Consider the following 121,764-nt stretch of genomic DNA (forward strand, 5'->3'; position numbering starts at 1 on the left):
GTTCTTTAGCCCCCGAAGGAAGAACAGAAGCGGCAATCGAAGACGCAGAGGCAGACGCCTATTGTATCAGGGGGAGTCCATTTCATCGATTAGCTTATTGGTCCCCTCCCCTCCCCCCCATTCTTTACCCTCCATGGTTCTTGTCCATGCTTTCCCATGGACCCTCCTTGGAGCATCCACCCAGTGCGCAGCAGGCCTTCCTTCCTCTGGTTCCGGTTTCCTTCCATGGGTGACACCTCGTCTTCCTGTCCTCCCTCACTCTTACTGCAGCGGGGCCATCACCAATCATCTTGACTTTTGCCTGGCCACAGGGCTCCAATGACTCCACAGGACAGAGTGAGCACGGCTCTGCCTCACTTAAATCCAATTCACCTGCAAGTCAAGGCTTAACCCCTGCTGAAGCCATTGGAGGACTAACACCAACCACAATCATGCCTGCTTTATGACCTGGCCATCTTCTTTTAGATCACACATCACCTTACTAGATGGAATCTTACATTTTTATTGGTATCTTTGTTTTTACATTCACTTACATTTCCCACTACTGAGAGCCACCCCTTATAACAAAGAATCAAAAAGAGGAGAAAAGACAGACAGTTCAGCAAAACTAACCAATGTATAAAAAAATTCTGACATTATATACAATCTTTCATATGCACAGAACCTTCCCCTCAACTTCTTTGGGGCCAACCTTGGTCATTAAAATTTCACAGCATACATTGGATCACAGATGACCTTAGAGGTCATAAAGCCATTTATGGAAGAGGAAACTGAGGCAAACATGGGTTAAGTGACTTGCCTAGGGTCGCACAGCTAGCAAGTGTTTGAGGCAGGATTTGTACCTGGGTCTTTTGGATTCAAAGTCCATCTTTCCATCCGACAGGTCACGTAGGATGTATTTTACAAGATGCCTAGAAGTTCAATTTAGTTCAGTTTTAATTGTTTTGTTGTCTTCATTTTTTCAATTCATATTGTTATAGTCATCGCATATCTTGTTTTGCTGGTTCTGCTTATTTTATTGTGCATCAGTTTGTAGGTCTTCCCATGTTTCTCTGTGTTCATCATACTAACTGATTTTTTTTTCAGCATGGTAACATCTCATTTCTCTTATGTATCCTGACTAATTAGTCATTCCAAATCAATGTCAGCTGCTTTGTCTGCACGAGACCTTTAAAGTCACTTCTTGGAATTCAGCTCAAGCTCCGCCTTCTAAACAAAGCCCTTCTTGACCCCATATCCCCTGCCTCCCTTCAGCTGCTAGTGCCCTTCTCTAACTACCTTGAATTATGTATGCACATTTTTTCTTCCTGTTAGAATGGAAGCTCCATGAGGGCAGGGCATGTTTCATTTTTGTCTTTGTATCCTCAATACTCGGCACAGTGCTTGGTACATGGTAGGCATTTAGTATGTTTGTTGACTGATTGTTCCCAAACATAGGTAATAACTGGAAATATGCTTTGGCCCACTCACACCCCCTTCACAGCTGTCCATTGCCCTCTGGATCACCTATAATCCCGATCTGTGGTGTTCCAGGAATCACAGTCATGCCACCTTACCAAGAGGCTACTAGGTTAAAAGGATAGGCTTTTGTGCCAGGTTGTGCCTTGCGAGTCATTCAAAGCTCTGGGCAATTTCCCAAAGGCGGTCCGGACCATTCTCTTCCTCCTCGTCAGTTATGAACCCTGATCATTGTCCAGCAGGGCAGCTAGGGGGCGCCATAGTGCACAGAGCACTGGGCTTGGGATCAGGAAGGCTCATCTTCCTGAGTTCAAATCTGGCCTCAGACACTTCCCAGCTGTGCAACCCTGAGCCAGTCACTTAACCCTGTTTGCCTCAGTTTCCTCAGCTGTAAAATTAGCTGGAGAAGGAAATGGCAAACTGCTCCAGTATCTTTACCAAGATAACCCCAAATAGGGTCACAGAGTCAGACAAGACTGAAAAACAACTGAACAACCTCTTTTTTTTTTGGACAAAGGGATATTAACTGAGAAAACATAGCAAGAACAAAAGTATAACCACCCCTCACCCCCACCCCCACTCTCTCATCCAGGGTACACTCTGCCACCCTGTTCCCTGGGGCTCAATTTTAAGTGGTTGCTGCTAAATATTTGTCCTACCATGTTGGCTTTGTGGCTGAACTAGGACCTCCTTGCCTGCAGGACAGGCTCATCAGTGTAGTGGGCGCAATTCCTTAATTGTCACCATTCACTGATTTCACAAATGGGGCTTTCCTTTGTTTCTCATAGGGGCTTCTGGCTATTTTCTCTCCTGTTCCAAAGAAGAGATAAACCATTGTCCCATATAATTCCCCCTTGAGCTGGACTTAGACATTTTCTAATATTAAGCTCTGATGTTGCAAAAATGCCAACCAAAAATATCTTACTGACCGTGCCATGAACATGCTATTTATTCTGGATCACTTGGGCAACTATTTTGTTCCCATTTTAACAAAAGGGTCATGAATCACACGACTTGACAACAGTAGAAAGCTCTCTGAATAAACCATGGAATATTCAAGATAGAAAGGAAGGGTTTGTTCTGTGAAGTTTGGATTCAGTCAAAGGGCCACACTTGAGGACCTAGAGGGCCACATGTGGCCTTGAGGCCCCCTTACTCTAGTCCAATATTCTTATTTTACTGAAGAGGAAACAGCAACCCAGAGAAGTAAAATCATTTGCCTAAGATTGCACAGCCAGTTAGTGACAGAATTTCCCTCTTGATACCCAGGTCAGTGTCCATTCTACTCTGCTGCAATATCTCCCAGGTCTAATATGTGGGGCAGCTAGGTGGCACCATATTGCAGAGAGCACTGGGACTGGAGTCAGGAAGACTTCATTTTCCTGTGTTCAAATCTGGCCTCCGATACTTACTAGCTATGTGACCCTGGGCAAATCACTTAACTCTGTCTGCCTCAGTTTCCTCATCTGTAAAATGAGCTGGAGAAGGAAATGGCAAACCACTGTGGTATCTGTGCCAAGAAAACTCCAAAGGGGGTCACAGAGAGTCCGATAAGACTGAAATGTCCGAACAACCAATATCTGGTTGTTGTTTTTTAATCTCCACTGAAAAGTGGATCTTAAATTTCCATTTAAAGACCAATTTTTATTGAAGTCTTTTGCTTTAATTACATAATCATTCCTCAATACATTCTCCCCCACTGGACACTCCTTTATAATGAAAGAGCAATCACGCAAAGGCAAGCATTGTAGAGCCCTCCACTGACAGCACATGCCACATTCTGCACCCATAGTCTTCTATCTTTCTATTAAAAGAAAGGAGAAACAATTCATCTTAAAGTTTAATCATTACGGTGCTCATTCTCACATCAGGAAGAAAGTCTTTTCATGCTTACCTTTTTATGAATAAAATAATCTTTTTATGTGAATAAATCAGCCTACTGTATTACTGAGTTGGGTTATTACTACAAACATGCCCTGCAGAAAGAAAATGTTGATCTATGAAGAAGGAAGCTAGCTGTTGTTGCTAACATGCCTGACAAGAGCCCTAGCCCTCCCACCCCCCTGCAAGATGAGTTTACCACTCACCAGGCTCTAAAAGCAGTGCTGGTTTAAGTTTCTGGATTTATATGTATTTATAAGCTGGCCGTCATACTGTGGAGCTGACTCTACTGTTGGGGGAATGAATGAGAGAGACTGACGACATTTGTATGTGCACAGCGGCATAAATGGGAAATAAGGTTAACAGGATGGTTTTTCTTCATCTGCATTCTCCTGTGCTGTGGGTGGGAGCCTCATGGCGAGGGTTATACTGTAAGCTACGGGAGGTCTTAAGTAAACATTAAATGACAAGATCAGTGTTAGGAGCAATTGATGCTATGGGACCAAGGTGGAGGAATATACGGGCCACACGCCGACCTTCTGCCAGTCATGCGCCAGTACCCACTTCTCTTAAAAGAAGTACACTACCAGAGTCTTACCCACGCCTGGGTCTTCGGTTCTGAGCCGGATCACCACACAGAGACGAGCCATGGGGAGGCACCAACACCAGAGCTTTATTCAGAGGCCAACACAGCAAACCATCATAGCAAGCCCAAGCAGCAAGGCCAGAGCAACAGGGCAGGAGCCAGGGGAGCGCGCACGTGTGATCTGACCACGCTTGTTCCTAAGTACCTACTTAGCCTCTCCTCCCCAGCCCGCTACTAGCCAATGATTGTAGGGTCAGATACCGGAAGGGGCTGTCTGAGTTTAGCACACCAAGGGGGAGGGAGTGACGTAGGAGGCTAGGATTGGATACAGGAAGGAGGCATCTGGGATTGACGCATAGACAAGAGTACGTGACCTAGGAAGTCAGACTCAGGAGGGGACTGGGTCAGTGCTGCACAAAGGGACCCGGAGGTCAGGAAGGTCACAAGAGGCATCTGGGGATGACGTTGCACATAGGGAGGGGACTAAGCAGAGGGAACTCAGTCCTCTGCCGTCCCACTCCCACGTGGCACCGCCCCTTGCCTCAGGAGCTCAGGCTCTGCTACTTCCTTGCACCCAGCTTATCTCATAGCACTGCCCAATTGCCTCATGGCTTCTCCGTATCCAGCCCATCCCAGTACACACGACTCTGCCTACCACAGTCCCTGCCTCGACTTCCAAAATACCCAGATCTTACCCTACCCTTGCCACAGTACCCAACCTGGTAGCTGCCAACATCAGACAGTCCCTCACAGAGGAAGAATTTCTATGCTACAGGATGTGGACGGGAGGGGTGAGGAGAGAAGAAAGCAACTGTCTCCAATTTTTTGGTTGCTGTGAAATAGTTTAGTAGTGTTGGAATCTTTGTGATCCCATTTATCCCGAGGTCACTTATTATGTCTGGTGTTTTCTTGGCAATATTATTATTATTTATGGGGTTTTCTTGGCAAAGATACAGGAATGCTTTGCCATTTCCTTCTCCAGGGTCCCCATTTTACGGTTGAGGAAAATGAGGCAAACAGAGGTTGAGTGACTTGCTCAGGGTTACACGGTTAATAAGTGTCTAAGGCTGGATTTGAACTTAGGTTCTCCTGAGATGCACCCCAGGCCCAGAGAGCTATCCACCAAGCCATCTAGCTGCCTGTCCCTAATTTTATTTTATTTTTTTATTTTTTTGTTTTTTTGGCTAGGCAATGGGGTTAAGTGACTTGCCCAAGGTCACACAGCTAGTAAGTGTTATGTGTCTGAGGCCGGATTTGAACTCAGGTCCTCCTGAATCCAGGGCTGGTGCTCTATCCACCATGCCACCTAGCTGACCCCTCCCCCCATTCCTAATTTTACAGAGCTTTTTAAGAGTGTCAGGATGTCAACAGATGATAGATAATTTATTAAGCACCTACTATGTGCTAGACACTGTTTAAGCATTTTAAATTATTATCTCATTTGGTCCTCACAACAACCCGTGGAGATAGGTGCTATTATTATCCCCGATTTACAGATGAGGAAAGTGAAGTAGACAGAGGTGAAGTGACTTGCCCAGGATCACAGAGGTAGTAAGTATCTGCGGACAGATTTGAACAGAGGTCTTGCTGACTCCAGGCCCAGTGCTCTGTGCACTTTGGCGCCACCTAGCTGCCCCTGGGTGAAGGTTTCTGTCTTCGTTCTTAAGTTAGATCAGCTTGGGAACGGTGAAGAAAGCTCAGCTATGGACAAAGATCTAGGGTCTGCAGCGGGGGTGCTGCATCAACAGATGGGGCAAAGGGGGGATGGAGTATTAAAGAGTTGATTCAGTGGCTATACAAGGAAGAAAAGACTTACTGCATATCTTAGAATCTCAGAATTTGGAAGAGAGCTGAATGGCTCCCAGCAATGCTTTCTACAACATACCCTCGTTTCCCCAAACTCCTACTTGAAGTGTCAGTCTGGGTTCCCGGAGGGCGATTGCTATTTAACCCCTCAGAGTTCTAGGAATAGCCCCGAGAGGTTGTGAGAAGCCCCCATTGGTGGGGTTCCCCTATAACTATCCATTGATCAGACAGATTTAATCAGCTTTTGCAAAGGGATATTTATTAAGGTGGCATAGTGAGAACACTGAGTACAAAAATATTCCCCCCTAAAACTCTTCTACAAGTAAATATGGAATTAAGGATAAAGTAGGTTAAGGCTTTAAAGGGGGAGCGGGTAACAGCTCCAGATATCCTTTTGCTGGATACTCACCTTAAGTATGGTGTACCATTTTTTGCTCGGCCCCTTGTAGAATCTTGAAGTTGACTTTCCTCCTCAAGTCTAGTCTGTCCTCATGTCCCAGTGCAGATGTTTTTATCAGCTGCTGCTAATCTGGGAACAGAGTTAGGACACTGTAAAAAAAAATGCCCAAATCTTTCAGACCTCTAAAATTCATAAGGTCCTTCCTCAGTCAAAGCTTCCCCCTGAAAATGATTCCTTCTTGGGGTCTTAGCTGGGAGGCTTCAACCTTCATCCTTCTGGTCACCCTCCTCTGGATGCTCTCCAGCTTATCTGAGGTTCTCAGTTCCAGCCTCCAGCCCAGTCTGAAACCTGCAGCAGAATAACTATGGCAGGAATCCAAAAGAGAGCATCTAGTTCTGTTACTCTATACCTACAGAACTTTCAGATCGCTAATAGTGGCTGAGTCCAATAGGAGTCACTGGAAGTTCCAACTAGGGGAAAGCCCACAGGTGTGTTGAACAGACCCAAACCTAGGTCAAGAACTTGCAGATCTCCGGGGTGGGGGTGGGGTGGGGTGGGGCAGTGATCAGACTTTACCCTGGACTAGACCACTTTGGGAATACTGAAAGTTTGCAAGTCCCCAGCTCAAGTTGTTCCTGAGACCCTGGTATAACACAACACTCAATTTTGAAAGAAAGACCCAAGAGGTCAAAAGCTCAGCCAAGACATTTCCCACTAGAAGTGCACAGAGCCCAGCCTTAACATAAAGTAATATCAGGAAACAGGCTGGAAGAATAAACAAACAAAAAAGAATCCTATCATAAAGAGCTACTATGCGACAGAGATGTTCAAGACACAAACCCAGAAAAAGAGAATGACTCCAAAACATCTACAAGCAAAGTCTCAAAGGAAAACACAACTTGGGCACAAGTCCAGTTAGAATTCCTAGAATAGATGAAGAAAGAGTTTGATTTTTTTAAGAGCCAAAAGTGATTTTTAAAATAATAACACTACAAATAAATAAATTTATTAAAATTTTTAAAATAATAACACTAAAGGGAAAAATGGGAAAATAAATGAGACTTTAAAATGGCCTAGACACCATATTGAAGAAATTATAAAAGAGAACTGCCTAGATCACTTATAACCATAAGACAAAGTAGAAACACCACTGATCACCACCTGAGAGAGACTCCAAAATAAAAGCTGGAATATTAAAGTTAAACTTCAGTGTCCAGGTAAAATAAAAATTAGTGGTTACAGAAAGAAAGAATGAATTCAAGTAACTAAGAGCCACAGTTAGGATCACACATGATTTAGCAGCTACCACTATAAAAGAGGGGAGAATGTAGAATATAATATTACAGAAGGCAAAAGATATAGGCTTACAAGCAAGAATATTCACCCAGCAAAACTGAATATAATTCTACAGGGGGAAAATGAATCTTTAATATAGAAGACTTCCGAGCATTCCTAATGAAAAGACCAGAGCTGCATAGAAACTTTGAAGTACAAATATAGGAGTCAAAGAAACACAAAAAGGTAAACATGAAAGAGCAATCTAAACAAAGCACTAAACAAAGACACACTGTTTATAATTTAACGTGGAGAGATGATACATGGTATCTTTCAGAACTGTATCTTCACCAGGGATCACAGAGTCTAATTAGACAGAGGACTTAGGAATAGCTCTTTTATGTTTTGATGATCTTAGAAGAATGAAAAGGCAGGAGAAGAGGAGTATATTGCAGGGGTGAAAAAGAAGGGATGGGGAAAATTATTTCACATGATTATGGTATACAAATGGAAGTCAACACAAATAAGGAGGAAGGGGTGGGGAGAGCAGGCAACACTTGGACCTTATTCTCATCTAAACTGGTGAAAGGAGGGAGGAATATACACATAGCTGGGTACAGAAATACATTTCACTTAGCAGGAGGGAAAGGAGGCAAAGGAAGGAAGGGGAGTAGGGAAGGGGGGTAATAAGAAGAGTGTATTAAGAGATGAATCAGTCTTAAGCAAAATGAATTCTTAAAGAGGGTGGGGGAAACAGAGATGCACACAGAGTTAAAATAAGAGGTTGGAGCAAAATCTATTATGCTTCAACTTTAGTAAAAAAAGGCAGGGTAGCAAGAATGATCTTAGACAAAGCAACAGCAAAAAGAATTAATTAAAAATAATAAACAAGGAATCATATTTTGCTGAAAAATACCATAGACAGTGAATTAATATCAATAATAAATACATATGCACCAAATGCCATTATATCTAGATACTTAAAGGAAAAGTTAAGCAAGTTATAGAGTGAAATGGATAGTAAAACTGTAATAATGAGAGACTTCAATTTACCCCCTTTCAGACCTAGACAAATCTAACCAAAAAATAAACAAAGAAGAAGAAGAAGAAGAAGAAGAAGAAGAAGGAGAAGAAGAAGGAGAAGAAGAAGAAGAAGAAGAAGGAGAAGAAGAAGAAGAAGAAGAAGAAGAAGAAGAAGAAGAAGAAGAAGAAGAAGAAGAAGAAGAAGGAACTGAATAGGGTTTTAGAAAAGTTAGATATGATAAACCTTTAGAAATTATTGAATGAAAACAGAAAGGACTCTATATATTTCCCAGATCTGCCTAGTACCTTCACAACAACTGACCGTGAGTTAGGACATTAAAAATCTTGCAAATTCAGAAAGGCAGAAATATTACATATATTTTTCTGATACAACAAAAATTATATTCAAAAAAAGTCCATTGATGAAATAATTTAAAATTAGTTGGAGACTAAATAACTTAATCCTAAACAATGAGTGGGTCAAAGAACAAATCATAGAAATAATCAGTAATTTCATTAAATATGACAACAATACCAAACATTTGGGGGTTGTAGCCAAACAAGTCCTGAGGGGGAAATTCTATCTCTAAACACTTTCATCAATAAAAGAGAAAAAGAACAAATCAATGAACTGGGCATGCAACTAAAAAGACTAGAAAACCAGCAAATTAAAACTCCCAATTAAGCACCAAAATTGAAAATTTGAAAATCAAAGAAGAGACTAACAAAATTGAAAGCAAGGAACTTGAAAAAAAAAAAGATGAAATAGATACACCATTAGCTAACTTAATTTAAAAAAGAAAGAAGAAAACCAAATTACCAGCATAAAAAATGAAAGAAGTAAATGGCAACCAATGAAGAATAAATAAAACAAATTATTAGGAACTATTTTACCTAATTATATGCCAATAAAACTAATAATCTAAATGAAATGGATGAATATTTATGAAAATGTAAAATGCCCACATCAACAGAACAAGAAATAGATGGCTTAAATAACCCAATCTTAGGAAAATAAAAGCAAGGGCTAAAAATGGAGCTGATAATTAGGCAGAAGTTGGAGGTGGAGGGCAGGGCAAAGGAGAGCACGGATAGGGTCAGGCTTATAATAAGGGATGGGCTCTCTTGGCTTTGCTCCTTATTACCCGTGTGACCTGAGTTCACTTAACCTCTCTGGGTCTCTTAGTAAGTCTCATGATCCTCTCATCTTTTACTTCTACCCATTCAGGAAGTATGTGAAACTGCTACATGCACCTTGAGAACATTGAGGTTCTCTTAGAGACCACTAATCATGCCAAGGTCAGATCTTTGTTTTGTTTTTGGTGCAGTGTTAACAATTGAGGCGTGTCCTGGTCTGGCCACATTGCTCACAAGCTTACAGGCAATCCAACCATTATTTCTCATAGCATCACACATGGCTGCTACCAACTCTAAGCCCTTGGCTGCTATCTGAACTGGAATGATGCAGATGTCATAAATGATGCTGATGATATGTGACTGTATCAATAGCAAAAAGCATCTGTCACACAGGAAAGGAGTCATTTTTAAAGAGCAGGAGACGATTTTCAAAGTTTCAATTCAACAAGCATTTAATAAGAGCTCTGTGCCAGGCTCCAGGAGATTTAGGATAAAATGAAGCAATCTCTGCCCTCACAGACTTTACATTCTACTGGGATGTAGCTATTAGTTAATAATGATAACTGACATTTATTTAATACTTCATATGCATTATTTATTGTGAGGCTCACAACAACTCACAATCGATTTGAGCTAAGTTACATTTATAATTGCCCTTTAAGCCTCATACAACACTTTCCTTATATTAGCACTTTGGGGAAGAGAGTAAAAGTAAAATATCTCTCCTACAAAATTCAATCCCTTAGAATATGTAATTGCTTAACAAGCCTGATTGTCTTCCCTGAGTTTCCAGTTCCAGCGCTGGGAATGAAATTAACCATGGCAATTGGGTTTCTCCATGGAAACCATAGAGTTCAGATGTTCTATGTTCCAAAAAAGATGAAACTTAAGCTCTCCTGTTGTTTGTTGCTTGGCAACAATACTCACTGTTGTGACTCTCTGGGAACTAAATTGAGACTCCAGAATCAGTGCAACTTTGTGTGGGGGAATACAATGATGAGAATGGTTTTCCCAGTGGTTACAATCAGTAGGGCAGTTCCATGCTTGACCATGTCACATGGAAACACCCTTATGGGCAGCACAGGGGAGAGTGACCTTGAACAGTATAAAGACGAAACAAAATCAGAGATTTCTCTCTCTTATAGTACCAGTGAGGATTCTATAGGGTGGAATTTCTGAAAGAGCTTTATCCCCCAAGGAAGGAGGGAGGTCCCCCTGGTTTTATATGGGTCATTCATTCTAACTATTTTTGGAGTGAATTTTTCTAGTTTAGCCATCATTCCAGTTGATTCCTATGAAATATTATAAATCCTGTGAATGCTTGATCTAGGTAACTGGGGACATGAGGACATAGGATCTTAGACCTGGAAGGGACCTAAGAGAAGAATTCACGGCATTCAGTCACCTTGTTTTACAGACGAGAAGAGTGAGACCATCATGGATCCATTATCAGAGTGTGCCTAGCTGGCCTTCTCTTGAAATTTCCATTTATCTGGAACAAAGCCATATCTAGCCACCTGTCTGGACATTCTTAACTATATTGAGAATCAAAGTGTGTTTCCCCTTAAGAAAAAACAATACTGTTCATCTATTCAGAAAGCAATTTGGAACTATTTCCAAAATGTTCCTAAACTGTGCATGCCCTTCGGCCCAGTGAAACCACTACTAGGCCTATGTCCCAAAGAGGTCAAGGAAAGTAGAAAAGGCCCCATATGCACAAAAAATACTTAGAACAGCTCTTTTCATTGTAGACCCAAACTGGAAACTAAGGGGAACAGCTAAACAAATTATGGCATATGAATGTAATGGACTGACACTGTGCCACAAGAAACAATGAAATGGATAGTTTCAGAGAAAACTGGGAAGATCTCTATGAACTGATGCGGAGCAAAGTGAGCAGAACTGGAGAAACAAATTATACAACGACGACAACATTGTGGAGAAAAATCTTTGAAAGTCTTTAGAACTCTGACCAATGTGATGATAAACCACACGTCCTCAGGACTGAAGACAAAATGCACCACCCACTCCTGCCAAAGAGACGGATGGTGGTCTTAACGTGCAGAATGAGATATACATTTTTGAACAGGTCTATTGGTTTGCTGGACTATAATTTGTTATGGTTTTATTTTAATAAATGCTCATATATTTAAGTAAAATTAAAAATCATGACTCATTTATTCATTCAACAGGAATGAGAGGCAGTGGGACTGAAGTAGATAGGAAGAGGGCCTCAAAGTCAGGAAAACCTGGGTTCAAGTCAGTGGTATGCTGGTAAATATTTAACAACTGGCTGTTCGGGGGAAAATGTATGCAGGACATACTTACAAATTTAACTAGCATTATTAACATTTTCTCCATCACTTTCTTAAGTCTGGACAATCAACAAGTCCTGATTTGCCACATTTCCCCATTTCCTAGGTGTAAATGCTCACACTGAAAATTTAATAATCAGCCCTTACAAACAAGACTTGGTTCCAGCACACGACAAGGTTCAAGTCCAGTGTCTAACTTATGTTGGCTGTGTGACCCTGGATAAGTCACAACCTCTCAGCCCCCAGGCAAATCTCTAATTTGTAGAGCAGGTATCCATTTGTGATGCTAGGATTTCCCTGACTAGGAGTTTTGGATGCCCATTAAATAACACATCTGGTCCTCCCCCCTTCAAAAAAAAAAGAAAGAAAAAAGAAAAGCCAGGTGCCATTTTATCGATGGATTTTTCTTTTTTGTTTGTCTGTTTGTTTTTTGTTAAGGATTTTTCTTTCTTACATAAAACATATCTATCACTTCATTATAACTGACCCTACCCTAATAGAAACCCTCTTGTAAGAAATAATTCTAGTCATATGCTTTGTTTCCCATAGCACCTAGCATTATGTCTTATATATATTTATATATACATACATTTCATGTATAAATTATTAGATTTTATTAATATAGTATATATTTGTGTGTATACATAAATATATAAACACATGTATAAGACATGTATATTGTGACATATAGAAATATAGGCATATAACTGTGTATGTACGACATGACGCCATGTTGGATTTGTCTATCCTCATCTGTGTACATGTTGTTTTCCTACTCTCTCAATGGACTATAAGCTCCTTGAGGTCAGGAACTGCTTTATTTTTGCCTCTGTAGCCCTAGCTCCTAAGCACCCATAAATGCTTATTATATTGAATTGAATGAACCGAATCTCCATTAATCCTTATCTTCCTTTAAAGTTCAGCTCAGTGAAGCTTACCCTGATGGCCCTAATTGAAAGTATTCTCTCTCTCCACACATTTTTCTAGAATATTCTGTCTGGATCTCTACTTTGTCCCTATACATTCTACCATGTACCACATTTTGTGTATATATCCTATCCCCATGTTTCCTACATATTCAAACACTGACTTCACTTCTATTAAGGAGTTAAGACTTAGCATCTCTCTGGTATATTTGCAGTTTACTAGGGAACTGTCACAGCCAGAAACATTTTTCAAGACCATAAAGAATGGAATTAGAATACTGTAATGAGTATCTTTTGCCATAGACATTTGTGGCCAAGGGACCTACCTGGTGCCCCACCCTCCAATCACACCATGTCAATGAGCTCTTATGTTGCTTACTTTGGTTTCCCCTATCCCATCTTGGGGGGGCTTCCAGACCATTTGGCATATGCCATCCCTGCTCATTCTACCACCCATCTGGATGCCAGAGCAGTAGAGGAGGCAAGAATGGGATGGTGAATAAAGGCAGAAGCTTTATTTCCTCAAAGCTGTTGGCTCCATATTACTACCACCTGGGAGGAGGAGATATTGTTAATCTCTTTATTAGTCAATCCTCCCCCACCAGACTGAGTCAAGGTCACAAACAATGGATATAATTACACTGAGGCAACTGTGTGTTGTTAAAGTCTAGACACATTTAAAAATAAAGAGGCGGGAAAGGGGGAACCCCCTGCTAGCTTTTTCCTCTCTGGGTGACTATGCCAAGTCTGGATGGCTCTTTGGTGATCAGCAGCTGCTCACTGTCAAAGCTTCTGGGCCTTCTTTTTTTTCTTCCAGTAGAAGAGCCAGGGCTGGTCTACCATTTCTAAAAAGCAGAGAGGCAGGACCCACTCCGGCAGGCCAAGCCTAGACAGCAAGTTATGCCCAAACTTCCAGGCTTCCAGACAAGATGGCATGGCAACTCGGACAACTTCTGCAGCCTCAGGTAAAATCAAAAAGGCCCCTGTAGGTGAAAACGTCCGAAAGGTTGCCAGCATGCGCCATAATTTTTTAAAGTCCCCTTTTGATTTAAAAAACAATTTTATTTTCAGAATTTGTACAAATTTCAAGTGTTTTATCCTTAGACAAAGATGATCCAGCCCTTGTGAAGAAATGCCATAAAGCTCTGGGCTGGGTGTTCTCAGTTGTTTCTGATTTACTGTGGCCAGTTCAGGAGAAATGAGGCTGTATTTTGTGTCTCTACACCTACAGGGCTGTGTAGACAAGCTGTGGCAAATCAAAAGGTCGGTTCTTATTTGAAATTGCATTCAACCAGACCTAAGCCTGTATGAACATAAGTAGACACTGAAGCTTTGCCAATATTTTCTTTTTCTTCCTTTTCCTTCCTTCCTTGTTTTGAAAAAAATAATGTTTTATTGAGACCTTTTGTAGTTATATCAGAGTCAACCCCAGATATTCCACACACCCCTTGTATACCCTGGGAGCCTCTCTCATAAGAAAGAAAAACACTGAAGGAAAACCAACCAATACAGTAGCCACACCCAACAATGCACACAACTCGGATTCAGTGATGGATGGGACCTTCAAAGCCATCTAGCCTAATTCTTAATTTTTCTATACACAAGAAAACTCCGGCCTAGGGAAGATAAAAAACAAGCTTCCGACTACATAGAAACTAAGTGTTAGCGACAAGATTTGGGCACAGATCTTCTGATCCAAGAGCCAGGTATCCTTCCACTGTACTACACTGGCTCATCTGTACTTATAGTCTCCTATCTCCTCAAGGAAAGCAGGGAGATGAATTTCTTCACCTTTTCTTGGGACCTTGATTGGCAGTGTGAGAAATGAATATTTCTTTCTTATATTTAATAATTAACTATTATATTAGGACCAAGGCTTTTCCCCTCTTCTACTTCTTCATCCAGAAACCAACCAGTGTGGGAAATTTATCTAGGCCAAGATCTAATTAGACAGTAAAAGAAATTCTAAAGTTGGGCTAATGGGTGTATCCCGGCTCACTATGTTTGTTCAGACAGGTCCTGGGAAAATGTTGACTCTCCCAATTATCAAGACAGGTGATACGGATATCGATGTCTCTTTGACCAAGATTTGAGAGACCTCTAAGTCATGGACCTCAAGATAGCCCACCTCCCATTTGATTAGCCAATCAGAATTGACTGCCACCTTTCAGGAACGCTTCCTCTTTGAAGGGCTTATAAACCGTGATTCCAGGCCATTAGGGGTCTTTGGTCTAAGAGAGATGGCCAAATGACTATCCTTTTATTAATAACCTGCTGGCCTTATTAATAAAATGATTAAATTACCCAGAAACTATGTCTCTTGAACCCACGGCAATCAATGCAAGCTTCATGGTAACATAGTCCAGAACAGGCAATTCTCCTTAGTGTACTATGTAATTGGGGCACATTTAACAAAACAAACAAAAACACAATTGAATACAGACAATGTTGATATGTGGTTTTCTGGGTCAATACGCAGGCCAGCAGGGATCTTTACGTGTGGTTTTACTGGCTCCCATTTCTATCTGAGTTTGGTACCCCTGACAGACCATCTAAGATTTGAGGCTATCCCAATTCCCATTCTCACACAGTCCCAGGTCATGAGGCAAGACTTTATCTCTCTTTCAGGGTTCTGGGAGTGGCCCCTGAGGAGGTGGGAATGATTCTCTGCTTTTCTATCCTTATTTTGTATGACTGTCCTTCAAACACTCTCCTAGTTATCCAAACTGGTCTATTCCATGATCATAGAACCATCTTCCTGTTCCCAGAATTTTCCTTTCCCCAAGTCACAGATGGCCTATAGGATGTCCTATCTTCCTTCAAGGCTAAGCTCACAAGTCATCTTTAATCATCAGGTGATGGTGCTAGTTACTGTCCCTGATCCCATTAACCCAGAAAGGCTTGAGCTCATGTGACAGCTTCCATCCCCCTCTACTCTTACGTTCCAGCCTAGGATGGCACCTGGCATGTGAGGAGAGAATAGGGAATGGATTTGGGAGTCCAAAGGTGCAGAGAACTGTGGGATGAGGAAATGCCACCTTCACCTAGGCAGGTCAGTCCTTTCTCTGCAATTATAGTCTTAGAGAGCTGCCCAGGGGAATGAGAGGTGAAGCAACTGGGCCAGGGTCATACAGTGACTGTGTCAAAGGCTCATCTCTACCTCCCACCTTCCCTGGCTTTCTCCAGGTCCCAGCTCAAGTTTCACCTTCTGCAGGAAGCCTTTCCCAGCCTCCCTTAATGATACTGCTTTCCTTCTGCTGATGATTTCTAATTTATCCTGTAGATATCCTGTTTGTACATGGTTAATTGCCTATTGTCTCCCCCATTAGACTGTGAGCTCTTGGACAGCTGCCTTTTTTCTTTTGCTTGGCATACAGTAGTCATGTAATGAATGCTAGTTAACTGACTCTTTTGCCTCTCCTAGCTCATAAGAGATGCTTCATAATTGCTTCTTGAGTTGAATTGTTGGGCTGATGTTTTGTTCTCTTTGCCTTCCGATAGCTTTATGTCAGTGATTTTAAAGGAATTTTGTTCTCCACAGAGTAGTGTTTGCAGTAATAAATGGGCTGTCATCAGAAGGCTTGCTCAAGTCTCTTGCTGGCACCAGAGCGAGAGGGCATCCCAAATCCTGGCCTGTCTTCATCCAGATCATATGGACGACAACCTTACCATGCCAAACATGACCCAAGGAGGACACCAAATCGTTAGTACCATGCCGGGGCTGATGTTACTGTCACAGATAATACACAATCTGTCACAGTCTTAGTAGTGTCTACAAACTAGACACATCTGACTCCTAGAGTGGAGGTTACTTCTCAGGGCTTTACGTGAGGATGCTCAATGAACGTATGCTGTTATTGGTGCTGTTAGTTTGACTAGGTGATCACTTATGCAGCACTTAGCTATGTGCTGGGCATGGGCCAGACAGGCTCTGGGGAGACAAAGAGGACTGATAAGCAGGGCCACTCACTGAAGAGGGCGTATAGCACCCCTTTTGGGCCATCTGCCCCAGATCACTGGGACGCTTTATCTGGGAAACAAGAAAGAAACTGTGTCATAGAAGGGGCCTCAAGGAAGCTCCAGGAAGGAGGGGCAAGTTTGACTTTCTGTATTCAAGGAATGACCAAAGTTGAACAGACCAGAATAACTGAAAAGTGAGTCAAATCTCCCAGAGCATTCTCTCATAATGGTATCTAGTGAACAGAGATGGAACCTACCAACTTCCTCATTTTACAGATGAGGAAATCCCCAGGCCCAGAACCAGTTAGAGATGTCTACAAGGGCTCTACGATTTCTCTAAAACGCATCAAGTCATTTTATCACGACTCTCCTGGAAGCAGGTTCTGGGGCTACCCCTACCTGAAGAATTTCCAATCAGTCAAGCACACTGATGCAGGCTATCCCTGGCACACAGGTGAGGAATTAGAAGCTCACACCCCCTTCAGCTACTGAGATTTAAGTGTCAGAGGTAGGATTCATAATAACTTCATTTTAAAAAACAATTTTACTAATGTATTTTGTTTTTACATAACCTTAATTTCCAAATATGTCTCTTATCCCTCCCTGGAATCCAGTAAGCCATCCCCTGTAACAAGGAAGGAGGGAAGGAGAGAAAATGAGACAAACAGACAGACAGACAGAGACAGAGAGAGTAGGGAGAGAGACACAGAGACACAGAGACAGAATGACATGGCGAGGAGAGAAATAAGGAGGAGGAGAGAGAAAGAGAGAGAGAGACAGAGACAGAGAGACAGAGACAGAGACAGAGAGAAGAGATAAAGAGACAGAGAGACAGGGTGGGGGTGGGGGTGGTGGAGAAACACTAAATCCTCCACTTCGGCCTGACCTTTTATGAGGCATCTCCCAAGGGACTGAGCTGAGCTGGGCCTAGGAATCTCTGTACCTTGAGCATCCATCACAAAACATCCAACTCTGCCTTGGCCCGGTGGAAGTGGGGGCAGGGAACAGAGCAGTACACACTACTATCGCTAGGTTTCTATTTTACTAAACATTTTTGCTAACAAGAGGTGAAGTTTTATAGTCCTATAGTTTTTCTTCTGGAGGATTCCTATATTAACTCAGGGCCCCCTGGGGCCAAGTTACATCCTGCTTATAGCTCTGCCCATAAGCTTTTTTAATTTATAGATCTTGTCATATAAGACAGTGGTGTCAAATTCAAATAGAAAGAGAGTCCTGTGGGTGTGTATTTACTTAAAAACCAAATATTAACATTAACTATACTGCATTGTACTTTTACTTACTTTGATAAACACTTCCTAGCTACATTATAATCTGGTTCAGCTGCACTTGGGGGAGGGGGAGGGCCATGGGAGTTGGACCCCCTGGACTCCAGAAAGTCTTAACACTGTAATATCAGGCACTGGGATTCTAGAAACGCTTTGGTCTCTGTCTTTGTTGAGATAAACTATTATTTGAAGTGGATATTCCTTTAATTACCTTATGCTAATGTCTGTTATCTTAGTATTGCTGGGAGGCATCAGGGTGGTGGGCAGTGGATGGAGAATGGGCTTCAGTCCTGAGCTGGAGACCTTGGACAAGTCACCTCACCACTCACTGACTGAGGCAATTCTGTAAGATTCTAAGTTACAGAGCAGGTACAAATCTGCATTAGTCAAAAAAAAAAAAAAAAGTAAATGCCATCATAGATCCAGTTTTCCTTCCCCTACCCTCCAAGCTAGGATAATTATAAGATAACTTAAAGAATATTGGGAATTAACTGAGTAAAAAAATCAACATAGAGAATGATGTTTTAAAAAAAAATCCTCTGGGCAGCTGTGTGGCACAGTGAATAGAGCATAGGCCCTGGAGTCAGGAGGACCTGAGTTCAAATCCAACCTCAGACACATAACACTAGCTGTGTGACCCTGGGCAAGTCACTTAACCCCATTGCCTAGTCCAAAAAAAAAAATCCTCAATGGTTCTCACAAATAGCAACCAACAAACATTTACTAAGCACCTTCTGTGTGTAAAGAACCGTGTTGGGCTGAAGGGTGTACAAAGACTACTAAGATACCAATCCTGCCCTCAGGGAGCTTGCCATGTCTCTGTCAACTCTCAGGTCAAAACAGCTTGACTGAACCCAAACCATGAAGTTTCCAACTGTTTATTCGGAAGAAACCACGTGGAACCTGCCCACAGGTATGTTAAATCTCCTGACTCTAGAAAGGCTGGGTGAGGCTGGGGACAAAGTCCCTCCTACAGTATGATAAAAGGCAAGGCTGTATGAGGAATACAGCAGAGGCCTATTGGTATGAATGAGTCACCAACATAAACTAAGACCTGAAGACCTCAAAAGCTGACAGACACTAAGTCCTTTTGGATAACTGCAGTAGGGTGTTGGGAATGTGGAAGGAGTCTGGTCTGAGCCTCCTGGAATATACTGAACTCAGAAGGTGCCCAGCTCTGTGTGGAGATTACCAAGCCAAACGCCATGAAAAGCAGCAAGCAGAAAAGAAAAACATTTCAAAATGATTAGACTTTCCTTTTAGACCATCATCCTAACCTGAGTTCCTGGAGTGACCACTTTGTATTGTATTATATTGAATTAATTTGATTTTAATATATTTAATGATATCTTATATTTTATGCCTCGGTCTCCTCAATTGCAAAATGAGCTGGAGAAGGAAACGGCAAACCACTCTAGTATCTTTGCCAAGAAAACTCCAGATGGAGTCACAGAGTTGGACAAGACTGAAAAAGAACTGAATGTTTTTTTTTATCACCTGCATTTCCCAATGCATATCCTTCCCCGAGAGTTATCCCTTATAACAAAACTTAAAAGCAGAATAATACAGTTCAGTAAAACTAACCTATCAAAGAAGTCTGTCTTTCTATCTAGCATTCCACACCTACAGACCCAACTTTTGCAAACAAGGTAGGGAAAGTTCCTTCTTGTATCTCTTCTTCGGGGCCAGACTGGAGCATTATTATTTTGCAGCTGGTTTTTTTTAATTTGATCACCATATATTTTCAAACAAGCATGTTCTCATAGAACCCCCTTGCTCCTCTATCCCCTTGGGGCATGCTCAGTTGGCATTCTAGGCAAACACGCAAAATTGGGGTGGGCTTGCTTTCAGGCATGTGTGATACAGGGGCTTCCTTCCCCTCTTCAGAGTACTGCAGTATTCCCTGTGTAGTTTCAACCTAAAACAAGGGGATTGGTGAACTTTGTTTTGGAAGGAGAGTAGAAGAGGTTGAGCCAGAATGGAGTATGCCTACAAAAGGTTCAAACAGACAGTTTCTCCTCATCTTAACCGGTAGCTTTCAGATGAGAAAGGCTGCTGTGGACTGCGGGTATGGGGATGAACGCAGCTAGCTGGACAGTACTCCTGCCCCCTGGCTACCATGTATCCCTGAGTGCATGGTGCCTCTGGCCCGGCTGTCTCTTCTTTCCTTGTCTCATGTGAGTGAACATTCTGAGAAGGGAGGACCCAAGTGACCAGTGAGACTGAGAGACTGGTCAAAGCCAACCATGATCTCAAAGCCAGTAGCAGCATTAGCTGAGTTTGGTGAAAGGCAACTTACTTGACCCAACCCAGCAGTGAATTGATCCACCAGTGCAGACACCATGCTCTGGAAGGAGCCAGCCCATCAAAGGAAAGGATCCCCTCACTTATCACAAATGCAACATTCCCTGAAGTGAAATCTGTTGAGGACTCCTCAAGGGAGAAAAGGACTCATAGGTCCAGTAGTTGTGAGCTACTCCTTGGTCCCATGCTGATGGGGTCTAGAGGTTCAGGGGTGCTGGAACCCCAAAATCATGACATGTGGGCCCTCCCTGAAAGAATTTGACCCAAACCCTCTTTCAGCCAGAGACAGAGTTTATTATTTAGAGATAAACCATAAAGGCCAGACTCTTAAGGTATCTGAACATTAGGGATGCCCGTAATTAGTAAGCAGGCATGAGGAAGTCTCAGCATTTAAATGGGGGCCAGGGTGGATCTTACATACACTCAAGTAATTTTGGGTAACCAGAGGAAGGGCTGGGATCTGGGTGACTGGGGGAGGAGTTTAGGGAGAATTCTGATTAGAATGTCTGGGAGGTTGAACAGACAATGGGAACAGATAATGAAGAGAACTGGAAGGAAGAGGTTTGAATAGGGTCTGAATAAGATCAAAGGTGGGAGTAGGGCTTTCAAAGGGAGATAGGGAGAAAAGCCATTGGGTGGCTTTAAGACCAGAGTGAGTATAAGGGTTTTCTGGGGCCCATAGACAAATGGGAGCCAAATTCTTTTTGGGGCAAGAGGCAAAGGTCTTGGCTTAGGCCCATACCCCATCAATGTGATCTTTATGAGTCCTCACTAGCATGATCTCTTAAATTTGAGCCCATTCTCCCCAGGGACCTTGTGGATGTGAAAGGAGAGAGAGTGCCCTCTGAGTTTGGGGAAGATCATTTTATAACTACTATTATTGCTATGTATTCTCAGTAATTCTGTAAAAATCACCTTTCTAAAACTCCTTGTAATAGGGTTCTACTGGCTGACTGATATCAGTGAGCACACTGTATAGGGGCTCATGAGCTACAGTATGAGCACTCCCAGCTCCCTAGTCTCAGGAAAGAAATATGCAAATACCCTCTGGGGGAACCCATAATGCCAGTTGCAGTGGAAGGTGAGGAAGCAGTCCAGAAGGTGTTCTACACTTAAATCAACTTATACAAAATGTTTTGGTCCTTAGGACGTTCAACAATATCACATTCAACAAACAAGTAATTATTAAATTTGTAGTATGTACAAGGCACTGGGCTAGGGGCTAGGCATACAGAGACAACATAAACAATCTCTGCCCCAAGAAGTTTCCATTCCTAGACATGTGCACAGATAAGTAAATGTATAAGATAATCTAAGGAGAAAGAAACACTAACAACCAGGAGAATCAGGAAAAGCTTTGTCAGACAGTGCCATGAGCTGAGCCCTGAAAGAAGCTGAGAATTCTAAGAGGTCTCTGAGGTGAGGAAGGAGCTTCATTCCAGCCCATGCAAAGACATGCAGACAGGAAATGAACTGCTGTGATTGGGAATAGCAAATAGACCGATATGACTAGAATAGAGAGTGTTGGAGAATGGAGTAATGTGAAATAATCCTGGAATGGCAGAGTGGAGCCAGATTTTGAAGGGCTTTCAATGCCAAGTGGACAAGTCTGTATTTCATCCTACGGGTTTTTCTGAGTAGTGATTTGGGTGGACTGTTTTGGGAGCCATGTGGAAGATGGATTGGAGTGGAGAGACTAGAAGCAGGGAGACCAGAGAGGAAGCCATGGCAATAGCTGATAAGGGCCCAGAGTAAGACTGGAGGTCTGTGGCTGCAAAGAAGGGATAGAGTCAAGGGACGCTTCCTTGAAAGAACTGACAAATCTTGGGAACTGATTTGATATGGGGAAGTGTAAGGAATGAAGAAATAAGGGTGATTCTTACATTTGCAAACCTGAGTGACAGAAAGGATGATGGCACCTTGGAAATGGAGAAATTTGGAGGGGAGGTAGGCTTAGGAAGGTAGACCATGGATTCTCTTTGGACATGTTGTGTGTGAGGCACCCATGGGGCATTCAGGAGGAGAGTCTCTACATTACGCTGGTAACATTTTATATTCACCCAGAGCCTCCCAGAGGGACTAATTACAGAGCCGCTCTTCCTTTTCTTCCCCTTGTTGTGACCAAGGAAAAAGGGATGGATGGGTTGTTCCAACAGCTGGCAATATTCGAGGAGACAGCATCAGGCCCCACATCCAATCCGTTGCTAAATCTTGTCACTTCCACTTCTCTCTGTCCCCTCCTCCCCTTTCAACTCTTACGTCTTTCTCCTCCCACCTACCTGGTTCAGGCCCTGCCCACCTCTTGCCAGGATGTCTGCAACAGCCTCCTAACTGGTCTTACTGATTTCAGTCTCACCTCTCGCCAATTCATCTTTTATATTAGTGGTGTTGAACTCAAACAGAACCAATTGGGGTGGAAAACCACAAATTAACATTATCTATGTTGTATTATACTTTTATTTTGTTAAATAAAGCCAATGCATCCAACATTAGGAGGGAGGCAGAAAACCGGGAAAGAATTTTTACAACCTGTGTCTCTGATAAGGGCCTCATTTCTAAAATATATAGAGAACTAAGTCAAATTTATAAGAATACAAGTCATTCCCCAATTGATAAATGGTCAAAGGATATGAACAGGCAGTTCTCAAATGAAGAAATTAAAGCCATCTACAGTCAATGTAAAAATGCTCTAAAATGAGCATTTTTGAAAATGCTCTAAATGAAAAAAATGCTCTAAATCACTATTGATCAGAGAAATGCAAATCAAAACAACTCTGAGGTACCACATCACACCCATCAGATTGGCCAACATGACAAAACAGGAAAATGATAAATGTTGGAGAAGATGTGGGAAAATTGGAACACTAATGCATTGTTGCTGGAGTTGTGAACTCATTCAGCCATTCTGGAGAGCAATTTGGAACTATGCCCAAAGGGCTATAAAAATGTGCATACCCTTTGACCCAGCAATAGCACTTCTAGGGCTGTATCCCAAAGAGATCATACAAATGGGAAGAGGACCCACATGTACAAAAATAGTTATAGCAGCTCTTTTTGTGGTGGCAAAGAATTGGAAATTGAGTGGATGCCTATCAATTGGGGAATGGCTGAACAAGTTGTGGTATATGAATGTGATGGAATACTATTGTACTATAACAAATGATGAACAGACTGACTTCAGAAAAATCTGAAAAGACTTATATGGTCTGATGCTGAGTGAAATGAGCAGAACCAGGAAAACAATGTACACAGTAACAGCCACGTTGTGCGATGACTAATGCTGATAGCCTTAACCCTTCTTAGCAATACAAGGATCTAGGACATCTCCAAAGGCTGAATGATGGAAAATGCTATCCACATCCAAAGAAAGAACTATGGAGTTTGAATGCAGATCGAAGCATACTATTTGCTATTTTTTTTCTTCTGTTGTGTTCTGTTTCCTCTATCTGGTGGTTCCTCCTATGGGTTCTAATTCTTATTTACAACATCACTAATGTGAAAATATGTTTAATAGGCATGTGTATGTACAGCTTATATCAATTTGCACGCCTTCTTGGGGAGGAAGGTGGGGAGGAAGGTGGGGAGGGAGGGGGACAAAAATTTAAAACTCAAAAGCCTATGGAAGTGATCGATAATTCAAAATAAATTAATTTTAAAAATTAAATAAAATTAAAAAAGAGCAAAAAAACAAAAACAAAAACAAAAAACAGGTGCACCCGCCATACTTGGTTTAATCATCATTAATATTTTCTCCAGCACTTTCTTAAATCTAGACAATCAACAAAATAATAAATCAAACCCTAATCTGTACTGTGCATATTTCCAGCTGCAAATGCACATGCTGAAAATTTACCAATTTTCTGGTTTTCATAGCTGGCTCCAGCACAGTCCTGGCTTCAGTGAATGCCTTCCTCAATCTCTGACTTCCTTCAATGCTCAGCTCCACCCGCAAAAATACACTGTATTCCTCCAATAAAATGTAAGCTCCTTGAGGAGAGGGACTTTTTTTTATTTAGTCTTAGTTTCTCTAGTGCAGGGGTGGGTTGGGAACCTACGCCTTTAGGCCACATGTGACCCTCTAGGTCCTCAACTGTGGCCCTGTGACTGAATCCAAACTTTACTGAACAAATCCCCTTAATAAAAGGATTTGTCCCCTAAAACTTGGACTCAAAGGGCCTTACCCAAGGACCTAGAGGGTCACATGTGGCCTCGGGGTCACAGGTTCCCCACCCCTGCTCTGGTGCCTACCATAGTGTCTCCTACCTGTAGGTACTTCAAGGCTGGAGATATGCTGAATGGAATTGCTGGCTATTAATGCTGCTTGGTCTCACATGATCAGGTTGGGATTGGTCAGTAAAGAATTACAGGTATCCCTTCCACATCTCAGGAATTGGGGGTGTAGCGCTCTTTTGACGTAAAGTTTTTTGGCCCTCCCTCCATACCAGAGAAATCTGAATTTTTTCTTTTTCTTTTATGGGGTGTTTATAGCATCTTATTGTAAAATTTGGGTTATGTTTTGGTCATAGGCTTTGTGTCAACTGATGGCCTTCATGTGTCGTCTGTGACTTCCGAAAAACTCCCCAAAAATTCCCATTTAATTTCTTACACCAACCCACAGTATATGGAAACTGTGATGGGGAAAGTCACAATATGAAAGGGATAACTGTACGTACTTTCTGTAGTGGCTAACTTTCTCAGGCTGAAAATCTTGTGAGTGACATCTCAGTGTGGATATGTTTAAAATCTCTCAAATAAATGCTTAACATACTACAATGTTGTTTTCAAATGTAACTTGACATTGTCTCTCTGAGTTTCCTTTTCCTCATCTATGAATAGCCCAGGAGTTAGGTTAGAACCTTGTGGATCGAGGACCCTTTGGCCTTCTGGTGAGGCCTGTGAACCACTCCTCAGAATCGTGTTTTTAAATGCATAAAATAAAATGCAATTAAATTGAAATGCAGTTTTCAAAATATTTTTAAAAACAGCAAACAAGTTCACGGACAGCGGGTTAAGAAGCCTAGGAGCAGATGATTTCCGAGGACTTTTCCAGCTCGGCATCACTGAATCAATGATCCTATAAAACTAGAAAAGTAGCATGGTATAGTGAGGTATAGTGAGGCTTAAGCCTCAGTTTTGCCACTTACGACTTGCATGAGCATGAAAAAGACAGGCAGTGTTGCCCAATGGAAAGAGTCTGATGCTGGAGCCAGAAGAACTGGTTTCAAATTCTATTTCTGAGGGGCAATTAGGTGGTGCAGTGGACAGAGAGTCAGGAGGATCCTAGTTCAAATTTGATGTTAGGCACCTACTATGTGACCTGGACAAGTCAGTTAACCCTGACTGCCTAAAAAACAAAACAAAACAAAAAACCAAAAAACCCCAAAAAACCAAATTCTACTCTGACACTTACTATGTAAGGAATGCACGCATGAGCAAAGTGTGTGGCCCTTAGCTGCTCTGGGCTTCAATTTTTCCATCAGTAAAATGAAGGAGTGGGACTTAGTCCTTGAGAGCCTTTCCAGTTCTAAATCAACGGTCCCAAGTCACTTCTCCCTGGGCCTCAATTTCTCTACCTGTAAAATAGGGTTTGAAGAGTGGGGTATAACTAACTAGATGATCCCTAAAGTCCCTGCTGGCTCTAAAGCCTATGGCTCCGTACTTGGTTTAGTTAGGGGTACAGCGCCACCTAGAGACCAATGGTAATAGTTACATGCTCCTGATAAATATGGACCCCTGGTCTATATTTGCACAGCCTTGAAGACCTCCCTGGAAAAAAGGATAGTGAGGTGGGTCTTTGTGCCAGCGAAGGCCTGATGAGCAGAGCAGCCTCAGTGACCCACGGACCTGGCACTCCCCCTCCCCACACACACTCTGTATAGGTTCACTCAAGGAATAACCTCTTTCTGATGTGGTGAAGACAGATACTGATTATAGAAGATACATAAACCATGAAATTCTTCTGGGTGAGACAGAAATCCTGCATTGTTTGTAAATAGGACGGCCTTCACGCCACAATACACTTACAGACAAAATGATGGCTATGGGGTCAGAGGGCCTGGGTTTGAATCCAGTTCTCCCACTGTGATGTTGGACAAATCACCTGACCCCTCTGGGCCTCCGTTTCCTCATTTATAAGATGAGCCCAAATCTTTTTGGACTTGGTGATGCCTAAGGTCATCCTCTCCTCTTCTACCTGTCAACATGTGATCTTAGGATGATCTCACCCTCATTCATACACCTCTCTGCATCTCACATAGTCCCGGCTGAGGTGCTGGGTAGAGAGGGGAGACGAGGGGGAAAGGAAAGTTACCCCTAATCCCCACATCATCACTGCCAGTCTCAGGATTGGCTTTACCCTCATCTCTCTAGCCGTGTCCTTAGCCCTGACCTATCCATCAACCTCTATCCTGAACTCCATCCTGAAGCCCTCACCTCTGCCTTTGGATAGTCTGGGCCTACCTCTTATCTACAAGCAGATGAAATGTTCCTCCATCCTTTGTATAGCCCAGACTCAATCATGTGCCCCCTGAAACTTCCCTCAACACAAGCTACACTTTGGGTCACCATCTGCTAAATGTTTAACAATTAGGTTCTCCAGGGGGGAAAAGTATGAACACATTCTTTTAAGTTTAATCCTCATTATTAATACTTTAAGTGTAGACAATTAACAAAACAATAAAATTGATGGGAGTCTGATGGTAGAGGCCTTTAAAGGTCTCCACTGAATGATTAGGCCAACAAAGGGAGGGTCCTACTTTTAATCTGTTTTAGGGAATTGAGCTGATAAAAATACCCAAGGCCATAAAGCTTGTTTTCTGAGTGACAAGGAGCAAGGGTTGTAGCTAGACTAAAAAGAAACAAAAGCCTAGCACCTCCTCTACAAGGGCACAAAGGATAGACTGAAATTTTTACCCTCTGTACAAGTACATATATTTATGTCTTTACATCTGTCCATAATGACGTCTACTTTAAAACATAAGTATAGAGGAATCTAGCCTAATGAACTATCTTTTTCATTTCAATAAGCATTTATTAAACCCCTTCTATGTGCCAGACACTGTACTACATGCTGGGGATGTAAAGACAAACATGAAGCAGACTTGTCCTCAAGAAGCTCACATTCTACTGGGAAATACAACCTGTACATAGATAAGTAAATACAAGTATAAACAGAAGAAAATGATTTCTAGACAGGGAGCACATTAGCACCTGGGAGAGTGGGATACAGATCATCCATGACAACAGAGAAATGAGGATTGAAGAGACATATTTTAATGGGAAGGTTAAAATAATTATTTCTCATCAAATGCCAACAGCAGCCAGATTTTGCTTGAGAAGATAGGCTACTAATATTTGAATTATAATACAAAACCTTAGAGGTTAAAATGGTCTAAATACCGTACTATTTTTAAATTATAGGATACAAAATTACTGTTTTCTTTGTAGCATTTTTAATTAGGCATTTTTTTAGGGAGCTAACATCATAAAACGTGGTTTTTAATTTAGTTCTATTTGCACCCTCTGCTGGAAGGAAGTGCTAATAAACAGAGGGGCATGGCTGGGACCTCTCAGGGAAGTTCAACTTAACATTTTTGGTGGTGAGAGCTCTGTGTGCTCATCTGTCCTCACACATGAACACTGCAGGGGCATGGGGAAGAACGTATGGTAGGAAGAAAGGGCAGCGGTTCTGGGATCAAAGGAGCAAGGCGCCGGCTGGCGCCTTTCTGACTGCTTGAACCTGGACAGGTTTCTCTCCCGGCCTCAATTTCCTCAGCTGTACATAATCTGCTCACCTCAGGCCACGGGGCAGGAACCTTCATTCCTCACAGGCCCTGGGGAAGCCTGACTTCTAGGGGGGAAGCAGGCTCCCCGTCTTCACATTTCTTGGCTCATAAGCCCCAACCTTGGCTACTGCATGGAAAGGTGCCAACCAAATACAGCTCCAAAGTCTAAGGGGTTTCCAACGGGCAAACCTGAAGAAGGGATAGGGCAGGCGATTTATGCCTACTCACAAAAAAGGTAGGCTGAGTTTAAAGGAACCAAAGTATGCACTAACAGAAAGATTCGAATAGAATTCAATAATTTAACTTATTGCTAGAAGTAAAATCAGTTTAATATTCAAGTATTTTGACATTAAACGGGGCTTTTTGGGGCAGGATACTAGTTAGTCACATTACATTTCATTTGGGATTTTCTTTCTTTCTTTTTTTTTTGTCTTTTGGTTGGGCAATGGAGGTTAAGTGACTTGCCCAGGGTCACACAGCTAGTACGTGTTATGTGTCTGAGGCCGGATTTGAACTCAGGTCCTCCTGACTCCAGGGCCGGTGCTCTATCCACTGCGCCACCTAGCTGCCCCCCATTTGGGATTTTCCAATCAAACAACCAAACTTAATCTTCTTTCCCAGTGGACTCTCTCTCTGAGGCTCCCCCTGCTCTCCATTACTGCTTCTCTGGGGACGCTGCAGCCCTGAAGGAAGACCTTCTCACCTTTGGGGACCCAGAAGGGTCCTGCTTGGCTACCTGGATACTGTAAGAAACACGCAAGAGGAAGGCAAAGGCAACCAGGAATCCTGCCTATGGATAAGCCGGCCTAGCTGAGTTGACACTCCACGTGGGAAGCGGTGCCCCTCCATACCCACCATTACACTGGAGTCAAGGACTGTCTTTTACCCTCGTTGGAATTATATGCCGTCTACTGAAGGACAGAAGGCAAGAGGGCAGCTAGAGAACGTCTCCTTTTTCAATAGGTCCCCTGAGTCCTCAGCTCTTCCAGTCCAGCACCAACTGGGGGACTCTCACCAATGCGCCTAGACAGCTGAAAGTCAGCCCGCCCCCCAAACTTCCCTGATGGGCCATAATGGTGACGGCTCGTGCTCCAGGTGGCGAAGGGCCACATTACCCGTAAAACCTGTTAAACTAGAAGACCTACAAAGTCCATTCCAGATGCCTTTATTCCTGTGTCTTTTCTATCATGTGGAAATGTCCCCAGAAGGGGGCTCCAGTGAGCTACCTCAGGATAAAAAGTGACGGGCCATCCCTGTTATTATTTACAGTGAATGCAACGGGAAGAATCCTATGGTTGATAGAATTAAAGCTTCTCAATGCCAAGGGCTGTTTCATTTTGGTTTTCGTATTCCAAGCACCTAGCATAATATCCAGCACATAGAAGGAGCTTAATAAATGTTTGTGAATTGATTGATAATAAGTTGTATTTTTGTTGTTCAGTTATTTCAGTCCTGTCCAACTCTTCATGACCCCTTTAGGGATTTCCTTGGCAGAGACACTGGAGTGGTTTGCCATTTCCTTCTCCAATTCATTTTACAGTTTCTCAGGAAACGGAGGCAAACAGGGTTAAGTGACTTACCCAGGGTCACACAGCTAGTAAGTGTTGGAGGCTGGATTTGAATTCAAAATTTGAACTTGGACCTAGCTGGCCCAAGAATCTTATGGGCATGGTTATAATTCCAATAATAGAGCATTTTCGTTTGTCCACCACATTATAGTAATAAATCACTGAGGATGCAAAAAAATTACCACACACATTGCAAGGGGAACCTGATAGACCTTTGAGGAAGATCTTCTTTTACCCCAAGATAGAAAGGGCAAGGAGGAGCAGAGTGGAATAGTAGACCAAGCCCCAACTTCAGAGTCAAGAAGCCCCAAGGTCAAGTCACAGCTTCACCAAAGCACACTGACTCTGCGACCCTGGCCAGGAAAGTCCCTTAACTTAATGGTGTCCCAGGCCACTCGGAAGCTAGAGTTGCCAAGTAATGCTGATCTACGTTGACAGGGGAGTTTTTTCATTAGGAGATCCCCATGTGAGTCAAATCAGAAGTCTGTTAAGAAAACATCTCGAAAGGGCAAAGGGTTATCAGGAGAGTGATAATGGCTAAGCATTTCCCAAAGGCTTCAGTTTACAAAGTGCTTTAAACATCTTATTTGAACCTCACAACAACACTGTGGGTTGTGGACTATTGTTTTCCCCGCTTTACAGATGGGGAAACTGAGATTTGGAGAGATGTAGTGACCGGCCTACAGTTCTACAGCTAGAACAATGGGCACAACCAGCAGCTCGGGTCCACGGGAAGATCCACCTGTGATGTGCCACGTGACTATAAAAATGGAAATGCAGAACCAACAGACCACTTACATTCACACAAGTGCCGTCCGTGGGCACGTGACTTCTGTCCTCAACAAACTGTAGATTTATTTCAATGTCTTGACATGGCAGAGCTTGGCTGGGGATGCCAAATCCTCAGGCTTTTCAGGTTTCGGGCCAAAGACAATTTAGGGCCGATGCCACTAGGGCAAGACTTTCGGAGTTTCAATCCCAAATGATTTGACGCTGGCCTCCTTGATTCAGGTAACTTTTAGTGCAGCTCTCACACCACTAATATGTACTGTGAAGGAATCTAAACATATTTGTGCTAATGTAATGAGAAAAAAGTAATAATAATAATAAGTAATGTTTTGATCCAGCTTTAAAGTTTGCCAAATACTTTATATCTATTACCTCATTGTAAGAAGGTCTCACCTTCTGCTCTACATGGCATCATGGAAACCAACAGAATTTGGATTCCTGTTCCTCAGATTTGTGACTGGACAAAGCACTTCCTTTCTCATCCTCACTTTCCTCTCCTGTAAAAGGGAGCTGATAATACCTGTCACAGGATTGTTGTGAGAATCAAATGAAATCCTGTATGAAAAATGCTACTGAAATATAAACTGTCATGATTAAAGTCAACAGACTACATTTATGAGTGTACTTACAGATTTAGAGGCAGAAGGCACCTAAGAGGTCATCAGGTCCAACCTGTCTCATGTTTCAGGTGAGGAAACTGAGCCCCAGAGATGAAGTGACTTATTCAAAGTCAAAACAGACAGTAAGTGACCGATGGGATTTGAATTCAGGATGGCTGATCCAATAGTCTTTGCCTTAGTACCATGCTTATCCACCTTACAAACAATACAATACAAAACAATATAAACTATATAAAAGACAAATACTATTATTATTGATATTACTATAATATTAGAAGCTATTGCAGCATTAGAAGAACCTGGGTTCAAGTCCTTACTCTGACACACACTGGCTATGTAACTCAGCCCCAGTATTGACAGCTATAAATCAGAGATGATATTTGCTATTTCTCCCTCTCACAGGCATTACTTTCTAGCACAAAAACTTTTCTGATCCTGCCCCCGCCCAGATGCTTAATGTCATACTTTATTATGTATTTTTATATTCATTCTGTATATGCTTATGTATGAACATCTTAACTCCCCGGATGGAATGCAAGCTCATTAAAAATAGTAGGGAAGGGATCCCAAGCCCCTGCAAAGGTTTGGCAGAAAATAAATACTGATGGATTGACCCTTGGCAAACCACTGCACCTCCTCCAAAATTATAACTTGCAGATCTGCATACAAGAAAGGAGTTTGGGTCACCAATGAAACGACAGGCATTGACCCCCTCCCAGTTAATAAAAACAATTAAAAAAATAAGATGAAGAGGCTTTCAGTTGGTTATAAAAGATGAGTTTACGGTTCGTTATGTTTATCTAATCAGAGAAGCATTTACTTTAACTACTTGCATAAATTTACTGAAGAGGTGTCTTCATACAGCCAGTATGACCCAAACCAGATTAAAATGTAATTGGGAAATAGTGAACAAAATAAGTAAGAATACTACAAAACAAAGTTGCACTTTAAAATGAAGAGAACATGTGGCTTACAGGGATTCTTATGCATAAATTAGCAGCCCCCAATCCTATTTGAGTTTGACATCACTTGTGTATTAAATACAAAAATAATAATAGCAGGCTGGAAACTCGTCCCAGAATCTTTGCTATCCACAATCCATTAAAAAATATGAGAATAAGTGAAAAAGCATTTATTAAGTGCTTATTGTGTACCCTGTAAAATGCTAGGCTCTTGGGACATAGATGCAAAAAATGAAAAATGAGCCCTCCCCTCAAGGGACTTACATTCTTTCGGGGGAGCCACGTTCATCCCTAAAAATAAAATAAATCCAAGACAGTTAAGTACGGCGCTGAGCACCAGGGATACAGATACAAGAATGCTGACAGCCCCTGCCCTCAAGGAGCTTACTCTGTAAGTGGGGGAGGGGCACTAATGGTTAGGAGAGTTCCAAGGCGGGTGAGTGAGGCCGCGGGGAAGCAGACCTTCGCAGGCAACAAATAAACATAATAGTAATGATGATGATGATGATGATGATGATGATGATGATGGTCCATCCAAGTCCATCCCGCAGGGAGAGCGTGCACGCGCACACACACCCACACACCCACCCCCTCCCCTGGATCCCGAGCGGGGCGGGGCCTGGGGGAGGGGGGCGGGATGTCGAGGGCCGGAGGGAGGGGCCGAGGAGCAGGAGGAGGCCGACAGCTCTGACGTAAGTGACACGAGGCGTGGCCTCGACCGCGTTCCCACGCTCGCCCCGCCCCTCCCGCGACCTCTCCTCTCCTGGCCCCGCCCCCCCACCTCCGCCGCGCGCGAGGCACCCGGAAGTCGCGTGTCAGGAAAGGGGGAGGGGCGGCCGCCGGCGGTGGATGGCGGGAGGTCTTCGCCCAAGCGCCCGCGGAAAAGCAATCATCCCGCTGCGGGAGCGGCTGAGGGCTTGTGGTCGCCGGTCCGCGCTCCCGCCAGGGCCGCGGCGAGGCCCGCGAAGGCTGGCACCACAGCGAGTCGGCGGTCGCCCCCGCCGGAGTCCCGGCTGCGCCGCTGGCCGGGAGGCGCGTGAAGCGGGCGGGGAAGATGGCAGCAGACAAGGCCGCAGGTGAGGAGGGCTCGGCCCGGCGCCCTCGGACGCGCGCGCGCGGCGGAGGGATATAAGTTTCCCGGTCCAGTGGCGGTGAAGTGAACGCGCATGCGCAGGGGAAAGACGGATCAATGCGCGGCGAGGAAGCTGCGGGCGCATGCGCAGTATCTCCAGCCCCGGGCGCGGCGCTGCTGCTGCCCTCCATCTCCTCTCTCTGCCTCGTGCGGGTCCGGGTCTGCGCCCCCAGCTTTGCCCTTTTTTACCTCCTTGGTGACCCCGCCGAAGCTCCTTCCCCCCTCTGGGTCTCAGGTTTCCCCTCTGTAGTCGCCATGCTGCTGTGACCTTGGGGTGCGGAGGCCTCTGTGGCCCCTCGTCCTCGTTCTGGGCAGTGTTGGGGAGGTGGGCGGCGGGGCTGCACCCCGGGGCTCGGCGGCAGCCTCACTGTCTGTCTGGGCTTGGACTCAGTTTCCTCTTGTGTGAAATGAAGAGGGGGGCCCCCGAAGGTCAGTGCCACAGTACTTTAAGTCATAGCGATGCCTCCTCAGTTCATCGCTTCCCAGGCTTTGGAGCGCGATCCAGTCCCCTCCGACTTCTCCTTCCGAAGGCTGCCTCTGTTAAGCTCCCACTGTGTGCCAGGCACCAGGCCCTTGTCACTCCTCATCTCACATGGCTGGCCACACACCCCCGTCCAATGCGATCAAAAGGACCTGGTCATTCACTCTCAGGAGGAATCGAACGAAGCATCTGCCAAACACTGAACTGTGTGCTGAGCGCCTTTTGGTCCAAATAGAAAAGTAGGACACTCCCCGCTGGACACGGTGTGCCCCACACCTGCAGGGCCCTCCTTCCCATCCTCACCTTTATGTCCCAGCGCCCATGTCACCTCTGCCATGGAGCCCTTCCCCATCCACCACCCGTGGTAGTGGCCTCTCCTAGTACTTTGGTTTAATAACTAATACACTCACCGTGCAGTATTTTGTATAATAGTTGTCCCTGTTTGGTTCTTCCATCAACAAGCATTTATTAAACACCTGTTATGGGCCCTGGGGCTTCGCATGCAAAGATTGAAACAATCCCTACTTGCCAGGAGTGTGTCTTCTAATGGCAAGGATGACTGGTACCTGCAGCATAAATGTGAAAAGAGAATAAGTACCTGCTAGTTAGATGCGGGGTAATTTGGGAGGAAGAACCCTAGCAGGTTGGGAGGTGGTGCTCAGGCTTGAGCTGGAGGTTAAGAGGGGAGTGCATTCCAAGCCTGGGAGATGGTTGGTCTGAGTCCAGAGATAACAGTGTTTGGGACAGTGTGTGACACTGGATTGCAGTGTGGAGTGGGAAGTTAACATTCAGTGAGACTGGAAAGATAGGTTGGGTCAGCTTGTGAAGGACTCTAAAGGCTAAATGGAGGAGTTGATCTTTAAACCTAGAGGCAATCCCCACCAGAATCTGAGTGGGGAATGACATGCTCAGAACTGCATTTAAGGAAACTCCCTTGGGCAGCAGGGTCTCCAATGGCCTGGACTGGGTTGCAGTAATCTGGATTAAGGGATCTGAACTCATAATCTAAGGCTTTTTTTTTTTAACAACTTGCAATATAATTGTAACTTGCAGTATTATTGTAAGTTTTATTTTTGGCATTGAAAAATATTTTTTCTGAGAAGGATCCATAGGCTTCACCAGGTTGCCAAAGACGTCCATGACCCAAAAAAGACAAACAGAAATAAGGTCCTAAACTAAGGTGGTGGCTGTGAGCAAAGAGAAGGGGCTGCAGATGGTATGGCATTCGTGGAAGTGACATGAGGTGAGAAGAGGAAGGCAATGCTGAGTTTGGAAGACTGTAAGAATCAGTCAGTCAAGAAGGGTGGTGCTTTTCACAGCTACAGGAATATCTGGAAGAAGAAGGGATGCATTGGGGGGAAATGAGAGACATTGAGATTGAGATGCCTGGAATGTCCAATTTGAAGTAGGCAGTTGATGATATGGAATTGAACTTCATTGGGGGCTGGGGCTGATTATAGAGATTTGAGTTACTTGCATAGAGATGATGATTGAACCATGTGACTTGATAGGGTTTCCAGGAGTGTAGAGACCAAAGAGGGCCTGGGACAGAACTTTGGAGAATGCTCACAGGTAGCATGGTGTGGATGAGGAGCCAGCCAAGGAGACTGAGAAGGAGCAGTCAGACAGGAGAGAGTATCTGGGAGGAGCTGGTGATTGGCAGTGTCAGATGCAGGTTGAGAAGGATGAGGACTGAAAAAAGATGCACATATTTGGTAACTAAGAGATCATTGGTAACTTTATAGAGATAGTAGCTTAAATTCAGACTGTAGAGGGTGAGAGGAGAAGAGGGAGAAGTAGAGACAGGGAGAGTTTTTTTTTCCCCAGAGTTGAGCTGGGAAGAGAAGATGTATAGGACAATAGGTAGCGTGGATTGGAGGTTCTAGTGAATGCGTTTGTTTTTAAGTTTTGGAAGACTTGGTCATATTTGAAGTCAGTTGAAAGTAATCAGTAAAGTAGGCAGAGGTTGAAGATTTGAGAGAGGACAATGGAGGTTGTCATCTGCAGGAGGTGATGAGAGGAGGGGACCGAGAGCACGTGCAAGTAGAGAGGTGGTACTGAACTCAGCTTTCTCCTGACTCCAGGGAATCCTTTCCTGTTGAGTGCCATAGGATGAAATCATTGCGTTGTACCACTGAGCATGCTTCATTAACAGTCATTAAACAGTGCTGCTGTTCAGGTGATTAAAAAAAGCATGTGTCAGCCGGGTGAGCACCTTTTCTATGGCAATAAGGGTAACCTTGAGTTGTTTCTGAAGTGTCTTGGTATGAAAAGTTTCTTTTCATGAAAGTATGATCCATTTGAAGCAGTAGACTGGCTAGGGCCTTAAAATTCTTTTTTTCTCTGAAATTCTTTTTTTCTTGAGCATTATGGTTACTTAGCTGTATTTTGACAAGTGAATTTAACTTGTTCGGAACACTAGAGTCCAGTGGGGCTTATCCACCAATCAGATTTGAATTGTTAACATTCTGTGTTTGAATATACCACTCTGTACTTTCTGTTAACTGGCTTTTTCATTTGATATACTAATGAAGATTTGGTTCCACTTTCTTTAGAGAGAGAGAGAATTTTGGGGGTCAACTTGACCAGTTTAAAGAATTTTGAAGATGTAATGAATTCTTTTTTTTTTTTCATGTGGCTTAGGCATGAAAGGAATTGTTTTGTCAAAGATGAAATCCATTAGCTCAAAGAGTATCAAGCCTTGGGAGACCCAGAGGTCTGTGTGTCTAAAGGATAAACCCTTTTTATTAGATCAAAGTGGAAAAGGTGCCCAGGCTATGAATAAACAATCATTTACTATTTCAATTGGCAATGGTGATTTCTTTTGGAGAAATAAAGATGAATTGTGGAATTGGATGCAGACTCACTCTGGTAAGCCTTTGTTAGACTTTTAAAAACTTTTAAAAACTAATGGTGTTTGGTCTTAGAGTTAAAGAAACTGAGTCAAGCACTGTTTGTGCTCATGTCAGTGTTATTCCCTGAGTCCGTTTCTTCCTAATGTATTTAGAAGTGGGTCTGTCTGAGCAGAAAGGGAAAGAGGCTACTCTGCCCATGTGGGCAGCCCTTCAGCTCATTTTGCACTGAGATCTGGTCCTCAGTTTTTGTATACTTTGGTTTCCACATAGTTACTAACCCTGATGCTTTTCTGTCTAGGAAAGTGACACATCACATTAATAAAAGGGAAAGTAATAACAGTGGGAAGATTTCTAGGAGGGGAGATAGGTGGGCATGGACACATAGGCCCTGGAGGATTATGATAGCAACAGCCACATGAAATACCATTGGACTCTATTGTCTTCCTAGAAAGACGAGGATCACCCATCTGGGTTGGAACTTTTGTCCTGTTTAACTGAGTAAAAGTCTCTTGAGGAGGTAGAGAGTTAAACTCTATCCTTCTTCAATAAATTTATTGGGAGTATCCCAGTGGGGTTCTTAGAGTGGGGTGCTCTGAGAACTGGACAGCATGAATCTCATTTAATCATGTCATCTGATTATGAGTTGATATTTATTGGGATTAACTGAGGTAACACTAACATGATCCCAAATTCAACAAATATTTATTGTCTACTCTGTGCAGAGCCTTGTGCTATCTGTTGGAGGAGAAAAGAAGTTGAGATAAGATATCTTTACTCTTTTGGAGTTTAGAGTTAAGTAGGTCAGTCAGTAGGCATTTATTAAGCACCTGCTTTGCCAGGCACTGTCGTATATAACACATACATGATAATTGACATCAAGATTCATCAAGTACTTTCAATACGTTGTTTCATTTGAGCCTCACACAAGCCTATGAGGCTGGAGTTACTGGTATTGTTAGCCTCATTTTACAAATAAAATTTTATTTAAAAAATTTTTTAAAATCCTATTTTATTTTATTTTCAGTTCCTAATTCTCTTCTCATCTCTACCTCCCCCACCCATGGTGAAAGCAAGAAAACAAAATCCGTTACAAACATAGATAGTCTAGCAAAACAAATTCCAGCATTAAGCCATGTCCCCCAAAAAAAGATGCTTCAATCTGCCCTCTGAGTCCATCAGTTCTCTATTGAACTGGGTAGCATGTTTCATCATGAGCCTGGGAAATCTAAAAAGACAAGGATGTGCATAGAAGTACATGTCGGATAGTTAAAGCTTCATTCTTAATCAACATGATTGGCAAACAAATGATCAAAAACAGAGTGTATGATGAAATGCTTTCTCTCTTACATTATACCTTATATCCTCTCTTTGCCATGATGTAGTGGTAACCCTGGGTCCCCGACATGTTGCCAAGAGAGCGTAAGTTCCTGCTGCTCTTTCTAAGTTGGAGAGGCTTCAAGGACTAGGGTGGGGTGGGGGAGAGGGGGTGTCCTTTCTCTGAGAACTTCCCAGCTTTGCCAGATTTTAAGAGACTCATCACCGAATATTGACTCCTGGGGGAGTTTTTTCTTTTGTGGCTGAAATAATTTGTGAAGATATATATGTTAAGGTGTGGGAAAAGTTTTCAGTGATGCAATAGTGTGTCTTTGAAGTATGAAGTACATACATTCAATGTATGAGGGAGCTGGAGGTTTGGTGTATATGTTGGAGTATGGGGAGATGGCCAAGGAACCTAGAGTTAGGGTGCACGTGTGTGTGACCACTGGGCAATGGGGGTCATAGAGGGGAAGTTTCACCATCATTTCTCTCCCGGTCTTTTTAGTATTATTAATGTGATAGTGAGGTTTCCTTCAGCTGAAGGGACTGCAGGAGTTTAAGGGGGCGAAAGAAGCCAGGTGGGGTGATACTTGCATATAAGCTGTTTTACTGAGAGAGTACCATTGTTGGGCCATTTAAAAGCTAAAAGGTAACAGGTATTTTTCTGGGTTTTAAAAACTATTAAATTTTTCCCCATGAAGTTTCTAGGCTCTTACAGAATCTTAAGTTGAAAGGGGTTTTAGAGGCCTCGTATTCCAAATCCATTCCCCACCCCCAGCCTTTGCTTGAAGACCTCTACCCAGTACCAGGAAAGGCCCCACCTCCTGAGGCAGCATCTCCTGCTTCTGGCTGACTGGGGTTTAGGCAAGCCTGAATCTGCCTCTCTGCCAGTTCTATTCATTGTCACCAGTTATTAGCATCAAGCAGAATAAGTCTGAGTCTTCTGTGACATGACAGCCCTTCAGATCCATGAGGGCAAGGCAGCGCTCCAGTTCCTCCTAAGTCTTATCTTCTCCAGGCTCAATCGTGCCAGGCCCTGAAGTTGATCTGCCTGGGCTGTCGTCTCTCTTTGCTCGACTTTCTTTTCAACATATCAGTGTGCTTCCTGAAATATGGCACCCAGAACTGAACACAGCACTCCAGATAGGATCCGAGAGAGCATTGCACTGCAGACCTCTCCTGCCCCTCGTCCTTGACTTAGGTCTCTCTTAATGCAGCCTGAGATCACGTTGGCTCCATATCGTACTGGTAACTCATTTTGAGCTTGTAGTCCACTAAAATTTCCGGGTCTTTTTCAGATGAACTTGTTTCTAGACATGCCTCCCCCATCTTGTGCTCCTGAAGTTGATATTTTTGAACGTAAATGTAAGACTTTATGTTTGTCCCTATTAAATTTTGTCTTATTAAATTCCATTCAGCGTTTTAGCTTGTCAAGAGTTATTGGGTCCTGACTCTATCATCTCTGTTGGCTGTTCTTCACAACTTTGTGTCATCTGCAAGTTTGATAAGCATGCCATCTATGCATTTATCCAAATTATTAATAAAAATGTTAAATTGCACAGGGCCAAAGACAGATCCTGGGGCACTCCACTAAAGACCTCCTTCCAACATCTAGCCATTAATGACCCATTGTGTCCAGCCGCTCAGCCAGTTCCAAATCCACGTAAGTGTATTGTTGTCTAACCCACACGTCTCCATCTTGTCCAGAAGAATAACATAAGAGAGTTTGTCAAGTTCATTGCTGAAATCTAGATAAGATATATCAAGAGATCTACTGGTCTAGTAACCCTGTTCCCTCCAAAAAAAGGAGTTAAGGTTTAGTTTGACATGACCAGTTCTTGGTAAAGCCGTGTTGGGTCTTCGTGCTCGCCATTTTCTTTTCTGGTTGTTTGTGAACTATGTCTTTAAGAACGTGTACTGGAATTTTGCTCAACATCAAAGTTGAGCTCAGGGGCCTTTAGTTTACAGGTTCTGCTCCCTTTAAAAAAAATTCTGTACAACATTTGCTCTTCTCCAGCCTTGCAGTAATTCTGTTCTCCATGATCTTTTGTTTTTTAAGGTTTTTTTTCTCCTGGTAAATGTATAGATTTATTATATTTTCTGTGAAATAAGACTCGAGTTGACATAAGTCTCCCCATGTTTCTCTAAATTCTTTATAGTTGCCATTTCTTACACTGTGGTGATGTTCCCATTATTTTCTCTCCCACCCCTGTTACAAACCTGTATCATCAAGCAAAACAAATTCCTGAATTGGCCACATCCAAAAAAAGGTTCAGTTTATACTTTGAGTCCCATTATCTCTCTGTTGAGAAATGGGCTTCATCGTGAGTCTTCTGGAATTGTGGTCAGTCACTCTTGTTGATCAGAGGTCCTATGTCTTCCAAAGTTGTTTGTCTTTATAATACTGTGTCATTGTATAAACTGTTCTCCAGGTTCCTCCCACCTTAATCAGCATCATACAAGTCTTCCCAGGTTTTTCTGAAACCATCTGCTTCATTATTTTTTAGAGTACAATAATATTGCATCACATTTATATACCGTAATTTGTTCAGCCATTCTGTAGTTGGTGGACACCCTCTCAGTTTCCAGTTCTTTGCTACCACAAAAAGAGCTGCTAATAATATTTTTGTACATCCTTAGAGTCTATTTTGCTTAGAACTCATCTGTTCTTTAATCTGTTCTCCCTCTCATTCCCCCTTCTCTCTTTTCCCCTTTCTTTCCAGTTTGCCCATTAAGTGAAACATTTCTGAACCCATTGCTGTATGTGTATTTTTTCCTTCTTTGACTGGTTCAGAAGAAAATGAGATTGAATTATCAACCATTTTTTCTACTCCTTCTTCCTTTTTTATATAGACTTTTACTTTCTTACACCCACCATATGAGATAATTTTCTTCATTTTTCCTATCCACCCATTGTATTCTTTTTTCCCTCCCTTTCTGTTCAAGACCATCAATATCACAAAATAGCTCCCAGACCCTCTGGTGATGTTAAAGTTCTTAGGAGTCACATGTATCATCTCCCTGTATTAGGCTGCAAAGAGTTTATCCTTGTTTTTATGTTACTTTTGATTCCTGTGTTTGTACTTTAAAGTTTTTATACAGCTTTGGCCTTTTCATGAGGAATGCTTGGAAGTCTTCTTTTTCATTAAAAGTTCCTTTTTCCTTCTTCAGGATTATTCTCAGTGTAGCTGATGAGGTTATTCTTGGTGGTAAGTCTATATCCTTTGCCTTCTAGAACATCGTATTACAAGTTCTCTGCTCCTTTATAGTGGTGACTGCTAAGTAATGTGTGGTTCTGTAACTGTTGGTACTGGAATTCTTTCTTTCTGGATGCTTTCAGTATTCTTTGACCTGGAAGCTTGGGGTTTTAGCTACAGTGTTCCCGGGAGTTTTCATTTTGGGCTTTTCTTTCAGGATGTGACTGGTAGATTCTTTCTAGGTGGTTTTCTTTTATGGTTTCTTAAAATGTGATGTGTAGACTATTTTTTTTTTGTCACGGATTTTAGGTAATCCAGTGATTCTCAAGCAATCTCTCCTTGATGTGTTTTTCAGGGCAGTTTTTGCAATGAGATCGTTTAAGTTTTCTTTCTTTTCTTTTTTTTTTTCAAATTATCCAATCTTCTGACTTTGTTTTAATATTTCCTCTTGTGTCGTGGAGTCATTATCTTCTATATGGTTTATTCTAAGTTTTAGGGAGTTTGTTGCTTGGCTGAGTTTTTCTTCCTCTGATGCCAAGTTTTCAGTTCCCTTTCCAGTTCTTTCTTCCATAGCTTTTATTTCTTTTCCATTTTTTTCCTCTAGCACTATCATTTCACTTATAGAAACATTTTAAAACTTAAAAAAAAGCAAAACACCTCTGCCTTCCTCTCTTCTAGGAATTCTAGTTAAACATGTGCCCAAGTTTATTTTTCTTTGACCCTTTTCTTGTAAATGCCTTAGGGTCATTTTCTACTTCTGGGTTTGTTTCTTGAACGTTCCTGTCCCCACAATAATTCTTTATGGTAGGGTTCTTTTTTTGTTTGCTCATTCTTTCAACATACGTCCTGACTTTAACCTTGATGTTGGGGCTGGCCTCTGTGCACTTCTGGAAGGAATGTCCTTTTGCTGCTTTCTTACTGTAATGGGTCTTGTTTATTCCAGGACCTCAAGGATAGCTCGTGATGAGAACTTACAAACTCTCAGTGATTCCAGAGTGATCTGATCCAGAGCAGAATCCAGTTTTTGCCCTTTTCATCTTAATTCTGCAAGTTCCTGAGCAACTGGCCTCTGGGCTTGCCCTGTTTGGAGTTCCAGTAGACTGCTGCTGGACTTGGCCCCTACCAGCTGATTGGAAAGCTCTGCTGTTTCAGAGGGACAGAATTGCAGGCTCCTCTTTGGTCTGACATCCGTGCCCTGGTTATTTCTCTGTAGGCTTCAGACTGGGCTGGAGGCTGGAAGTGAGACCCTGCTCTTCTCCTTACTAGGTGACTGCTCACCCTGAAATGCCATCATGTAGGTATAGATTCCTTCCTCAGTCAGCCCTGGATCTGTGACCTAGAACTGGGCGGTGAGCCACAAAGCCGCACCTAGTCTGTGCTCGGGCCCCCTCAATGCTGGCGTTGCGATCTGTCTTTGCCCCTGGGTGCAGCCTTGTCTCCAAAGTCTGAAGACCCCTGCCCCCTTGTGACAAGCTGAGCTGGAAGAACAACTCCTCGCTGTTACTTTTGCTTGGATTTCACCACTGGGCCTTGGTCTGGTGCATTTTCTAGATCTGTTTGAAGGAGTCGTGGGGTAGGTCTTGACTCTACTTCTTCCTCTGGGGCTGCCATCTTGTCTCTACCCCATGTGCGTGATCCTTCAGAAGTCACTGAGAGCAGCTTAGCAGCTACATCTTCAGTTCTTTAGGTTCCTGGGCCTAGTGACAGCGAGGGGATTTCTCACTGTCTTTCTGTTATCTTGAATTGCAGCTCCTTCTTGGCCATTTCTGTCTGTCCTTTCCAACCCAGAGGTCATTCTCTCTGTCAGAGAACACAGAAGCAAAAGAATTAAATAGTTCAATCTCTGCCTTGGTGTATGCTGTCATCCATTCGTGGGGAAGGAGCAGGCCCAGCCCTTCTCTGACCCTCTCTTCCATAATTCATAAATAAATCCCTCGGCCACCTTCATCAGCATTCCTCACCAGCCTTACGTTCCAAGCTGTTAACCTGTTTGCTTACCTGCCCTGTGCCTATTTTCTAGAACTGTCTTTTTAGAAACAAAAATCCTCGAATTTCCGGTCAATACGAATTAGCCTCCTCAGACTTCCGCTTTTCTTCATCTAATAGTATCTTCTTGTCTCCAGAACGTCATTCTTGAAAGTCTCTCATTCTGGCTGGGTTGATTTCTTCTGGAGAATCTGTGGGATCCTGCTTATCCTTTTCTATTCCCTTTGAAATCTGCTCTCCCAAGATCTGGGATGTTGGACTGTGCTTGCCTTTGCTCTCCACAGTCTCAAAATCTACAGAAATGCTGTCTCTCTGCCGGCTCCCATCATTTCTCTGGTTTAACAGCTACCTCTTCCTTGTTGGTCAGGATGTTGAATAAATGACCCTTTCCTCTTGTTGCTTCCACAACTTTTGGAAGAGTGAATGAAGCTTTTTTTCCCACATTGGGACTAATTTAATAAACTTTTCCTCTATGTAGACATGAAAGAGAAGCCTGTTCTTTCGTTTTAACTTCCCATATGGTAAGTAGAATGACCTGTTTGTGAAACCACTCTGGTTGTAAGCCAGGTGATTTTTCTATAGGCCAGATCATCTTCAAATAAGATTTTTTAGAACACAGCTTACATGAGATAGCATGAGGTTATACCTGAGACTATCAGAGTGAGGAGAAGTTTCGAGGTGGTCTGGCCGTGGAACAAAATGTGAATCATATGTGACCTCTCAGCTTTCTCCTTTTGTTGGATCTCTGTCTTCATCACTTGCTAACAGTGTTGGTCCCCCAAGCCTGTCTCCTGGATCCTCTTTTCCTCTCCCTCTATGCTGTTTGACTTGCTGTGGCTGCCATTGAGGGTGGGGCCTGTCTCGTGTCTTTCTTTGTAATCCTTGTGCTTAGCACAGTGCGTAGCACATAGTAGGTGTTTAATAAATGCCAGTTGACTTGACTAGCTTTTTAAAAGTATATTTTACTCTTATTGGAATCTGAAAAACCACACATCAATGCAAATGTTTTAAATAGTGACCCAAATAGTGATTTACTCAAACAAAAATAGTGCTTGGTTTTTCTTTTTTTGAAGTAGAAAAGAGGGATTGGGTAGGATAAATGGTCTACTCCAAAGTAACATGCAAGCCAAAAATAATGAAAACTGCTATGCAGCAGTATTTTCTAGAGGATTTATTCTCTTATTCTTTACTAAATTAGCATTGAAAAAGAGCAGGTTAGCAAAGCCACTGGAGCAGCTTGACTTGAACTTTGCTGCTGACACAGTGAGTTCTCAAAAACATGGTATAACTTCTCTCCTGTATCTTGAAACTTCAGACTCTCTGTGAGGGGCATTATCATTCCTTTCATTTGACCCACTCATTTTACAGGTAAGCAAACTGAGGCCCAGGAGAGTTCAAAGTGGCACGCCCATCATTCATTCTTCATTCTGCAGGAACATTCCTGCCCAGGGCTTTGTTCACAGCCCCATCCTGCTTCTCTTCTGCAAAATGGGAATGAGGCTGGAACCAAATGATGATTTGCTAACTGAGTGGGAATATCACTGAATCTGGAGGCTGATAATAAAGACCATTCCTCCCTCAGGGAGTTTATTGGCTATGGGATTACCACTTGTTTGCCGGGCATTTCTCCATGGATGTTGTAAGTTCATCTCAAATTCTCTTTGTAAAAAGATGTCATTCCCAAAACCCAGGACATAACCTGTTTTGTCTCTGCCTTATCTATCTGGCATGGCCATTACTGTCTGTCCCATAGACTCGGCCTCTATCTGCCAGTCTGTTTCTCATCTCCTTTTCTCTCCATCCATCCCTTCACACAGCTTCCAAAGTCATTGTCCCTGTGGAATCAGTGCCTCACTGATGCATCAAGACGCCCACAAACTTTTCATCCTGGCTGGCTGCAGGCAACATTTCCAGACCTCTTTCGTGGACCTTGTGTTCCAGTCAGACCAGCCTACTAACTGTTCCCCAGGCTGAGTATTCTGTCTCCTTCCTGTCTCCCTCCTGAGTAACCTCTCTGTCCTGGAATCCTGAGCTTTTTTCAAGGCTCATGGTCAGGGCCAGGGGGAGCATCTCCCACAGGAAGCCCTTCCTGATACCCTCCCTCCCCCTGCCCCATATTAGTTCTGTCTCCCTCCCTGTCCTGCATGTTGACTTGGAAAACCACAAATTAACTTTATCATTGTTGCATTCTATTTTTATTCTGTTAAATATTTCTGTGTTACATTTAAATCAGGTCTGGGACAAGTTTGACCCCTCTGCCCTAGTAAACTGTAAACTACTTGAAGAAGAAGAAGAAGACTGGTTTCATCTTTGATTTTGTATCCCTAGAACTTAGCACTGGATGCTTTGTTCGGAGTAGGTGCTTAAAAGATGTTTGTTGACCTGAATTGAGAATTGTGTAAAAGACACCCAGTTCGTAAATGTGGTCATCTTTACATGAATCACAGTGGGTGCTGTAATTCATTGCCTTTGACTTGAAATTAGACTCTCACTTTCCTTTCTTTTAAAACAACATTGCCAGACGCACATAGTAGTACACATCTGCTATCCCAGCTACTAGGGAAACTGAGGCTGGTGGAGCTCTGAGTTGGGGGGGCAGGGCGAAGCAGTGTTGATTAGGTATACGCAACAAGGTCTGCATTCATGTGGCAAGCCTGGGGAGGGGGAGCGATGCCAGGGTGCATAAGGTGGTGTAGACCCACCTAGGTTAGAAATGGAGCAGGTTGAAGCTCCCAGGTTGGTTGATTTGTATGTAATGGGATCAGCATGTGATAGATCTGGCTGTATTCCAGCCCGGGTGAGAGAGGGAAACCCCATCTTTTAAAAAATAAAGGCTAAAAACATTACTAACAGCTCTAGTGGTTTATAAATAGTAGTTAATAATGGGGTGCTTTACTTTTTTACAAAATACTTGACATGAATTAGGGGCAGCTAGGTGGCCCAGAGTATAAACCCCAGTCAGGAAGACCTGAATTCAGATTCTGCCTCAGACACTCACTAGCTGTGTGACCCAGGGCACCTTGGTTACTTATCTGCTGTCTGCCTTAGTTTCCTCATCTGTAAGATAGGGATGATAATAATAGCACCTACATCTCAGGGTTGTATTGAGGATCAAATGAGGTAATCATTGTAAATTACTTAGCCCAGTGCCTGGCACATAGTAAGCAATACATAAATGTTACCTGCTATCATTACTATTAATATCTCATTGCTTACAACAGCTCCATGTGACTTATGCAGGTCGTCTGTCCAGTACTCTGTCCACAATCCTGTCTTTCCTCCCCTCATTTTCCTTATGCTACTTTCCCAGCCATATTGAAGGATTATTAAGCATAGAGAATCTTGGTCTTCACTTGTAAAATGAAGATGTCAGTCTAGAAGGTCCCTGCCATCCCCAGCTCTGACTCTGTGAATAGAGCCCAGAAAGTGAGTGTTTCGGGGATGAATTGACGGTCACCGTTTGATGCTACAGTCATTAGCGATGCTAAAAGGGACGCCCTAAGACTGCTCTCCTCTTTATCGGTGAAGCCAGCAGCTTCCCCGAGTCTGTTCTTTCTCAGCCTTTGAGGTGGTTTCCCTGACTCATTTGCCTGCTCCTCGTTAATGCCCTTTTAAGATTTTTGTTGACGGTCTTGAATGTCATTGTCACTTCCCAGATGACAAACGAGTACCATCAAAACAAGCCAACACATGGTCCACGTCTAAGACTGTATGTCTTATTGTACGCTTGTTGTCTGTCCTCTCTGCTGATGAAGTCCAGACCGTCCGTGAAGTTATGATTAGTTATTTGCATTAATCAGAGTTCTGACGTCTTTCATTGTTTGTCTTTCTGTTTCCTGGTCACGCTTCTTTATGTTTTCCTGGTTGTTCTCTGTTAGTTCTGCTTGCTTCATTCTGTATTCACCCCGTTTCTCAGAATTCTTTATATTCATTTTTTCTAAGATGGTTCGGTAAATTCCATTGCTGTGGTAGATTTCTTTCCTGTGTGTGTACCCTTGGACTTCATCCTGGGCCCTTTTTTTTCCATATATTGGTGATTTCATCAGCTCCTTTAGGTGTACCTATAATCTCTATGCAGATGACTCCCAAATCCAGCCCTTGTCCAACTCTTTTGAGTTCCAGTCTCGTATTCCAACTGATTGGTGATCAGTCAGTCAGTATGCATTTATTAAGTGCCTACTATGTGCAGGCACCTGTGCTAAGTAGTGGGGATACAAAAAGAGGCAAATAATAGCCCCTGCCTGAAGGACTATTAATCTGATGGAGAAGACAACAACCCAATCTATACAAACAAGTTACATGTGGGATAATGGGAAATAGTAAGAGAGGGAAGGCACTAGCATGAAGGGGTTGGGAAAGACTTCCTGTAAAAGATGAGATTTTAGTTGGAACTTTAAGAAGCCAGGAGGCAGCATGCAGAGGTGAACGTTCCAGGCCTTGTCATGTTCCCTGAGATATTCCCTAGGGACCCCAGACTGAGCAAGAACAAATAACTCATAGCTTTCTCTTAAGCCTACTCCTAATCCTTCCCTATCTATTTATTTACTTACTTACTTACTTATTTATTTATTGGGTTAGGCAGTGGGGTCAAGTGACTTGCCCAGGGTCACACAGCTAGTAAGTGTTATGTGTCTGAGGCTGAATTTGAACTCAGGTCCTCCTGAATCCAGGGCTGGTACTCTTATCTACTGCGCCACCTAGCTGCCCCAACCCTTCCCTATTTCTGCTGAGGGCACCACCTTCTAGTTGCCTAGGTCTGTGTTCTTAGAATCATTCTTTTTTTAATTTTCAGCATTCACTTTGATAAGATTTTGATTTCCCCTCCCTCCCCAAAACAGAATACAATCTGATACAGGCTCTACATGTACAATCGTGTTAAACATATTTCCACATTAGTCATGTTGTGAAAGAAGAATCAGAACAAAAAGGAAAAACCATGAGGAAGAACAGAAAGAGAGAACATGGTATGCTTTGACCTACATTCAGGCTCCATAGTTCTTTCTCTGGAGGTGGATAGCATTTTCCCTCTTGAGTCTTTTGGAATTGTTTTAGATCATTGCGTTGCTGAGAATAGCTAATCCTATCAAAGTTGATCATTGCGCAGTGTGACTGTTACTGTGTGCAATGTTCTGGTTCTGCTCATTTTCACTCAGCATCAGTTATGCAAGTCTTTCCAGGTTTTTCTGAAATCCACCTGCTCATCATTTCTTTCTTTCTTTTTTAAAAATGATTTATTTATTTATGTATAGTTTTCCACGTTCACTTCCGTAACATTTTGACTTCTAAATTTTCTTCCCCTCCCCAAGACAGCATGCAATCTGATGTAGGGTATACATATACATTCATATTAAACATGTTTTCACATTAGTCATGTTGTAAAGAAGAATAAGAGCCAATAGGAGAAACCATGAGAAAGAAGAAACAAAAAGGAGAGAGCAAATACTATTCTTCAATCTGCATTCAGACTCCATAGTTCTTTCTCTGGAGGTGAATAGCATTTTCCATCTTGAGTCTTTTGGAATTGTCTTGGATCGTTGCATTACTGAGAAGAGCTGAGTCTATCAAAGTTGGTTATTGCACAGTGTTGCTGTTAACTGTGTACAACTTTGTCTTGGTTCTGCTCGCTTCACTCAGCATCAGTCCATACAAGTCTTTCCAGGGTTTTCTGAAGTCCGCCTGCTCATCATTTCTTACAGCACAATAGTATTCCATTACATTCATATACCATAACTTGTTCAGCCATTCTCCAGTTGGTGGGCATCCCCTCAATTTCCAGTTCTTTGCCACCACAAAAAGAGGTGCTAATACATATTTTTGTACATGTGGGTCCTTTCCCTTTTTTATGATCTCTTTGGGATACAGCCCTAGAAGTGCTATTGCTGGGTCAAAGGGTGTGCACAATTTTATAGCCCTTTGGGCATAGTCCTTGGAGTCTTTCTTGTCGTTTTCCCCTCCCACCAGTATGTGGGATCATTTGCTAAATCGTGTTAATTCTCCCTCTGGAAATCTTCTCCATCATCTTTTCTCCACTTTCATGGGTCCTCATCGCCTGTCATCTGGACCGTTGCCTAGTGTCGTAATTGGTCTCCTGCCTCCAGCCTCTCCCCTTTCCGAACAGCTGCCAAATCGATATTCCGAAAGTACTGCTTTCTTTGGCTGCCTGTTGCCCAGGATAAAATAGGATCTCCATGGTTTTGGCACTGAACGCCCTTTTCAGCCTGGATCCGGTTTCAATTTCCAGGCTGCTTAAGCATTTCCCACCTTCACACATGGCCTGTCTCTACTGCTTTGGCTGCTTTGCCATTTTCCTGACAATTTATTCCATCTCCTACCCTGTTCCTTTTTGGAATGCTCTGCCTCTTGGAATTCCCTTGCTCTCTTCAAGCCTCAGCTCAAATGCCACCTGGCTATACCAGGGTTTCCCTAATCCCCCCCCCCCAGTTGTTAGTGGTTACCCCTGAACTCACTTTGTATTTGCATAGATTTTGTATTTACCTACCCTACCCCCAAACCCTAGTAGAATGTAGGGTTCTTAGAGACTTTTTGGTTTTTGTCTCTATGCCCCAGTGCCTCTCAATGCTAGCACATAGTAGGTATTTCATGAAGGCTTGTTGAATTCAACTTACAAAGTGCTGTAACAGCATTTGGACGTTTATTAGCACAGGTATCACTTAGAGAAAGCTGTTTTTTTTTTAACCATTATGCGAATGGGAAAGGAAAAATATCATTTCTCCCATGCCTCAGTAAGTTGCTTTTTTTCCTAAACCATAACAAAGAATTTTTGATTAAGACTTTATTGTTCTAGTCAACATAACCCAAGTGGAGAATTTTGAGAAATTAAAGAAAATCTTACTTTGCAGAGGTAAGCAATTTAAGGCAAGCCTTTATTCAGGGGGTCAGTGCCATCTTTTTAAATTAATTAATCAATTAATTTTGGTTAACAGCCTGTTCAGACTTCAGTGGTAGTCCAGTTACTGTTGTCCGTAGGAACTGACAAGACTAATAAGCTGTGGACCAGAAGAAGGGCCACGTTGGGAAATTGGCCAGTGACTAAGGTGCTTTTTGTGATGCTAAACGTGATGGGTAGAGGCAGGCACATTGCACTCCCGTCCTCAGGGTAGGAAACACTTGAGTTAAGGAATCCATTCTCCTTGGTGGAAGAGAGTTGGCGTTTCGTGTGTCTGCCAGTTAAGCAGAGTTCCTCATGTACCACAGGAGGCAGCCTTAGTTTTGGTCAGGTTTGTCAGCTTCAGGACGTTCGTCAGAAACTGATGGAATACAGGGAGAGGAAAAGATGAGCCTGGAACGAGTAACAGCAGTTGTTGCCAGTGACCTTTCACTGAAAGCCGAGGCCAACAAACCCAGCTGCTGACCCCTCCGCCCCACTTCTCATATTGGAGTTAATGGGCTGGGAAACCCAGAGCTCAATGGTAGTGTATTGAATTCACTTCATTTCTTACAGAAGCCAGAAACTTGACCCATGCTATTATTCTTATGTTTGGGACACTGATTCTTATAACTTAATGCATTATTACTATGACATAAGCACATGTGGAAAAGACTAGAAAAAGATTTTGAATAGGAGTTGGGGTTTTGTTTTTTTGTTTTTGTTTTTTTTTTTAAACTTATTTATAAGGAGGTTTAAGCAGTAATGGTTGAAATACAGTGGCCTTGAAACTCTTTTTAGCAGCTGTAGACTCCAGTTCAACAAATATTAGTTCAGCACCTGCTGTGTTGAAGATGCTGTTAGGTGTCTGGAATGCCAGGAGAGATGTTAATACCACATTGTCTCTCCTCTCCAGGAGAAGGTGCTGTGATGTGAGGGGACCTAGTGTAAGGGTAAAAGAGAGCTTGCTTTCATCTGGAAGGGCTAGGGGAGGAGTTTTGTGAAGCAGGTGGCAGCTGAGTTGGGCCTTGAACAGTCAAGGCCTAGGGAACCCATTCCCAATGGGAGAAATGCCCCAGGCAAGATCACCAAGATGAGAGAAATTGGGGGCGGGGGGATGGACACGCAGAATAACTCCGTTTTGCCACAACGTAGAATATTGAAAGGAGAGTGGCAATGGGGAGCCACTGAAGGTTATGGAGTCAAGTCAGTGGGCCTACTAACAGCCCTGGCCTAAGTAAGCCCTGAAGATGCAAAGACAAAACCAGGCCCTGCCCTTAAGGTGGGGAAAACCACGAAGGACTCTATGTATACAGGATAAATTGGAGGTGATCTTAGAGGTAAAGCACTGATATTAAGGAGGATTAGGAAGGTGGGATCTTAGCTGAGGCTTGAAGGAAATCCAGACAGCCAGGAGGCAGAGGAGAGAGAGAATTCTAGGCTTGGAGGACAGCCAGGGAGGGGGCAGGATTCAAGAGATGTTGGAGGAGCAGCCAACAGGCCAGTGTCGCTGGACTGAAGAGCACATGGTGGCCAGAGGAAGGGAGAGGAAGATTGGAAAAATAGGAAGGAGCCAGATGATGAAGGCCTTTAAAAGCCCATCAGGGTTTGATTCTAATCCTGGAGTTGTTTGACTTAGGGACCTGACATGGTCAGATCTGTACTTTACCATCATTTTGACAGCAAAGTAGGGGACAACTTGAGACTAGAAGAAGATCCAGTGAGCCTTTGCAGTAGTCTGGGAGTGAGGGGATGAGGGCATGCTCGCACATGTGTGTGCACATACATACACATGTGCATGTATATACAGATGTATATGAAATGGTGTGAAGGTAGATTCAACAGGTTTTGTCAGCTGATTGGATATGAGGGAAGAAAGAGAGTAAGGAGCCACGGGTGATATGTGGGCTTCAAAACTGGGAAACTGGTGGTGCCTTTGACAGTAACAGCAGAATTAGGAAGAGAGGAGTGTGGGGGCCAAAGATGATGAGCCCAGTTTTGGATATGTTGAGTTTATGATGTCTCCAAGAAATGCAGTGGATTTTGGGAGAGAGGTCAAGGCTGGATAAATAGATCTGTGAATCATCTGCATAGAGATGATAATTACAGGAACTAATGAGATCACCAGGACAGTACAGAGGGAGAGAAGAAGGCCCAGGACAGGGCTTTTGGGGGGGGGGGCACTTTTGACTAGCAGGTGGCCCTGGTTGGAGATTCTGTTGGAGACCAAAGATTGGTCAGATAAGATAAGAGAGCCAAGAGAGAGACACGTCATGAGACTCTAGAGAGGAGAGAATATCAAGAAGGAGAGAGGTGGACAATGTCAAAGGCTGCAGGATAGGGAGAAAGAAAAAGCCATTGATTTGACAATTAAGAGATCATTAATAACTTTGGAGAGAGAAGATTCAGCTGGGTGATGATGTTGGAAGCCAGACTGAGAGTTCCAAAGAGAGAGGAAAGGAAATGGAAGCACTGATTGTAGCTTCCTCAAAAAGTTTAGCTAGCAGGCAGCTAGGTGGCTCAGTAGATAGAGCACCGGACCTGGATTCCAGAGGACCTGAGTTCAAATCCGGCTTTAGACATAACACTCACTAACTGTGTGACTCTGGGCAAGTCACTTAACCCCAATTGCCTCACACACACAAAAAAAGTTTACCTAGAAAAGGGAGGTGAGATACAGGAAGACGGCGAGCGGGATGTGGCTCGAGGGACGACTTCGGAGGATGAGGAGACATCTTCCTTCCCTCTTCTTCATAGGCAGTAGGGAAGCAGCCAGGAGACAGGGAGAGGCTGAAGATGAGTGGGAGTGAGCTGGCGAAGAGGGGAGGGTGAGGAAGAGCATAGCATGTTGGTGGGTTGGCCTTGGCAAGGAGAAGGGCTGCCTCTTCCCATGAGACAGGGATAAAGAAGATAATGGGGAAAAGCATCTGAGTGAGAGGAGAGGACAAGCACGGGAGGAATGACGCCATACCAGGGGTGTTCAGAAGAATACTCAGGCAGTGTGGTGGAGAATGGGTCAGATTCGATGGACTAGGGGTAGACTAGATGTAGGAAGAACATTTAGAAAGCCCCTGACAATAATCTAGACCTGTGGGAGCCAAAGTGTGACCCTGAAGGGTCGTTCTTGTCTCCAGTACAATTACTGAACTAAGTGCCTAAGATACAGAGAGGAAATAAGGATGGGAGAGAAAACTCCTAGAAGAGTTCAGCTGCGAGAGGGATGGAGAATCCTGGAAGTCCTTGTGGTACTTTGCGGGGTGCATGGCAGGCCTGGGAGGTCTCACTGGAAGTAGTTGGTGACTTCCAGCTCAGTCCAGGTGGTGTGAACAGCAATGTTCTTTCTCCCCTTCTTCTCCCCAACAGGGTTTGGGTTTTGGGGTGGGAGGTGGGGGGGTGTAGTATGAGCTGTACCAGCAGCTCAGGTACCTGGTTGTGTTTTAAGATTATCTCTCCTCCACTTTATTTTTTTTCTTTTTTTTTCCCTTTTTAAAAATTTTTTATTAATTTATTTTGATTTATCAATAATCACTTCCATATGCTTTTGAGTTTAAAATTTTTCTCCCCCCTCCTCCCCACCACCCTCCCCAAGACGGCACACAATCTGATATAGGCTATACATTTACATTCCTATTAAACATATTTTCACATTAGTGATATTGTAAGTAAAAATTAAATCCAATAGGAGGAACCATCAGAAAGAGGAAACAAAACTCAATAGAAGAGGAAAAAAAAATAACAATTCAACTTCCATAGTTCTTTCTTTGGATGTGGATAGCATTTTCCATCACAAGGCCTCTGGAAATGTCTTAGATCCTTGTATTGCTGGGAAGAGTTAAGTTTTATCAATATTAGTTGTCACACAATGTGGCTGTTGTTGTGTACAACGTTCTCTTGGTTCTGCTCACTTCACTCAGCATCAGACCATACAAGTCTTTCCAGGTTTTTCTGAAGTCTGCCTGCTCATCATTTCTTATAGCACAATAGTTTTCCATCACATTCATATACCACAACTTGTTCAGCCATTCCCCAGCTGATGAGCATCCTCTCAATTTCCCATTCTTTGCCACCACAAAAAGAGCCGCTATGAAAATTTTTGTACATGTGGGTCCTTTTCCCATTTGTATGATCTCTCTGGGATATAGCCCTAGAAGTGCTATTGCTGGGTCGAAGGGTATGCACATTTTTATAGCCCTTTGGGCATACCCACTTTAATTTTCTGTGAGATAGGCTAGCTACAGGATAAGCAGATTCCAGGCTCCCAGCCTCAGGGTCTCTTTATCCTTTACTCATGTAAACGAAACTACTTTTTCCAAAGTTATCGGTGATTTCTTTATTGTCAAATTTGATGAGCTTTTCTAAATCTTTATCTTTTTTGACTTCTACATTGACTGTCCTTTCTTGAACACTTAGTCTTTTCTCTGTGGATTACTAAAAATTGTTTATAACCCACCAGAGTACCCATATCTGCACATTTTAAAACTCGGAAATAGAATTTCCTAATTTGTTTAAACATCTTCTAAATAATGAATTTCAATGGGTTTTGAACCAACTGTAAAAATATAAAAATGAAACATCTTCTAGTCAGTTAATGGATTGGCATCACTGAAGCTGCACATGTACTAGCTAAATTTCACCCAAGCCCTCTGTGTAATTGGGGGGTAGAATTGGAAAATAAAGTGTCAGGGTTTGTAAATTTGACCAATGCTACTGTTCTTCCATTCGCATCCATGTGTCTGGGAGGTGTCTTTTTTTTTTTTTTTAAGCAAAGACAACTGTTAAAACCAAGTATTAAAATGAGTTAAACTTAGGCTTTCTAAATGTCAAACCAAGATCTTGAAATATAACAGAACATGCTCAATCATGTTACTTTAATGGTATGTTAGAGGAAAATGTATTGTACCATTAATAAATGAAAGGTTTTCAAAATATTAATTTTTTTCATCCTTTAATCCTATTATATCCTACTATATATATATACATAATTATTAGTACTGTAGTGTATATAGATACAGTTTATAAATAAAATCAATGTCAAGATTGTGTGCTCAAAGATTTTGTTACTGATTTTGTTCCAGAAAAACCTGGAAAGACTTGTATGGTCTGATGCTGAGATTTTTAAAATTTTGGACATGACTGGTCCATATATAAAAGAAATGGGAGGCTGCCCCCTGGTGGCTACATTGAGAATGCACAGGAGGAACCACAAGAAAGTGTAGAAGCAGTAGGAGGCCCAGGGTGCTTGGGGTAAGGCAGAAGAAAGAGGTAAAGATAGATCCAGGTTTAAGACTTAGAAGAAGATGAAGGTGATGGTCTCTTGAATAGAAAGGGAAATTAGAGGTGGGACGAGTTTTGGAGGGAAGACAATGAGGCCAGGTTTAGATGCTAGCAAGATATCCAGGTGGCTGGATCTAGTGAAAAGGTGAAACTACCAGCCTAGAGATTGGGGAGAAGTCAGGGGCACACAAAAATATTTGTAGATGGGTAATATGTATTAATTAGGGGCAGCAGTGTAATTCAATGGATAGAGCACTGGGACTGGAGTCAGGACTCATCTTGCTGAGTTCAAATCTGGCCTCAAACACTTACTTGCTGTGTGATCCTGGGCAAGTTACTTAACCCTCTTTGCCTTAGTTTCCTTGTCTGTAAAATGAGCTAGAGAAGGAAATGGGAAACCACTCCAGGATCTTTGCCAAGAAAAGTCTGATATGTTCTGACATGACTGAACAGTAATATATAATATGTATTAATTATAAACATTTACTTGTTAATCTTAGAGATTAGAACTTTTAATATTTGTTTCTTTACTACCTCCTTCCTAAAACAAAACTTCTGTGTTTTGTGAATAGGGCTAGGGAATATATATTTTTAAATATCAGTAATTATGCCTTATAGACACTAATACATGATTTACAGACAAAAGAATTTTGAAGTTTATTTAAAAAAAACAAAACCAAAAAACAAGAAGCTTGTTGTCTCCAAAGAGTGATTTAGATTCTTATCACTCATCTAACATCAAGGCTCAAAATTCCAAAGGGTTGAAAATAGGGGGAAAGGTTCCCTTAGGCCAATTAATCATTCCACCAAAATATAAGGTTAGCCCTAATCTGTAAAAACCAAATGTGAGGTGGGGAGCGTGCTCCCTGATGAACAGTGGCTGAAAAAAATGGCTGGAGTTGTTTGTAACAGTTTTTTTGTTTGTTTATTTATTTATTTATTTTTGACCAGGCAACTGGGGTTAAGTGACTTGCCCAGGGCCACACAGTTAGTGAGTATCATGTGTCTGAGTCTGGATTTGAACTCAGGTCCTCCTGACTCTGGGGCGGATCCTCTAGCCACTGAGCCATTTAGCTGCCCCTGTTTGTAACAGTTTTAAAAGATGTTTCAGCATCTTTCTTGTCTTCAGTAGAGCTCACAAATTTTTTTCTGAGATTTTTTTTTTAATCCTAACCTCAGGAAAAAAAGATCTTAACTTGAAAAAAGAAACATATCATAGTGAAATGTGTTCTTCTTTCAACTCTTACTAAAAATGGCGGCATTGCTTTTCGTTATATTGTCACTAAGCAACGGAAGCTTAAGTTTTACTTTGGGGTAAAAAGAGGAAGTAGAGCTACAAGTGGTCTCCCAGGTGGGGAGAGCCCTGTCAATTCTAACAGTCCCTGATTTTTTTTTTTTTTCATCTAATTTCTCTGGGCTTCAATTTCCTCATTTGTAAAGTAAGGAGGTTCTATCTCTAAAACTGTATCATTTGAAATGACTCAGAGATGAGGAGCTAGCCTGGCTTTCTGTTGGTACAGCAGCAGAACTACAGATTCGTGATCCTTGTGGGCAGGGCCTGCTTATTATGTATCTGATGGAGCACTTGAAGCAGGCTTCAGAAAATGCTTGTTGGTTTGTTGATTGTAGATTTAATATGTAGATATGTTTTATGGAGCACAGTATCTTAAAATTAGTACCTTTATCATGAAAAAGTTTTAAGTTCTCAAAATAAGGGCTGGTGAAATTTCATTGTGTTTGACCACTGACTTCAGAAAAGGGAAGTGGTTTCTAATTTCATTTTTCCAAGTGATTAACAATTGTAGTTAAAAAGGATGCCATTTGTAAAATGTCATTATGACTGTAATTAGGAATAGGAATAAACTAAGAAAAAAAGTTTTTAATAAGAAAAATACTAGAATGTTTTTGATTTCTAAAGAATATAATTTTGTCTTTATAGATCAAGGAACAGAGAAACATGAAGGAACAGTTTCTACTTCTGGGATCACTGATCAAGAGAAGGAATTATCAAGCAATGCTTTTCAAGCATTCATGGTAAGAAAATATTTCATGTTAATCTCTGAAACTTTTGAGAAACTTCTTTCATATTGGACATTCTTTGTTGCTTTTAGGAATACTGTCTTTGATAAGCACCTGAGAGTATAAGTTTTTGTGAAATTTGAACTTCTTTAAAGACCATTGAAAGGATTTGGAAGAGCAACTTTTTTTCGTTGTATTGCTTGTACAAAACCAAAAGAGCTATTCTCTGATGTTTGTTTTCCATAGACTTTTGAACTTTTTATTTAAATTCAGAATTGGAATTTCTTTGGTCTTGGGCCCACTGACAATGTTGTGTACCTTTGGCATTTCCCATATTAGAAGGGTTAGGGGTTTTACCTCTTGGGAGTTTAGACTCATCATTTCTCTTGGAGAAGATATGGCTTAGTAACGTGACTTCAGGCTTGTGATCAACCTCTCTTTTCATTAATCTGAGGGATTTTGTTCTATCATGATGTGCGTAAAATCATTTTTGAAACTCTTGGTTTACAAGGCTAGAGTGTAAGTCACTGTGTGTGCCCTTTGTAGGCTGGGAATTATGAAACATGCCTGCAGCACCTGGCCAGCCTGCAGGACATCAATAAGGATGACTACAAGATTGTCCTGAACACAGCGGTGGCCGAGTTCTGCAAAAACGAGCAGACGACCACCGATCACCTGCGAGCAACGCTGAACCAGCTGAAGAATCAGGTACGCCGGCGCGGGTCAGCGTTGTTCACGTGGCCAGTTCCATTACGCTGGCTGCCCCTTATTTTCTTGTTGTAAATCAGAAAGTGTGATGGGCTATTTTTCAGGTCCATTCAGCTGTCGAAGAAATGGATGGCTTAGATGATGTCGAAAATAGCATGCTCTACTATAATCAAGCTGTTATTCTCTATCACCTGCGCCAGCACACTGAAGCTATATCAGTCGGAGAGAAACTCTATCAGTTCATAGAACCTTTTGGTACGTCATTGATTGAAGCAAGTAATTTTTCACATGTTTTCTCTGACTTAAATTTTTTAGTTCATCAAATTCTTGAATAATTTATACTAGGACATTCTGGCTGTTTCCTCTTTGATTGTCCCTTCTCTGTCTCCTTTGCAGACCCCTTTCCTCGTTCTGACCTTGCAATGGTGGTGGGCTCTCGGCTCGATTCTCTTCTTGTCGCATGCCCCATGTCTTTAGCCTTGACATCTCTGCTGAGCCCCAGGCCCACATTTCCTCTGGGTGTCCCCTGGCCTCTCAGACCCACCGTACCTAAAGTGGGACCTAACTTTATCCTCAAACTTGCTTATCTTTCTGACTTTATTTTCTGTTGATGCCTGATCCACCTGTTTGAAACGTAGCTGTCTTTGACTTATTTCTCTCCCTTCCAACATCTGATTAGGTGACATATCCTATCGGTTCTGTCACTGCAGTTTTCCCTTCTCTCCTTCCTTTCCCACTGCCCTCGTACAGGCTTGTGGGACCTCGCGTCTGGACTACCGCTACAGGCCTAGATGCCCCAACCTGTTCTTGCTCTAGTCGGTCCTTCATCCTGCTGCCAGGTGAATCTGTCTTTGCCGATCTGGTCACGTCATTCCTCCGCTGAAAACTCTTTTGGGAGTCCTGATTGCCTTACTCGATAAACTCCTTTGCTTGGCATTCCAGGTCCTTTCAGTCAATCATTTGATCAGCTAATAAACATTTGTTTAATGCCTGCTGTGTGCCAGGCACCGTGTTAAGCACTGGGGATACAAAAAAGGGCAACAGGCAGCCCCTATTCTTAAGGAGCTTACAGTCTAATGAAGAAAACAACAGGCGAGCAAATACAGACAAAGCAGTGCTGTGCCGCCACCCCGTCCTTTCCAGTGTTACATCATGCCCTGAGCTCCCGCCCAGCTGGACCCCTTGTCTTGCCTTACAGCTTTCACAGTGTCTGCCTTTGCTCACGTCATGTTTTAATTAGAAACAGATTGCCTTTTGTCTTGGATTCCTGCCTTTCAAGAGCCCACTGCTACACAGTTCCATGAAGCTTTGGCTTCTCTCCATTTGCCCTTGCCCTTTCCCACTACGTGGGAAACACGCTTTCTCTCCTCTCAACCTTCTCCAAACTTTTTACTGTCTTTCATTTGGTCACCATGTTCCATTTCATGTTGTATTTGGGTACATGTTATCTATCTCCTGGTTTGTAAGAGGACAGATGTCATGATAGTTTTTATATCCCTAGCACCTAGTAAAGGGCTTTGAAAATGTAGGCTTTGAGTAAATGTCAGTTCAGTTGAATTAAGCTGAGAGTCATTGTGGTAACAAGTTATTTCCTAATGATGAGAAGAAGTGTAAAAAAGAAAAGATATGAAGGCATTGCCTTCTATCGGCACAGTTTTGGGGGAAGCTGAAAACGTTCGTTCTATTTTTCTTCTGTCTTTCTTCCGGCTCTCTGAATGCCTGAACATGTTTGCTGGGTCATGGTTGGCGAGACTTTACAGCTTTGACTCTCTCTCAGAAAGCTTGTTCCTTCCTACGAGGCTTCAGGGCATTGAGGGAGGAGATTCTGGGCCCTTTGGGGGCATACAAAATCCTTGTGGGGACTTTGGGACAAGGGGACAAGGGAAGGAGCCTAGAATTGTCTCATCTCCTAACTAACCCCTGGGCTGCTTGCAGTATGTGAAAGCAATAAGACACCCGGGGGGAAGAAGGAGCTGGGAGCTCTTTCTGTGAGATAGGGGACAAAAGAGAGGGTCAAGCACAGAGGTGAGTAGGAGAGAATGCTCCTATTTTCCATTTTGAAAACTAAAAAAATAGGTAATTCCAATTTGCTTTAATTTCATTTGTTAAGAAAATTTGTTATAATTGCATGTGAAACTGATGGTGTTGGCAATTCCAGACAAAGAGTAGGCTTCAAAAATACCGCCTGTCTGAATCCAGCAGTAACACCCACTTCTCGTGCCTCCTCGTACAATGCTGTCCTTACTGTAGCAGGGGGTCAGAACCTTTCTGTGTGTCTGGCACCTGGACCCTTTTCTTTGCTCTCAAAAATCATCTTTTTAAGTGCATAAAAGTCAGATTGCAAAGGGAAACAATTACGTTGAAATCAAAGCCTAACCGTTTTTCCATCCAAGTTCATAGACCCCCTGAAATCTTTTTCCTCACGCCTTGAAGATTGGTTAGGCCCTAGATGAAGGACCCCTGAACTTGACTCTGTTACCCCGTGGGAGGCTGGTTCGAGGGCAGCCCTGGCTGAGACTTTGGAGGCTCAGGGGTATGGCGTCCATACCGTCTTCAGGGATCCAGTTGATGGTCACGGGCCCTGCATAGAGTGTGGTGGCGGGCTGGAGTAGAGAGACCAGGAGACTGGAGGGCGTATTTGTCCTCATTTGCTCAAAGCGCATGTCTGTCTTCATGTCTTCTTGTCTTTTGTGTTCTGTAGAAGAGAAGTTTGCACAGGCCGTGTGCTTCCTGCTTGTGGATCTATACATTCTAACTTACCAAGCGGAGAAAGCGCTGCATCTCCTTGCTGTCCTAGAAAAAATGATCTCACAGGGCAATAATCACAAAAACGGGAAAAATAACGAGGTGAGTGGTCTGAGGCAGACGTGCCAAGCACAACTGAGGACATCTCCCCCATTAACCCGGCTCCTCTCTGGGTAGCGGTCAGGCCTGGTAGTAAGCAGCTGCTGTGTAAGTAGCTGCTGAGCATTGGAGACAAGAGTCCCAGCTCTCAAGAAGCTAGTAGCATAATAATGGGGGGGACAGCACTCTAACAGAGGACAGCCAGGTGGCGCCAGAGTGCAAGAAGACCTGAGTTCAAAATGGACCTTGGGCTCTTACTAGCTGTGTGACCCTGGGCAAGTCATTGAAACTTTGTTTGTCTCAGTTTCCTCATCTGTAAAAATAGGGATAACAACACCATCCTCCCGCCCAGGGTTATTGTGAGGGTCAGATGAGATAATAATCATAAAGCACTCAGTGCCGAGCCCAGCACACAACAGATGGTGTAGTATAAATGGTAGCTGTCGTCGTCATCATCGTTATTAAATATGTACAAACAAGCTATGTACTGGGTAAATGGGAAACAGTCAACAAAAAGGAGGGGTAGAATTAGAAGAGATTGAGAAAAGCGTCACGGGGCAGGATTTGAAGGAATCCAGGAGAGGAGAAGGGAAAGCCTTGCAGGCCTGGGGGACAGTCGGTGAAAATGCCTGGAGCCTAGAGATGGAGAGTGGCCTTGAGGAGCAACCTGGGGCCTGTGTCACTGGACAGCGCTGGGAAGGGAAGAGGGGCTGGGTCACGAAGGGCTTTGAAGGCCCACCAGAGCATTTGGTGTTTGCTCCTGGGGGCAAGAAGGAGCCATTGGAGTTCACCGAGTGGGAATCAGAGAGTCGGACATGGTCAGACCTGAACTTTAGGAATATCCCTTTGGTGGCTGAATGGAGGATGGCTTGGAGTGGGGGGACAGTCAGCATCAGTTATTGCAGGTCAATGCAGTAATCCAGATGTGAGGTGATGAGGGACTGCCCCAGGGTGGCAGCGATGTCAGAGAAGAGAGGGGGGTGTATTCGAGAGATGTTACAGAGGCAAATTGACAGGCCTTGGCAGCAGCGTGGATAACGGGGTTGAGAGACAGTGATAATTGGCCCTCTACAGTAATTGGCAAGTTAAAAGGGGAGAGGGTTCGGTGGAAAAATCATGAGTTCTGTTTGGACATGTCGAGCTGCTGTTGATCTGAGGGCTGAGCCAGAGTCTTGGATGTCCCCTTTGACCAGGGTGGTGGTCATACCTGGAGTGCTTGGCTTTGTTAAGGAGATACTTATCTTGTCCCCTGATTCCTTCTCCTTTATTGTACAAGCAGTAGGCAGGGAAGAGGTTCCTTTTTGTTTGTAAATAAACATCTTCCTTGAGTTCTTGACATCACCCTTTGGTACCAAAGAGGGAGTCAAAAAAAAGTGACTTCATTTGAAGGTCTTTATGCTGTAGTACTGAGACCTGGACAGCAAATCAGCTTGGATTGCCTGGGGAGCCACCTTATTTTTCAGTATTTGTTATCATGTTTTTAAAATTTAAGATGCAATTAAAGCCTGATTAAATTCTGGTTTATTTGTTTTCTTCAATTTTTGTGCAGTCAGGAAACACTGCAGGCAAAGAGGGATCGAATCACAAAGCGGACAGTGGAGCCTTAATAGAAGCAGCAAAGTCCAAGATTCACCAGGTGAGCTGATGTCAGAGATAGCTTCTGCGTAACATGTAGTCAGCCTGGTGATGGAGCCTAAGAAAGGAAGAGCGTTCATTATTGGGAAAAGTAAACAACGGAGAAACAGTTGTCTTTACGCTTGCAGAGCATTACTGAATTTTTGTGGTCGATTTGTGGTCCTAACTGTTTCGCTTCAAGTGTCACTAATAAAGAGGCATTTTTAGTGGTTGTGTCCCCCAGGGTAGTGGGGGGGGGTAGCGAGCACAGGGGCTACACAAAAGCCCCCCACGATTGTAACAGAGAACTGAAGATGACTTTGGTTTGGAGCCTCAGCACAGCCTTCATTCCTGCTCTGTTAGTGTGCTAACTTTGCTCCTAAGATAGGAAGGATTTGAGATCATTTTAAAGTGACTTTTTAGCATTAACTTTACAAATGTGACGTTGCATTTTTACTCTCTACCTCATAAAGTTAAGTACTGTTTTGTGATGTTTACATTCACTGTAGTTCTCATGTGAAAACTTTTCCCTCCAACTGTGCAGTATAAAGTGAGAGCCTATATCCAAATGAAGTCTCTGAAAGCTTGCAAAAGGGAAATCAAATCTGTCATGAATACAGCTGGAAATGTAAGTGTCTCCCCTGACTTTTCTCTTTTTTGTCTTTTCTCTCTTAAGGGCATGCTGTGTATACTTACCTTTATTTTCTTGGAGAATGGTAATTCCTTGTTAAGGAAGCTTTAAACAGGTGATTGTAATGTGGCCTGTTCCCGTTATCAAGGAAAAGCCAGGCCAGCAAAGGGCCAGCGCTTAGCTCTTTTATGATGGGGCTTGGGTTTTTTGTGTTTCATAGAGACCAAAAATTAAATCTGAATCACTTCTTTAAAGCACCTTTTAAAAATAATTTATTATAAATTTAGCCTTTTTTTTCCACCCAGTGGTGTAGGGAGCTCCTTATGAGGAAACCCATTTCCAGGACCCAGTGTGCAAAGTGAAGTCAAGTGACTCACCCAGGGCCCCATAAACGGTGTGGGAGGGGTTAGAACTTGAACCCAGAACTTGTGTGCTCTCTAGCCAGCTCTCCAGCTGCCCTGCACACTAGAAACACTCATCTCACATAAAACCTCATCGTGTAGCAGTAGAGAAGTGAACACATTAGCAGAAAATAAATACTAGCAACCTTTTTGTACTAGAATCTACCTCCCCAGTCATAGCTACATGCGGCCCCATCGTAACTGAAATGTAATCGTGCTTTGTATAAGCCCAGATTTCTGTTGATCTTTCATTGCTGAAGCACCTACCGCAAGGGACTGTAGCCAAGACAGTGAGCCCTGAAATTTGGCCCACTAACCACCTGGATGACTCTTGATGGCATCCAGGAGAAATGAGAAGCAGGTTGATGCTTTGGGATGGCTTCTTAAAAAACTTGAAAGGAGAGGATAGAAAGATGTGAGGTCTTGTCCAAGGAGGGCTGGAAGCAAAAATAAGTCAGATTATTTGAGTGGGTGGAGGAAAGGGGGAGTTGAGCCCTAGACTAGAGAGTCTGGGTAAAGTCACCCTGGGAGCTGCAGGGAGACAGCAGTTTTTGTCCAAGCCCAGGGGTAGATCTGAAGCTTTGCCAGAAAAGGTTGGCTTCCTTGGTGATCAAGAAGCTGTTAAATGTATGAGAATTTGAGACAGATGAGGGAGCCAGGGTGTGGAAGGGCTCCTCAGAAAGCCAGATGGACTGAGATATTTGAGCCCTAGTATCCTGAGAGACTGGGCTGGGGATTCCCCTCTTGGGTCATTCGATGCCTAGGGTTTGCTCTGGGGGTATGTGTGTTTTACGTAGGTTACAAGTAGGTTGGACCACAGTGGGTACTGTGAGGAGGAATTACAGGAGCAGAAGGCTGTGATTGCAGAGAAAAGGGGGGTTGGTGTAAATGCCTTGCTTCTTTGGGGCTGGGGCAGCAGCCAGTTCTTACACATGGAATTGGGGAGGCGGCCTGTGCAGTGTGGCGGTGCTTAGACAGATCCCTTTGGTTACATCTCTAAAAAGAATGCACAGTTCTTGAGTGAGTTCAGGACAATTATGATTTACCCCTCCATAAATTAAGATTTGCCCCTGTCTTGTTATTTATCTCCCTACACTCAGACACACACACACTCTCTTCAGTAAATCTGTGCCTATTTCCTTTAATGGCACATGGTAATCCATTCATGCCTTCTGGTGTGGTGTGACAGTAAACTCCCATAGTGAAGCATACCCAAAACACACATCTGCGTATTATCTTTTCCCCTCAGATGTTCTGTCATTTGGAGTTCTCCTTCACACTTAACACACTCTGCTTGATGAGACTTACTTGTATTACTTTCCCCCACTCCAACTCAGTTATACGCTCTTTGAATACAGGGCCTGGCTGTGAGTGTGCTCCCAGGATTTTACGCACTGTGGGTGCTTCATAAATGTTGAATAAATGAACAACAGTGACTTTGTCTCCAGTGATTTAGAAAAGTATTTAATTCATGTATATTTAGAAATATATAAGAGATGATCAGTCTCTGTGGAGACTATAGAAACATTAAAATGGTTGTTAATCCCAAATCAGTGATATAACAAGAAGATCCCTTTGATACACTGTAAAGCATGTACTCTTAAACTGTGTTTTGGTTGTTTGCTCTGTTGTGGTTAATTGTGTGTTTTGACATCTACTTATTAATTCCTATAGGAACAAGAGACTTAGAAACAGATAGATATTGAAATAACAAGCGACAAACAATAGCCTCAGTTTCCTGTGCCATAACTGTGTGAATTCATTGCTAACATGTTAGTATAGTAATGGAAATCTGAACTCATGTCATACCTCTTTAAGTTATAACTTGTGTTTTTTTACAGTCTGCTCCTTCTTTGTTTCTTAAAAGCAATTTTGAATATTTAAGGGGCAATTATCGAAAAGCAGTGAAATTGTTAAATAGTGCAAACATTGCTGAACATCCAGGATTCATGAAAACAGGTAAAAGAAAATCATGAAATTTGAAAAGTCTGTATTCTTGCTCTTCTTTCCCTTACTATGTTCTCTGTTCACAGACACTTGTTGAGAATGACTTCTAAATGGGTAATTCTAATAGTGCCTCATAGAGTCAATAACTTTCGGAATCTCTACTTTGCCTTATCCCAAACTCTTGGGATTTCAGTTGATTGTATACTGATTCCTTGTTGTTCAGTCATTCAGTTGTGTTCAACTCTTTATGGCCCTGTGGACCAAACTGTCAAGGGGGATTTCTTGGCAAAGATACTGGAGTGGTCTGCCATTTCCTCACCTGGTCAATTAAGGCAGAGGTTAAGTGACTTGCCCAGGGTCACACAGTTAATACGTGACTGAAGCCATATTTGAACTCAGGTCTTCCTGACTCCAGGCCCAGTGCTCTATCCAGTGAGCCAGCTGGCTGCTTCCTCATGAATTCTAGTGGCAGCCCAACTTTAAAAATGTTTTGTCTTTGCAAAGACTGCCATCTCAAATAGTGAATAACTTGAGGGTATATTTGGAATACAGGGCTGAAGACTAAGGACAGCAGTAAGTCAGATGAAAGTTCTAAAATCTAGGTCATCTCTCATGGTCAAACTAACCCAGTTGTGAATTTCTGTTCTGGGGATGTGAACCCCATTAACTTGTCCTGCTGGTGTGAGGCAAAGGGCAGGAGAGGGGAGGGGTCACATAGAAAAAGAAGGTCTAATGAGGATTCCTTCCTTTTCATTTCTCATCCTCTTCCTCCTTAAAAGTAATGTGTGTATTCTATATAAAATATATCTGACACATTGTTTGTAATCTCAAGAAATGGTAAAAAAAAAATGACTCCCTAAGTCCTTGTGAGTGATGAGTCTTTGGTGTATATTTTACAAATGAGTAATTAACTGACACACAGTTACACTTAATAAAACTTCCAAAACTGTTGTCTTGGAAATAAGAATTTTTTAAAAAATAGGTTGGTGGTACTGAATAAGTAAAGTATAAATATTTTCTTCCAAAAAGGTTGAATTTCATAGATGTCACTTCTAGTCAGCTAGTAGCCATTTTTCAAAATAGTTTATTCTTGATTTTTCAGTGGAATTAGAAAAATAACATGAATAATTCAAAACCACAGATAAACCAAAAATTCATTTTCGAATGCAGTCAGCGTCATACTTGGGCATAAATACAAATAAATTGTCAGATTGACACATGTGTAGATGTTTTTCAATGCCTGCTTTGACCTTGGCCATCTCCAGAGCCAGCCAGGCAGCAGTGTGCACGTGGAAAAAGAGGCAGGGAAGAGGCCACTCTGGGGCGCTCCCTTAGTACAGACCACGAATGCTTGGCCAGTTGGCCTCCAGCGTCTTTTAGCTTCTCAGCTAAGACACTGGTTGACATTATTACTCTTTCTGTTTGCTCTTTGCAGGCCTTTCCATTGAGAAAGACTTGTGTTCTCTCTCTCTAAAGAGGGATGGAGTGTAAGATTAGCTCATTTGGAGAATTGAGAAATCCCTCCCCACTCTCCTCCTCCATCATCAGGCTGATCCTTAGCTTCAACCTGAAAAATAGTGTGGTTTCCTCCCCGGGGTTCCAACTCTTGGGGAGCTTCCTAGTTTGTGAGTGGAGTTTTTATCATATGATCCTAATTTATGGAGTACTAACAGGAAATATATTCAAAGTCAAATATGTGAGTGCACACACACATACGTGTACATGTGTCAGATCACTGGTATTTTAAATGTCTATGCCTCTGGACCACTTCCTTAGCACAGATCATCATATAATGATTTTACATGTAGCCACAGGTTTTGTGTAGCAGTTTTACAGGTAGACCTCATCTAACATTGCCTCACCACACAGAGTTCACAGTGACGTCACTAGCACATCGTAATACCCAAGCCCTCTCGTGACATCGTGAATCTTGCAGGGATGTGGTTCTAGGCACCCGCATGCCCATCTGAGGGGCTAATTGCCATCCTTCAGAGGGTGTTTCACCTGATGCTTTGTTTTGTCAGAATCTGTTGATGAAGATGGAAGGGCTTTCCCTGAATCTTGCCTGTATTAGGGTATTTCCTTCAACTTTTACAGCAACCACTAGACTTGAGGATGAGCTCCTCCCCCACTACCCTCTGCTGTGCCTCATCATGGCATCAAGTGGCCCTCATTCTGGCAGGCCTGGCCCGCCAAGCACAAGGGGTGCAAGGGTTTGGAGGAGGGTCCCAGTGATGGTCCCTGGCTCTGCCAGCTGAGGACCAGCCCCGTGAAGTACACAGAGCCTCCCATCAGCATCTGGCTGCATCCCTCTCCTGCATCCCTCAGAATGCAGACCCTTGAAGTGGCCTAGCTCTGCCCGTGCTCTGTCTGTGCCCCAGAACATAGCCTGCCCCATCCCACAGGGGAGGCAGGAGCCTGGGCAGCTGTTGGGGGCGTCTCCATTAGAAGATATCGTTCTGGCCTCACGCAGTTTGGTGTGTTTGTTTTTCTCAGGTGAATGTTTAAGGTGCATGTTCTGGAACAATCTGGGCTGCATTCACTTTGCCATGGGTAAACACAATTTGGGAATTTTCTATTTTAAGAAGGCTCTCCAAGAAAATGACAATGTGTGTGCCCAGCTCGGAGCAGGCAGCACAGACCCGGGTAAGTCTTCTTTTAATGTGCTGTGGCTGTGCACGCTGCTGGGGGAGCGTGGGGAGGAATTGGGGTTTTGTTTTTTTCCCAAAAGGACTTTGTCAGCATTGAGAGATGAGGATCAATAATCATTGAGAGTGAACCTGTGGGGGTGCTCGATTGATTAATTTCAAATAGTAAACCAAAAAAGTGAAGTACTTTTTTTAATGCATAAAAGAAAGCAGAAGAATTTGTGGGCAATCAGGACAGCTTTGAAAGTTAGATGTTGAGTTTATTATATTCTTCAAAGGAAAAAAACAGGTCTACATAATAACTGTTTCGTGTTTGTCCCTTTTTCTGTTCTACTTTGTATATGGGAGCGCTCATTTTATTTGGTGTGGTAAATTCAGAACAAATTTTTAAAATGAAAAAAATAAGGGAGAAGAGTGTAAGCATTTCTATAGTGCCCCCTGTGTGCTACGTACTGTGCTAAGTGCTTTACAAATATTATCTCATTTGATCCTCACAACAACTCTGGGAGGCAGGTGCTGTTATTATCCCCATTTTACAGATGAGGAAACCGAGGTAGACAGAGGTTAAGTGCCTTGCCCAGAGTCACACAGCTAGTAAGTGTCTGAGGCTGGATTTGAACTCAGGTTTTCCTGATTCCAGGACTGACACTGTATCCACTGGGCCACCTGGCTGCCTCAAATGAGGTAATGAATGTGAAAATACATTTCCCTAGTTCATTTCCGTTTCATTCAACAAACATTTACAAATTATGGCATTTAAAATGAGGTGCCACCTCACTCAAGTTGATAAGAATCAGCCCTTGTGCCCCCTTTTCATAAAGTGAGAGAGTGTATGTGTGTGTGCATGCGTGCGTGCGCGTGCATATGTGCACGCTAGGCACAGCTGCTCTAAATAACCCTCCTGGCTGCTGATGTGGTTCTGAGCCCAGATCCTGAGACTCAGGATCGCAGACTTCTCTGAGGAAAGAGGTGCTGAGGTTCCAGGAGCAGACGTAGAGCTCTAAGGCAGTGCAGAGGCATCCAGGCCAACCCCTCCATTTCACTGTGAGGGAGCAAGGTGGGATCAGCCCCTAGTCATTCCTCTCAGGGCGGAAGGGATGGGCCCCATGGGGCTGCGTGGGACCTCTCCCCTGTGCCGACGTCTCCTTGCATCTAGGTAAGGGGGCTTTAGGAACAGAAGGTGGTAGCCCTGCCTGAGGGAGACCAGGGACGTCTCCTGACAGAGGCACCCGCCAGGAGGATTGGGGTCAGTGTGTGCTGAGGGGCGGCCACTCCAGGAGGAGGAGGATGGTGAGGTGGCCATGATGTGGGGATTTGCATTCAGGATTGCTTGGGGTGGACAGGTGGCTTAATTTGACTTCTCTGTTAGCATGTTGAGTGAGTGCAAAATAAAGATTAAACTAAAAACTTCACAAGAATCTTATTATATTACCAGGGAAGAAATTCTCGGGGAGGCCCATGTGTACCCTGCTAACAAATAAGCGCTATGAGCTCCTGTACAATTGTGGCATTCAGCTGCTGCACATTGGCCGGCCACTGGCGGCCTTCGAGTGCTTGATCGAAGCTGTCCAGGTTTATCATTCCAACGCCCGCCTTTGGCTGCGGCTGGCCGAGTGCTGCATTGCTGCCAACAAGGGGGTGAGTAATGGCCTTCACCCTGGTTTGGCTCAGGGACAACGTTGTCCTTTTTGTTTCTCATTTCACTCATGTTCAAAGAGACAGTTCTCGCTCTCTGTCAGCTAGCTGTTTTACTGCCCATTTGTTAAAACTTTTGTTTACAGACAAAGTACACATTATCCATTTTTAAAGGGAGTAATTGTCCAAAGCCCCTACAGAGAGAGTGGGGTTAGGACGAGGCTGAGGAAGGTTCCCTGCAGATGCCTGAGGAGGCTGGTGGGCTTAGAGTAGGCCCTTTTTTACACTCTTTAAGTATCATAAGCAGTTTTGGTTGGGCTGGGTTCTATCTATGGCTATTTACCGTGTTAAAAACTAAAATGTCTTAGTGTGATTATGAAAACGGTTTTGACCTCATGGGCCCCAAAAGGGTCACGTTGAGAGCTGCTCCTTGGGAGAAACAGGCAGGCAGGTAGTTTCCTCAGGCTTGGATGGGTCTTTCCTGATCTTTGCCCACCTTCCCTTTGAGACCTTCAGAAAATTAAAATGAATTTGAAATATATCTGTCTGTCTTTATAGCTCAGCCTTTTACTGTGATTATGAGGCTTCTTGAAAACTTCCCTTGTATGTTTTATAGACCTCAGAACAGGAGACTAAAGGTCTTCCAAGCAAAAAGGGGATTGTACAGTCCATTGTGGGTCAAGGCTATCATCGAAAGATAGTCCTGGCATCCCAGTCCATACAGAACACCGTATATAAGTAAGTACTTGGCAAGGAGGTCACCTCGTCTTGTTTGTTTATTTATTTTTGCACATGGGAGTTTTGCTGTTATGTTGACTTTGAAGTTAATGTCTTAATTCATAGATGGGCTCATTTTGTAACCAGCATTATTGTTACTTTCCAAACTAAACCTCCATGATGAGGGTACAGACGAATTGGCCTTGGGCTAGCTTGGGCTTTCTCCCACAGCAGGATTCTGGAGGAGTCCTGGTCCAACCCTGTCAGCTCCATCTCTCTGTGCCCTCACCTCATCTCTCCAGGAGAGGGTGTCGAGGGATGTGACGCGTCCTAGGCTGTCCATCACTCAGGGTTTTGTTTCTGAGCTCCTTTCTCTCAAATTAGAATGTTTACATGTGATAATTTGTGGTTTAAAGGGGCCAGCAGAGACTGTTTGGTTACTGGTACGTGTAAGTGTCCAAAATAGCTTGGAAATCCTTAGCTGCCAGAGTGATTTTTCCAATTTATGGTCTTTCAAAAATGCAAGGACCACGTTCTACATAAATATTCCAGCTAGAGTTTCCCATATTTCTCTGGTGACAGCCAGCATCTGGTGGCTTCAAGGAGTCTTTCACAGCTTCTTCTGTGAATAGCTGCCTATTGGATTTTAACGTCCTGATTAAAATTACCCGTGATTTCATATCTGCTACTAGTAAAACAAGGCATTTTAAAACAATACTTAGCATCCATCTCCGTAAACATTGTGTCTGAATTTTTTATTTTTCATTTGATCTGTTTAATTCTGTTCCTTTAAGTGATGGACAGTCCTCTGCCATTCCTGTAGCCAGTATGGAATTTGCAGCCATTTGTCTCAGGAACGCCTTGTTGCTGTTACCAGAAGACCAGCAGGACCCAAAGCAGGAGAATGGGTCTAAGACCAGCCACCAGTTGGGTGGAAGTGCAGAAAATGCTGAAAGTCAGGAGACTTGCAGGTAATCCCACCCTATCCCCAAACCTGTAGTTTCATTGAGAGAGGGAACTCCCAAATGAGGAAATTCCCTCTGCCAGTGCAGAAGTTTGGTGGCATCTCTGTAACTTACGGTCTTAGAGAATTGCCTAGATCGCTGAGAGGTTAAGTGATTTGTCCAGAATCAGTTTACATCAGAACTCAAACCTAAAGGTCCCTGTCTCAAAGGCCAGTTCTTCATCCTTTACACCCTGGCTGCCTCTGTTAAGATATAATAAGCATTCAGCAAAAATAAGCTTTCATGAGATTGTGTTGTAAACCAAAGGAGCAGAATATGTTTATTATGAAATTAACATAGGGTTGTTCTGTCACATTTCTTCATTCAGCATTCAGTCACTATTGTTTTATAAATTAGTGAATCTTTCCTAATATTTGTATTATAAAGATTGTTAATTTAATGTAAATACATTCTTTAAGAATTTAGAATATTAAAAACATAACTTTTCATTTAAAAAAGTGAAGTATGTCCTATTTGTTTGCTATTGTACTATGAACAGTGACCAGTATAAATAAGTGTATGGTCCTTGCCCTCAGGGAACACATGCTCTAACTGAAAGAGGCAAGATGTGTGTAAAATAAAACGGTGAATCTGTAAAATGAGGGGGTTGGAGGAAGTCATTTCTCCAGGCCTCTTTTAGGTCTTCCTTTTAATAAGTTTAATAATAGCTGGCATTGATATAGCTCTATAAGGTTTGCAAATTATTTTCCAGTATCAACAGTACAATGACTGACTCAGAACAGTGTTCAGAGTTCCAAGGAGGGCGGTAATCATAGTGGTTGGGGAAGGCATTTCAGAAGACGTGGCATATGAAGGATGATTAGTACTCAGGAAGACAGAGGAGCGGGGAAAGTGTTTGAGCTGAGGGAACAGCATAGGTGAAGACCTGGGTAATGGGAATGGATGAGAGATGGTTTGTGTAGAGGAAGTGTGGGAGTGCTGACAGGACAGATCACGGAGGGCTTTGGATGCTAGGCGTAAGAGTCAAGTGGTTATTCTAGACAGTATGAGAGAGAGAGAGTAATGTGAGAAAAGCGATGTTTTAGGCAAAGTATTATCTGATGGTGGTTTCAGGATGGATTGGTTTGGGGAGAGATGGAGGTTGGTAGACTGGTTATGGGCTGCCCTGGTAGTATAGGAGTAAAGTGAATACCTGGGCTGGAGTGGTGGTGGTGTTAGTGGGGAGCAGAGAATGGGTGGGGGGAAGAGATGTCTTCATGGCAGAATTCAGAGGAAAAAGAAGAGTCAAAAGGGCCTCTGGTGTTTGAGCCTGGGTGATTGGGAGGATGGTATTTCTGTTAATGGACAAAAGGAAGCTAAGTGGAGAAACTGGCTTCAGCATTGGTTGGTGGCAGGCTAGCTATTTCAGGTTTGAAGTGGTGATAGGGAGGAGAGGCCTGGGCACCCCGTGGTCATATGCTTCTGTGTTTGGAAAAGGGTCATCAGACCAAGGGATGAGAAAGAAGCCATCCAGGAGCTGAGAGAGATGGGGAGAAAGCAGCATAGAGGAGCTGATGCTCAGAGACAGGACAGACTCAGCCTAGGCAGATTTCAGGAAGCCGATGGAGACCTTGTGTCACTCCTAGACTCTGTTAATGGAAGATTTAGATCAGAGGTTTCCAAACTTGTTTGGCCAACTGCCCCCTTAAAAGAAAAAAAAAATACTCAGTGCCCCCCTGGAAATCTACTTTCTTTAACCCTTTAACATTTTTTAAAAAATTTTTTGAGTCATTTCAAAAAAAAAATTATATACATATAAAATGACATCTTAAATTTAATAATTTATTGTAAATTTGCAGGTTTTTTCCTGCACTGAAATTTTGATGATGCAATGTTGTGTCATATAGTTGTATTGTATCATACTGTAAACAAGTCATGACACGCACGTATTCCTACCCATGCATGCTGGACTTCACCTCATTGAAGGACAGGGACAGGCTTGCCTGCCAGCACTTGCATGTTAAGACCTGTTGGCGAACTTGACCACTGATCAGGTATAACTTGCATTTTGTGTGCTTATTTGGAAAATAATGTAAATCACTATGATTTTAGCTCTGTTACACAACAGATGAAACATGTACGGACAATTTTCAAAATGTTTTCATTTTCTCTTCTTTCTTTTTGTTTCCACTGCCCCGTTATTTTTATTCAACGCCCCTCAATATTATCCAAGGCTACTACCACCCCCCTGGATGGTCCAGTGTGGGGCAGGGTGGGTATCGCCCACTTTGGGAACCTACGATTACATGTGCCATTGAGAACGATCACACAGTGTACCACCCCCATCCCCACTGCAGCCAAAAAAAAAAAGACATAATCATTTAACTAATTCTAAGTAGAATCAGAGTCTGAGAGTTTGAGAGCTGGAAGAGAACCCTCTTCTTTTAACAGATGAGGAAATCTGGGCCCAAAGAAAGGAAGTGCCTTGTTTAAAGCCACACAGCTAGTTAGTGGCAGCTGCAGGTGGTAGTTTTATTTGAATGCCTGTCCAGGGCTGTGGTTTTTTTGTTTTTTTTTTTTACAGTCTTCATGCCCACATTTTCCCTGGTGTAAACTTCTGTGGTGTCCAGACCTGCAGAGGCACTGGGCAACCATGGCTGGTATGGAGGGGAAGGTGTGAGGGCCTTCTTTAGGATGCGCCCTCAAACCTCACACTGTGATCCTGCAGACAGGTAGACAGCTTGTCCCAGCTGTCCCAGTGTGAAGAGAGAGGAGAACAGAGGCACTCTGCCAGACCAGTGTCTTCTTTCTGTGCAGAGAGAGAAGATGCCCGGCACCCCCTCCCTGCTCATGTTCAAATTTTTAGATGTTTGAGAAGGAGGCAAGCAAGCTCGAGAGGAGCAGTTAGAACTGTGGGTGAAGGAGAAGGGACAGTGGGACCTGAAGGCTGGGGCAGAAGAGGGAGAGCAGTGAAGACATGCGTGGGGTTTGTGCTTTGAATTTGGGGGGATCGAAATGAGGCATGTTTTTGCTGGATTTCATGCAGGAAAATGTTTAAACTCTGAAAATCTTTCTGATTTTGCCCCTGCTTTTTACTTTGCCTCTCACCAAATTTAAACTCCATGTCTGAGGTGGTATATTACTTTTGTGGCTTGCAGTGTTCTTGATACACATTTGTTGTTCAGCCATGTTCAATTGTGTCTGACTCTTTGTGACCCCATTTGATTCGGAGTTTTCTTTGCGGAGATACGAGTGGTTTGTTATTTTCTTCTCCAGCTCATTTTACAGATGGGACACTGAGGCAAAGAGGGTGAAGTGACTTGCCCAGGGTCACACAGCTAGTTAGTGTCTTAAGCCAGATTTGAACTCAGCAAGATGAGTCTTCATGATTCTGGGCCTGGCGCTGTATTCACTAGCTGCCCTTTGATATATGCATTATCTCACTTGAACTTCCAAAAATCTGAAAATTAAGTACCACTGGTTTTATTTTCTCTCACCTGTAAAATTGCAGAGACCTCAGGTCCACGCTTTCTAAAGAGCTGGTTCAGAGAGTGGTGGCTTTCTGTATAAACTGGGAGAGAATGTGGTGATCTGCAGGAGTGGCTGTTACCTGGCAATGCAGCCGTGGGCTTTCGCTCTCTCTAGTCTGTTTCCAAGACTAGAGTGAGGTCGTTTTTGTAGTTTCATTTCAGTGGGATGGGGACACCAGTGATCCTAAGTGGGAAGAATCCGGAGAGACCTGGGTTTGAATTCCCCATTGGACGCAAGCTGTGTGACCAAGGCAAGTCACATAACCACTCACAGGGAGTTCTGAGACTCACATGATATCATGTTGGTTGAGTGCTTCAGAAATTTTAAGAATTGTTTAAATTCCAGTATTTGGTTAAGAGATCAGTGATCTTGAGGTAGTCTTTGTAAGATCATTTAGCACAGTACCTGGTACATAGTAGGTACTATGTAAGCCTACCTGCCTGCCTGCCTTCCTTTCTTCCTTCCTCCCTCCCTCCCTCCCTTCCTCCCTTTCTTTCTTCCTTCCCTCCTTTCCCTCCTTTCTCTCCCTTCCCTTTCCTCCCTCCTTTCTACTATGTAATCTATCCATTTACTTATATTAAAAAATAAGGAGCATCTATTGGGTAACTTTCTCATAAGTAAGACTTGATGTGTGAAATAGCAAAGTCAGTGGTAATAACAAATTTTTAAGCATTTATCATTTAACCCTCCCACCTCTCACACTGTTCTTTTTTCCTATTTTTAAACATCATAGGGAAATGAGTAGTAGTAAGTATGTAACGAGTGAGAGGCAATATGGAAAAAAAAATTAAGGACTTATTGGTTAATCTGTGTAAGTAATAGGCTATTTTTATTTCAGCAGTAAAAGTCATGATGGAGATAAATTCATTCCAGCTCCACCGTCTTCTCCTCTCAGAAAACAAGAATTAGAAAACTTAAGGTAAGTGCCAAAATAAAATTGTTTTTAATTTAGAGCAAAAGCAAATGACTCAGTCTTTTTAAAAGCTTGCTCACTGTTAAAATATCTATAAGATGTAAGAAAAAATATTGATAGGTGACAAATTCCATTCAAAAATTATTAATGCCATTTGTCCTTATATCATGTTCATTTTTGATGGGGAAAAAGCAGTTCTGCAAAAGTATCTGAGAGAAATGATTATTAATAACCAGTGATTTGGGGAGGTTGGGAATTCCCCCTTCTTCTAAAGTCCCCATTTCAAAGCTCAGTCTCTGAAGGTTGAATTAACTTTGTCCTCAATCTGGGTCAGACCCCACCCAATTTTACCAGGAATTTAATCTAAGCCCATTGTGCTCTCCACAGGTTTGGGTGGGGATAAATTCTTTGATTAGATTGCCCAAGGCTAGGTGTGATTTAGAAGTGAATGACATAATGAAAGTTATGTTTCCCCCATCCTTTCTTCAGAATAGGTCCTCCTCTCATTGTAATGTTTATTCTCTCATTCATTGTTAACCAATCAGAGTTGATTTCCAGACTCAGGAACACCCACTCTTCCCAGGGCATATAAAGTGTGAGCCTACCACTATGATTGGTCTTTGGCATTTGAGAGTGTCACATTGACTCTTTTATTAATGAAATGCTAGCATTATTAGTAAAATGATTAATTACCCAGAAAGTATATCTCTTGAACTTTTTAAATGTCACATATCTGGGTCTATGAAATATTCTATGCCCATGGTCCACCATTCCTGCAATAAAGGGACAGGGATATTCAGCTTTTCTTAAGGGTGAGGCTTAGTAATTTTTGTTAGACAGCATTGATTTCCGTTGTATTGTCCTTTTTTGTGCCCTTTGTTGTGGTCACTGTTTATTAACAGTTTTCCAGGTTTGGCTTCTTTTACTCTGCATCAATTCATGTAAGTCTTCCTGTACTACTCTGAATTCTTATACTTCATATCCTGTGGTACAGTAAGTAGTAGTCCATTACGTTCACCTACCACAGTGTGGGCAGCCATCCCTGGCCAATGGGCACCTAATTTGTGGCCTGTCCTTGACTGAATATTTTGGTATGTATAGGGCCTTTCTGTTTTGATAGCCTTGGGATATATTCCAATGGCCATATATGATTTTACTACGGCATCCCAAAGGTTTCATTTTTTCAGACAGGGCGGAATTTGAAGACAGGCAGTGGGGAAAGAGAGGTCTGCTGTGTGTGTGGCATTTATTGTATGTAACTGGGCCCCTCGTTAGTCTTGCATTAGAATCGACAAATAACATTGTCACGAAATTATGCTCAGTCACAGAATTTGAAAGTTTGTGCAGCGTGGTAGGTGGAAGCAAAAAGGAATCATCTGTATGTTTTATTGATGGACAATAAATGATCTTTAATGCAATCAAGACATGGAAAGCTGCTTGATTTTTTTTTTAATGGTGGGCAAATGTTAATTTTCTTCAAAATTGTTATTGTTTTTTGCTAGATGAATAGCTTTAACAAATGCTTCAGTAATTCCTTTTCCGATAGAGACAAGTTCCCTGTGGAATTTATAATGTGGTTATATTTTGAGTAAGTCATTATTGAATTTGGCCTTTCCAGCAAATATCTAAGCGGTTTACAGTAGTTTGTGACTTGTAAAGCTGTCATCTGGACTTTTTCTCTGTTTCCTAAAAGTAAAATATTAGAAGCATAAATAATTTATCAAAATTAATATCTGTGTTCTCTGGATGCAGGAATTTAAAAATGTTTACTAGCCTTCATTTCTTGAGAAAACAGATTGCCTATAGCTGAGGCAGGTAGGTGGCGCAGTGGCTAACAGTACCTGGCCCAGAGTAAGGAAGGCTTAAGTTCAAATTTGTCCTCGGATCATAGGCAAGTCTCTTAACCTCTGTTTGTTCCAGTTTCTTTAACTGTAAAATGGGGATAGTAATAGAACCTACCTCACAGGGTTGTTGTGAGGATCAGACGAGGTAAAAGTGCTTAGCACAGTGCCTAGCAAATGATAGACGCTATATAAATGCTTATTCCCTTCTTTTCCCTCCCCCCTTTCCACCATATACCTCCTGAACAATATGGCAGCTGGCCGTAATTGTATTGAAAGAAAGAAATTCTCAAGTAGAGAGTAGCTCACATCATAATCTATATAGAAGACCTATGTACCAAATTTCATTGAAATCCCTGAAATTAAAAGAAGATATTCGTGTTTGATAATTTTGAAAATTCGTCACCATTTTGTTCCAAGTTGGTAGATTAAATTCCAATATGAATTTAGATATGTCTTTTATGGTTTTGTAAATAAAGTTGACACAGACTACTTGTTGAGAATTTATCATGGAATTCAGACAAGCAGTTGAAAGAGCTCTCTCACAGTCAGATACTATTTTTCATCACTGTTATTGGATGCAGTTTGGAGTAACGCCGCTTTGAAATGTATGTCCTTGCACTTCTAATGTCTTTGGGGATAACCAGGCCAAACAAATGTTGTCTTGTAAATAAAAGTGTTTTTGTGTATTCAGTGGGGCTGGGGTGGGGGTGGGAAAGGAGGAGAGGAGTATTGGCTAATGATCTCAGCAGTTGGGCTCTAGGAGTGTCTGGGAGCACATGTTTCTTCTGCTCCGTAAAACAACAGAAAGGATGTTGTCTTCGGTTCTTTTACCCTCTTTTTTGTTTTACTTCTGTCAGAGCGTACAGTAATTTCCCACTTCAGCTGCCAGTAATACCCTCTGAATCCTGGGTTGTTACCCTCTGTGTCCTGTTGTCTTAAGGGAACAGTTCACCTTTGTTGTTCTTGGGTTACTTTCGAGCCCCTGATTCTATTAGGAAGGAGGCGTTGACCTTGCTTTTGAGTTTTAGTTGTATTTTCAGCATGAATTAAGCATGTTCTTGAGTTAGGCTCTCCTTCTTGGGTTCTGCATAAGGTGTTACTTTAATATGGCCCCCAAAGTGCAATCTGGAGAGGCTGATCATTACTGAAAGTTAAAAGCAAGAAAAACAGGCCACAGTTTTCTGATGTGAAATGCTGCAGCAGAAGCCCAGACTCTGTACGGAGTTGGGTTTGTTATCACCTCAGGAGCTAAAGCCAGCCCAGGGATCTGGGCTCAGAGATGAGCAGCAAGCACCGCCCAGGCCTCTCCATGCAGAAACTACAGTGACACGAATCTGTTTGATTTCTTTAGAGAGTGGAATTGGTTTCAAATCAAGGAACTTGAGTGAAAACTCAAAAAGCAAGAAGGAAAATTCTGAAGGAGCATCAGGAAGAGTTTGGGGGAAATGCCATTCATGGTGTTGGCTTTCATTCACCCAAGAAAGGCCTGCTTTGCTTGCATACTATTTAGTCATGGTTTGAAATGTTACTGGTGAAGTCATTTGCTTTCATGGTGTTTGCCAGGGGAATTTTATAATAAAAATGTTGTCATTTTCAGTAAATGGATTTATGAATAAATTGATTTGAAGGAATGAGAAAGTCAAGTTTTTTGGTTTGCTTTAGTCATTCCATATTTTATTTTTTTCCATTATGAACTTGAACAGATGAACCTGAAAATTAGCGTGATTATTTATCTCCTGAGTAGAGCTTTTAAGAGAAGTGCGGCAGGAAGGAATATTTCTTCTCTTGAATGCTTGTTCCTTTCTCGTTTAGTCAGCTTCTTTTTCTGGACGTCCTGAGAATAGGAGTGATCAGTTCTGGGATGAGGGGACTGCTTCCTTTTGTTACGGAAAGAAGCACCTTTAGGAATGGTACAGTACCTCAGAGTTTCCATGAGGGAATTCCAGGATCACTACAATGAATTGTTAAAAATTAGTTAGCTAGTATATATTAAACTTTATTGTGTGGAGCAGATGGGACAGAGGAAGTGGAACAAGATGGAATGGGCCTTGGGGTGGATTTCTCAAAGGAGCTGCCGAGGCAGGCAGTTGTGACAGCCTTGTAGAGACAAACGGGCTGGGGAAGGGGCTACACAGGGTCGGGGTCATCATTTTCAGAGCTAGAGAAGGTTTGGTGGGTGCCTTGGAGATGCTGGGAAGAGAGGGCTGGGCAGCGTCTGGGCTCAGGCTAGTGAGAGCAAGATTTCTGGCAAGAGGAGAGTTTTCTTGGGCTTGCTTTTGACTTGATGCTTCTCCCTTCCACGTAACGAGTGTGTAGCTGAGTTTCTATAGGCTGTTGTGTTTGACCCCTTGAACTCTGTAATGCCCAAAGCAACCATCACATAGGCCATTTCCTCTTTCTAGCATAACTAATATGCAGTAATTTATCGTGACTGTTCTTATGGCCATTTCTTATTACATCCTCTTGAGTGTGTTCTTTTTGTGTATTTGCACATAAAATAAACCTGGGACTAAATATGTATCGACATGTATGCACATATATGTAGAGACATCACATATATATTCAGTATATATACTCATACTAATCTAATTGTAGGTGTGTCTTCAGAAGGTAGGCAAAACACATGAAGCCTTCATTATGTTATTATATTTTGTATTAAAACAGGGAACCATTCTGAAAAATTCTTAACTAATAAAAAAATGATACAACTAAAAATTAGGAGACTGTCCCAGATAAATTATGTAGTTGAATTATGGGCCTGCTCTTACTTGGGCCAAAAGAATGATCCCCAATTCCACCCCCAAATCAAAGCTTTGTTATAAGTATTTCTTTAACGTCACAAGTTGAGAGATCAGACATTTTATTCTGAACGTTGAGGTAAAAGAAAGTTTGAAGCTTGATTTAAATGAGTGCTACAAGTAGACAAATATGAAATGTTAAGAATTGTGAATATTCTTAAAATATATCTAAGGCTTCAAAAACAAAATCTTTTTTAATTTCATAAGGGAAAAATAATTAGAACTCGACCTTAGCTACCAGTAATTGGTAAGAAGCTGGCAATTTCCTTTGCCTGTCAGTTATGACATGTGAAGAAAAGGCCAACAGGGAAAAAACTATGTTGTGTCTTAACAGAAAACTCTGCTGCTCTTCACTTCTAACCCTTAGGCCCAAGGTTCACATGGCAAAGACTTCAGTAAGTTGCGTGTTTAAAATTGTGTGTACTCCCATAAACTTATGACTCAGCCTCAGTCCCAGCATTTTCTCAGATACAAGAAATGCTAGATGAATTCGATCCATATCTCTAATAGCTTATTTTAATAAGTAAGTTTAATAAGTTATTTAAAAAGCAAGTAGCTTAGTGATGCAGTGAATGACTTTGAATAGATATTTATTTAATTTTGTTACAGTTTACATTAAGCTTTAGGGACTTAATTTCAAAAGTATTTGAATGAGGGTCTTCCTTATTTAGCCCTTTGAGTTTTCTTGATATTTTCTATGATAATGGAAGTATCACAGTGATTCTCAATCAAATCAACAGGTATTTGAGTGCTGATACAAGAATACTCTAAAGCCAGTGGTGGTCAAGAAATTCACCAGTTCAGTTACAGTCTCTAGTAACTTAATCTGTTTTCCAGTATTCCAGCTCCTTTTAGCCCATAGCAAACATGACTCCGCTGAGAGTCTGCGATGTGTTGTACTTGATAGAGTTATTTTTTGCTTTCCTCTGAAGTTGAAACTTTAGTGGAATCTCATTTCCCCAAGCTGTCATGAAGGTCACAGCTAGGGTGGGAAGAAATGGTATGTATGTGTGGAGAGAAGTGGGATGTGCCACAGGGTGGGGATTAAAATTCCTGAAAGGGTTAACCCTAAATTAAAGCTGGAAACATGGCAAGAAAAGGGGATTTTTTATTCATTTGTCATTTGCTACAAAAATATAGGCAGAAAAAAAGGTAAAAAGAAATCTTCTGCGGTGATCCCAGCCTGTTAAGGTGTCTGTTCCCTAGGCATCTTCAGTGAGACACACAGGGCAATTCAGTGGTTCTTTCAGGCCACCAAAGGACATGGAGCAAATTCTCCTTCACTGAATTTAACAAACTCTCTTGTGGCCCATTGTTAATTAAAAAAAAAAGAAGATGATTTAAAGATAAAGGGATTATGGTCTAAATGTGTTTGAAAATTACTTTCTAAATGTATTGAAGAAAAATTATATTCTTGTGACTTCTGACTTCCTGATTTAAAGTCCATGCTACTTTATTCTGATGCATAGTTTCATCAAGACCGTGTCTGCATATTCAACAGCAGAACTGTCTCAGCTGTAACTTTTCAATAAGACTGACTAGCCCCTGTCTCTGTGCAAAGAGGTATAAAAGTCTTTGGATCTGGCTCCCACTGAAATGGACTGTTACTGGTCCAGTTGACTAGCAAGTGATGATGGAACAAAAACATCAGTAGGAGGAAAAGTACATGTTCCCTCTGGACACAGACCTGCACAGACCTGCACGGAAGAGGCAAATGCTTTACAGATTGTAAACTCCTTGGGAGCAGGGGCCCCCACAGTGACCTCCATGGTATTGTCTGTCTTGTTTCTCCTTGAGATTAGAGACCTGGGAAGATAAAGCAGAGGATGACCCTGACTCACTTCATATAATTGGGGGAGGGGCGTTTAGGCTAAAATTTCCTGAGAAATAAACGTTTGCTGGAAAGCAGCATAATGAACTTGAGAACCGCTTTGAACCCTGTTTATTGTCTCCGACTGTTTGCACTATTCTGTCTGCTGCCACAATGCTAGTTTGCCGTGTAGTATATGGAATGCTTAGTCTGTAGTCCATAGCTGGACTTGATGTAATCTGACATGTTCCTGAGAGGGGGGAAATACCTGTCAACCCTTGTAGTTGTGTAAGTTGAGATATTGAATTAGGAGTTAGGAATACCTGGGTTCTAATCCTGCCTCAGATGTTCACTAGTTGTGCCATCCCAGACAAATCACCCAACTGCCCTCTAGCGAAATGGAAACCAACATGGGAGTGATAATAATAAATAAAATGGTCATTTCACATAGACTCAAAGATGATCGTGTATGTAAGGTGGTTGGGAAACCCTAAAGCCTGCAGGAATTCGAGCTCTTATGGGGGGGGGGGTGAGTCAGCTGGAGTGGAGCTTGTTTCTCTTTGGAGCTGCGAGGTCTGAGTGCTGAAGGGTATTGTGGTCTGCTAACAGATTGGGGCACTGATTTGCCTCTTTGAGAGAAGTTTGGTATTTTTTGTTCTCCTTTCATTTAGTAGATGGTGAATAGCTGCTTTTACCCTATTCTAGCTTCTTTTAACCTAGATTAAGCTAAGCTAAATGCCTGGTTCAGTTAACTACAGGATATGTGGTTTGACAAACCTTATTTCCCAGTCTTACCCAACAGGTTGTTTGATGTTATTTGTGGTTCGAAAGAAGGTTTTTTTCCCCTTTTCCCTAGTCCAAGTTGCTAGAACACAGAGCTCCATAGGACTAGGGCTCATAGCCTATGAAGGCAGCCTGTGGAGTTTGGTCAAATCCTCATGGGGGGTGGGACAGGGGGAGGTAGCTTGTCTTTTCCCTTGTGGTACAATTCTTCCAGTCTAATGAACTGTCAGATCTCTTGAGTGTTTGGTAAAGCAGATTGGACAGTGACTCGAAGATGGAGTTTGGGGTGGGGGTGGGCAGGAGGAACGGTATTTTGAGCAGCAGCCATCAGACTCATATGTTTGTCGTGAAAATAGATAATTACCAGATTGACACAGACTTGGGTGAGGGGCTGTAAGTGGGCTGTTCATTTCTGTTAAGTGACATAGGGGACAAAGGGAGAGGCGGCTGTAATGAACTGGAAGAGAGGAATAGCACAGACTGGTTGGAGAATGCATGCAGGGGAAGACATCACTGTGCAGGTGTGAATTTGAATTTTAACCAGCATCTTGACCATTTGTTATTATGTTAACTTTTCAATTGGAAAGAAAACTAACTTAATCAACTTTTCTCTGTTGGAACTTTTATCTCTGTTGCAATTGGATGTGACATCTTGGCCTGGCAAGGCCAGGGTAGAAAACTGAGGAAAACAGAGGTTCTTTGCCGTCTTGTTCATAATGAATGTATGGGCTTCTTGGGAAAGAGGATAAAGTGATCTTGGCCCTGCCATAAATTACATGACTGACTTCTGGACTCAAAGTGGGCTTGACAGTTGCCAGAGGTTTGAAGCTAGAGTAGCCCACCAACTGTCAGAAGAGTCCAGGACAGGCGTCCCGCAGCATGCCTGACATGAGACTTGTCCAACAGCATTCATGTTTCCTCCCTCCAGAGTTTTAAAAAAAAAATCTGCTTTCTCAGCAAGAAGCCCTATAGCACACATCCTGGAAGGATTTGGGCTTTGAGGATGCAACCTCAAAAGAACTGTTTTTATGGAATGGGGAAATCTTACCAAGTGCAGCAGTCAGCTGATAAGATTAATCAGGTGCCTACTATGTACAGAGCTTTGCACGAGGTGCTTTGGGGATGCAAAGATAAACTAGGCTTGTGCCCTGCCCTCATGGAGAGAGCTCATATTCTGCCACAATACTCATGCTCACCCAGGGAAAGTGGTGGGTGGGATCATCCCAGAAGAGCCCTGCCTTGTTGGCCGGGTTCTCTTTGTAAGTTTCACTGGGAGCAGCTTTGGGGAAACAGTGTCACTCGCTTTCTGGAGACCCAAGCCCAGGAGTGGATGGGGTTTCCTCTTTCACACTGTGGTTTTGGCAATTGAGTCTTTGCCCTTTAGAGACAGGAAACTGGTCCTGACACAGCAAAGCAGTGTCTTTTGTACTGTCTGTGCCTCAGATTTCCTCCAATTCCGTGGCTGCTGTAAGGGACCAAAATTCAACTCACTTCTACCCTGGGGAAATTGCAGTGTTTACACGCTAATGAATTCATCACAGTATATGGTTGAAATAGTGTTTGCTCTAAGTATTACGTTATTGTTCTCAATTTCTAGATTCTTTTGAATCCAGAAGTCTGAAGTAGTCATTTCTACTTTTTCAAAATCTAATTGATAATACTTTCATTCAAGATATTGCTATCTTTCACCTGATAAAAAGATTTGACATGCTGTAGGGAATTCTGAAAAGATGGCAAAATGAGAGATAGCCAAGGGTACAACTGTTCCTTTCCTACCCCACGAGAAAAATGCTGTCAAATGGAGCAAACAGCACAGTGACAAGAAGACAAATATTTAAAGAATCCAGAACAAGACGATTCTTCTAGGAAAAAAAAACTGCCAGACACCTCGCAGTTCATTGCTCCTGGCACTCCTTCCCTGGCGTCACTCCCCTTTTCCATGGCTTTTAGCTCCTCCGTAGCCTCGGGGGCCCCGTGTGCCTCGTGGAATTTGCAGTTTGAGGCCCTGACTTTTGAAGTTAGTCCCACTGGGTGGGTTGAGGTCCATGAATCATACCAATGTCAAGGCTTGGAAGGAAGGAATGACCCCCATGGAGGAATATAAAGTCCTAGAGAGAAGATGGTGGAGTGAAGAGGAGACCAGAAGTTCAGAGATGGCTGCAGGTATTTAACAATTACAAGTGGAGATAAGCAGCTTGTGGCCAAAAGATGGAAAGAGGCCCAGATGTAGAGGCTTCTTAGTTTCTCCTCCACAATTTTTCTCCAACCTTACCCTCCGCTGCCACTTCCTAAAGGGCCCCCCAGCTCAGCCTTGGGACTAAAGAGAGTCAGCTACAGAGAAAAGTGTAGAACCCAGAAGAGTGAGAATGGGAAAGGAAGAAAATGGGTCCATCTGTGATGGTCTGCCCTCTTCCCTGCAGCAGTGTTCCAGTGGTTCACCCTCACCATCAAGGACCACAGAGCTCATCTGACCCCATTGGTATGAGACAATAGAGAACAGGTAGCTGGCTGAGGCTTGGGAGGGGGTTGGGGATTGGGGGGCGCGGTAAAGTGGGCAAAACAGAGATAGGTCTACTAAAAAGAAAGGATTAATAGAAGAAGCATTCTATAGCAGGGACACTAGGAAATTCAGCAGAGTGATGGATAAAGACACATAAAAGTCAATCGAAGAGGACAAATGACAATACCAAAAAAAGCTATTTCATTGAACAAATACTTCATAGTGAAGAAAAGTGAGACTATTTTCTGAGAAAGGTAAAAGTATTACAACAAATTTAGGCAGGCCTCCAAAATCAACAGTAAAACAGTACTTTAAAAGCTCCACAGTGGTTCAGAAGCACAAAGAACTGAGCGAAAACATCCAAGATGTTGTTTAGTCACTTCACTTGTGTTTGCCTCTTTGTGACCCTGTTTTGGAGTTTTCTTGACAAAGATACTGGAGTGGTTTGCCATTTTCTTCTCCAGCTCGTTTTACAGATGAGAAAACTGAGACAAAGTTAAGTGACTTGCCCAGGGTCACACAGCTAAGTAGTATCTGAGGCTAGATTTGAATTCATGAAAATGAGTCTTCTTGATTCAAAGCCCAGTGCCCTATCCACTGAGCCACCTAGCTGCTCTCTCCAAGACAGAAGTACAGAAATTAGAACTCTTATGGAAGAAATAAAGTTTAAAAAGAGTGAAGAATGTAGAACAAAAAACAGGGTCATACTTCAAAACAGATTTCCAGATGAAGGGAACAACAGAATGGGAATGCAGAAGTGAAAGGAAAATTAACTGAAGAAAATTAGAAGATTAGATTGAAAGAATACAGGAGAACTCAAAAAAACAAGAATGTGGATTATAGGTCTATTAGAAAATAATGAAAAATAAAACTTGAGTTCCATACTTCAAGTTATTCCTACAGGGAAGTTGCCAAGAATGTACTAGAAACAGATGGAAAAAAAAAGAGAGGAAGAGAATCTATAAAATAACAAAAAACCCTCAAGTTTAACATGTCAAGAAATATTATAGTCAGACTTCATAATAACATAATAAAGCAAAAAAATCTGTAGACATCCAGGAAAATATCTTTTATAAGGACAATAGGAAGAACACAAGATTACTCTCTTTATGAGAAATCAAAGGAAAAGATGGAAAATGATATTCTGAAAAGCAAAGAAAAAAAACTGGCACTTAAAAATAATACATCCTGCAAAACTGAACCTAAGGAACAAAGAAAATGACTTGATGTTTGGCAAAAGGGAAGAATTTGGGATATTCCTTCTAACGAATCAACATGCTGACCAGTAGAATCAGATGAGTATAAGCAAAACACATGGCAGAGACTACTAAGATGAAGGAAAAAAAGATATTAGATGTGTGCATTTTTCTATTTAGTGAACGTTAAATATAAATGGATTAAATTTCTCAACAAAGAGAAAGAAAATGGAAGAATAATTGATTTAAAAAAAAAAACTGAAATCTAAGAACGTTACTACACAAATGAAACATACCTAAAATGGAGTGAAAATGGAGAGGATTTGACAAAACTGTTTTCCCTCAGACTATACTTTAAAAAAGGAGTTGTAGTCATGATTCTAGATAAGGCAACAATACCATACTGTAGACACTATGAAAAAACTATTGTAAGGTGTTTTTTTTTAAAAAAAATTATACCCTAGATGAATTACATAAAGATATTGATAGTAACACCATAATAATAAAAAGTAATATTCTTTTCTCAGAAATTGATTAAAAACCATTAGAAAGATAAACAAGGAGAATATAGCGCTAGACAAATTTTCAGAAAAATTAAGTTTTACTGGCCTTTGGTGACTTCTAGATGAGAAGAGTATTAAGAAGGATATATTTCTTGCATCCCATGGTAGTTTTATGCGCTCAGACATAAAGGAATCATAAATATAAAATGGCAGAAATAATAAACATATCCTTTATAGAGCATCGCATAATAAAAGTAGTAATATAGAAAATAAAAGCAAAATAAACAGACCTAAATAGAGTCTAAGTAATGGCATTCTGAATAATGAGTGGGTGGAAGAATAAATCAGAGACACAATAAATAATTATATAATCATGAGAAGGCATACTCTAAAGCTTATGGGATACAGTTAATTTAATGCAGTTCTCAGAGGAAAATTTGTGTCTAAAAAATTATATTAACCAACTAAGGGAATCAGTGAACTAATAAGCACGCAGAGGGTAGGAAATGGACAGAAGAAATCCATAAATTTAGAGGAGAAATAGATAAACTTGTCGGTTGAAAGAAAAAAAAAAAGATTAATCCACCATCTGTTATCTAACCTGAACAAGAAAAAGAGAAAAACAGATCATCAAAATAAAAAATGAACAAAATAAATTCACAATAAACAGACTAGAAACAAATTATTAGAAATTACTGTATAAAACCACGTGTCAGAAAAACTGAGAATTCAAAGGAAATAGATAAATATCTACAAAAATATAAAATACTGAAATAAACAAAACAATTCTTAACCTCATGTCAGAAAAAGAAGTCAGTGAAGCCATTGGAAAAATGCAAAAAGGTAAAAAATAACTCTGGGCCAAATGCATTTACAGGTGAATTCTAGCAGACATTTAAAGAGTAATTAGGACCTGTACAACAACAACAAAAAAATTGTTTTCAAAAGACAGTATTATTCTAGTCTTATTTTATAACATAAATGTGGTCTTTATATTCTAACCAAGGAGAGGTAAAGAATAATCATTGTAGACCAACTGATAAATGAATATTCGTGCAGAATTTAAATTAAAATTCTCCCAAGAAATTGATACAGGATTGCAATAGTATCTAGGGAAAACTCATTGGAAAACAGTTTGGAAAAAAATAGCTTTATACTAACATCTTATCTTATGTAACATAAATTCAAAATGTATACCAAAACGGAATAGAGAAGAAAACCTTTAAAAAATTAGAGACTAGGGCAAGATACATTTTGCCCCTATGACTCGAGGGATAATTCTTAACCAAATATGGAATAGGATAGCAAACAACACCAAAAAAGACAATTTTGATTACATATAATTCAAAAGCTTTTACACAAATAAAGTCATTGAAGTTATAGTAAAAAGAGAACATTATGGGGGAGAAAAAACAGTTGAGTCAGATATCACTGAAAAAAATCTAGTATCCATGCCATGTAGGGAATTGACATGTATGTAACACCAGACTCCATTCCCTGATAAAGTCAAGGAATATGAACAGTTTTCAAGAGAAGAATTACAAAATATACAAATGACCATTTGAGAATGTGGTCTAAATCACTAATAATAAGAGAAAGCCAAATTACATCAACTTTGAGATTTTACCTCTCACACTGAAAATTGTCCAAGATGACTTAAAATGAGAACATTCGATATTGGAGGGGCTGTGGGAAGGTAGGCACACTGATAACAGGCATTTTTTAAGCAGTGTGTAGCAGCCACTATGCCAAGCACTGGAGGAGAATACAAATAGAGAACAAAAGAAAGATAGCCCTGGACCTCAAGAAGTTTACATTTTAAGGAAGACATACATCAAGGGAAGCTGAAAGGTCAAAGGGTCCAGGAGGAATTGATGGCTCAGAAGAAGGGACCACTAGGATGGGATGATTTTCCAGGATAAGAAAGCTATTGGGTCATGATGGAAAAAGAACTTGAGTCAGGAGCAGGGCCCAGTTTTGCCTCCAAACCACAAAACTGTTCATGCCTTTTTGACCCAGATATCGCACTATTAGGTAGATATCCCAAGGAGGTCAAAGATAAAAACAAAGCCTGATACATAAAAATATTTCTCTTTTTTGTGGTAGCAAAGCATTCAGAACTATGCAGTGTACCATTCATCTCTTCGCCTAGCTTCACAACTTCAGTTGTCTTCAACTTTTCACTCTCCTTTACCCATTTCCAGTTAATTGCCAAGTCTTACTGATTCTCCTTCCCCATCTCTTACAACTATCCCTCTCTTCCCATTCACCCTCTCCATGGCCACCACCCTGTTTTAGGACTTTACCATCTCCCCCCTGGCTTATTACAATAGCTTAATCAATCTCCTTGCCTCATTTCTCCCTTCTCTAATGCATCTCCCACGCATCTGCCAAAATGATATTCATAAAGAATATCTGGCCATGTTATTTGTCTGCTCAGTAAGCCCAGTGGCTTCCTGTTGCTTCGAGGATAAATTAAGAAGTTCCCTGTCTTGGGGCAGCTAGGTGGCACAGTGGATAGAGCACCGGCCCTGAAGTCAGGAGGACCTGAGTTCACATCCGGCCTCAGACCAAACGCTTGACACTTACTAGCTGTGTGACCCTGGGCAAGTCACTTAACCCCAGTTGCCTAAAAAAAACCAAAAACAACAAAAAAAAAAAAGTTCCCTGTCTTGCATTCAGAACCCTTCTCAATCAGGCTGCAGCTTCCCTTTCTGAGGTTGTGACATACTACTCCCTTCCCTATTCTCAGTGTCCCAATCAAATGGGCCTCCTTGCTAATCCTTGTATACCACAGTCCATCTCCTGTGTCTGTACAGTCTTGTCATCTTCTCCTGCCTCCACTCTGTGCCTCAGTTCATTCACCTGCCACAGCATTACACTGCTTCGACGAGTTTAGACAGGGATCGGTTTTCAGCGGGCTGCCTTGTGGGCTGAGTTCTTCACCAGACCATACACCTGCACAGAAAAGAATAAACTATCCTTCCAAGGTAATAGAATGATGGTGTCAGTGGAAGCACCTTCCTCATTCCTTAGCGGGCCGTGAATTATAAGCTCTTTTGTATTATATTGGGTTGGAACCAAATTAGCATTTGTAATTTGTGAAAAATAACTTGAAGAAATGCTTATGGTGATTTGTAAAACACACGTAGCCAAAATGTGCTTTGGAAATCAAGCGTAACCATGTCTCCCAATAAGCCTCGTAGTTTCTTCTGTTGTTTTATTCCCCAGAATAAGTGGTCAGAGAGGTATAGTTTGTGAATTCTTCACATTATCTCCCTCGTTTTCTCGTTCCAGGTGCTCTATCCTCGCCTGTAGTGCTTATGTCGCTCTGGCTTTGGGTGACAGCCTCATGGCCCTGAATCATGCAGACAGACTACTTCAGCAGCCTAAGTTGTCAGGATCTCTTAAGTAAGTTTGACTTTGTTACACATGATGAAGTTGTTTTCTCCTTCATACCCTTTCTCCAGCCAACAGAGTTTAACTCGAGCTGATTTGTCTCTTCCTGGTATGACCCCTCACCTGTGTAGTGGCCCATTGGCCCATCCCTGTCCTGAGACTAAGGAGATGGAGTCCTGGTTCTGCCTCTAGCTGTTGTCACTCGAGCTGTCTTGGGGAGGGACCTGGATAACTCTTACATCCTTCAGATCTCCATGGTCAGGGCCATGTAGTTACAAATCTCATGAAGAGTATCTGGCGCTGCTGAAATCTGTCATTCTTATGGACACGTATTTATCTGTCAGCATAGAAGCACTTAGTCCGTATTTAGAATGAAGGCATGGGTCCGTGTTGCACACAGCAGATGGCTAGTCATGGCAGTTGTTCCTTCTACATGCTGCTCTTAAGCAGTCAGAGATGGAGCTGGAGAGGTCAGGAGAAGGCAGCGTGGTTGGGCTGTGTGGTACAGAGAAGAGGTGCATCCCTTCCTCTTTGGAATCTTTGGGACTCCTGCACCAGAGTGCCACCCTCTTGATTAGTAACTGCTTTGCCCGCTGCGCATAGCTAGCCCCAGACCACGTTTCACTTTCCACCCCCAGCTGGCCCTCATCTGCTGGGCTCCCTCATGTATTCCCTTTCCCTGACCCCCACCCCACCCCCAGGCTCTGGGAACCTTCATCAAAGGAGGGCATATCATTGGATTGCCCTGTGGATCTAGTCACCATTCTTAGGACACCTTAGGTCAGAACTTCCTTCCCTTTCTAACATTCCTCTCTATGGGGTTTTTCCCACCAGAGTATAAGCTCCTCGAGGGTAGGAGTTATCTCTTTTCACATGGCTCTCCCCAGCACGGTGTGTGGCACACCATATGCTCTTAGTAAGTGCTTTTCTCATTTTTCATTAAGGTATGCATTTATTCAGAGGCCTGCCTGGGTTCTAGTCTCAGCTGCCACTTGTCTGTGTGACCATGAACATGTCATTGCACCTCGCTTAGCCTCTGTTTCTTCATCTCTAACATGGGGGTGATGATAATGTCTATTCAGTCTATCTCAAACAGTTAATATGATGAGGATGAAATGAGCTGATGCCTTGGCAAAGCCTATCCCCCAACCTAGAATGGTTTCTTTCCTTCCTCACACCTCCTAGACTTCTAAGTCACCTTCAGAACTCAGTTCAAGTATCCCCCTCTACCTAAAACCTTCTCTGATTCTCCCCAGAGTCACTTTATATATTCTTCTATGTGTACATGTTATCTCCTCAAACAGAATCTGACCTCCTTGAAGCCAGGGCCATCTTCTTTTTGTCACCACATCCTTCACACACATCAATCTGCAGGCAGGAAGCCCCTGACCAGGGGCTAAAGCCAGGCACTGTTCTAGCTTCTGAGAATGTACAGTTATCCCTTCCACATCTAGACTTTCCCTATCATCATTTCGATATATCACGGGTTGACATAAGAAATTAAATGGGAATTTTGAAGGAGTTTTGCAGAAGACACATGAAGGCCAGCAGACAACAGAGAAAAAGTTTAGAAATTCAGAAACGCACAAAATAGACACATAACTTGTATAATGTCTTCTCTGGCACAAAGGGAGGGCCAAACAACTGTACGTGGATTTTCCAGACCACGGGGGCGTCATGCCCTAACCCCTGCAATGTGGAAGGCTTAGCTGTGAAGGCAAAAAGAAGATGGCCTGGCTTCAAGGAGGTCAGATTCTGTTTGATTCTGTTAAAGGTCATTATGAGGCTGAGCCCTGAGAAGGAAGGTCAGAGAGAGTGGCAGTGCATTTGGCATGTGCCTGAATAGGAGAATTCTGGACTCTCTGTGGAACTGAACTGACTTCGGTTGGGTGACTGTGATGGATGATTGATACAGAGCTGGAAAGGACCTCACAGATCACCCGATCTGTGCCCTCGTTTTACAGAGAGGAAGCGGAGGCCCAGCCCGGAAAGCTTCAGGAGGAGAGCTGATCCACTGACTCCTTTCTGACACGCCACGGGGCTGGTTGAGGTCAGAACCAGTTGTTGAATGCTGTCAAAGCTAGTCTGCTTGGGAGTCTGGACTCTTCCTTTATAAAATTGGTAGCTCACACTCGCGTTTGAGCAAGGGGGTTTCGCAGACAAACTGCTTTGAGAAGATTAATTAGGTGGACACGTGCAGACTGAAAGGGATGCTTGAGAGACTTAAGGGAGGCCAGGGAAGAGGCTGTTGTTGCAGTCCAGGTGTGAAAAAGGATAGATGGCTGGAAGCAGGCTGGTGACACTGGCAGGGGTCGGGGGGTGGGGGGGTGTCAGATGAAACCCAAAACCTCTGGAAGAAGAAATAAGATCTTCATCTCTGTGCTGATCCAAGACAGATTTTTTATTGATTTTTTTGTTTTTACATTGCCTAGATTTTTTTCTCCTCTCAGAGAACCATCTCTGATAACAAAGGATTTTTTTTTTTTTAATGATTCAACCAAACCAATGAGTGCAGCAGTCTGACATTCTGTGCAGGGCTCCACAGCCATGTACTCCCCACCCCCACCAAGGAGCCAAGGGAAGGGCCAAGACAGAGCATCGCAGCTATTGGTGACATCGCTTAGAGTTACAGTTGGGGTGCAATGAAGGAAGCACTGGCTGGGTCCGTCCCCAGCCGTGCCGCTAAGCAGCAGCATGTCCTTGGTTAGGGGATTAGCTGGCCTAAGAGATGATAAGGTCATCCATCTTATAGCAGGATACAGACCGCCTCTTCCAGGCTTACGCTCCCCAGTAAGCAGTGGGGAGGCTGCTTGGGATGCCCTCAGAATATCCTTACCAAGTCTTTGCCTCTCAGCCGAGCATCCTGGGTTATTCTGGCCTGGCCTTGGAGTGAGGAAGACCTGGGATCAAGTCGTGCCAATGTTATTGTATCACTCTGGGAAGGTCATTTAACCTCAAGCAGCTCTCTTAAGTTTTTAAGTTACAGGCAAGTTGGCAGTCTTAATTGGTGAAGGTAAATTGAACATTGGCACACTGTTGTAACTTCCACACTGATGAAATCACATACTTTGAAAAAATTAGAGTAGAAAGATCATAGGATTGAGAACTGGAAGCAGTTTTAGAGATGATCTGGTGCCCTTCTCTTATTGTACAAAGGAGGAAACTCTGAAGCCCCCAGGGTAGGATCCTGGGGCTGGAGCTGGAGGTGACCTGCAAGGCTGTCCTGTAGAGTTAAGTGATCTGCCCACAATCGTACAGATTTGAACCCAGCTCCTCTAGTTCCAAATGCTGTCAGACCAGGGGCCTCTCCAAGTATGAACTGACTGAATTTTCTAACTGTTCTTCAGTTGTACTCAACCAGAATCAAAGCAGCAACATATGTCATTTTAATATGAATTAGTAACATTTTAGTGATGCCAGATGACTCTGTCCATTATGTTTGAACTCTTACATTCCACCTCAATTACTGCAATAAGATTGTAATAGGAAATCTTTAAATACAGGCCTGTTTCCTAAAGAATTTGTGGTGCAATACTTGACCATTTGGGAATGATTTCTTTATTTTGTTTCCTACTTTAGGTTTTTGGGCCATTTATATGCAGCAGAAGCCCTCATCTCTCTTGACAGAATCTCTGATGCCATTACGCATTTGAACCCTGAAAACGTCACTGATGTGTCTTTGGGGATCTCTTCAAATGAGCAGGACCAAGGTTAATGAAGACATATTTGATTAGACATGGCCCAAGTTCCTACTTCTTTTTTATTGTAACTCATGATGTATAGAAATTTAAGGCTGCAACCATTGTAAAAGCAGGTCTTAACATAGCTTCTTCCCAGCCTTTTAATGATGTTTCTTTTGTAATAATTGATCTAGGCATCATTGGTGTAACTCTTGATTTTTAAAAGGCTGTCTAGCAGAGTGGGTTAAGTTTTGATTCACTGCTTTTTTCCTTCTTTGGAATCAGTCTAGACTGTTTGTTAGCCCCAGTGTGGTGAGGGAAGGTGATATGACTATTTAAAAAATACAGCTTAATTCTTGCCTAATTAATGTACAGGCTTGCTAAATACAATCAGGGTATTCTGAAGCTGTGGTCTAATTCCTAGCTTTGAAAAGTTAGTTGATATTTGAGTAAGTGGAACAGGAACACATGGGTTGGATTTTTTTTCCCCTCCATTTAAGCTTATCTCATGGTTTATGCTGCCATGCTCTGATGCTTTTAGATAAGAGAAATCATTCACTGAAAATTAAAACTCAAAGGAATGAGGAGCTGTTTAATGTCAGAATTCTTGTTTCATGAAGAGTTGGGTTTTCAGAAATGACTCCCTTTTGGCCTCAGACTGGTTTCTCATGTCTTTGTTGTAGGATCTGACAAAGGGGAAAATGAAGCAATGGAGTCTTGTAAGTAAGACGTTTGTAAGTCTTTAGTGAATGTGTAAGGCTGAAGGGGGCGTAGCCTAGACTTAGGTGAGACCGGGAGAGCCTTGTCTCCTTCCCCATACCTGATGCCGTAAGCTCTGCAGCTGGTCACTGGTTTTTAAAATTCTGTAGACTTTGGGTCACATTAAGCTACGTGAGTTCATTTGGATTTGTGTTTTTAATAACATTAATATTCCTTTTTAAGCTGGCAAGCAAACACCTCAGTGCTACCCAAGCTCTGTCACTTCTGCCCGAACGATGATGCTGTTTAATCTCGGCAGTGCCTACTGTTTGCGCAGTGAATATGACAAGGCTCGCAAGTGTCTCCACCAGGTAAGCCTGTGATGCTTCACTGCCCTTGTGTTCTCCGAGAGCCCCAAAGCTGAGGCATACGTCAGACATGTAGCATCTGAACTGTCTTCGAGTCAAAGAGCCGTTTTCTCAGAATGACTGGAGGATCCTGGCCTGGTCGGAAGGGGGCCTTCTGCGGCCTGAGCTCGGTGTACCATCTGTGATCCTCCACCTGAAAACGCTGTGCACCCTTAGAGCACCGAGTACGTGGGAGGCCGTGGTGCTGGCGGCTGCTTGTTGCTCCCGGTATTCTATGTTTAGCACCTGGAGAGTAACGGATATCGAATGCCTGACTACTTGGACACACATGTAGAAGCATGTAGAAGTTCAGAGCCGTGTGCCTAAGCATGTACTTCCACACGTCACAGCTTTTAAAATGAGGGCTTTGGTCATAAGAGTGTGTAACTCACTTATTCTCCACTGAATTCTCCTGATGACCCTGACAATTGTGTCCTCAGAACATCCTCACTGCAGGGACCTAGAGTCAGAGTGCTTGAGGACAGCTGAGCCTCGGAGGGCCTTGGGGCAGGCGGTGTTGGTGTCTTGGGGAGGGAAGATGGGGAGCTGGAGGAGGATCTGAAGGAACATTTTTACACCAACTTAACCTCCTTGGAAGCAAAATTATTAAGTGAACATACTGTATTGTGGCCTAACGAAGCATCATCATAAGCAGGTGCTCTGACATTGCAGTCAGAGAGCCTGGTTCAAATCCCCATTCTGATACAAGTCACGTTCCCTGGGCCTGCTCCTTTGTTTGTAAGATGAGGAGGCCAGTTGGGTGTGAGGTACTCTGAAATCCCCTCCAGGGCTGGCTCCTCGAGGGATGCCCTCGGAGACAGTTCTGGCTTGTCTGTCCAGTGACTCTATAGCTGGAGCATCCTCAGAGAAGAGGCTGTGAAGCGTCTCTCAGCAAGATGGTTGGCTGGGCACCTCAGCAGCTTCTGTGGCTGCAGAAAGCATAGCCTCAAGTTTTAGTCGTATTTTCAGAGTTTACCAATTACAGACATATATGCTCTTCGGTAATGTCCTGGAAAGGAGACTGGGTGTGAGACAGAGCAGAGACTTGTGGTCTTCTTCTTACATCTGCCACTAGTTCACTCTATGACCTTGGGCCTCTCTTTATCATCTGCCAGATGAGGTCACTGGATAATAGTTCTAAAATTCTGATTATGTTCTAATATAGGTGAAGTGTGACTGTAATGTGAGGAGATTTATTCCATTCTACGTAACTGGGGGATGTTCAACAAGGTGAAACTACAGTGTGATACAGAGAATGGGAATCTGTGGTTTTCTATAAACGAGTGGGACCTCAAGAGTCTATTGCCCTTTGAGTTTGATAGCAACTGGCACATTTCCTCTCCTCCCTCAAAAGGAAACAAGAACAATTCACAGTTAATTCCCAGTCTGTTGTCCCAAGCACGGTGGTGTTGAGCTCGTGTCCTGCAGTAGTAGAAGCCCAGGGATGACTAGAAGAGCATCACGTTAACCCCCGAAGCGGAAGAGAGACCAGGCCAGGGTGGGGGTGGCTGTAGGGGAGGGAGAATAGCTTGTCTGGGAGGGCTGAGAAGGAGGAGGGCCGTGAAAGGGAACGCTGGGAGGATGGCCAGCAACAGAAATGAACATGTCTGGTGGACGGGTGGAGTTTGTAATGGGGATGTCCAGGTGCAAATGTCCTGGAGGAAGTTGGAGCTTTGGAGAATGGGCAGGAATGGGATGTGATCGTGGAAGGTCTGGGAGAGAGGATAGCCATGTTCCCCGGGTCAGACGAGGCACAGGTCAGGGAGAAACCTTGAGAAGCCAGCAGGAGTGGCTCTCCAGAAGTGGAAGGTATGGTTAGCAGTGAAGGCCAGGAGGATGAGGACTGGGAAAAACCCTTGAGGTGCTGTTTTTATTTTGAATTCTGTGGGTGTGATCGGGCCTGGAATCAGGAAGACCTGAGTTCAAATCTGGCCTCAGACCTATCCTAGCAATGTGACCCTGGGCAAGTCATTTAACCCTGTTTGCCTCAGTTTCTTCATCCATAAAAGGAACTGGAGAGAAGAAATGGCAAACCACTTCAGTATCTTTGCCAAGAAAACCCCAAATTGGGGACAGGATTGAAATAGCAACAACAAATGCTATGAAGACATCGACCTGGTTTTACCAGTACAGTGTTCTGTACCCTTTCTTAACCTTTTTTATGTCCTTTGGCAGTCTCAGAATGTTTTTCAATGCATAAAATAAAATATAAAGGGTTACAAAGGAAAACCATTATGTCGAAAAGCAGTTATGAAAATATTTTAAAAAGCCCACACAGAAGGTCTTTAGGCTTTAGTGCCTTTATGAGGGAGTGAGAGCCATAGGGAACCACACCCAGGATTTTCACATATGAGGCCCTTAACATAGAAATTATTTCAAAAATTGGATTGAGTCCTTGACCCCCAGATTAGGGACAGAGCCCTTGAGCAAAGTCCTGGCGGCTCTGTGGGCTGAAGGGAAGAGGTTCCGAGCAGTAGCCCCGGGACTCTGGTTCTGGTTCTGGGCCCAGGCCCACCCGACCCACCAAGAGGCGGTTCTTGACAGGCTCGGGGGTTGTGCTTTCAGTCACTGGTCCTGTGGTTTTGATCACTTCTTTTTGTTGTGTTTTGAGAAAAGGCGGCTTCCATGATACATCCTAAGGAAATACCACCTGAGGCCATCTTGCTGGCTGTCTACCTCGAACTACAGAATGGTAAGTAATTCGAAAATAGGTGTGAAGTTTCAAGTCCCAGCATAAGAGCTCACACCGAGTGCAGTGAACTGAACTGGCCAGGGAGGAGGGACCAAGGCTTGTCTCTTCTGTGACTTCTTGGCATCGTCCTGCCTCTGATACAGAGTGGCTCGTTTGGGCTCAGGCTCGCATAGGGGGTTCCCTGGACTCGCGAAGTCATCGGTTGGGTCCATTTGGCTGACCTCTTAAAAATGTCAGTATTCCTACACTCTTTCTGTGTGAGAACTTGTGTATATTAAACACGGCCCATCTGGTGCAGTCTGGCCACAAGAGCAAGTGACCCTCCATTGGCAGAGGACAACTGACCCTCTCTTCTGCAGAAAAACATCATCATTTTGAAATGCAAAAGAAAGAAATCAGATCTTGGAGTTAGTGGGAATTTTGAGATAAGATGGCCAGAAGACTAAGAAAGCATGTGGTCAGTCGGACAGCGTGCTGCCAGGCCTTGAATGACCTGGTGCCAGACGGAGGAGGTCATGGTAACTGTCGCCTTAGCCCTCTAGCTTTCTCTCCAACTCTCAGTCTGGGCTTGAACCCAGGCCTACAGATGGAATCCAGTCCAGGTCCTAAGAGAACAGAGGTAGTGCCCATGTACTACTAGCCTGCTCCTCCCCTCCAGTGCCGCTTTGGGTATCATCAGAATTTGCATCTGGTGCAGATGGGGTGGGGGGCGGGGTTGGGTTGGTTGTGTTTTTAAATAAAACCTAGCTTGGGAAGGAGTAGCAGTGGAATGTGGGTTTGGTAGAATAGATTTTCAATGGCCTAAGAGAATTGAGGGGCCAGAAGACACAGGAGAGATTTCAGGCATCCCAATTCCACCAACCTGTGTGATCTCATGGGACATTTATCCATCAGGTTTTAAAAGCACAAGACCTAGGAATCCTTGTGCCAGAATGCCAAAGTGGGAGTCAGTAAGGCCTGGAAGCAAACTCCTCTCAGACACTAACTAGATCCGCAGCCTCACAGCCTTTTAGAGAAAAGGGACACAATTAGACTGGTGGAGAACCTGCCCCACAGGATTAAGATCTGTACGTCCAGACACTTTGCTCTTTTTTCTGCTAGGTCAAGGAATGATTTAGAACTATGAGAGCTAGTCCAGCCCCCTTCTTTACACACAAAATCCGAGATTAAGCGATTGGGAGCAGAGTGGAAGCCGGGCCCTCTGATCAGTGTTGTGAGAGGCAGAGGCCTCGGGAGATGGGCTTGACCAAGGTCCTCGAGGAAATGCTGGGGGCCCTAAGGCTGCAGCTGAACTGTCTGTGCCCTCCGCTGCAGTGAGCTTTTCTCATCACATCTTTCTCCACTCAGGTAACACTCAGCTGGCCTTACAGATCATCAAAAGAAACCAGCTGCTGCCTTCAGTGAAGACCCTGTCTGAAATTCGGAAGAAACCGGCCTTCCCATCTGCCCCACCCATCCAGCCCATCCAGATGCCAGCTTTCCCCCCAGGGCAGAGAAAGTGACCCAGGGCCACAAACCAGGGTGTTGTGTAATAGCCAATAAAGGACATTGGCTCGTGCAGCTGCGTTGGTGGATCTTTGGGGGGGATCGCCCAGCATCCACCCTTGCCTCGCTCACATCTCCATGCGTGAATGTCCGTTTCTAGTCGATAAAATGACCTTGTTCACAAAGTCACATTCGGAAGCCTTTTTCCCTTTAGCTCCCTCCCCCCCAGGCACTGTGCACAAGGGCATGATGGAGAAGGCAGGGAGTAGATAACTGGCTTTCAGAATGGGAGAGGACCAGCTCTTCAGAGCCAGGAGCCCAAGGGGAGAGCCTTGTGCTGGCCTGGGGGCATGTCGGGGAGGGGGTGATGTGAGAGGGGGTTTAAAGCAGCGACTTGACCTGTGACTTCACACAGCCCCTGGTGCATGTCCTTGACCAAGTTCTGGGTGTAGTTTAGCAGAACTAGCCAGGTGAGAAACCCAAGCCCAAGGTTTGCTCTGAATCCTTCCTAGGCCTGGCTGTGTGTGGGGAAAGGAATGCAAAGCATCCCTCCCTGCTGGGCTGGCCCTTAGCGTGTCCGCCCAGCCTGAAGTGCCTGGAGAAGGCCACTGTCTGGGCAGCCTTAGACCAGGGACCAGTCGGGCATGTGATTGAGTTCTTGGAGCACCCACCCTGGGTCAGATGAGCCCCAAGCAGATGACTCATTGAGGCCAAGAAGTTCCTTCAGCAGAGATTAAGTTGTGTGGTGAGGGGCTGGCCTGAAATCCACTGGCAGTCGCTAATTAGCGATTTTCAAGTGAGCCCGGCATGACTCAAGTGTGACCCAAGCCAAAAGAGATTATAAGTAACAAAATGGGTAAGTGTTGCTTGCTTGGTGCCTTCAGGGGAAAAAATCACTTAAGATGATGGATGGGAAAGTGATGGCCAGAAAGTTGCCAAGCTAGCTAAATTATAGCTTTTCCTTGAAGTAGATTCCTTGCAAGTGTGTCTGTAAAGAACTTAGAGTTTTTCTCTTCTTCCAACTCTTGATACTGCTTTCTAGTCTTACTAAACTTAGAAAAATAAATTTTAAGATGGTAGTTAACATTGGCCAGAATCCTAAGTAAACTAAGGTTATATAAAACAAGATTAATTGGCATTGGCTTTTGGGTGTCATTGGGGTTGTTGGGTTTTGTTTTGTTTTTGGAGCAGGCACAGGTATACCTACCCAGCTCAGCCCATTAACCAGAGGGGAAGGATGATTTATTCCCTAATGGAGATCTGTTGAGGCCAGCCTAGGGTGGATTTGACCTGTGGGCAATGGTACTCAGCTACATATTAATCCAGGGGAAGCACCAGCTTACCTGGAGGATTGTCTCGGGAGCTTTGTGACCTTGGCAGGGCATCGAGTTCCTCATCTATAAAGTGAAGAGACTGTACTGGATGGTCTCTGAGATCCTTCCCACTCCCGACTCTGTACAGATTAAAGATAAAGTCTCCTCTTGGGTTTCCATGAATGAAAAGGTTAGGGATGTTCACAAGACAAGATTTAAGATAATGGGCCAAAGAGAGGCAACGGCACCAGTGGCCCCAAAACCTACCAAGAGGATGAGTCACAGACCTTTCAACTTGAGGAAGTATTTTCTTCAGTGAGCTTTTGGACTTCCTTTTTCATCTGGCCAATTCTGCTTGTGAAGGCATTCTTCTCATTGGCTTTTTGGACCTCTTTTGCCATTTGGGTCAGGCTATTTTTTAAGGTGTGATTTTCTTGAGCATTTTTTGGGGTCTCCTGTAGCAAGCAAACTGTTGACTTGTTTTTCATGTTTTTTCTTGCATCACTCTCATTTCTCTTCCCAGTTTTTCCTCTACTTCTCTTACTTGCTTCTCAAAATCCTTTTTGAGCTCTTCATGGTCTGGGACTGATTTATATTTTTCTTGGAGGCTTTGGATGTAGGAGCTTTGACTTTGTTGTCTTCTTCTGGTTGTATGTTTTGATCTTCTTTGTCACCAAAGAAAGATTCTGTGATATGACTTTTTTTTTGTGCAGTTTGCTCATATTCTCAGCCAATTACTTGAGTTATAGACTTTGTTAAGGTAGGGGTCTGCTTCCAGTGTGGAGAATGCACTGTCCCAAGCTTCAGGGGTTTTGTGCAGCTGTGTTCAGAGATATTTTTAGGGACCTGTAAGTTTTTAGTTCTTCCAACATGGTATGATCAAGGGTGAGGTGTTTACTCCTTTTCGGGCCTGTGAGTGACCACAAGCACTCTTATCTGCCTTGGAACTGTGAGGAGGATTCCCTCTTCACCACCACCACAAGCTCCACCACGCCAATGCTCCTCCTCGCCCAGAACTGTGACCCAGATCCAAGCACAGGCAAAGCAAGAGAATCCTGCCTCAGCACCAGCAAAGAGATCCCTACAATCCCCCTCTGATCAGCCACTTGATTCCACTTCAGTTTGTGGGCTGAGAGCTCCAGAAACAGCCGCCATCCCGAGGCTGGACCAGGACTGGGGCTGGGACCAAGCTTTTCTTTCACTGCAGTCACAGACCTTTCCTACTGATCTTCTAAGTCGTCTTTGGTGTTTGTGGATTGAGAAGTCTAGAAACCACCACAGCTGCCCCTGATTCAGTTCTCTGAGGGTTGCTCCAGGTTCACTGAGGCCTGGTCTTTGTTTGCTCAGCCCCTGCCGACCTGAGCTCCTCTGTCAGCCTGGAGCAATAGACCTTTCCAATCAACTATCCAGGTTGTCTTGGGCTGGAAACTTGTTTCACTGTTTTTTGTGGGTTCTGCTGCTCTAGAATTTGTTTAGAAAGCCATTTTTTTAATAGGTATTTGGAGGGGTTTGGGGGATAGCTCAAGCAAGTCACTGCTTTCACTCCGCCATGTTGGCTCTGCCCTGACATCTCAACTTGAGCCCGTGCCAGCACTGCCCTTTGAGGGAGAAAATGGAACTTTTCGGACCTGCTGAAGTCCCCTGAGTTTAAGTTAAGAGAGGTCTTCTGTAACTCAACAGTGGCAGCTCCCATCCTTCCAGTGAAGTTTAGATGATGCTGCTCTGGGGAAGGCACTCGGGGGTCATGCTAGTAACTCCTTTGGAGATGCACTGGAGATACCCCCAGATTGGAACAGAAGCCAGGACCTCCTAGTGTTTGTCACCAGGACCATGAGAACTCACAATGTTTGGGTCTTAGTGCCCTCAGCTGCATGATGAGGGGTTGTAACCCAGATGGGTTGATAGATAACTCCTGTTAACAGATTTGAAGGGATCCATGTACTTGGATCAGAAAAAAAAAATGAACTTTATAGCAATGTAATTGCTTTCCTTTGTAACACTATGTATTTTATGCATCTAAAAACTCTTTTCTGAGAAGCACCCCAGGTCTTCAGCAGACTGCCCAGGTTAAGAATCCCTGCCCTGGATGGGTTCTCAAATCTCCTCCCAGTTGACCATATGTATTGGACAGAGCACTAGATGTGGGCTGAAGGACTGGTGTTGAAATCTCCCATGTGACTCTGTGCAGGTGCCCTGATGTGCCGAGTTCACAGAATTGGGAGTGGACTCACTGATACCGACGGCTCTTCCAGGATTATACCTGACCAACCATTTTAGGGGCAGCTGGATGGCGCAGTGGTTAAAGTGCTGGGCCTGGAGTCAGGAAGACTCATCTTCTTGAGTTCAAATTTGATCTAAGACAGCCCACTAGCTGTGTGACCCTGGGTAAATCACTTCATCTCTCTTTGCCTCAGTTTTCTTATTTTTAAAATGAGCTGGATAAGGAAATGGACAAGAAAACCCCACGGATATTATTGAATGACTGTGCGTGGTTCACAGGGTCACAGAGGGCACGCGCCTGAACAACAATCACAGCCTTCATTTTAGGAAGGAGCTGGAAGGCAGATAAGTGACTTGGGACGCCCCAGGTGACTTCCAGAGCAGATGCATCTTAGCCACTCCAGACACTGTGCTAGGCATGAAATACAGAAGACAAAGAGCTGCCTTTGCCATACATTCTGCCCAGTGACGATCACAATTAACAGCTGAACTTTATCCTCAGTCCAGGTTCTAAGAGTCTAAGCTCCCAGGCAGCCGTTGCCTCACTTTCTTTTTTGTCATCTCCCCAGTGCCTAATTAAATGCTGATTGATTGATACCAGTGGCTCAGTAGTAAGACACTTGTACATTTCTTTGGTTCAGGTAACTCTCCCAACCACCCTGTGATGCTGGGACCAGAAGGGACACAGAAGGGAGTATATGTTGCACTGCGCCTTCCTTTAAAAATTCAAGGGCCTTCTAGGTGCTGTGCACTGAGGGTTCAAAGAGAAAATAAGAAACCAGAACTTGTATTTGTGGCAGGGACGGAAAACACGCACAGATGCAGCATGTCCCAAAATGAGTCTTAGTGCGGTTGCGATAGCTGCCCAAGCAGAGGTGCTGCCCCTTCTGCTCATAACCTGGCTTGTCCCACCCAAAACCAGAAGCAAAAAGTGTTAAAGGCCCGGCTTCAGAGGAAGGGGGACAGCTGCTTAAATTAGAGCCAGTGGGTGTTTGGGTATAAGTGTAGAAATTGAACCCTCCATCCTGGGATCCTGGGGGAAGCCATCCATTTGTAGTGACTCTGTTTGGAAAACCTGCTTTTCTGCAAGTTTCAGACTGTACCGACCTCCATTTCCTATCCATCTCGGAGGCCCCAGGAAGCCTTCTCCCCACCTCTTGTGGAGCTCCTGTAGATGGTGAGTGTCTGTGTGGTCCCCGAGTCTGAATAGCTGCAGCCCTGTGCTTCGCCTCTCCTTCCTCCCCTCCCCCCAGGAATGCAGGGTTTTCACATGCACCAAATGCTAATGCCTTGTTTCAGCATTTCCCACCTCCTGATGGGTTTAGCTGGAAGGCAGCAACATCACTCAAAGCCTTTGAAAACCAGTGCTGGGGTTTCTCAGCTCCCCCACATATTGTCACAGCTGCATTGATTTGCATGGGAGCTGAACAGTGATGACTTTTCTCTCAAACTCCTGCTCTCCCCAGGAGAGAGGCCCTGGATGTCCAGAGTCTAATCTATTCTGACTTTCAGGACTATTATTTAGGACTTCATTAATGCTCTGGCTATAGTCCAATAAAAATTAAATTCATTTAAATTCAGTGCCTTTCAGAAGTGCATGATCTTCGATTCTGATGCTGTGCTGGGAGGGACTTGTCAGTGAACTTGGTCCAACCCATTTCTGAACAGCCAGAGACTATAGGAATTGAATTTTAGAAGAAGGAAAGACCTTAAAGGGTTATACTTGGGTCACACGTAGCAATTTGCCTGAAAAAAGATCTAGGGGTCTTACTGGGCTACAAACTTAGCATGGTAATGGCATGATGTTGGATCTAGAACAGTTTAATGCAACCTTGGACTGTATTAGAGAGTTTTTGGAAGATGAGGTCAAAATTCACCATACTCTGCCCAGGTCAAACCACAGCTGGTATATTGGGTTCAATTTGGGCGACTACACCTTTAAAGACACTAATCTGGAGAATGGAAGAAAGGAAATAAACCAAAGAGATTCAAAGTCCTAATAGCTGAGGACTGAGTGAAGGAATCCTTTTCTTCATCTATAAAACTGAAGGCTAAGTGATCTCCAAGGTTCCTTCTGGCATCCTCTTTGGAATTGGGGGTGTTTATCCTGGAGAAGACTTGAGCTACACAATAGCCACATTCAGGGATCTGAAAGGCTGCCCTACGGAAAAGGGATTAAACCTATTCTGTGTGGCCTCAGAAGACTAGAAATTAGAGGAAAGCAAAGCTTCTTCCAAGTGAAATGGACTGCCTTAAAAAGAGATGTTGAGTTCCCTCTTACTGGAGGTCTTCAAGCAGAAATGACAAGCATGTGATGATAGTGAGGATTCCTTCTGGGTAAGATGAAGGATGAGGCCCTTCCAATCCTCCAATTCTATCGGATTGTCCAACCCCCATCTCAAAGCTGAACAAACTGAGGCCCAGAGACATGTGATTTGCACAAATTAACACGAAGTAGCCTGGCGGAGCTGGACTTGAAGCCTGGGCTTCTGAAAGGGGCCCTTTCCCGAGGGTTTGGAAAGTAACTTCTCTTGGGTCACACAGTGCTTTGGATGAGCCACAGGGCACTGGTAACAATTGGACCTCATGGTCAAAACAGGCAGGCCAGGAGTCTAAGTCAATCAATCTGAAGCATGCATGGAAAACAGTTCAAGACGACGACATCTCAGAGCTACTGCTCACTTACGTGTACGAACGTGGAAAGAAAATACTCAGAAATGTTTATATAAGAAATCTCCATTTTAGGATTATTTAGGATACTGCTAACTAAAGATGGTGTGCTTTTTGAAAACTCTTAAGCACAAATGGAACAGGTTACCTATCAGCACTTACTTGCCCAATGAACCTGATGACATTGGGTCAGTTAACTCCAGGGGAGCTGAGGGATTCCCTAATCACCTCTTGTGGCCACCATCTTTGTTACCACCATCTTTGTTACCACATTTGGAGCACTGCTTAGCGAGGTCTATCCTGTCACTACAGGGCAGAAGGCTAGGACATCTGAGGAGACCTAACTTTAAATTGCCAAATAACAGTCAACTGGTCTCCGCTAAATAAAACATCTGTCCTAAGTTTGCCACAGGACTCAATGCTATAAGAGCTGGAAAGGACCATGGAGATCACCTAGTTCAGCCTCCTCATGTAATAAATGAGGCTGAAGAGGACAGAAGACTTGGCAGAGTGGTAGTTAAGGGACAGACTCAGGTGTATGATCCTGATTTTAAATCTAGGGTATTTCCCCTCCCTATGATGTGAGCAGGATTGTAGATGGGACAGCTGGATGCGACACCAGGAAGCCACCAATGAAGAAACTAACAAGTTATAGAGAGAGGATCCTTCGCAGCAGGAAAGGCTCTAAGATGTCAAATCAGTTAGAGGAAACATCCACGTTTGGACTCCAAAGTTCATCTTCAGCCTTTCAACATGGGCTTCCACAAGAATAAATCACACTGACACAGCTTTGATGAAAAAAGAAAAAACCCTCACATTTATTTGATTAAACAAAAATAAAATAAACTGCATAGGAACAATTTTAAAGTCCAAAGAGACACCAACTTTGTTTTAAGGCTGCTGGTAGCTGACACGGCATCTCCTTGCTACCTTCTCCAGCCTTCTCCATGGACCACAGTGATACATTCAGAAGCCTCTGTCTACACAGGAGTTTTTGAACACCTCTGTCTGCTCTTCCTCTGTCCATTGTCTGTCATGCCTGGCTACCTATAGGACCTGGGATTTGATGGTCAAAACTGTTTTGGGAAGTGAAGGGCATGCCTCCTTCTTCTCCCCTCTAGGGGAGGTGGACTGAGCCTGCCAAATTAAGATGAATTAATGCCCACTAAGTATCGTGACAAATGAGAAGTAAGGTTTCCCTAGGGAAAACACCAACATTCCAGCTCAGCAACACAGGAACAGCCAAAAAGAAAGTTGCTCAGCTGTTGAGGAATAAGGAAATTCTACTCTGAGGGTAGTGATGTTCCCAGATCATGTCTGACCTCAGTAAGTCAAAAGGCAAGGCTTAGGTCTGTCATAGGGACACCAAGATTCCTTTCCCATCCCCCCCCTTAATTTAGCATTGAACCCCCCCCCCCCCCCAAAAAGACCCAAGTCTATCAGTCCCATGTTGTATACTTGGAGTAAAGTGTCTCTGCCAAGGCAAGACACAACAGCCAATAGACAGAGTAAGCCAGGTTCTCGTAAACCATGTTAATAGACCCCTCCCACCCACCCTATTAAACCTTACAAACTAGTTTTTAATGATCCCCACCCACCCCACCCCACCCCACCACTTAACTGGTACTGATTTAAGGGGGAAAAAAAAAAGAAAAAAACAAAACCCTCCACCAGAAGATAACACACAGAACCCCAGGACCAGGACACAGATGTCCTCCAGGGGACAAAATAGCTAAGCGGACTAAGAAGCAAGCCACACCCAGAAAGAGGCAATGGCCTAGTGGGCGGCAACTCCGTTCACTTGATAGACAGGTACGATTCAAGAGCCTTCACAACCAATCCTACCTGAGTTTGTAACGTTCATACAATCATTAAGAGGGTCTAAGACCATGCAGGTACTCACAAAGCTTTTAGAACCATCATTGGTTAAACAATGGCAGGAAATTTCCTGCCTATCTGGCTTAATGTTAACCCGTAAGATCATTTTATTTATTTTAAATAGAGGCATGTCTTCTCACCATGACATAAACGCAATGCACAGGAACTGGGGGGGAGGGAGGTGTCTAGACATTACCCATAATTCCCCCACCCCTAACTCTGAAGATCCATTAAGCTACCTAGAAAAAAAGTGGGGGAAATGGGAGCTCAACCCTACTTTCTGGTAAATGTGCTTCTCAACTTTTATTATTTCAAAACAAAACAAAAAACCAACAACCAAAACAAAAAATCCCCCTCAGATTACCTTTGGTAGCAAAACAAAACAAAACACATTCACTCAAAGAGTTCTCCCCAAATGTGAAGAGAAGTGGGTTACTGCAGGTCATGGTGGAAGACATCCCACTGGGTCAAGAAATTACAAATACAATCACAAAGTCAAAACAATTCTCATTCCCTTCAAACATTTGGTATAGATAGCTCTGCCGTCCAAAGCATTTATAGCAATACAATCTTCTCTAACAGGATGTATTTGTAAACATCCAAACATAAGATAAAATAGAATATTTTTCTCTTGAAGAGAGGAGACCTAAAGGTCTTGAGGATGTAAGAATGTTGCAAATTCAAATTCCAAATTACTAGTAGTTTTTGTTTTTAATACTGAAAAAAAGTGGATTTTTAAAACAAGTTTGCATAACTCTTCATTAAAATAAAGAATCCAATTTGTTAAGAACTATTTGGATCTAGGGACTAAGTTTGCTTGAGTTTTGTAAGAACATTTAGTTTAAAGTCAGAGTTTCTCTAACCAGGGCCACTGAACAGTCCTCCTGAAAGTCAACAAAATCCCCTGTAGGTTGATGGATGTATGTATGGATGGATGGATGGATGTGTTCGACTCTGTAGGTGTGGGTGAGCTGTTTTTTCCTGAAATCAATTAATACTATTTCTTCAGAGACCTGTAGAGTGCTCAAGTGAGGTAGATGCTGTCTCTCTAAAAATGAGGTAGAAACAAAGCAAACAACGAACAAAAACCCAACAACTTTTCAAATAATAATTAAAAAAATAATAAAACAGGTGAATGTGTAATGGTTTGTGCATCCTGCATCACCAGTAAGCAGGGAGCCCAAGTACTCAGAGAAAGACTCGGGATCAGAGGCATATCTGTCTAACGCAAGTACCAGTGTTTGATTTTTATACAGCTCCAGACTGTTGGAAACAAACTCCAAAGAGAGGTGTTTAAATAAATACCCTAGTTCCTTTTTTTGGCACCACGTAGATTTTTTTTTTAAAGAAAACACAATAAAACAGAAAAAAAAAACAAACCCACAAAACTTTGGCACGACTTTCACTCATTTCCCAAACACAGCAAATCTCACAATCTTTGAAAGAAGAAAAGAGACAAACAAACACAATTCTGCTAGACCAAGCCTAAAGACTTCTCTCTTCAAATAAATTAAGCTTTGGCTTAACTCTAACTAAAAAAGCCAATCTCAAGTTATCCCATGGGAAGCCAAACACGAAGTGCCCTAATTCTGTTTGCAACGCGGAAGTTTTTGGCCCAATGTTAGATTTTAGGTTGTCTTTATGGTAGGCTCTTCTGAGACTTCCCCCAAGTCAGTTACGCTTAAAACTGGTCCCCACCGAGGGGTTTTGTTCTAGTTCACCTAGGGTACTTACTGCATTACAGAGTGTCAGGGCTACCGCTGATGTGTTCTGTCACAGGCTTGGCAGCAGGGTTGCCTAACGGTCACTTTAAGAAAGCAGTTTGTTTTAGCTGACCACACTTTCGAAAGGTCATCAGCACCCCACCCAAAGTGGTTTTACCCATTGATTATGGAAATTTCTTCAGGAGAGTTTTAGTGCACAAATTACCTAAACTAGAGTTTGATGAAAACTGATCTGTCTTCTGCACCTTTCGTGTCTCCCACCCTTCAGCACCCACTGGACTAAAGCCAAAGGAGATTCTGGGAAGGTTTCTCAAAGTCATGTCTTCATAGGAAGCAAACAGCTCCCTTCTGTCCCGTTCTCATGTAACTGATCTGCCTAAGCTCTACCTTTACTGGATACTTCTGCATTACCTAATAATGGAAAAGTAAATACGCACAGAATGGAGATTTGGGTGCTTTTTGAAAAGCCACACCCCTAGGGGGTACTAGATGTTGGCTTTCATCATATTCTTCCCTTTGAACCAAGACCCACCGTGTTGGAAGCTACACTAACATTCTTCAAGAGTGCTTAGCACTCTTGGAGGAGGACATGAATGGCTGTGGGGATCCACAGATGGTAATGTTTTACAAACAATGGCTTCCCAAATGCGACACATATTTCTCTGAATAACAGCCAGGCACATTTGTGCTGCTGATCCACTGAATTTAAAGGAGCAACACTACCAAGGAAGAGAGCCAAGCAATCCACTTCTGATTTCAGTCACTTAAACACCGAGCTCGTTCCAAGCTTATATGGCTCCCAGATACAGGTCAGTGAAGGTCATCTACCATCACACAAAGCTTTAATGCTCTCAGGCATGACAAAACGTGTAACCACCTTCAGAGCCAAAACAGCCAAGTTCTTGATGCATCAGTTACTGCTGATCAACAGTGATAATGTGTCATCCAAGTTTCAAAATATCCCCCCAAAATGTCTGGGGGAACAGCAGGAGACTACTGGAGGTGGAGACACGGGGAAGAAAAAGCACAGGCTCAGCAGAAAGATATGCTGTAATAACAGGCAAAGGCAACAGGACTATTCTTGGATAGACTGCCTCAACCAAACAGTAAGGTCAAGATGAAGAAGGCAAAAAAAGCTACAAGGATCCCCAGAATTGAAATATGTTTAAAGCTTTTAAAACCACTTGTCTTTGGTATTTTAAGGGATGCTAGGATAGTATTTCCTCATTAATAAAATAAGACCTTCCCCAACTGTTGATTAACCATAAAAAAAAATCCAATGAGAACTGAGAATTTAGGGACAAAAGTGGGGACAGTTAAAGAAAATGGAAAAAATTTCCTAATTAGAGGCACTGCATTAGGGGTAATTAGGAAATGAGAACCATTCACATGCTATTTTTCTCACCCCTTACCCTCCTTCCTGATAGCTAATAGAAGGGTGCAATGCCTTGCCTACACTGAGGAATTTGCCAGGCTCAGCTTCCACAGGGGAGAGTAGTCTGGCTGCTACCTTCAATGCCTGATCTCCTGTAAGAGGCTGTGGATATATCTGCAATTTTTTGTAGATACACTGAGAATTTTGTGGATACAGTACCCTCTCTTCCCTGGATACACAAAAGGTCTTTAAGTTTAGGAATGAAGACCTCAAGAATATAAAAAGGGAAAGAGAGAAGAAGAAAAGAAAAGAAACAAGGCAGGAAGGAGCACCAAGGAGAGAAGACAGCAAACAGAAGACAAACTTTGAGCCATCATCCAATTCTGATGACCCAAGCAAAGACAAAGCTGCTCAAATGAGGTGTCTGGAGAAGGAAATTCAGTGATTGCTTTATGCCATCTTCTCCTAGGAGTCACAAAGAAAAAGCTCTCTCCCAAGTCACTAGATCTCTTGAAATTTTATTTTTTTTTTTGAATTAATGGCTCATTCCTCCTTCCAGGATGGAAATAGAAGTTGATCCATTAGGCTTCTGACCACTAAAAAGTAGGCGGCTCCCAAACCCTCACTCCCTGAGCACTAAGGGAAGCCTGGTTTCTTAAAGAGACAAAGTGAGTACTTGCTGGCATCTCGGAATAATCCAAGAAAATAAAAGGCCAATCTCTGCCCCCACCCGATATGCACAATTTCTGCTTTCTCCTTCAAGACAGATAAGGAGCCACTGGAAAAGGTCATGAGAAGAAACTTGTGCCCAGCCAGAAGGAGCATACCCTCCCAAGTACCCACAGGTCTGGCCACTGGGTTCAATGCTGAATGCTCCATTTGGCTTTTGTTCTTTGGAACTCCCTGAAGCAGGAGGAGCTGGCCTCCTCCCTCACTTTCAACTGCTACCATCAACGTCGGAGGGGGGGATATTTCAGAAGGAAAAAGATCTTTACATTCAAAAGCACTCCAAGGAATTAATGCTGACTGTATCAAGTCTCCTGTGCAGCACCAGTTTTCAGCAAATGATGCAGTTAAAGTGACTTCTCAAAAGATCAAAGAAATTTTTGTTTTGGTTGGGGGAGGGAAGGGAACGAAGGGAAATGTTAACAAATCTGACATTTAAAGGTTTTTGTTCCCTGAACTTCCAAAGCTGTAGAAAAAATTGTGCTTTAAAATAAAAACTTTATTCTTCCACCTACCACCATCACTCTTAGGAAAAAAAAAACGCCTAGCTACAACATACAAAACAACAACATTTGGCTATTCCATGCCCTTGACGACAATTTCCCATGTTTCTTTGCTTCTACTGATGTGTACACACACACACACACACACACACACACACACACACACACACACACACACTGACACACCCCAAACATTTTTTAAAAGTTTTAAATCCGAGAATTAGATGACTTCCATTTTCTTATAACAGATTACACTCCTCCCACTCCCACAAAACCATCCCCACCCCCAAACACTGAAGATATTTTACTAAAAGTCATCAAAAAACTTAAGATGTGCACCATCTTCTTGGCTTTTACCATTTGGGGCAGGGATACTGCACATACTCCTCTAAAATAGAACCCCAAACTATGAAAGGCCCGCTCTTCTGAGCTGGCATACCTCACCCATATTTTCTAGAAATAAGAAAAAGATGCTGAACAGGACGTCAAACATATTGAGGTATGAAAGGGTAAGAGGGAAATGTTCTCTGTTGCAGCATTTTTAAAAAGTTTTTAAAAGGCTTATTACCAAAACACACTTAACACAGGAAGAAACCCACAAACCACAGTCTAGAATCTGGAACATAGATGCTCTAGGTATCTAACCCTACTTTTTTTAATCTTTTTTTTTTTTTTTTTTTTTTTTAGAAGTTAGAGAGCCTCATTTGGCTTCCTCTCTAGAAAGCTTTGATCGCACACGACCAATCCAGTGACAGCATGATAACCAATCCAATCGTAGGCTTGTGCATTCAATAACCCATTTTGGGGATGGAGGTAAATACAAAATCTGCACTGGGCTGAGAAGGGAGGGGGTGAGGAAAGGAACAAAGGGAGGAGGGAACCCAAAGAACATGAGGTAGATAGAATATATGACTTCCCAGGCTCAATCCCTGCAGAAAGAGAAGTACATTCATCTGTAAAAAAATAAAGATGAGGTAGGTCTTCAGTAACGTTGTACTTTTTTTTGTTCTCATAGTAAAGAAAAAAAATTTCCCTGAGAGTTTCTTCTTTGAAATTCAAAATGGACAAAAAAAAACAAAAAAAAAACCACTACCCCCCAAAAAGCAACCGCAAGAACAACAAAGCCAACGCTTTCTATTAAAAGATGATGATTCGATTGTTTCCAAAATCAACCACGACGATCATGCCATCTGGAGTGACAGCAATGCCCGAGGGCCGGTCCATCTGGCCAAAGCCACTTCCCTGAGCACCAAATTTGCATATGAAGCTGCCATTGGATTCAAATATCTGCACCCGATGATTCCTTGAATCGGCAACGATGATGCGTCCTTCCTGGTCCACCGCTACCCCCTGAGGACGCAGGAACTGCCCGGTGCCTGTGCCCTCTGATCCCAGGAAGCGGGCAGACTGGCAGTCTGGATGGATGACTAGAAGGCGGTGGTTATTGAAGTCCGTCACCACCAGATGGCCTTCGTGGTTGAAGGTCACGCCCCGGGGGGAATCAAAGTGCTTCCAGAGGGCCCCTTCAAAGCCATACTTGTTCAGGAAGGCCCCGTCAGGCCCGAACAGCTGGACCCGGTGGTTCCGTGTATCAGAGACGAGAATCTTGCCTTCTGAATTCACGGCTACATCCCAAGGGTAATTGAACTGTCCGTTCTTCGTGCCCTTCTCCCCAAATTTGAGGAGAAACTGCCCTTCGAATGTGAATATCTGGATGCGATGATTGTCCTTGTCAGCCACCACAATCCTCCGGGAGGAGTCGCAAGCCACTCCAGCAGGGCGGTCGAACTGGCCAGGCCTCGAGCCCAATGTGCCGAACTTGTGATAGAAGGTGCCGCAGGGTTTAAACACCTGGATCCGGTTGTTGCTACGGTCAGCCACGATGATGAAGCCTTCCTTGTCCACACTGACCCCCCAAGGGCGGCACAGCTTCCCGTCACTGTCCCCCTCGCTGCCGAAGACCAGGCCGGGCAGCCCGATGCCCACGTAGCTACGACCAGACTTGACCAGCACCTTGAAGGGGCTGTTCTTTATGTGCTGGTTGCAGATCATAACGGAGACTAGGTGCTCACCCTCCAGCTGTGGCCGGTAGCTGACCAGGTAAGTACCATTCTGCTGATCACTGACATCAGCACCAAACAGATTCCCGTCGGGCCCCATCACCACCACGGACATCAGGTCCCCCCCTGAAAGGCGTGGTTCCCCATCATGGTCATACCCGATCACAGTGAATGAGGCCACCTTGCCTTGGAGGGCACGCTTGAGGCCTTCCCCGGTGGCCGTGGTCAAGGGGGCAAAAGCCCCACTACTGACAAAGCCCAGGGATTTGATGGCCAGGTACAGGGCCTGGTCTGGGGGGGTGAACATCACTCTGTCATCTTCCTGGGGTTTCAGGAGGCTCCGGAGATTCTTCAGCTCCTGGACCTGAGCCAACATGCGGTCTCGGGCCAACAGGATGTCCATGGCACGCCCCTCCTCCAGGACCTGCTGCACCGCGCTGATGGTGCTATCTAGCTTGCTGAGGTTCTGACGAAGCTTTTCCACCTGCAGGTACAGAGACTTGGCCTTGACTTGTCGGATCTTCTCCACCTAAGAGGAGAAAGGGAAGAGGCCTTGTTAAAAATCGTACGTGAGGAGTGATGAGTGACAGTCAACCTTTATATCTTCAGGGGCACAAAAAGCCCCCAACGGGCCTAAGAAGGAAACTGAGTCACTGGAACCTCTTAGAATGGACAGATTCTCGAATCTAATTTTGTTTACTGAAGGACTTTTAGGAAGTTTCATTAAGGCCTTTGGGTTTTACATCAGTCCTTGTAAGGAAATACCACCATCACTGCCCTACAAAATTGTTCCCTCCCTTGTAACAAAGAAAAAAAGAAAGAAAAATAGCCAAACCAAAACAACAGTACTCAATGATATCACGTGATTATGTATTTAACATTCTGCTATCATAAGCCTCTGCTGACAGGAAGGAGTTACAGATACTTTAATGCTCTTTCTCACAGGGCATTACTAAGTTTTTTGCTGAGGGGTTTTCCCTACTTGTTCAGAGTTTGGCTTCTTTTGGGGGGGATCTTTTTATTGTTATTGCTACCAGGCAAAATATTTTTGGGGAATGTAGCAGGAATGATCAATCGATACTGGAGGGAGAATGAGGCAAGCCAAGGCCTGAGATCCAGAATTCTTGGAGAGATGTTTCCACGGAAATCCCTCTTCCTCCTGATGCAGACCTTGCCCCACCCCCCACCCCAGCCTCTGCACTCCCACCCACCCGACCCAGGCCAGGTGAGAGCTACAGTGTCTGCGAGTGGGCCGGAAGGCTCTCCACTAAAGCAGTGCTGCTGTGGTGGACAACACGGATTTACCTACTTCCATTGACAGCAGACCTGTCCTTGACGACTAAGAGGATGCTATAAATAAAATACCTACATTTAGAAAAAATCCACTAAAATATTGTTTAAATTCAAATTGATTTAATTTCAAACAAAGCTCAATTATTCTATCCCACTCAGTCTATGAAGCAGCACCACGTGGAGGGAGAGAGGTGGCCTTGAACGTAGAGGACCTGGGTTCAAATTTTGCCTCAGACTTGTCCAGGGTCTTTCAACCTCTCTGTGATCTATGCAACTCCCGAAGGCTCTGAATGTCACCGAAGACGCTGACCTGCCTTGGCAAAAGAACTGGCTCATCGAGGACTCACTGAATCTCGTGAAATCGCTGATCCAAGGCCCTGTCTCTTTCTCAAAGTTCCCATGAGGACTCTTCTTTAATTTAGCTGCTTCCTGTATTCCTAATTAAGCCAAATGGATGAGCCTCCTTTCCCCAAACTACAGGCAGGCTTTCTCCTAGGGCTAGAATGCCCCACTCCTTCCTTCCAGGCTTTGGGGCCAATGTGCAAGCCCATCCAAAATTTCCACAGAACTGCAGAAAAGCCAGCTCGTCCTTCTGAGATAAACCAATGACGGAGGCTTCATCAGCATCCTCAGCACAGAATGCGTTTAAGGAGACCCAGAGAGACAGAAGGTAAATTGTTAAACCACCAGCGAGCCCTCGGGACAAAGAACACCATTACAGGGTCTATCATTAAGAAAAATCACGGCTCTTAGCATTTGAGGAGAAAAGAGAAGCAGAGAAGCGTTGAACGGAAAAGAGAGAGGAAGGTTTGGATGGCCAGCAGCAGGGTAGTTAATATTAACGAAGGAATGGGAAAGGTTTGTGATTAAGATTCAGAGGACAAAGATGACCACAATCTCATGACTCATAGGACAACACGCAATAATGGGAAATTTGAACACATCAGACAACGTGAAGGAGGAAAACAAGGAACACAAATGTAAAAGTCTATGGTGGTAGGATATCTTGGAAATAGACACCTGGAGAGACAAGAGCATCTAGGTGAAGAGAGGCAAGTGGGAGGGAAGCCATCAGTCTGGAACCCAAGACAGAGTTGAAGAAGAGGAAGAGAAGGCTTCAGGAGAGAAGGATTTGCCAGAATCTATGGGGCCAAATGTACCGAGAACATAAGACAAGAGTGATTCACAGAAATTGACTGGTTTGAGTTGTCCAGCGTAATCAATGTCTTGGGAAAGAAGTCAAGGACAATTAAGATTAATTAAATGCATGATGCTGACATGAACAACAATCAGAAAGGAAACTAAAGTGAAAATACAAAGGAATTTTCTAGGAAATGAAATCCATCATTTACAATAAACACAAGACTGACGTTTTTTCTTCCAAAAGGTTACTCTATAATGCTAAGGACTAGAGAAAGAAATTCATCATTTTCTCCCGAAGGATGGAAGATAGCAGCACCTCAAAACCAGAGCTAGGTCAAGGGAAGAAAGATGTTTTGCATCACTGAAGGTGAGCATTCAAAAGACCACCTCCCCCAACCTCCAACAGATGACAAAGACCCTTTCATTCAGAAATCCAGAAAAGCAAGTTTGTGGCATAGTTTGATACACTACAGACAGTCTTCTCAAATTGCACCAAGTACCTAGCTCCTCTCCCGATTTTAATTAACATTTGGGCATGTTATATAAGATCTGAACAATGGGAGCATTTGAGTGTCTGAAGTGTCTGAAGATTCCAGGACTCACAGTTTGTCTTCCAAGAAAAACTACTAAATAAATGCCTATCCGTTTCTGTCTCTGGCTAACTTTCTGTGGCAATGGTATTTCATAAAAATAGGCCGGTATCACACTCTACCATCCCACCAAAAAGAAAGACTTTGGTAAAAACATCCTGCCCAAACTGTGTATTCTTAGGAAGCTTAAGAGTTTGGCTACCCCCATTGGCAGCCCGATCCATGTTAATGAATGCCACCATCTTGCTGTTAGGGAATGCAATGATGGCCTAAATATTCCTTCTGGATATGTTCAACTCCTAAGTGAAGAATGAGACCGGGCAAGGAGGGATGGGATGGGGGTGCTAGGGAGTGGCATGAGTCATTTTCTCCATCTGGTTTTAAAATCGCCCTCTAGGCTTGGCATCTCATCCTCTACAATTGGAGGAAAAGCCTTAAGAACAAAAAGGAAACTGGTCTTTTGGACGGGCCAGGAAATGGAGCCATCCAGCAATTCCCCCAAAGGCCTCTTTCCTATCAGTGTGCTGGCCTTAAAAAGTCATCTCCCTTGTGCTCTGCCCCTCCTGCCTTCTCTACTCGGGCGACATTCATTGATGGGTGTCTACCAGCTCTGAAAAGCGCCCTTGTTGCTCGACTGGGAGAGAAGGCCATACAATGCACCAGTGTGTCCTGGCAACACCAGGGGTTGGGCCCTTCCTCCCCCAAAACACTTCCATGAAATACTCCAATGTTCCGAATTTAGAACACGACCCGTGAAAGTCTATAATTAGCGCTACTGGAGTTTGGCCTTAGCGCACATGGGTCTTTGTCTCACAGCGGCTGGACAAAGAACAGCCGGGTCTGGCAGAGCATCTGTCTTACCTTCCACAGCAGCTCACACTCCCTCTCCTCCAGGGCCTTCTTGTGCCTCGATGTGACTGCTTTGACTTCAGACTGGACCACCTTTGCTTTCATTTCAACTTGGTCCGCCACAGCCTGGGCCTGTTCAATGCTCAGCTGGAAACAACAGAACAAAACAAAGACAGAGCATATATAATATCTGTCCGAAGCGGCTACAGAGACTGCAAAGGGGAGACACACACACGAAGCCACTATCACTCGGCTCTGCCCCCAAGCAGAGGGCTGGCACGGCAAGACTGGCACCTGTCTGACATGTAACCAGAGGAGTGTTTGGGCAGCCCCAGCTTCCTCCGTATGACGAGTTACACCTAAATGGTGGTGTATGTCAGGACTATTAAAAGATACTCTGACATGGGAAAACCAGTGTAGCAGAGTTCCAGGCGAAAACTTGAAATGCAGTATCAAATGCAGCATGTATCATCAAGCAGCTGTGACTATGGACCCAGCCAACCCTTGGGCCCTACTGTGCTGGAGGGTACAGCTCCAACTCCCAGCACCCCCTCCCACAACCAAGACTCCCCACCCACTCTAGCCCAAAACTGCTGCCTAGAGGTGCTGGGTTTGCTAGAGTCAAGATAAAAGCGTTAGGAACAAACCCCCTAAAAGCCTTCCTGAAGGAAAAAATGGGAACCTATATCAAGTGTTCAAGGGGAATCTCGTCCTCCTGAGGCAAAAAATCAAATTTCCTAAAATTTCCTTAGCCTTCAAAAAGCAGGCAGAAATTATCCATAAAGAATTAATTAAAACTGAAAACCTACTGATTTTAAGTACCTGTAATATTAATGCCTCTTTTAAAACCCATCAAGATTTCTATGAGAGGCAGGGTAGTAGATAGAGGGAGATACACCAGCCTGAGAATGAGGAAGACTGGGGTTCAAAATACTGCCAGGGATAAGTCTGTCCTTGTAGATAAATTGCCAATTTGCATGCAAAGGTGGGATTCCCACTTCCTCCTTGACCCCTCCCACCCCACTGCCCCTAATCCACGAGAAGATAAGAAACAAGGCAGAAAGCTCATAGTACTTGGGTTTCATGGCCCAACTGTGTGACCTTGGACAAGATGGATCATCTCTCTGGGTCTCAGTATCCTCATCTGTAAAATGGGGGTTGACCTAATGATCTCAAAAGACCTTTGCAGTTCAAATAGCACAAGAACCTCTACTTGGATCAGGGATTCCAAACCTTAGGGGCCCCAACTCTTTGGAATGGCATTTCCCCAGTGTTTAGGAGACAGCCCAGTAGAGTGTGGTGTACATAATGGAGTGAAGGGAGTGGCAGAGGATACCAGCTGAAAAGGAGACCAAATGTGAAAGGAAATCTAATGAGCCAGAATGGCCAGCCGAGAATCCTGACGGGGGCTGGGAGCAGGGTACTGCACTCCTTTATGCACTATAATTCATTGAATCAAATGTAAAAAGGTTCCCAAATAAAATAGTTGTTGGGAAGGATAATTAAGGCTAAGTTTCTAACAGAAACTAGCTATTCTACATAAGGCAAGAACCTTATTGGAAACTTCATTTCTCCTGTTACCTCCAAGATCACTGAAATGGCTTCCCAAGCTGGTCCCATCCTAGCTTTGCCTCCTTCTTACACCTCAACCCACTCCATGCATTCTACAATCTGGCTTTACTGGTCTTCTGAAGGCTGGTGTTCACAAGTGACATTCCCATCACCCACCTCGAGGCCTAGTCACTGATTCTGCCCTGGGCTTGGAATATTTTCCTTCTCACCTTAGCATCCCTGGTTGCCTTCAACGTTCAGTTCAAACATCTTTCTGCAGGTGACTTTCTGCAGTCTGTCCACTTGCTAATGAGATCCTCCCCCCCACCCCCCATAAGGTTGCCTTACACTAGGAAGGTACATTGTATGTACTTAATTATGTCCAACTTATCTCCCCGTTTTTGCTTTTCCTTTGACTCTGCAATGCCTGGTACATAGTAAGCACTTAATAAATGCATGTTATTGATTGGCTGATCTTAAAAGACACCTGCATATGTAAGATGCACTCTGGCAAATGGAACTCCATAATTCCAAATTCCTGGTCCTGAACATTCATTTTACCCCTATTAACCAACATAACTCTCCAATGGGCCCTTGGCCCTTCCTCTCCCTCACCTGTCCCAGACCAGGGGAAGATGACATCAATCTATACGGACTCACACGCCTCAGAGAGAATGCAAAGACACAGCAGGTGGCCATGTCATGCATTGGCCTGATACCCATGGGATAGTAAACGAGCCAGGGAAAGCCTGCCAGCATGGCCCAGGTCCTTGAGGGGGGCTTGGGAGAGAGGGCACGGCCAAGCTCAGAACATGCAATGCTGAGGGAAATCCCCAATCAGTAAGATTCCAGAAGGGGCAGGTTATGTTGGTCTGTATCATCTTGGCTGGGGTGGGGGAGGTTCCTTTTTTTATTCAAGATGTTGGCTTCTAAATTATCTTTAGTGTGGATTTTTGTAATTCGGTCAAAAGGCCAAAACTATCCAGATGTTAGTGATATAGTTAGTACGCAATGTGAATGAAGACTGTAATGGTGAAGGTAAATCGATGACAGTTTCTATCTTATTTTTATTCCTTTTGCATTGGGAAAACCTGATTTTCATTCCTGGTTATTACCTTTGTTTTATAGTCTCTTTCAAATTTCCTGGTTTATCCAATTACCCCGGGGTGGGAGTGGGGATACCCAATTTGGTTCAACTAAATATTTATAGTAAAATGGAAACTGATTATTTTTACACATTTTACAGAGTCAGTCCCACAATGACTGTGCCTCATACATTATCATCACTGGGCAGGCTCAATAAATACAAAAACTCAATCAATCAATTTGTACAAGTTTCATCAATAAGCTCAACTTTTCAATCACACCGTCAGTTTCAACCAATCTTTGAGGGTCCTCTGCATTAAATGAATGCCTCAGCATCCTTATCAGCAAAATGGGGCTACTAACAGCCTGTCCCTCCCAAGGTTGTGGCAAGGATCCAAGGAGATCCCATTTGTAAAGCACTCTATAAACACTAGCTAGTAGGATTATTAGCCCTTTTACACAGGCAGCTCTGGGTTCTAAAACTAGCAAAGGAGTGAGCCCAGGAGTCCAGAATCATCTAATATTTACAAGTGCCCACATGCAGATCAGCAAGCTTTCACACAGGATATCTTATCAATGTCTTACACACTGGCGTTATCAGCATCGGCAGCTGGGGCCCCCCAAGAGACCCTGACAAGGGGGAGCCCACAGACCTGAGAGGCTAAATGAGGAACGTGGGCAGCTCAGGCTCTTCGCCTTGCTAAGAAAGAGGCTTTGAGGTACCTGGGGGGAGGCAGCCATGGTAGGTGCCAGCGGGCAAAGTGACTACTCTTAAAGCAACTGAGAAACACTAAGACAATAAAGCTAGACTGGACAAACCAAACGGCAAAGAGCAAAGCTGGAGACTGGAAAGAGATTCCAAAGCCACCAACCCACTCCGCCATTTTAGAGGCGAAGAAACTCCAGCTGAGAGCTAGAGATACAAGAAAGGCAGAAGTCCAGCTCCTGCACAGGTAATCAGCCTCTGAACAAAGGTGGGGGGGGGGGGGGCAAGTGGCAAGGGCCACGGCCACCCGTGCCCCTCAGGTACTGCAGAGCTCCCGGATCGACACCACTGCACACATCAGGGGCTTTCTCCGGTGCGATCTCCTCAGAAAATCTCCGGGCCAGCAAAGGAGAAATTCCCATTCGTTACATAGACACTTCAGTGGGGTCCCCAGTGCTCTCTCTCACAAGGGCTCTCCCACTCCTCTCTAGAATCCCATACATTTCGGTGGCAGGGTTTTC

General features: G+C 43.2%; 2 protein-coding genes across 5 annotated transcripts in view; one reads left to right on the top strand and one right to left on the bottom strand.

Moving 5' to 3' along the window:
- The first annotated feature begins 32,929 nt into the window (after positions 1 to 32,929).
- Positions 32,930 to 99,631, top strand: LOC114050543 (CCR4-NOT transcription complex subunit 10). Of its 4 annotated transcripts, XM_027872319.1 has the most exons (20): positions 32,930 to 33,156; positions 39,428 to 39,528; positions 57,148 to 57,242; positions 57,774 to 57,935; positions 58,040 to 58,190; positions 60,637 to 60,782; positions 62,329 to 62,415; positions 62,938 to 63,021; positions 65,267 to 65,384; positions 67,869 to 68,018; positions 69,456 to 69,658; positions 70,272 to 70,393; positions 71,167 to 71,343; positions 75,686 to 75,766; positions 90,492 to 90,605; positions 94,173 to 94,303; positions 94,957 to 94,992; positions 95,216 to 95,343; positions 97,996 to 98,071; positions 99,419 to 99,631. In XM_027872319.1, the coding sequence occupies exons 1-20, from the start codon at positions 32,930 to 32,932 to the stop codon at positions 99,571 to 99,573; spliced, it is 2,544 nt and encodes an 847-aa protein (XP_027728120.1). In that variant the 3' UTR covers positions 99,574 to 99,631. The 4 variants fall into 4 exon arrangements, with proteins under 4 accessions (XP_027728120.1, XP_027728121.1, XP_027728122.1 ...); XM_027872320.1 differs by lacking the exon at positions 39,428 to 39,528 and having other exon boundaries at positions 33,062 to 33,156; positions 75,689 to 75,766; XM_027872322.1 differs by lacking the exons at positions 32,930 to 33,156; positions 39,428 to 39,528 and adding an exon at positions 36,332 to 36,564.
- A 13,434-nt stretch (positions 99,632 to 113,065) lies between these two features.
- LOC114050421 (E3 ubiquitin-protein ligase TRIM71-like) overlaps positions 113,066 to 121,764 on the bottom strand; it is an 83,206-nt gene continuing 74,507 nt past the window's right edge. Inside the window, exons 6-7 of the mRNA XM_027872071.1 lie at positions 117,913 to 118,047; positions 113,066 to 114,554 (exon numbers count right to left, since the gene is read on the bottom strand). Of these exons, the coding sequence (XP_027727872.1) occupies positions 113,103 to 114,554; positions 117,913 to 118,047 (1,587 nt within the window). The 3' untranslated portion in view covers positions 113,066 to 113,102. The remainder of the gene's footprint in view (positions 114,555 to 117,912; positions 118,048 to 121,764) is intronic.

The sequence above is a fragment of the Vombatus ursinus genome, unplaced genomic scaffold, assembly GCF_900497805.2.
Source record: "Vombatus ursinus unplaced genomic scaffold, bare-nosed wombat genome assembly UNPS02014799.1, whole genome shotgun sequence".
Classification (NCBI taxonomy): Eukaryota; Metazoa; Chordata; class Mammalia; order Diprotodontia; family Vombatidae; genus Vombatus; species Vombatus ursinus.

Coding starts and splice junctions, on each gene's coding strand:
- LOC114050543 (XM_027872319.1), top strand. CDS start 32,930: ATGGCGGGAGGTCTTCGCCCAAGCGCCCGCGGAAAAGCAATCATCCCG. Junction 69,659..70,271: donor GCATTGCTGCCAACAAGGGG/GTGAGTAATGGC, acceptor TATGTTTTATAG/ACCTCAGAACAGGAGACTAA. Junction 95,344..97,995: donor CTCGCAAGTGTCTCCACCAG/GTAAGCCTGTGA, acceptor TTTTGAGAAAAG/GCGGCTTCCATGATACATCC.